The 119471-nt window shown below is 39.0% G+C and overlaps 2 protein-coding genes across 9 annotated transcripts; both read right to left on the bottom strand.

The window, feature by feature from the left end:
- Positions 1-2089: 2089 nt before the first annotated feature.
- On the bottom strand, positions 2090-16823 carry LOC127446142 (G-protein coupled receptor 22-like). The gene is made up of 2 exons (XM_051706829.1): positions 16600-16823; positions 2090-5089 (listed from the first exon to the last, which is right to left on the bottom strand). The coding sequence occupies exon 2, from the start codon at positions 4988-4990 to the stop codon at positions 3452-3454; it is 1539 nt and encodes a 512-aa protein (XP_051562789.1). The 5' UTR covers positions 4991-5089; positions 16600-16823; the 3' UTR covers positions 2090-3451.
- Positions 16824-17818: 995 nt separating this feature from the next.
- LOC127446129 (collagen alpha-1(VII) chain-like) lies at positions 17819-111677 on the bottom strand. 8 transcript variants are annotated; one of them, XR_007898148.1, is made up of 118 exons: positions 111329-111677; positions 110494-110606; positions 104247-104328; positions 102855-103035; positions 102568-102724; positions 102198-102291; positions 101897-102055; positions 101330-101487; positions 100080-100209; positions 99855-99974; positions 98340-98495; positions 98099-98218; positions 97584-97733; positions 96516-96632; positions 93812-93958; positions 93362-93487; positions 92510-92656; positions 91849-91968; positions 91454-91720; positions 90792-90935; positions 88957-89085; positions 88589-88735; positions 88326-88445; positions 87750-87899; positions 86220-86356; positions 85872-85998; positions 85523-85666; positions 83523-83698; positions 83273-83302; positions 83110-83136; positions 82334-82378; positions 82053-82154; positions 81886-81957; positions 81657-81692; positions 81526-81579; positions 80896-80967; positions 80662-80775; positions 79620-79646; positions 79310-79363; positions 79041-79112; positions 78698-78757; positions 78547-78582; positions 78387-78431; positions 77806-77841; positions 77654-77698; positions 77534-77569; positions 77387-77422; positions 76756-76788; positions 76596-76667; positions 76277-76336; positions 75502-75537; positions 75296-75376; positions 74703-74738; positions 74378-74422; positions 74202-74273; positions 73716-73760; positions 73589-73624; positions 73430-73471; positions 72906-72986; positions 68611-68646; positions 68487-68522; positions 66144-66224; positions 65997-66032; positions 63736-63807; positions 63560-63604; positions 62855-62890; positions 62724-62759; positions 61846-61950; positions 61651-61716; positions 60462-60497; positions 60332-60367; positions 60159-60197; positions 60040-60075; positions 59799-59921; positions 58814-59023; positions 58685-58720; positions 58161-58205; positions 57934-58047; positions 57738-57809; positions 57606-57650; positions 56704-56739; positions 55884-55919; positions 55758-55802; positions 55026-55058; positions 54832-54894; positions 54437-54472; positions 53330-53410; positions 50826-50894; positions 50672-50707; positions 47403-47462; positions 46273-46317; positions 46149-46184; positions 45943-46038; positions 45288-45413; positions 45070-45141; positions 43573-43608; positions 43404-43463; positions 42935-42979; positions 42525-42560; positions 42369-42404; positions 40557-40613; positions 40199-40270; positions 39320-39391; positions 39104-39139; positions 38902-38982; positions 37639-37692; positions 37481-37534; positions 37330-37392; positions 28690-28752; positions 28449-28565; positions 28234-28311; positions 28097-28150; positions 27941-27989; positions 23135-24329; positions 22246-22377; positions 22098-22160; positions 19241-19414; positions 17819-19047 (listed from the first exon to the last, which is right to left on the bottom strand). XR_007898148.1 is itself a non-coding variant. In XM_051706802.1 (113 exons), the coding sequence occupies exons 2-113, from the start codon at positions 104317-104319 to the stop codon at positions 27361-27363; spliced, it is 8691 nt and encodes a 2896-aa protein (XP_051562762.1). In that variant the 5' UTR covers positions 104320-104328; positions 111329-111677; the 3' UTR covers positions 27234-27360. The 8 variants fall into 8 exon arrangements, 2 of the variants coding, with proteins under 2 accessions (XP_051562762.1, XP_051562763.1); XR_007898147.1 differs by lacking the exon at positions 110494-110606; XR_007898152.1 differs by lacking the exon at positions 110494-110606 and having other exon boundaries at positions 23135-23602.
- Positions 111678-119471: the final 7794 nt, after the last annotated feature.

Below are 119471 nucleotides of genomic sequence, written 5' to 3'. Positions count from 1 at the left end.
CAGTTCGCGAACTCCTTGTCCAAATGCAGGTATTTCATGTGCGAGTAATTTTGCTCATCTACCTGCAAAAAGGCGGGCGACCTGTAAGACGTCTCGGAGTGACACATGACAAGAAATGCTGTTAGTCACAAAGACACATGCTTGAAGAAACTTTATTATATTTTTATTATATAAAAACAGACAAAAGAAAAGCCGTCAATGCTCGTGTCTGATTCACTGTTTGTTCTGAGGAGTGCAGTGGGACCCTGTCTCATGGAACACAAAAGAGATATTGCTTTTTCTGTTTAATTAGTCTGAAAACTTTTTTAAGAATGATGTCGTCTACGAGAATGCTGCAAATGATCTCCGATCATCTCAGAAGGTGCTGTGAGTTTTGCTTTATTTCCATGGAGCAATTCACTCTTAAGCATTGTGAACGCAACTCTGTTATATATATATATATATATATATATATATATATATATATATATATATATATATATATATATATATATATTTGTATTAAAGAAACAAAGACTGTAGTGATTAAATCATAAAATAATATAAGACACCTTGAACCTAAAATTGAGTTCTATTTTATTTTCTTTAGGCTGCATAAACTGTGTTACCAAAGCACAATACAAACACATTCGATAAGAACACACATTTGGCAGCATTTTTTTGGAAACATATGGGAATTTATTAGGCTTATTTATTATTATTATTAATATTATTAATATCTTTACATTTATAATTGTCTTTAGTTCTTAATTTGTAGGCTGTTAGTAATTTTTCACCGGTTGTGATACTTGCGTGATGGCAAATGGGGCCGTTGGAGATGGTAAATGTCTGGGTTCAGGGAGGTTATATATACGATTTTTAATTACGTCGTTATTTTAATTGCTTTTTCAATTCGTTTAAAGTGCAATTTGATTTTAGAAATTCATTTTACGTTTTTCGTGTTTCAATAAATTAATTTTTAAAGCAAAATCAATAAAGCAAAAATATTCACTGACCCTCGGCAGGGGGGGTTGACCATATAATCGGATATTTTTTAAGGCGATTAAGTTTCAAATATATTTTTACATATCGCCAAGCCCAAAAGGGAAGTGAACTTTTTCATGAACAATTGCAAGTAATTTTATGGAGACCCGCACAAACACATATATTCAGTTCCATATTACAACATGTTACCTATTAATTTGAGTAGTCTATGGGCATAATAAACATTTTATTTTATTGAAAAACTTTGATTTTTGGAAATAGTAAATTGTTAGTTTGTGCTATGGCTCTTTCGAAAAAAATGCATCAACCAAAAATTAAATAATTGGCTCCTCAGTGAAAAAGGTTCCTGACCCCTGCATTAAGAGAACCATACACTTCTGTGTACAAGACCCCTGTCTCTTTTATCACCTTTCCAATGAAGTTTCTGCAAATGTCAATGTGAGTCATCAAACATTAATAAGTGTTAATACGATCAGACTTCACAAGAGGAGTGCAGCTTCTATCACCGATAATGAGAAATGACACTTCCTCTTTCCTGCACACAAACTTTAGCTGAACCACCAACAAGTCTTTAAAGATTAATAACATTTAAGGTCTTTGAATCAGGTTGAGAGAGAGAGAGAGACATTTTAAAGGTAACCATTTCACTGATTGAAAAGGTACTTTATTGAGCAACCCTTATATGGCATTTAATCTTCTGTGTGAAGCTGCAATGGCTGACAGAGACACAGGAGGTTCTTAATTGCTTGTTTGACTTTTATCAACTGGGATGAAGTCAATCAACCTTTCTCAGCATAGACTAATTGTATATATTAAAGGAGCCTGCACTTCTGAGTGAGTTCAGGTAATGAGAAGTCTCTACCATACACCTAAGACACTCTTGACTGTTATTATTCAATGCAGAAAATCAAATGCATCCAGATTAGTCCCACTGTTTTAGAACTAAATCTCCTGAGAGTGACCAGTAATGTGAGGACTTTTTAATCTGGCAAGTGTTCGAGAATGAGTGAATGTATGTGTGTACATAAGTATGCATATGCTTTTGTATGAATTAAGACATTTGGGGTTGTGAACAAACAAAGCAAACAAGTAAAGAGGCTGAATGTTTTTATTAATGTAATTCAGACTTATTGCTCCTCTATTATAAAGTAATACAATAACCATTTAAAACTTAAATAATATGTACAGCACTGACAGGATATACACATACAGGACACAAATAAAATAAGTTAATTTAGACTTTGTAAAAATTATTTTGTCAGTAATTTCAGAAACTGTACAGATCAGTATGCATGCCCTTACTAGAGCAGAATTTAAATGGGCTGTTCAAACCACAGAAACATTTGTGACTATTTACATCCCTGATTATATACATAAATAAACACAATGATAAATCTGCCCACTAGACCATCAGTGAGAAGGAACATGTTAATATGTGTATACGTACTGGTGAACAGAGTGCTACGTTTTACACCACACAATGAATTCCAATAAATTAGTATTAATTTATATGGAAATCATGCAATGCATAACCTGGATTTTGAATTTATTGCACATGACCTCTTGTAAACTCATATATGTAGGTACACTCTCTTAGTCGCTCTCTCTTTTCCTAGCACCATGAGAATATTTGTGCTCTACAGATTAATTAGACAGTGCCCTGCTGACCTGTTTAGTGTGCTTTAGGAACCCTGTGCTGATTATTTGTCAATGTCACTACAATGACAATAGAGACCTATTGACGCCTTTTAATTTCCTCTATTGATGGGAGCATGTCACACATATCATCTAACACATGTAACACATTATTGGTTTCCTGTCAGGGGCGGAGGAACAATATGAAAATGGGGGGGGGGGGGTTGTTATATTGGGTTACATTGTTACACACCAATATGCTGATTACTGTCAAAAATCAGCTTATTTAAAAAATGTGACGATGCAAAATCAGAGATATGGGCAAAAATCTACCTGTGTCATTTTTTCTTAAAGCATTTATGACCTTACCCCAATAAAGGACAATCATTTCAGGTGTTTACATGACCAAACACATGGTGGCAGATTAAGCATAAATCAGTGTAAGATTGTGCATGTAAACAAGCTCATTATAAATCTTATCAGCTTGGCTCATGAATATAAATCAGGTGAAGTAACGTTTATGATGTAACCCAGTAGTTGCATGTATGTTTACTGCCAATTTAGCGTGTTGACGGTTTCTGTTTGGTTTTGAAGTCGTCGTTTTGTGTGGCCGCCAACAATTTTTTTCTTTGCTCACAGCCAGGAAAACTAAAACTTTTATAATGTTATAATTATTTTTAAAAACTTGAGCAGACAAACTTAAAAAGTTTTAAAAGTGTGTGGGTGGGAACATGTCCCTTCCAGTTATAATGGTTGCTACGCCCCTGTTTCCTGCACACTTTTTAGCACTCTTACCTACAGCCATTAGTCACAGACATGCAAGATCTCGGCATCACTCTCTAACAGCCTCCATCAGGCAGCGGTCAGTAGCATCGCTGCAATCCGTCCTGTGCTTGCGGCGGATCCTGGTGTTAGTACGAATACAAGTCTGTGTATTTTGCGGACGAAGTCTACGCAGGCGAGTATGCAGAACTTTGCGCAATTTTTGCCGAGTGAAAGCATATAGCAATGGATGCAGTACAACAGTCCAATAAGCAAGGACCAGGAAGCAGAGTCTCAGACGTTCTAGCCAATCAGAGGGCCCGATTGCCAGCATGAGAAGGGGCATGATGGAGAGGGGCGCCCAGCATAGAAGAAAAGAGAGGATGATTATAACGGACATACGAAAAACACGTCTTTGACGCTCCCTCCGATCTCTATGGCGGCGAACTGCTCGACGCAGAGCCAAGATTGCTGATACTGAGGCGCCCACACCCATACTAGGTGGGCCATGGACTGGGGCAGGACTCACTTGTGTGGTTACAGTGGACACAGTGGGCATGGGGCTCAAAGTTGTTTTCACGCACACTGATGGTGTGGCAGGAGTAGGGATGTGGGGACTAGTTGGAATAGACATAGATGCTGTGGGACTCAAAGGTGTGCTTATCACAGATACTGTAGGGGTGGGGCTAAGTGGGGTGGTGTTTGTCTCATTGTTGATGGTTACCATAGTAACTGCATCTGAGGCGATAAGCGGTTCAGTAGAGATTGGCGGGGGGGAGATGGGTGTGTTTCTCATCGTGTGATCAGGCGATCTTGTTGACCGTTTGCGGCGTAACCAGAGGCGATGGGCAGGCCGCTTGTTGTCTCGATGCGGCCTTGGTGTGCGTCCAATACGAATGCGCAGTGCCTGAAGAATGCGGGAGTATGTAAACAGCATCACAGTTAGAGAGCACAGGAACACTGGTACTTGTAATAAGAGATGGGCCTGTAGAGTTCCTCCCCACTCCGAACAAAGCACAGTGATATTGGAGTGCACCAACATTCCCTCACCTTGACCCAAAACAAACCCCGCCTCCACAAATGGTAGGAGTGGCACAGCTAAAGAAACCACCCACACACTGACAAGTAAAATGGTTGCCCTTTGAGGTGTCAGCAAACGATTGGCTGGCCGGACACTGATGTCATAGCGGTCTAAGCTGATGAGCAACAGGTTGAGTGCAGTTCCCACGCTTGCGAAGCTGGCTGCTGATTCATGAAGGCAGCAGAGCAGGGCGTTGTGAGGAACAGAGGCTCCGCCCAATATGAGGAGGGTGGCAGTAATTGGCAGGCAGAGGAGACAGAGTAGCAGGTCAAGAGTGTGCAGACTGAGTGTGACCGCATGACTGACGGACTCCAACAGGCTGCAGTGGCCACAGTATAATATCAACACTGTCAGGTTGCCGCCCACTCCCAAAAGCAGCTCCAACAGCAGTACAGCGCTCACTGTAGCACGGAAACCAAGCCACGTCCCCTCCTGCTGTGTGAGTCCAGCCCCCATGCTATCTTCTGCCTGTAAGAGGGACAGACTATGACCCTCAGTAAAGCTGCCATCTGTCTCCATGGACACCATTGCCACGTGCCTTCAGGCATAGTAACGCCAGCCACTCCCACTGGCCATGCTCCACCTACTCAGGTGTTTTCTTGGGGCTTTGAAGAATGATTGACAGCTCTATGAGAAAAACAAAGATAAGAATATAATGAAGCACATTGTTCAATGAACAGGCCAAAATATACAGTAAAACATAAACAAAGACTGCACTTTGCATTCCAGTCATTTCCACTGAAGAAAAGGCTTTTTGGAGGCACAAAAATGTACTCTGTGCCGGTCTCTTAAACCTGCTGTTCTTGAACCAGGATCCAGTAACTTCAAAGCCGCAGGGATACATTTCTGAAACTTAGGATGGCGGGGAAATAGTAATTTATATACACCGATCAGCCACAACATTAAAACCACCTGCCTATTATTGTGCCACCAAAACAGCGCCAACCCACATCTCAGATGCTATTCTTTTTACCACAGTTGTACAAAGCGGTTATCTGAGTTACCGTAGACTTTGTCAGTTCGAACCAGTCTGGCCATTCTCTGTTGACCTCTCTCATCAACAAGGCATTTCCATCCACAGAACTGCCACTCACTGGATGTTTTTTGTTTTTGGCACCATTCTGAGTAAATTCTAGAGACTGTTGTCCGTGAAAATCCAAGGAGATCAGTAGTTACAGAAATACTCAAACCAGCCCAGCTGGCACCAACAACCATGCCACGGTCCAAATCATTGAGATCAAATTTTTTTCCCCCATTCTGATGGTTGGTGAACATTAACTGAAGCTACTGACCCATATCTGCATGATTTTATACACTTCACTGCTGCCACACAATTGGCTGATTAGATAATCGCATGGATGATTGTTGGTGCCAGATGGGCTGGTTTGATTATTTCTGTAACTACTGATCTCCTGGGATTTTCACGCACAACAGTCTCTTTTTACTAAATTTACTCAGAATGGTGCCAAAAACAAAAAACATCCAGTGAGAGGCAGTTCTGTGGATGGAAACGCCTTGTTGATGAAAGAGGTCAACAGAGAATGGCCAGACTGTTTCGAACTGACAAAGTCTACGGTAACATAACCACTATAACCACTATGTACAATTGTGGTGAGAAGAATATCATCTCAGAATGCTATTCTGAGATGCAGGTTGGCGCTGTTTTGGTGGCACGAGCGGGACCTTCACAATATTAGGCCGGTGGTTTTAATGTTGTGGCTGATTGGTGAATTTCAGAGGAAAGTGATACCTGATTGGATGATTCAGTAATATTCATCAGTAAAAAAATTTTTATTCTATATTGTGTGTATTGTATACTGTACATTGTATATTATTATTGTGTTGTGTAATTATGTGTATATTAGATATGTAAATTGTGTTGTGTAAATCTGATGTTTATTGTAAATTGGTATATGTCTCATCACTGTCATGACTGCTATGTTGCTTGAAACTGCACCCAAGACTTTCACCCACTGTTGCACATGTGCATATTGCTGTGTGACAATAAAAGTGATTTGATTTTGATTTGATTTAAAAGCGCTACTTGATTGGTCAGAGAAACTATAACCCAACCCTAAACCTAGCCTTAACAAATCAGGTAGTCCTGTACTCATGAATATAAAATTACTATTTCCCTGCCATTCTACGTTGAGGAAATATGTGGCCCGGGAGCAGGATAATGTCCTCACCAGGTACAGTGCATCCGGAAAGTATTCACAGCGCTTCACTTTTTCCACATTTTGTTATGTTACAGCCTTATTCCAAAATGGATTAAATTCATTATTTTCCTCAAAATTCTACATACAATACCCCATAATGACAACGTGAAAGAAGTTTGTTTGAAATCTTTGCAAATTTATTACAAATAAAAAACGAAAAAAATCACATGTACATAAGTATTCACAGCCTTTGCTCAATACTTTGGCACCAATTGCACCTTTGGCACCAATTACAGCCTCAAGTCTTTTTGAGTATGATGCTACAAGCTTGGCACACCTATTTTTGGGCAGTTTCTCCCATTCTTCTTTGCAGGACCTCTCAAGCTCCATCAGGTTGGATGGGGAATGTCGGTGCACAGCCATTTTCAGATCTCTCCAGAGATGTTCAATCGGGTTCAAGTCTGGGCTCTGGCTGGGCCACTCAAGGACATTCACAGAGTTGTCCTGGAGCCACTCCTTTGTTATCTTGGCTGTGTGCTTAGTGTCATTGTCCTGTTGGAAGATGAACCTTCGCCCCAGTCTGAGGTCCAGAGCGCTCTGGAGCAGGTTTTCATCAAGGATGTCTCTGTTGCTGCATTCATCTTTCCCTCGATCCTGACTAGTCTCCCAGTTCCTGCCGCTGAAAAACAACCCCACAGCATGATGCTGCCACCACCATGCTTCACTGTAGGGATGGTATTGGCCAGGTGATGAGCGGTGCCTGGTTTCCTCCAGACATGACGCTTGCCATTCAGGCCAAAGAGTTCAATCTTTTTTTGGGGGGGGGGGGGGGTTTACCCTTTTTCTCCCAATTTGGAATGCCCAATTCCCAATGCGCTCTTAGTCCTGGTGGTCGCATAGTGATTTTGCCTCAGTCCGGGTGGCGGAGGACGAATCCCAGTTGCCTCTGCATCTGAGACAGTCAACCCACGCATCTTGTCACGTGGCTTGTTGAGCGCGTTGCCACGGAGACATAGCGCGTGTGGAGGCTTCACACCATCCACCGCGGCATCCGCGCTCAATTCACCATGCGCCCCACTGAGAACAAACCACATTATAGCGACCACGAGGAGGTTACCCCATGTGACTCTACCCTCCCTAGCAACCGGGCCAATTTGATTGCTTAGGAGACCTGGCTGGAGTCACTCAGCATGCCCTGGGATTCGAACTAGCGAACTAGTGAACTCCAGGGGTGGTAGCCAGCGTATTTTACCACTGAGCTACCCAGGCCCCAAAGAGTTCAATCTTTGTTTCTCATGGTTTGAGAGTCCTTCAGGTGCCTTTTGGCAAACTCCAGGCAGGCTGTCATGTGCCTTTTACTGAGGAGTGGCTTCCATCTGGCCACTCAACCATACAGGCCTGATTGGTGGAGTGCTGCAGAGATGGTTGTTCTTCTGGAAGGTTCTCCTCTCTTCACAGAGAAATGCTGGAGCTCTGTCAGAGTGACCATCAGGTTCTTGGTCACCTCCATGACTAAGGCCCTTCTCCCCCGATCGCTCAGTTTGGCCAGGCGGCCAGCTCTAGGAAGAGTCCTGGTGGTTCCAAACTTCTTCTATTTACGGATGATGGAGGCCACTGTGCTCATTGGGACAGAATGCTGCAGAAATTTTTCTGTACCCTTCCCCATATCTGTGCCTCGATACAATCCTGTCTTGGAGGTCTACAGTCAATTCCTTTGATTCATGGCTTGGTTTGTGCTCTGACATGCACTGTTAACTGTGGGACCTTATATAGACAGGTGTGTGCCTTTCCAAATCATGTCCAATCGACTGAATTTACCACAGGTGGACTACAAACAAGTTGTAGAAACATCTCAAGGATGATCAGTGGAAACAGGATGCACCTGAGCTCAATTTTGAGTGTCATGGCAAAGGCTGTGAATACTTATGTACATGTGATTTTTTTTTTTTTTCGTTTTTTTTATTTTTAATAAATTTGCAAAGATTTCAAACAAACTTCTTTCACGTTGTCATTATGGGGTATTGTTTGTAGAATTTTGAGGGAAATAATGAATTTAATCCATTTTGGAATAAGGCTGTAACATAACAAAATGTGGAAAAAGTGAAGCGCTGTGAATACTTTCCGGATGCACTGTATGTGAGTCTCTGATCCCAACAAAAAGTTCTTAAGGGCCAAAAAGAGAATCAAACATGTGGATGAATTGCTGCACAGTGCAATATTTCACACATGACCAAGGTCACAAGCTATTAACCTTGATACATTTGGCTTTGTACTCTGAGGTTTACAAGCACTCTTCAATGTTAGAAACTGTCTGTTTGTAAGTACACATTATTAGGTCTATGAACACTATGATCTTAATAAAGTGCCTGACGTGGTCTTTTGCTGTTGTTGCCATTCTGCCTCTAGGTTTGACATGTTGCGTATTCTGAGATGCTATTCTGCTCACTACAATTTTACAGGGTGGTTATCTGAGTTACAGTAGCATTTCTGTCAGCTCGAACCAGTCTGGCCATTCTCCATTGAACTCTCTCATCAACAAGGCATTTCCGTCAGCAGAACTGCCACTTTCTGGATGTTTTTTGTTTTTGGCAGCATTCTGAGTAAACTCTAGTGACTGTTGTGCTTGAAAATCCCAGGAGATCAGCAGTTACGGAAATACTCAAGCCAGCCCATCTGGCACCAACAATCATGCCATGGTCAAATCATGGAGATCACATTTTTTCCCCATTCTGCTCCTGACCCAAATCTGCATGATTTTATGCACTGCACTGCTGCCACTCGATTGGCTAATTAGATAATCGCATGAAAAAGGTGTACAGGTGTTCCTAATAAAGTGCTAAGTGAGTGTATAAAAAAAGACTGATCCCATTTCTAGGCTGGTTGTTACTATGGCAACTGTTCTACAGTTTAAAAGTGGTCAAATGTAAATGTGAGAATTTCGGCATTTGTAGCTGCTTAAGTGGGGCTCAGTCTTTGCCTCTTGAGCACTTCTGTGAAACTGACCTCAGGAGAAATGTTTTGAGGTTTAACACAAAGAGACTTGTAGAAGAAGGGAAGGTGGGGAGGAGGGCAATACGATTGGAATGCCATTGCTCCTGATGCCATGCTGGCAATGAAAAGAGGTCACTGCGGTGGAAGTTTTGAGTGACAGTAGAAGACATAGATTCATGGCTTAAATTGTGTATTATGAATGAATACATAGCCTGACAGTCACTCTTATGCACTCACATATACACACAGATGTGGGATTGATAAACAGAGGCACAAATAATTAAGACTGGATTTTGTCAAAGATGGAAGATCATGAAATGTAAGAAATAAAAGAATAGTGATGAAGAGAGTGAGGGAGATAAAGAGGAAGACAGAGAGAGAAAGAGAATGAGAGAGGAGGAGGAGATGCAGGTGCATAGTGTGTTTAAAATCGCTGGAGGAGTATGTTTATGCCTCCTTCCCTCCATCCATCACACGGCTATGCTAGAGACCCATCCATCTTTCTTTACACTGCCTGCTCTCTCCTCTCTCTGAACTAGCCAGACTGTATCAGCACTTTCTGCCATTTCTCATACTCTATTTCCACATCTTTGTTTTCCATGCCAATTCTGTCCAACCTGGTTTCTAGCCTGCCTTTTAAAGAAATAGTTCACCCCAAAATGAAAGTTCTGTCAATATTCACTCACCCTCAAGTCGTTTCAAACCCATATTTCATTTTTACGTGGAACACAGGGAAATTAAGCAGAATCTATATGCAGCTCTTTTCACTGTATACAAAGACAGTTCACAGTGACTACGTCTGTCAAGACCCAAAAAGGCAAAAAGACATTATAAATGTCCCATCAAAGTAGTCCAAAAAAACCTTTGCACTATATTCCAAGTGATCTGAAGACATCCAATAGATCTGTGTGAGGAAAAGACTGAAATTTACCTCACTAGTCACTTTCACCCATACAGCCTTTTCTGGAAAATGTATGTAATTTTTCTATTTAGAGGTCATATGTAAACAAAACCCATTGGGAAATACTGGCAATTTCCCAGAATGAGAAGTTGTAACATTACTGGAAAAGTTCTGTTTTGATGCTATGTGTGAACAAAGCCGTAAGATTAACGGTTTGAGCACAAACAAACTCAGGACATGCTGAAATCTGCTTTGGGCTGAAAACATGGTTTATTTTTGCAATTTAGTTTGGTGGCACTATACTGCATGAAAAGTGCTGTATCCGGACCATTAGACTCCTGTATAAACTGCTGAATTTCAGACATATCCAGAAATCTACTGGCCTGGAGTCTCAAATTCCAAATTACATTTGGGATGTATAGTGACTGACGATTCCTTCCATGTTATGGCCATTTGTTGCCATGGTAAGTAATCCCTTCAAATTGTCTGTCAGTAGACTTTTTCACACCTGAGTCACATTTGCATTTCTCACCTTGTAGATAAAATGGTCACCCCTGTTGGTCATTTATTCAAATTGGATTGGCTGCCCTTAAACCCTATCCTAAAATCTTGACAACCATTGGGTCAGTGCATACACTGGCTTTCATTTTATTAATTATAATTTATTTAGCATGTCCCTAAATCTTGAGAGCTACTGGGCAACTGCATGAATAGGCTTTAAATTTTAAAACTTAAAATTTAGCCCACCCAATCCTAAACAGCATTTAGCTTATGTCTCTTATTACAGGCCTTTAATCAATGTTGACAACATAAATGGTGAGACAATAATTGGGTTTAAAGATCTTTATTAAAAGGGAAACGTGCATATACAAAATATAACAATAATAAAATATATACAGACATCTGAAACATAGTGTGACGCTTCAATTAGAGTTTCATAAAATGAACTTGCCATCACATGAAAGTGATTAGTTCTCAGTATACTGTGAGTCTGCATCAAGTCTCTTCTGTAGCTCCTGAAACTCAAAGTTTCTCAAAGCTGCTGGTTTTACAACCCACACTGGCCTCCCATTGACAACACCATCTTCTTCGTCAGACATCATGTCCACGGAATACACCATACTCCTGTGTCTGTCTCTCTTGACCTGGTCTCCAGCAACTGCAAAACATAACAGTTATTTAACCACTGAAAACACCCACAGAACTCCTAACAACATATGCATTAAAAAAAGATTAAACTGTATTATTGATTTTAAACTTACTCTTCTCTCTCTTTGCCACAATCTTGATTGAGTCTCTCAGCTCTGCCTTTTCCACAATGAAAGCAGGAATACTTCTTCCTCATTGTCTCATTATAAGTCTTGCAGGATGCTTAAAAGACATAAAATATTGTTAGTAACAGAAGACTGGATAGGTAAACCAACATAAAATTTGTATATTAAAAGATTGCAATAACAGTTTGAATGTTACCTTATTTAATCTCAGAAGATGAGTTGAGTCTGGTCGTGTGGGAAATAAATATTCTGTGGAAAAGATATGTGAGAGATTATGTGAGAGATAATAATGTAGTTAAGATCAGATCAAGTTAAATGCAGTATTGGTATTTAAAGCAGTACAAATCATTTGTTTTACCTGGTTAGTGGATTATTTTAATGAAGATTCTTCTTAGAATGTTGCAGTCTGACAGTCTGTCTGTAGCATCTGTAGGTGCGTTCAAAATTACTCAAGTCTGACTAGAGATCAGAACAACAAAAGTCTGTGCAGGAGGGGGTGGGGTGTGAGGTGGAGGTGTGTATGTGGGGATTGGGGGTTGGGGAGGTTTATTTTAAGTCTTTTCTGCATAGACGCACATCTTAAAACCTTGGCCGCAAAAAAGCTGTTGAACACCTCCACGTTATTGCCCAGGAAAAAGATACATGTTGCAGCACACACTGACTTAACAGCATGTTGTTGTAAAGGTAACATGGTTGCACCCTCACACAGACAGACATTTGGGAGCCCTGTGTTTGGGAACTTTGTTATGTTTTTATTATTTTATTAGCGTCTTAATTTTGGTATACTACTGTACTGTAAAGTAATTCTTTAATTGGACAGATTTAATTGTTTGCATTCAATTTCTTTAGTACCCGTACTTTGAAAAAATGTGACAATTTACATAACTAAAAAAAAAAAAAAATACAAATAAATCTCTGCGTTTTAAACCCATAGTTTTTTTTTCTGTAATATCTAAAAAAAATCAAGTAAAATAAAATGTAGTTTTCATTGAGTTAAATATCACCACTGTTTGGTTAACATTTTTACATTCAGTGTGTTTATTTTAGTTTAATTTAGTCCACTGCAGCCTACAATAAACCAAACTTTGAGTTATTTGCCTTCCCCTGTACTCTTAAAAACACAGCAAGCACCTAAAACCTTTCACTCACAATTGCCAGTCATTAACATATAAAAGGCCCTCACAGCAAGGCTGCCATCAGTCGTCACAACCAGCCAAATTTCAACTGTAAATTTCCGTCAAACTTTACGGTTCCCTGTAAATGTCAGCTGAATTGAGGTATGTGGACATTAACGGTTTCATGTTACTTGGGTTTGTTTTTTTCGAATACATATGACAAACTTGAAGTTAAGTGGGAGTTTACTATTCCCACATTTTTCCAGATTTTACTCTTTTCATGTGTTATCCGAGTGAATGAAGAAATTTGTTGACAGCTTACAGAAACAGTAAGGGATTCGGTTACTTATGATAAAATAACTAGCTAATTTTGGGCACAAGGTATAAATAGGACCAAAAGCCAGGTGATCAGCTAAAGAGCTTAATAGTTTGAAGGTAATTTCCAACAAATTACACCACAGAGTTTAAAGGGTTAGTTCACCCAAAAATGAAAATTCTCTCATCATTTATGAACATTTTTAGAAGAATATCTCAGCTCTGTAGGTCCATACAATGCAAGTGAATGGTGACCAGATCTCTAAAAGCTCCAAAAAGGAGATAGGAGCATAAAAGTAATCCATAAGACTCCAGTGGTTTAATCAATGTCTTCTGAAGCAATCCAGTTGGTTTTGGGTGAGAACAGACCAAAATATAACATTAACAGTCTCTTTAGCGATCATAATTTCAAGCTTGATTACACTTCCTATAGCGCCATCTAGCGCACTGCGCATGCTCAAGCACTAGGAAGTGTAATCGAGTTTGAAATGATAGACCATTTTCACACTTTGGGTTTTGGTGTCACTCAAATTTACTGTCACTCTCTCAGCAGCTGTCATAGAAACCCCCTCACAGCTGTGGTAATTCGTATAAAAAAACTAATTCCAGGGTAATATAACAATAAGCATAATGTTATAAATGTACACTCAATATTTAAAAAATTTATGATATAAAAAAAATTGCGAGATTTACACTGATAAATAAGGCAGAAACACGTCATCACAGTCTGTGAAAAAGGTCTATTGTACTTGAGAGACTGCAATGGCAAGGTGTACAGCGAAAAAGGAGTTATATTGGTCTGTTCTCACCCAAAACCAAATGGATCACTTCAGAAGACATTGATTAAACCACATGAGTCTTATGGATTACATTTATGCTGACTTTATCTCTTTTTTGGAGCTTTTAGAGTTCTGGTCACCATTCACTTGCATTGTAAGGACCTAAGAGCTGAGATATTCTTCTATCTTCGATTGTGTTCTGCAGAAGAAAGAAAGGCCTACACGTCTGGAAAGGCATGAGGGTAAATGATGAGAGAATTTTCATTTTTAGGTGAACTATCCCTTTAAAGAAAAATCTGGGTTCAATACAAGTTAAGCTCATTCAACAACATTTTTGGAATACTGTTGATTACCAAAAAAAAAAAAAAATTATTTCGACTCATCCCTCCCTTTCTTTAAAAACAAAAATTGAGATTACAGTGAGACCCTTATGCTGGAAGTGAATGGGGCCAAATTTTGGAGGGTTTAAAGGCAGAAATGTGAAAATTATAATTATGAATACTTCTGTTAAAACTTGTGTATTATCTGAGCTGTAAAACTGTTTAAACGGTTGTTTTTGCCATTGTTTTAGTGTTTACGGCGTAACGTCATTACAGCAACAAAGTTGTAAAATTTGATATATTTTTACACAGAAAAGATTAGTAATTGACGTTATCACACTAAATCATGTTTACAGGCATGTTGCTTAACATCTTGTGGCTATATTTTTGAAAAAGTGAGTATTTTAATGTTAACGTATTTGCCCCATTCACTTCCATTGTAAGTGCCTCACTGTAACCCAGATTTTTGCTTTTTTTTTTAAGAAAACAAGTCAAATTTTTTTTGTGGTAATCAACATTATGCTACAAATGCTGTTAACTGAGATTAACTTGTATTGAATTGAATTGAATTGAATATTCTTTTAGTGGCATTTTGGTGCTGATGTGTGAATGGTAGCAAAACGGATAAAAGATGGAATGCCGTTGTGTGAATATCAGATGGGGTACATTTACCAGAAAATTTAATGTGGCGATTTTACTGCACTTTAACAGGCTACATGTGGCTACTGACAATGACAATCTTCCTCTCCACTGAAAATCTCATTCTCCATTTTGCATTTTCGAACTGCTGCATTGTGATTGGTTACATGGCACATAAGAGCCAGTGCTGTTGGCCATTAGTTATTATGTCAAACCTGGCATGATGCACCATTTTTGAATCTGAACTGAATGAGATTTCAGAGCTTCGAAAACGAGCTGCATAAAAATGGTCAAATGATCTCCTTTTGTGTTCCACACACAAAATTATAGCATTTGGATTTGGTAAATATTGACAGAATTTTCCTTTTGTGGTGGGTTTTTCCTTTTACAGTTGAAACAGAGGCATTTAAATTACACATTTATGCAACAAACAACACATATGCATGTGATAATTCATTAGTATATCTCTATGGACACAGGTCCCTTCAGTGCACCGAAAAATTGATTTATAATGAGGTAGATTAATAGTGTAATGAATATGCAAAGGCATATAATTTGTTTAGAGACAGTGGAAATGAAAGAGCGTGACAGCATGTGAAACAATATTCACTACACAGACAGGAACCAAAATAACTCCACATCTAGAAGGAACTAAAATAGCTGCTGATCTAGATTTATTTTTCCTTGCACATTCTCAGCAGAGCAGGGCCACTTATACACCTGCTCTACACCACGATTGTTCTTTAATAGTCTGTCCCTTCTTGTCCTGACAGCAAGATGTAGCCTATTTCTTCCCTATTTCCATGGCTGCCTGTTTTTGTAATTTTTTTATCTTATGTTACATCCCATCTCATCCATCCTTTTCCCTTTTCACTTGCCATCTTGCAGTCCTGATATTACGATTATTATTAATAACAATTCTTATCTAAAAATCTACCATTTAGCTGTAATCAATGTAAGAATCTGTGTGCATATGGAAGCGAGATGATTATTGTGGGTGTGATGAATGTCAAATGACTGGCGCAGGCGTGTTTAACTTTTTCCTCCAATAATTTGATGGAGTCACGTGCCTCGGAGTGTGTGAATGTCCAGTTTCATTTGAGAGCGTCAAAGATGTGAGGGGATGATGCCATGATTCTAAACATTAAAATGTAACTGTTACAATCAAAAAACTCATAAGCCCAAATATATATATATATATATATATATAGTCACTAATGAAAATGCACATTCAAACTAAAAGTCAAAAATCAAACAATGAATTTGCAATTTAGCTATTCAAATGACGTGTTGAATTTCTGCCCGGACAAGCAGCAGATAAACAGGCTGACTGCAGAAAACAGGCAACACATGCTCGGTAAACAAATCGTTCGTAGTGGTGAACAAACCCCAAATTTGACAAACTGCCAATTTTGCCGTGTAAGGAATATTAAGAGCACGTTCAGATAAAACGGCACCGCTTATTTTGTTATCATTTCAATTCCCACCACGCGCTGTCAAAATATACCACTTAACAGAGGGAAACGGTTGAAGTGTTTTCGTTTTTCTTGATATGGAACGGCTTGAAAGCGTATGCTAGCTAAGCAAAAATATTACATATCCTTGTGAGTATTGTAAAGGTGAAGGATGAGGGTATTTACTCACCTTGCCCCGCGCGTAGTACTAGCGCGCCGGGAATCCCCGCTATATTCCACTGCGGTCCGTGCCGCGCGCGTTACCCTCCAACACTCTAAAAGAGCGCGAGATTCCTACGGGCTTCAGGACAGTCCGCTGTCAGGTACGTGCCCGGAATAAATGTTGCACCTTCAGTGGTGCTAAACGGTGATAGAAATAGCCAATGTGGTTCTACGAATACCCACGAGTGCCGCTATCCTGTGTACTACACGTACTAAACCCGCTCCCTTGACGCGAGCGCACACATACATATACACATAAACTGCAGGCTTAACAGTGACGTCGCTCAATCTATTCCCTGCTGAACGTACAATTCTTCAAAACAAATTCTTAAAATGCGGGAATGAAAGCAGATTTCCCGTTATATATGGACAATATTCGTTTTTATTTTATTATATATTTCCTAATTTTCAGTTAAAACATCAAATGATAGAGCCAGTAATTAGCTGTGCAGTGTGTAAATATCAGCAAATTACACAAGTCTTACTCTATGAGTCTATGAACTTTAATGTTCAGCACAATAATACATTTGCAAAGATATTGCTTTTCAATGTCAAGTTCAATGTCACTTAGTCTTTTAAAAAGCAATTAACATACTTATTCCCAAGAAAGTTTAGTGCATGGGAAAAGGGCATCTTGAAGCAAGCATCCACTTGTAAGCAACCTTTTTTCTGAACATTCAACGCACTGTCTATACCACCTGAGACTTGATTCAAATATACAGTATATTAAGACATGGTTGACCTCTGGCACGCCACAGCTAATTTGACCAAGGACTGTTGTCAGTGACTGATATTAAGACAAACTCATTAAAAAGGCACAATGATTAATTCACCTCCAGAATGAACTAGTATGAATGGAAAGGCTCTAGACACTGTGGTAAAAATATAGACTGACACTCAGCCAGTTTGTTATTAAGCAGGCATGAGAATATAAAACAACATCAATCAGCCTAGCAGACGGACTGTCTAAAATGCAGTCAATGAATAAATATGAGCAGATATGAATATGAAAACAGTGTTTGAGTGACAGCCCTGGAAGAGTAGTAATAATTCTTCTTTGGCAGCTTAACGAGATGGTCCAGAATCATTATTGAATCATCAGATGTGTGACTAAGATAAATGCCAAATAACGAAATAAATCAAAAGACAACACAGCACACAGTAACATGAAATGAAAAGAGAGCAGAGACAATGAAAAGACCATGTAGTTCTGGTCTTCATGAACTACAGGTGGTCACTGAACTTTTAATGAGAATCTGGTTGATATATAAGATAAAGACAAGTGAAATGTAGATCTACTGTATTTGTTCTTGCATTCTCATACAATCATACAGTGTGAATAAATGTTTATGGACCTTACCAACTCTGAATGTAGACTATAAATAACTCATTGTTTAATTGAGAGCTACAACAAAAAAATTACATTAATTCAAATATTTAGCTAAATCCAAACGAGACTTCTTTTGTTTCATGTTTATTTTTCCAATTTAGATGTCAGTCTTAATTCCCAGCAAATGTTCAACACAAAAATAAAACAAATTTCACTTTACAGTATGTGTAGAACCAGCCTAAAAAAGGGTTTACTGTGAATATACCTCTGGGCTTTTGGAAAATGATGACTTTTAAAACAGACATGGGGTGTCTTGTGCAAAGAATAATGCAATCCGTTTAGATCACTTTAAATGAACAGGACAGTGGGGACTGTAATGTACATACTATAATGGAGCACAAATACTGAATATAATCCATGACATACATGAAAATATTACAATCAACCAACAATATAAAAATATCTTTAAAAATAGCACCATTTGTTAAACATGCACCATCTAATAATACAAGAAAATTCATCCTGAATTTCAAGCTGATTAAAACACAGATCTACATTTACAGTACAATTTTGTACAGCGTAGACTTCTAAGAACAAGTCTAAGATAAACTGAAGAACTGAAGAATTACAATATGAGAGACCAATGTTCTTAGCAGCTGAGAAAATGTCTTTGTGTTCATTTTATGTTAATACGCAAATTAATTTAATGTGAATGATAATGTGATATGCTGTGATTGAATGGAGAGCCACAAGTGTTTTATAATAGTAAAATACAGTGTCAGCACCCAAATGGTATTTGCAAGTTGGGTGCAACTTTTATAGTGTGTGTATATTGACGGAAATATATATTAACAGATAACAAAATAAAATAAATAAGAAAAATCTCAATATTTAGAATTTGCTTGGCAGTTGAGGATAAGGTGCTGATATAAATCTTTACCTTCTCTAATCATCTCTGAAACATCTTTTGTGCATGATGGCAGTGCCCAACACTGAGCTTTATGTTTTCTATATTAAAGATGAGTTTGAGATCCTCTGTTTACAGTCCACTCTTGTCTTCAAGCCCACAGAGGCAACAACACAAATCTATAACACAGAACAAAAAGGACAGTGTGAAAAAGAGTTCATACTTCTCTGCTCTTATAGATACAGTGCAAAAAAAACATCTTTATCCCATTCAATTAAAAGTTAATATGAAAAAATATGTATAAATGCACATCCCTTTGTTATGCTAGATTTATTGTCATCCCTGTTTATTAGTCAGCGGGTGTTAATGTACCTTCTCACTGTTGTAGACATTGTTGCTCGCACTCTTCTTTTTGTAAATAGCGGTTAGCATTTCCTCCACAGCCGCTGTAGATAAAAGGTCTACAGACGCCCACCTGAGAGTTAAAGTACCAGCGCAGAGAATAGCGGGAGCAATCACCCTCATTCATCGGCAAGATGCATGGGTCTAATAAACACACACATGAAGGAACAGTTAAACAGCTGGCGAACAAGGGAGAAAGAAGGATGACTGGATAGCAGGCAATTACTCTCTCTTCCTTGGCATGCATCATTATGAATTTTGGCACATGCCACTACCATGCAGGCTAGTGAAAATGTTAATATGTACTGTATGTAAATGTCACAGAACAAATGTATCAATAGTTCTATTTGTAGATACAGTTCATAGCAGTGTTTCCTACACAGTTATTCACGAGAGAATTCACTGAATCTTCCAAGGCAAAAAATCTTCCATGGCTTGTCCAGGCGTGATTACTGGATTCAGATTTTTAAAAATCCTTTTAATTTAGACTAATTTGCAAATCAATCATTTTAAACAGTTTTTGAATTGACTCAAGAAGGACTAATTCACAGACAAATGGGACATCACTATGGCTTGCAAGCAAGTTTAACGCTACACAAGTGCAATATCTAGCTCATGAACTATTTTAAAGCAGAGAAAAACTAGAAGAAAATAAATTACTTCCTATGGAAATTCCCATTACTTATCCATGATGTTGAGATTTTATCAATTTCCATGACACTTAAAAAAAAAGTCTAGAATTTTGGCAAACCCCTGGGACAAACATGCCGTGAATTTGCCACTCATTAGTTTCACATACAAATGAGCTTTGCGCCAAACTCTTCAATGCTGCCAGAGGTTTGCCATAGAAGTGTTTGCCAATAGTGGCAAACTGTCCATTGTTCCCAAAGGTTTGCTTGCACGTTCACCACTACAGGTAAAGAGCTGCAAACTTCTGGCAATAATTTGCAGCAAATTTTGCATTACATTTTAACTGCCACCTTGTCGCAAATAAATCATTTTTGCAAGGAAACTTTTTTCCAGGCCTGGAAAACACAAATTTAAAATCCCCTAATATCTCCAGGTTTTCCATGAATGTGGGAACCCTGTATATATACACTCACTGAATACTTTATCAGGAACGCTATGGTCCTAATAAAGTGCCCGACATGGTCGTCTGCTTTTGTAGCCCATCCACCTCAAGGATCGACGTGTTGTGCATTCTGAGATGCTATTCTGCTCACTACAATTGTACAGAGTGGTTATCTGAGTTACCGAAGCCTTTCTGTCAGCTCGAACCAGTCTGGCCATTCTCCGTTGAACTCTCTTCTCAACAAGGCGTTTCCATCCTCAGAACTGATGCTCACTGGATGTTTTTTTGTGTTTGGCACCATTTTGACTAAACTATAAAGACAGCTTTTATGCCCCCAACAATTTACTGATTAGATAATTGAATGAATAAGTAGGTGTACAGGTGTTTCTAATAAAGCGCTATGTGAGTGTACATCTTTGGCTACGATTATAAATTGTATGTGATGAAAGAGAAAGGAATATGCCCAACGTGCGCTTCTTTTTAATCCATAAGTTGAACTGAATCAGACTGAAGTGGACACAGGAGTCATCAGTCTGAATTGTAGACTGACAACTCACTTTCTCACTGAATCAATCTGAATTACTCACTTGCTCACTGATAATACATTTTTGACTCGAGCCAAGGACTGGTACTGTGTTATGGTTACAGACAAAGTTTTCAATTATTATTATTATTATTTATCCCCTTTTCTCCCAATTTGGAATGCCCAATTCCCACTACTTAGTAGATCCTTGTGGTGGCGCGGTTACTCACCTCAATCCAGGTGGTGGAGGACAAGTCTTAGTTGCCTTCGCTTCTGGGACCGTCAATCCACGCATCTTATCACGTGGTTCATTGTGCATGACACCGCGGAGACTCCGCATGTGGAGGCTCATGCTACCCTCCGCGATCCATGCACAACTTACCACGTGCTCCATTGAGAGCGAAAACCACTAATTGCGACCAAGAGGAGTTTACCCTATGTGACTTTACCCTCCCTTGCAACCGGGCCAATTTGGTTGCTTAGGAGACCTGGCTGGAGTCACTCAGCACACCCTGGATTCAAACTCGTGACTCCAGGGGTGGTAGTCAGCATCAATACTCACTGAGCTACCCAGGCCCCCTAAAGTTTTCAATTATTTAAAATTGATTTTCTTACTTGAACTAGAAAATACTTCAGGATGGCTGTAACATCACACTAAATCCACAATTGTACAAAGCCAGATTCAACTTTCAAACATGTCCGTATTTCATGTTTGTACAGTTCACAGAACATCTGTAGAAGTGTTCTGCTCTTTTCTGTGATGGACAAGCTATCTGCAACCTGCAGTCTCTAATAATCTCTACTAAAAGATGTCATACAGATAAGTCAGAGGGCTGACAACATGCTGAAGATACACAGAGAAACAACAGAAAGTATAGCTAAGAACAATGAAGTGCAACAATTATAGAGTGCAAGATTGTGATAGTCTGTCATCATCAAGCAGTTTTGTTATGGATTTAAGGTCAGAGACATCAAAATAAGTTTAGTATGTTACCACAGATTGTATTTCTGTGTAACTGTTGTATTGTTTTTTCTTTCCCGACATACGACATCAAAGATATGGAAAAGCATTAATAACGTGCACCATATATGTTACTAGTGATATTGTTAATATCATGGCACATATTTGAGATGCATCAGTATAGCCAGGCTCCCCCAACAAACCCGTGCACAAACTTTGTGACTGAATCAACCCATTTATTAACCATGATGAATCACAAGTGATGGCTTACCTTCACCTTTCACCTCTCTTTTTGTCCTTTCAGCTTTTAATGAATCAACAGAGACCATTTCGCCTGCCAAAATATCCATATTCTATATTATGCTGTGTCTGCACATGCACCCACAAACACAAACTGATTTTAGGTAGAAACTACATACCCTGACTTTTATTGACAGTGGTGTCGTAGTCAGCAGTCTCCACCATTGGAGCATCATCATCATAGGTCTCTATAGAGTAAATGTGCTCATAGTCTGGATCATTAGTGTTCATTACTACATGCAGCTTCTGACCTGCAAAACAATTGTGCATGGACACATAAGCAAGGCAGGTAAATGTTCTTGTAAATCAGAGTTTAGAATACTGGAATCTTAGTTTGAAAGCAATCAATGAACATGTGCAACTGGATAATGTTAAATACAAGCATGCATTTAACATATCCCAATTACGTTAATGACAGAAACAAACTGTAGTTTCTGTTTAAGGGGAACAGTTTAAAAGGTTAGTTCACCCAAAAATTACAACTTTTGTCAGCATTTAATGTTCCAAACCCATATGACCTTGTGAGGAACATAAAAGGAGGTATTTTGAAGAATGTTAACCATGCTCTTTACCATACATTGAAAGCATACAGTGACCAGCGACTGTCAAGCTCCAATAAGGACAATAAAAAAAGTAGTCCATTCAACTCATGCAAAATCTACTGAAGCCAAAGTTTGTGACCAGTTAAAAATGCAAGTTGTCACTGACGTCAAACCTGGCGCAACTTTTCTTGATGCACCAAGTCACTATATGCTTTCCTTGTAAGGAAAAGAACACTGTAATTCTTCTTAATTTCTCCACAGAAGAAAGAAAGTCAAATTGCTTTGGAATGACATGTCAGTGAGTAAATTATGCCAGGATTCTAAATTTTTGGGTGAACTATTTCCTTAAAGTTAGAAAGCAATACAAACAATACAGGACACTGTGACAAGAGTTTTAAGCTTAGTAATTTATAAGAAAGAGGATAAACAGATAGAGATAGAAGGATGGATGGAGGATAGGACTCACCCTCCTCGTCCCCACGGGTTAGAGAGCGCTCAGGGGACGTGGAGGAGCGACTTCGGTAAGACTGCACTGGTGCAGAGATCTGAACTTCTTTAACACCTGAGAACACGCCCACAACGAATCACACAAACGCAAGATAACAAAACCCATCAGTAAAAACACACACACACCCTCAATGAGAAACGCACTCTCACAGGCAACCATGTGTGTAAAGCTGTACTCAAAGGTCAAGCGCAAGAAAATTAAGATGCACAAAACCCAGAAGTTCAGCCAGATGGACAAAAATCAGGCATTCTCACAAACATATTTAAATTAAACAAAGGTTTAATAGACTGAGACCACACAAGACAGTCACACTCAAAACTACAGTTAGTTTACTGAGTGCACATGAGTTTAAGGCTGATGCAATAGTAGGAAAATGTTTACTGCCTATGTTAAGGCAAAAGCAAAGTCACAACTTACCTCCACAAGCTTAGGGGGAGAGAGATAGAGAGAACTGATTAAATGAGAAATGTAACAATTTTGTGGTTTTCCACAGAGAGAAAGTAACATGTAAAGACATTTACAACCCATTTTACTTTCATAATGTGACATATTTCAGAATGAAACAAGATTCAACAAGAAAAACAATGCAGGACAGGACTTGATTTTATCAATTGGAAATTGATTAGATTGTGAAAAGTGGGCGCTACGAGAGGAGGACTACTAGGAGGTTAAAGGTCAAGTTAATATAGTGTTTCTTCAAGAAACACATCTTTCCCCACAGGAAGCTGAAAAATTTGGGAAGATATGGGGTGGACATGTTTTTTTAGTGCTGGCTCAAGTAAGAGTGGGGGAGTCACTATACTGATAAATAAACATCTACAATTCAAATGTCTTAAACAGATTAATGATAAATTAGGAAGAGTCATTATTGTTTTAGCAGAAATTCAGGGGCAAAGGTTGATTTTGTCTAATATTTACGTACCTAACGCTGATGATAAGGGCTTTTTTACAGATCTTGAAGGGATGTTGCAAGCCGCTGGTACACCTCATGATATAATATTGGAGGGGACTTTAATCATTTGATGGACTCCGTTCTTGATCATAGTGAAGCAAAAGTGTGCAAGCCCCCAAGAGCAACATTGACGCTTCACAGGATGTGTAAAAATCTCGGTCTTGCAGATATCTGGCGACTTTTGAACCCATCTGGTAGAGACTATAAATTTTTTTCATCAGTCCATAAGATTTATTCTAGAATAGATTTTTTTTTATATATCTAAATCCCTCATTTCATCTGTTGTTGATTGCTCAGTTGGAAACATCTTAGTCTCAGATCACGCACTGGTGAGTTTAGAGGTGCTGCCACATATAGAGAAAAATAAATCATATAGTTGGCGCTTTAATGTATCCCTTTTGCAAAATCCTGATTTCCAACAAATGTTAAAGACTGAAATCAGTGTTTATATGGAGACCAACTGGTCCTCGGTATCTTCTATGGGCGTGGCTTGGGAGGCACTTAAGGCAGTTCTTAGGGGTCGGATCATACAGTATGCCTCATTCACCAAAAAATCCAAAGCACGTGAACTCGTGGAGTTGGAAGGGAATAGTAAAAGTGCCGAGGCAGAGCTGAAGCGCCGAATGTCATCTGATGGCCTTAGAAAGTTGATCCGTTTGTAATACAGGTATAATACTATTTTGTCGCAGAAAGTGGAGTTTTGGTTATTCAGGGCAAGATATTTTGAGTCGGGGGACAAAGCAGGGAAGCTTTTGGCTAGATATATAAAGCAGTGAGAGTATTTTTCTACCATTCCCTCAGTGAAATCTGCTGATGCTGAAATTTTTACCTCAGCCATTGATATCAATAATGCTTTCAAAGAATTCTATATTGATCTTTATAGTTCCACGTCTTCGTCTACTGATGAAGATATTAGAAATGTTGTGGAACCATTAGAACTCCCTAAATTGTCGACTGAGCAAAAAAACTCTTGATTCTGAGATAACCTTGGAGGAACTTGATGAGCTAATTAAGGCCTTACCTACAGGCAATTTTTTAGAGCTTATGCTACAGAACTGTCTACACTTTTGTTAGAAGATTATTCTGAATCTTTAAAGAATGGGAAGCTTCCACCAACCATGACACAAGCCTGGATAGGTCTGATTCTTAAAAAAGACAAAGATCCAAGCGAATGTAAAAGTTACCGTCCAATTTCCCTGATCCAGCTAGATGTAAAAATGTTGTAAAAAATTCTAGCTAACTGATTAAGTAAAGTTATGACATCTCTTATACATATAGATCAGGTGGGGTTTATTCAGGGCTGCAGCTCTTCCGATAACACCAGAAGTCTCATCAATATCATGTGGTCAGTGGCAAATGATCAGACTCCGGTCGCTGCCATCTCACTTGACACCGAAAAGGCATTTGACATGGTAGAATGGGATTATCTTTTTAAGATTTTGGAAATGTATGGGTTTGGGAGTTCGTTTATTGGTTGGATCAAGTTACTTTATAGACACCCTGTAGCAGCGGTACAAACAAATGGATTCATTTCAGATTATTTTACTCTGGATAGGGGCACCCGTCAGGGTTGCCCTCTTTCCCCATTATTGTTCTGTCTTGCCCTGGAACCATTAGCAGCCACGATAAGAAAGGAGGATGATTTTCCAGGGGTGGTGGCGGGAGGCGTGGCGCATAAGCTTCTGCTTTATGCAGATGATATTTTATTATTTGTCTCTGACCCTACTAAATCTATGCCTTGGCTCCACAGAATTATGAATTCCTTTTCCAAATTCTCAGGATACAAAGTCAACTGGTCTAAATCCAAAGCTTTGGCTCTGACAGCGTACTGTCCAGTAATGGCCTTACAGCCAGGCACCTTCCAGTGGCCCAAACAGGGCATTAAGTATTTGGGCATTTTATTCCCCACAAATTTGTCTGATTTAGTTAGAGTTAATTTTGACCCTTTAATAAAAAGGTTTTCGAGTGATGTAGACAGGTGGGCTTCATTTAATTTATCGATGATTGGGAAGGTTAATGTTATTAAAATGAACTGTATTCCAAAATTTAACTACCTGCTACAGTCTCTCCCGGTAGATGTCCCCCTCTCTTATTTCAAGCAATTTGAAAGCATAGCGAAATCTTTCATTTGGAATGATAAGCACCCCATATTACATTTCAATAAGTTACATAGGCCGATTGACAAAGGTGGGCTAGGCTTACCCAAGATTTCGTTTTATTATTATGCATTCAGTCTCAGACATTTGGCTCATTGGTCGCTTCCCCCTGAAAGAGCCCCTCCCTGGTTCTGCATTAAACAAGAACTTCTTGCCCCTATCTTGCCATAGCAATGTCTTTCTACCAAGCTGCCCGGAGAAGTAAAGACACATCCCGTTATCTCACACATGCAGTTAGTGTGGACAAGGGTTTCCCGCGTGCTCAATTCGGACATTTACCTGAACGTTGCCTTAAGTATTTGGTTAAACCCTAAACTGTGTATTAATAAGTCCCCTTTTTGCTGGACAGAAAGGATTGAGAAGGGAGTTGCTACGTTGAGTGACCTGTATGAAAATGGAGCATTGAGATCCTTTGAAAATATTACACACTGGTTTGGGATTCCCAGATCTCAATTCTTCAGGTACTTACAGCTGCGCCATCTACTTTGTACCATCTTTGGGTATAGTAAACAGCCCCCTAAAGCTGCAGACACTCTTGAGATGGTACTAGCGGCTTTTGGAAAGGGTCCCGAGGCTTCAGCATACTATTCCTGGCTAATTCAGAGTCAAGGGGATGAGATTTTGACATCTCTCAAGAAATTATGGGAAAAAGACTTGAATTTAGTACTGGAGGATGAAGAATGGGGTAGGATTTAAAAAAAATGCCAAGTCTATGTCTAGGGATGCAAGGATGCACCTCATTCAATTTAAGATTCTGCATCATTTTATTGGACTCCCTCTAGATTGCATAGGCTTGGTCTTAAAAATACACCCACCTGTTGGCGATGCCAATCAGAGGATGGGGACATTGCCCACATTTTTGGTATTGTACTAAGATTCAAGAGTTTTGGTCGAGGGTTCAGAGTTATGTCTGTGAGATCCTGAGCACTCAGATTTCATTCTGCGCCAGACTTTGTATTTTGGGTGATGGGGCAGGGGTTAACTTAGCGAACATACACATTAAAAACTGGGTCCTTACCAGTGTGATGATCGGCAGGAAAGTGATCCTTGGGGGATGGAAGTCGGCTGGTGCACCCTCATTTCATGAGTGGTGCACCGAATTGGGCACAGTGGTGGCCTTTGAAAAGATGTCGCATAGGCGGCTGGGCAGCTTGGGTGCCTTTGAGAAGAAGTGGGGCACTTATTTGGCCTTCTTGGAGGGTGCCAGGGAGGAACAGTATATTTTGCGGGGTATATTTTGTTGAAAATTGATTCTGTGTTTTCATGTGCTGTTTATGTTGATTTGAGTGTGGAATCAATAAAACTTGTTAATGACAAAAAAAAAAAAAAAGGTCAAGTTAATGTTTTTTTGTTGTTTTTTGCGATTGTCCCAGTAACCTTTATTACATGAATTTTAACAATTGGTAATATGTTACACTGCATTATCTGCAACAGTAGGTCTTGCCTAAATAGCTATTTGAATACTAGTTAACATAAGGCTCACACAATATGTGACAATTTAGAGATGGCGCAAGTGATTACATTTTGATTAAAGATTATGATCATGTTGACTTTAAGAGGGGAAACACTGTCCTTGATGGTGATCAGTTTCAGATGGCAATGGTTTCATAAATTTATAATCTAATTTATCTCCATCTACAACAAAGAGCTACTCACCACAATGCAGGTTCATCTCACTTCGAACATAAGCCTGAATCTCACCCTCCTTTAAAGAGTAAAGAGACATGCAACCATCTTGAGGTGAGGCTCAGGTAGCAGCATAAAATATGCATGATACATTACGATAAATCATAAATGTCTATTTGTTCTGACCATCATGCCTGGTTCTCCTCTGTCTCCTTTAGGTCCATCAGGGCCTATCTCGCCCTGATACAAAGACACAAAGAGACATCTTTAGAGATGACAGTATATAGAGAGAAAATGCAGAGGTAGAGAATGTGTATAGTTACCTGTTCTCCTCTCTCTCCTGGGATCCCTGGAATGCCACGTGGGCCCACCATGGCAGGCCCTGAAGGACCTCGTTCTCCCTACATTAAAATATTCAACACCTCACATGTGATAACCTAACCATGATTCCAAAACTCCTGGTGCAGATGAATAGCAGTTTTATACAAATAAAAATATCCATTTGCACATAAACTTTAGCACACAGTAAGTTTGATACCTTTTGTCCCTGCAGTCCCTCTGGACCTTTACCTCCAGCAGGTCCTTGAGGACCAGTTAAACCAGGGGGTCCATCCACACCTCTCAGACCAGGAGGGCCAGGGATACCATGTGGGCCCTAAAGGAAGAAAGAGAAATATCTTTTTAGGTGGAAAATTTGAAAAGCCTCTGCTTTGCTGAGATCAGCAGTGTTAAGCTCAGAACAGCAGGGGAGGTTAAAAGAGTTGGTACTGTATACTCACCCGTTCACCTTTCTCTCCCTGTGCTCCCTTTGGCCCTATAACTCCATCAAAGCCTCTGTCACCCTGGGCATCAACAGATCATCATTACACAGTCTGTTCAAAGTGTCTATGCACTTTTCATACTTTATTGTCTGAAACTGCAAGAACTGCAGAGTATTGTCCTATGTCTATGTAAAATTGTCCAGTTACACTGATGAAGAAATTTAACAATACCAGTCTTTCTACAGTATCATAGTACCGATCAATTAGGTACCCGAGTGCTATTACCACAGGCAGGCCAGCCATGACGAAAAATTGTCTATTACGGAAAAAAACTGTGGTAATCTTCAAGAAAAGTCTTGTAGGCTATTTATTGTACTGTTATTATTTTCTACCTTTATCACATACCAGTGTGGTTAAACACCAATGACAGTCACTGACAAATTACATCGTTAGTCTTTTTAATAGACAAAACTGTAGATTGTTGTAGATTATAATAGCCTGATAAATGATTGAATGTCCTATGTTTTTATTTTATTGTTTTTTGTTGATGTCTTTTCTAAATATAATAATAACTTTAACAGTGCACTCAGTATTTTATTGAATGTGTCATCTTGGACTGTACCTAAGGGCATAGATGCAGCATCCTTCAAATGCTGTAGTTTTTAGTTACCAATGCCATTGTAGAAATTCACTATTCACAGTCAGCCATGATTGATTTAATCCATAAGTGAAAGTGTCCAGTTACAGTGTGGTTACTGAGAAAAAGCAAATAGTATTTGGCTGGTCATGTAATTCTTACATGGCAGCCACCATGAGGGGACCCTCTCCATGTAGATTAAAACTTCTTTTATAAGGTTACTGATATGACTGGGGTCTTCATCTCAAGTGAGTGGTCATGATTTTATACATACTGTACGTTTTAAAATGACAGTTCTTTTCTTTTGAAGTAAAACTTTAAAATGAGGGGGAAAAAATTACTGAGTGCACCTTAAAAAACAATGTTTACTTAAAGGTGCTGTAAGCGAATTTGTTCATGGAAAGGTAGGCAAAGAATTGTCATTCTCCCTGAAAGATATTAATGAAATAAGTAGGGGTGTAACAATGCATAGATGCATCGATCTGATGCAAAAAATTCAAAGCATCGATTATTAATTAAAAAAATTGATTATTTATATTTTTTATCAATTACACATAATAAATAATGCTATATGCATAACACGTTCATTTCCTTTGCCAAAATAAACGTTTAATATATTTTAAGTTTACACAATCCACAAATTCCAATCCCCAATCAACTTCCAGAGCAGTCACAAGAGCCCTAGACAGAGGGTGAAGAGGTGAAAATGCAGGTCATGGCGTCAAGCTCTACTTTTAGTGAGGAACAATTATATGATCCTCCTCATGCGAAATCAGATGTTTGGAAACATTTTAGATTTAGAAAGAAGGGCAGCACTCTGGACAAAACGGTTGCAATATGCAAAATATGCTGAACAGAAATTAAGTACAAGGGGAACACAAACAACATATTAAGCGAAGGCATGAGGCGTGCTGTCAGCAAACTTCTAAAGACGTTACACCTACTTCAAAATTGTCTTTTTTGCCCTGTGGGTATTTTTTTCTTGTTTACTGGTGTATTGTCACCTTTGCACTTTGCTTTTGTTTGACACTGTATGGTAAGTACAAAGAACTTGCCAAAATACGAGCTTTATGTGCTCATATTATAAAGCATTAATGTCTGAAGTTGAGTAATTTTACTTTGCATTACATTTTTGTTTTAGAGTTCAACAGTGGATCCTCAATTCAAACATTGTTATTCTGGTTCTACTTTGGTTAAAACCCAGAGCACTTGAAAATAAATGTGCTGTGAATGTAAAACCTGATGTCTGAGTATTCTCACTATGTTGTATGTTGTGAACACTGTTACATTTGTGCTTCCATCATATTTTGGAAAATAGCAAAAATCGTTCCAATATAATCAAATTGAATTGAATCAAATCGTGGCCAAATTTCAGATTTCATGATGCATCATAACCGTAAGGTAAACAGTCGAAATCTAATTGAATCGTCGTCTGAGCAAATATTGACACCCCTAGAAATAAGTGTTGTGAGATACCTCACCTGTCTCGGTGACAGCACTAGACTTTCTGCCTGTCAGTCACTTTGCACATTCTCATAGTGTTGTAGTTGCAGCGAAATACTTAAAGGTGCTGTAAGCGATTTTTTTCTTGGGAAAGTATGCAACATTTTTTACTACTGCCTAAAAGATAATATTTAACTCTGTGACAGCTCTGGATTCTGTAAACAGCAAACAAAAATGTGTCTACGAGCCACGGAAAATGACACTTTCTGCCTTTTAATCATTTTGCACGTTCTCATAGTATTGTAGTTGCAGCTACAGTAATTATTCAGGCATAATGCCATTTTTATGCCATGTTGTTCATAACAGTTGTCAGTTGAGGGCGCTATTTTGCTACTTTTGTTTTTGACAACATGTCAGTCTCAATAAAGCTCATTTGTTATCTTTGGAGTGCAGGGTTTTGGGAAAAGGGTATGTGGCTAATCCAACGGCTCAGCATGTGGAAATTCTAGAACAGCTAAAATCGTAGTTTCTCATGACAGAAAAAGCATGCACAACGATGACAGTCTCGTAAAACATTTAAGCTAAGACTGATTATCAGGACAAAAGGTTTCCTGACTAACTCCACTGGGATGCGGGACACGCTCATAATATTAGGACTGTCCTTGTTTTATCAGGATGGCTGGTCACTCTTATTCACTCATTATTTTTATTACATTTGCTAACAAGTACATTAATATTTAGTCTTTAAGATAAAGAAGTTTATTCAACATCATATTAGTTTAGGCTTTTTGCACTAAGTGCAAATATAAATAGATGCTATTAACACTGAGTGTAAATAACAACAAAAAGCACTAAGTGCAAATAGTGTTAGATGCTATTTGCACCCCGGTGCAAATAGTGGCATATAGTATTTCCACCCCTAATTATATACTAACATACAGTATAAGGGTATCACTGCAGCGTGTTTATTGTGTTTATTTAGAGTCCCACAGACACCCTTCACCAACCCATACCCCTAAACCTAACCCTAAACTTCCCTTATAAAAATAACCATGGTTTTACTACAGTAACCATAGTATCACCATGGTATTTTGTAGTAAAATCATAACAACAACATTAAACATGGATACTGTATTAACACCATATTACTGTTGTAACACAGTGTTTAATTGTCCCTTCACTTAGCCCCACCTTAAAAGTGTTTCTGACCAATCCTGTCTTAGCAACTGTTGCCCTGCATTTTGCGTTTGCCTTTTTACAACGAGAGCCTATGGGAGTAATGTGTGTTTGAGTACATTTAAGCAGGATATTATAAAAATAATTAAAAAACAAAAACAAAAAAAAAAACGTTGTTGCCGGGTCATTTGTAATAGTGACACGAGTTACTCAGAGAGTGTTTTTCTTTCTTTAAATTTTTTTTTACAAATAAATCCAGAGAAGAGCATGTTATTGATTATACGCCGCGACCCCGGCAGCAACAATCCCCCATGTGACGCTGGCAAAGATGGCGGCGCAAGATTAACCGGAGGCCTTTCTGGAGCTCTTTGTGCACACGGCCCAAGCTCTGGAATGGCCGCGGGTGCAATGGGCAGTCCACCTCCTACCACTGCTGACCGTGGAGTCCCAACTCGCAGCTCATCAACTCTCGTTCGATAACCTCCTGAGGTATCCTGAGCTGAAGAAAGCCATCCTGCAGCGGGTCGGCCACAGTCCCGAAGAGCATCGCCAGCGGTTCCAAACACTGACGCTGATCGAAGTCGGCTGCCTGTTTGCCTTACCTCAACAGCTCCGCGACGCCTGCCGGCAGTGGGTGCTGGCCGAGGAGCCCAGCAACGTTGGGGGTGTCATCAATCTCGTGGTACTGGAACAACTAGTCTCCAAACTACTGAAAGGAACTGCAGAGTGGGTCCAGTGCCACCGACCGGCATCGCTAGATGAAGCAGTGCAGTTGGCGGAGGACCATATAACGGCATACCCGAGGGCCGGCGAGTGCCCCACTCTCTCTCTCTCTGTGGTCCCTCCCCCTCCCCTCCTTCATTCAGACCTATCCCGTTCCCCTGGAGATGATGGAACAATCCCCCGAGACCGGTGCCCCTCGGGGGTGTACTAACACTCCTGTCTCTCTCCCCCCCGGCTCTACCCATTCTTCCTCTCAGGTGGGGGAAGCTGCCGCCACTGGTGTGGGTGTGAGGTTTGGGCCAGTCTGTTGGAGTTGTGGGGAGCCGGGACACATCCGTGAACAGTACCCGGTGATGGAGGTAGGGATATTGATCCGAGTCCCCGACACTCCACAGGCCGCCCCCGATTGAGCCGGGACGTACCAAATAACCGTGAGTATTGGGTGTGTACATACCAAGCCTTGGTGGATTCAGGTTGTAACCAAACTTCCATTCATCAATGCTTGGTTCAAAATGAGACATTGGATACAAATAATCGGGTGAAGGTGAGGTGTGTGCATGAGGATATTTACTATTATCCTGCAGTGATTGTCACGATTCTATTTCGGGGTCAATAGCAAAACACTGAGGCTGTGGTTAGTTCCCGCCTTACCCATCCACTAATTTTGGGTACTAATTGGCCGGCTTTTCCCGAATTGTTAAAGGGGTTGTGTGTGGATGGGTCCTGTAATACAGTGGTACGGTCTGGGGTGTGCAATGCGCTGAAGGGGAAGGCAGAGCCGGGGCTGTCTATGTCAACTCTGCGTCAGGATGACGTAAGGGAGGGGGAAGCCGAGGGAATTCCCGCTGAGGATTTCCCTCTGGAGCAGACGCGAGATGAGACTCTTAAGCACGCATTTGACCAAGTGAAAGTAACTGATGGTAAACCCCTTCAGCCGTGCACTGCACTCACATATCCGTATTTCTCAATTATAAACGATCGTTGTATTGAGTGACGTAGGACGCTCAGACAAAAGAAGATACAACCCAGTTGTTAGTACCAAGGAGCTGTCAGGAAATGTTTGTTCCAGGTGGCTGATCATAGTCCGATGGCAGGTCACTTGGGACAGGGGAAAACAACAAGCCGTCTCATGGCCCATTTCTATTGGCCCGGCATTCGCGGGGATGTTAGCCTGTGGTGTGCGACATGCCACGAATGTCAGCTGGTGAAGCCACACCAAAAGTGCCATTGCACCCTCTTCCATTGATCGAGGTTCCCTTTGACAGAGTTGGCATGGACCTCGTAGGGCCATTATAACAGTCAGCACGTGGGCATCGCTATGTGTTGGTTCCGGTGGAATACGCAACACGATACCTGGAAGCAATGCCTCTTCACAACATCTCAGCACGTAGTGTTGCGGAAGCACTCTTCAGAATAATCACCCGAGTGGGGATTCTGAAAGAAATCCTCACTGACCAGGGCACTACTTTCATGTCTTGTACACTACACAAGCTGTATGAATTATTGGGTATTAAATCTATTCGGACAAGCGTGTACCATCCTCAAACAGACGGCTTGGTCAAATGATTTAATAAGATCTTAAAAAATATTATTTGTAAGTTCGTGCACAAAGATGCTCGGAACTGGGATAAGTGGCTCGAGCCTCTGTTATTTGCAGTGTGAGAGGTCCCGCAAGCCTCAAGGTTTTCCCCGTTTTAACTGTTATATGGGTGTAAGCCCCTTGGTGTCTTAGACATCATGAAGGAAAATTGGGAGGAGGGACCTTCACAGAGCAAAAATGAAATTCAATACATTCTTGACCTGAGAGCAAAACTTCACACACTGGGGCAACTATCACAGGAGAATTTGCTACAGGCGCAAGAACGCCAGTCCCGGCTGTATAACAGGGGAGGTCGGCTATGGGAATTTGCACCGGGAGATAAAGTACTTGTATTACTGCCCACATCGAGCTCTAAATTACTTGCAAAGTGGCAAGGGCCCTTTGAGGTCACACAGCGAGTTGGGGAAGTCGATTATGAGGTAGTGCGTTTGGATAGAGGTGGGGCGTGTCAAATTTACCACCTCAACCTACTAAAACCATGGAGAGACAGTAGTTCCGGAGAGGGAGGAGCTCAGCCCGGAGGTGAGTCTAAAAGCCAATCAGTTCACCCCAGTCCCTTGCGGAGACCACCTCTCATCGTCACAATGTACGGAGGTTGCCAGTTTGCAAAATAATTTCTCTGATGTTCTCGCCTCTCCAGACTGCACTAATCTTATAAAACACCACATCGAGACAATCCCAGGGGTAGTGGTACGTAATCGTCCCTACCGCTTACCTGAACACAAGAAACAAGTAGTATGGGAAGGAGTATGGGCGTAATAGAAGAATCCCACAGCGATTGGGCCAGCCCGGTGATTCTGGTGCCTAAGAGCAATGGCTCGATCTGTTCTGTGTGGATTATAGAAAGGTCAACGTGGTGTCGAAATCTGATGCTTATCCAATGCCTTGTATTGACAAACTGCACGATCGGTTGGGCTCGGCTCGCTTTTACTCAACACTGGATTTGACAAAGGGATATTGGCAGATCCCCTTAACGCTGATGTCCCGTGAGAAAACGGCCTTCTCCACACCGTTTGGATTACACCAATTTGTGACCCTTCCATTCAGTTTGTCTGGGGACCTGGCTACGTTTCAGCATCTTATGAGACCACATGCTGTGTATGCCACTGCTTATTTGGATGATATAATTATTTACAGTAATGATTGGCAACGGCATATGCAGCATCTGAGGGTGGTTCTTAGGTCGCTGCGATGAGCGGGGCTCACAGCAAACCGAAGAAGTATCTGGGGTTCCACTTGGGTCACGGGCAGGTGCGACCCCAGATTGATAAAACCACAGCGATCGCGACATGCCCGAGACCCAAGACCAAAAAAGAGGTGAGACTGTTTCTGGGGCTGGCCGGCTACTATCGAAGGTTTGTGGCTAATTTTTCCGATGTCACCAGCCCGCTGACTGATCTCACTAAAAAGGGAGTCCCAGACCCAGTCCAGTGGACGGAGCCGTGCCAACAAGCTTTCACGAGGTAAAAACTGCACTTTGTAGTGGGCCGCTTCTGCATTCCCCTGATTTTTCTCTCCCTTTTGTTTTACAGACGGACGCATCGGACAAGGAGCTGGGTGCTGTTCTGTCCCAAGTGGTGGAGGGGGAGGAGTGCCCGGTGCTGTACATTAGTTGAAAGCACTCTAAGAGAGAGACGAAGAATAGCACCATAGAGAAGGAGTGTTTGGCCATCAAGTGGGCAGTCCTCACTCTCCGCTACTATTTGTTGGGATGAGCATTCACCCACCGAATGAAGGATGCCACGCCCGGATCACCCGTTGGTATCTGGCACTCCAGCCATTTAAGTTCGAGGTGGTCCACAGACCAGGGGTACAGATGGCTGTCATGGACTTCCTCTCCAGAAAAGAGGGGTGGGGGGGGAGTGGGCAGTCCGGACGGTTCCCCCGGCCTGAGTCAGGCGGTGGGGATATGTGGAGTTGAGGGTGTGGTCAAGTGCCCGTCTGGGGAGAGAGAAAGCGGTTAGGACATCCACCTAGATGAATTGTGATTAATTACCATTTCCATGTTCACAGTGAGAGTCGGGGGAGATAAAAGATGGCCCAGTACACCGAAAGATAGAGAGAGAGAGCTGCATGGAGCAGAGTGTTCCTGTGTGCGATTTGCATTGTGCTGAAAAGCATTAATTTGAGTGTGACCACTGAAAAGTGGAATATACTGTATATATATAGCCTGTGAAGCTGTGGGAAAGAAAGCCCTTTTGAGTTGGATCTCGCCGTGTCCCACTTCCTCCTTTTGATCCAAATATGAACATCTGTTACAGATAGTAAATAAAGAGTGCACAGCATCATAGTCAGTGTGTTATGAGACGTTATTAATAGCTCCGTTTACTTGCGCTAATTTTATGTGTAATCACTGTTTTTCTCTTTTCAAGTGACTTTAATAATCATTTGCCTTGATTCAGTCTCCACAGTTTTTAATCAAATTAGTGTAATTTAACAATTTATTTTACAAAAAACGTCAAAATAAATATGCATTACAATGTCACTCTTCATACCAGCCTACGTAAAAATATTATCCATTCCATTTATGAGGATATATAACCAAGGGGGGCGGAGCTTAGCGAAAGGTCAATTGCATTAAAACTACGGCTTCTGCCAAAAAACATGGTTACAACATTATTACTATAGTAAAAACATGGTTAATTTTACCCGGATCAAACCTTTCTCTCATCTCCCTGACCTTCACCATGACCAAATCACTGTGAGGATATCAACCTTTATATTCATTTTTATTTATTATTATGAGTAGTATTATAGGAAATATTAAGAGTGGACACAGAAAACAGGATTGGAAAAAGTGGGACAAAAGGCAGAATCGAACCCGGTTGTCCGCATGAAAAACGCACATCCAAACAATTGTTACACCACATGCCACTGCAGCAACACTAGTAGTCTTCAATTTCTGTTTCCACCAGACTTTTGGAGTGCAAATCCCACGCTTTGTGGCAGGTGCACCAAGTGCAAATAGTCACTTTGTATTAGTTTTTGCAGTGGTAACGAGAAACGTTCACTGTTATTGGTATCTGTATTATTTAGTGATTTCAGACTGTAATTTGTTTCCTGTGCAACATTCTCTTACCTTGGCTCCAATGAGTCCCTCCTTCCCTGGGCTTCCCATGGGACCTGTAGGCCCTGCTTCACCCTAAAATAAGACTCCCGTTATGGCAAAATAATGGCAGAGATCACAGACATCCCTCACTTATAAATAAATGTGAGTGTACTGCACATACCTGCTCTCCTTTTCTCCCTAGCAATCCCGGTCTACCATTAATCCCAGCATCACCCTACAAACCGACACAAATCATTAGTCCCAGCAAAAAATGGAGACACAGCACAAAACGTTGTCAAACTTCCCTCTGGCTTTTTTCTCTCCCTCTCTATTACTTGCCTTGTCTCCTTTCTGTCCGCTTGGTCCACATGACCCCTTGGCACCTCGTTCTCCCTGTAAACCATTAAAACTCAGTCAAACTGTCAATCACTCAATGAGACAGTGAGTAATGGCACCACATAAAGCTTCCTGGGAGAGAACTATACAAATAGAGCACTATTCAACTGTCAGTCATGCACACACACATACACACAATCTTTCAATTTTCTATTTTTTGTCTCATTAGTGACAACAGATAGAGGTCTATCAGGGTTGCTGAAACCAGATAAAAGTTATTTTCTACTATGTGTGTGTGTTGCCTCTGGCTGAAGGGCAGCTAGTTCTGTGTCTGCAGCGGCCCATGTATCCCTGAGAGAAATTATTAATATGCAGGAGTCTTTCTTGTGCCCTACTGCACTCGACAAATCAATTCCTATACACATGCACGCACGCACAAACAAAAACTTTATTATGGCGGCTCTGAGGTACATATGCAGATGAATGTCAGACACAATGGCATTGGGTTCCAGACTGTGGCGGAATTATAAGCAGTGTGATCATCTGGTCTGAAGGGCTATTCATGGTTACAGTTAAAGCCTGCAAGTGTCATTGTGATTTTTAATCAAAGGGACAACCATTAGAGGGACAGTGTACCCAAAAATGAAAACTGCTATAATTTACTCACCCTCATGTTGTTTCAAACCTTTTTAGGGATGTTCTTTCCACCGTGGAACACAAAAGGAGATGTTAAAGGGTCATGAAACCCCCTGTTTCTGCCCAATTGAGTCGGAGACTATTTAGCAGAGATGGGCCACTTCTATTTAAATGAATGGGAGAAATTGGAACGGCCAACCAAGAAGCTCTCTGCCCAATGGTCAACGGATGTAGAAAGGAAGTCCCGCCTTACAGGTAAAAGAGCCAATCACCTTTTAGATACAGACATCGTCTGTCAATCAACTCGCTAACGCTCAAGAACAAGCCGGGAAAATTGCGTTTTAGCGTAATATGAGGTCAAGAAGCACAATTTATGATTCCAATATTATCAGATTTTATTGCTGATTTGAAACATGTTCTTTGATTGTAATCTTGACCAACCGTATTTGAGATTTAGATGTCCCCCCATTCAAGTAGATAGGAGCTGCACTAGCATGACTGGGAATTGCATCCCGAGAGCATTCCAAAGATGGCCGACAGTGGACTGACTTGCTAGAATGACTTGGGTTGAGTTCTCACCATTTTCAAAAAATGCAAGCTGAACTACCCCTATAAGATGTACACACACACCTTGAGGCCTCGCAGACCCATGTGCCCAATCTCTCCCTTTTCTCCTCTTATGCCAGGCAGGCCATCTTTACCAGGTGTTCCCTGTAGAGCACAGACAAAAAAAAAAAAAGAGCAATTAATGGGGAAACGTCTGAGTCTGGGAACTGCATGCACCTGTCTGCCCATGCACTGACGTTATCGGCATCTGAATAAGAAAACGCACCGCTTCTCCTGGGACTCCTGGTTGCCCTGCTTCTCCCTGCAAATCAATAAGTAAGAATCCCATCAATATCACACATACACATTGTTGCACACATCTATGTACATATAAAAAAATGCACACATTCAAGCATATACATGCATTCATGTACCTCTCTATATCAAGCATGAGTTTATGTACTGTATTTTCATATGTGAGATGAGAGAGTATATATTTCACCTTCTGACCACCAGGACCACGGGCTCCTTGGAAGCCAGTGGAACCTCTCTCTCCTGGCTCCCCCCTCAGGCCCTATAAAATAGAAGCCCATTGGAAAGATGAGATCACAAATGAGATCTCTTTAATATCTCAGTTGTTTCTCCAAGACAGCAATGAGATTAAATAGAAAACAAATGAAGGTGTCATTTTAAATCTAAGATTGAGATTTTTCCCCTAAGAAAAAGCCTTTAGTGATCTAACATGTCTCCTCTTGAGTTTCAGAAGACATCTCAACAATAAGCATGTTTACATGTACACTGATAACTACCTAAAATCAGCTTATTAGAAAATTAGACAATCCAAGAAAACTGTGTTTACATGAGATTTGAAATCATCAGCTTATTCATCAAAATAGTCATAATTTGGTATTTTTATTTCTCCTAAAGAATTTTAGAAGAAACACTGGGGACAAAGTTGATACATAAATTAAACATAACAGAGACTTCATTAAAGGGATAGTTCACCCAAAAATGAAAATTCTGTAATTATCTTCTCACCCTCTTGTTGTTCCAAACCTGTATGACTTTCTTTCTTTGGTGGAACACAGAAGGGAAGCATGTTATTCTCAGTCAGCATTCACTCTCATTGCATCTTTTTTTCCAAACAATGAAACTGAATAGTGACTGAGGCTTACATTCTGCCTAATATCTCTTTCTGTGTTTCATGGAAGAAATGAAAATAAATCATCTGGGTTTGGAACAAAATGAGGGTGAGTAAATGAGGTGAACTTGTCCTTTAAGTATCATGAAAGCTTTGAAAGAGCATCATCTGTGCAATAACTGTTTTCTGCTTTAATGAAAGAAATAAGCACAAACACAAAACAATGATAAATGCACTCACCTTTTCACCTGCCGGTCCTTCTTGTCCTTTTACACCCTTCTCACCCTGTGCACCTTTAGGTCCTCGATCTCCCTGAGGAGAACAGCAATCAAGACAACTGATTAGTTAACATAGATCCAACAGATCCGCTGAAGCCTTTATCCTGAAGCTTCCTGACATATTAACAATCTATAGACCCAGGGGCAGATCACACATGAATGCTTTATTACCGGTTCACATTGGCATATGTTCTCATAAGATAAGATAATAGAGCCCCTCAACTATTGGACCTTTATTATTAGCGTTTAACATGACCCAATATTGCAAAAAGCTGTTACAGCTTTTTAACTGACACAGCTTCATGTAAAATGTGACTCACTGTTTCTCCTTTAATTCCTTTCTCCCCTGGAGGCCCCCCCGCCAGCAGAGTATCTCCCTTGAAGATTTAAAATCAAACACAATAACATATAAATGCATTATGTATTTTAATATAATAATAAATGTCACATAAATATATAATATGCAAAATAAACCCCATTTAGGGTGTCCTGATCATTGCTTGTCATTTTTTTTTTTTAAATACTGACCAACAGACTGTACATTCTTCTGCTTATTACACGGCTATTTACCAAATAAACAATTTAAGAGGTCATGTCATGTGGAATACAATTTTCCATGATATTTTGACATATAAGAGGTCATTCTACTATAAAAACATACTGTATTTCAGAACTCAAAACTTAATCCTCAATGCAATAAAAGCATTTATTGAAACCAGTTTATTGAAACGCCTCATTCTCCACTTCCGCGACTTCTCTACGTCAATCGGGGGTTCAGTAATTCTTGACCTCCTCTACAGCAACAACATAAATTTTGTTTAACAACAACAAACTTTACGTCACTGCATCCTTGGCCCCGCTCACTGGTGCTCAGTTCATAAACAGATTGAGAGCAGGACAAACAGGCCTATTGTGGCTTACTAACTATTCCTGAAGACCAAACAGGACCCAACTGGACTATTTTGAATTGTTTTTGTATATGAACATGCACAAGACAGATGTCTTTGACTTTTATCATATATCTCACACCACTTTTAAAAGACGTGGTGTCAAGTTACAACTCTGAAGAGGAGACACCATTCTGTTTCATTCATTTGCACTGCCTCTTGCTCTTTTGTGCACAAATGCACCCTTGACGCGTTCTTGCACCCATCTGCTCAAATCAATATTTTTAATTGTTGGTGTATATAAATATGCACAAGATGGAAGTCTTTGACCATTTTTATGTGTTTCCGGTGATGTGCGCATCTTGTTTCACCGTGCTTTGTACTATGTATGTGCATTTTTTTCAGCTCATATCAGTGTGGATTGGGTGTGAACCAGTCATAATACGATTCAAGCTTTGCAAAGGAACTGCTGTTGAAGGATCAGTTAAAACACTATTGGACCAGATCGCAAAACTGTATGTAACCAGTTTCATTCATGAATGTTTCAAATGTCATGACTGTTTATGGTGTTACTGTGCCTTAATGAAAAGTTTAATATATTCAGATGCTATGTTTGGATGTGCGTTAAGGTTAAACCCTGAAATTTAGTTGTATAATGTTGTGGAGCTTGTTCATTCTCTTCCAATTGAGTTTCAAATATGGCTGTATTCGAGGGGCTGCATGATGTTATCCAATCATAACAGTGGGCATTTATGTGGAAGTTTAAACGAGGTGCTTAGGCCAAAATCAAGCATTTCAGACAGAGTGTTAGAGACAGGGTGGAAAATGATCATATATTACTAAATTATGACTGTTTTGGTGCAAACTAAACTTTAGTAACATAAGCAGTGGGAGATAATAAAGTTATATAAAAAAAAGGATGTCACAACCCCTTTATATAAATGAACATAAAATAGTGATTTGAGTTTAAATTATATTACGTAATAAGAAAGAGACTGCGGAGTGATAGGAGAGACATGAAACTAACTCGGCTATGTAAGAAATTGTTTCCCTGGAACACCGGTTATTTGAAAAGTTTAGTAGTCATTATCCAAAAACTTGTGGAATTTGTAGAATGGCATGGTGGACAAATCAGAATCAACTATTCTAGAGAGCCATGTAATTAAACAAGATGATCACTATATGTTTGATTAATACAATACATACAATACATACAATACATTAATAACAAATATTTTGTATCACCTTTTCTCCTTTAATTCCTGAAGGACCTTGATCGCCCTGTGAAGAATTGGTATATTCAAATTTTATCTTAACTACTGTATATGACATAAAAAATATGCATGTCAATGCACTGACAGCCTGAGACAGGTGGAAGCGTAGATGACAAGTGACACACACCTTATCTCCTCTGTTCCCTTTGCCGCCTGGAGGACCCTGTCAGTGGGACAGACAGATGAGAAGAGGAGTAATCTGGTTTGTCTGATAGTTTGTATGCATGTGTGTGGATAAAATATGTGCAGCACTGCAAAAGGCCTTGACTCATAATGGTTTTGAAATTGCAGTGAGTGGGAGACGAACACATTATAGCTCTGAATATAAAGTGTGACGAATACAAACAGTGTTCATACAGCTGGCTCTCTCCCTGCACCAGCCCATCCACATCAGTCGATCTGGATGAGGGCTCAGATCAATGACACCAATCAAAAGAGACTGTCTGGTTCTATCTGACTGACATCAACATGTGCAGCAAAACTGGGTAAATGATGTGAATGCTGAATGTTGAGAACAGAAAGTAGGAGTATATTTACAGTAGAGCCTCTTTCTCCATCCAGTCCAGCCCGACCTTCTTCTCCCTACAAATATTAGACAGATACAGACATCATCACAAACTCTGATACCAATTGAGGACAGTATGGGAGCATTTTTACTCCATTACTGTACTTAAGTCAATTTTTCAAGTATCTTTAGAGTTTTTATTTTTATTTAGGGAAACTATTAGTTCACTACATTCTAAAGCTTAATAGAAGAACATGCTGAGCCTTGATATTTCGAAGAGAAGAAATAAATGATAGTGATCTCTGATTCAAGACCGAATTTTTTTGAGCTGATTCTTTTCAGTGAACTTGTTCACAAATTGAACAGAATTGCATTCAGTCTCATTTCATCAGGGTATCTGTACTTTAACTCAAGAAAAGGATTTGTGTATCTAATTCATCACCTGATATACATACATCACATGCAAATGCGCATAATAAGATTTAGAGTTGTGGACATTACCCGAGGACCTGGGTCTCCTCTCTCTCCTCTTAGACCTGGCACTCCGACACCAATTTCACCCTAAATGTGGACCAGAAACACATAAACACAGAGTAAAAGAAAGGGAAAAAACAAACAAGTAATGATGTCCTTTAATCACACAGTATACAAACAAGCAACACTTACATACCTTATCACCCTTTAGTCCTGAAAGGCCTGCAGATCCCTAATATAGAGAAAAAGACACCTTACCACAAAGGGATGGACACACATTTTTGCTTGCTTTAAGACACACCCTCATACAAAAACTTATATACATTTAATTTTAAAAGAATAGTTCACACATCTGTCATCATTTACTCCAAATTGAATACATTATACAAATCATACATACACTCACTGAGCACTTCTCAGTGATTTTGACCGTGGCATTATTGTTGGTGCCAGACGGGCTGCTTTAAGTATTTTTGTAACTGCTGATCTCCTGGGATTTTCATGCAAAACAGTCTCTAGAATGGTGCCAAAAAAAAAAAAAAAACATCCAGTGAGCGGCAGTTCTGTGGACGGAAACACCTTGTTAATGACGGAGAATGGAGAGACTGGTTTGAGCTGACAGAAAGGCTACGGTAACTCAGATAACCACTCTGTACAATTGTAGTGAGCAGAATAGCATCTCAGAATAAACAACACGTCAACCCTTGAGGCGGATAGGCTACAACAGCAGAAGACCACATTGGGCACTTTATTAGGACCATAGTGTTCTTAATAAAGTGCTAAGTGAGTGTATACAGACCTGTATGAGTTGCTTTTTCTGTGCAATGCAAAATGATATTAAAAGATATTTTGAATAATGTTTTTATTTTTCCCATTTTTCACCCAATTTGGAATGCCCAATTCCCAGTGTGCTTTTTTTAAGTCCTCGTGGTCGCATAGTGATTCGCCTCAATCCGGGTGGCGGAAGACGAATCCCAGCTGCCTCCGTGTCTGAGACCGCCAACCCGCACATCTTATCACGTGGCTTGTTGAGCGTGTTGCCACGGAGACATAGCGCGTGTGGAGGCTTCACGCCATCCACCGCGGCATCCACGCTCAACTCACCACGCGCCCCACCGAGAACGAACCACATTATAGTGACCACGAGGAGGTTACCCCATGTGACTCTACCCTCCCTCGCAACCGGGCCAATTTGGTTGCTTAGGAGACCTGGCTGGAGTCACTCAGCATGCCCTAGGATTCAAACTAGTGAACTCCAGGGGTGGTAGGCATAATGTTTTTATTGCTCTTTTCCAAACAATGCAGTAGACAGGGACCAGGTACTGCTTAGCACCAAAAAGGACAAAAAAGTACCATAAAAGTAGCCCATAAAACGTATGCTAAAAAAAAAAAAAAAAAAAAAGTAATCGTTGGCGTCAAAAGATTAATAGTAGAATACACCGCACAAATTTTATGGACAACTTTTATACATGGTAAATGTATAGTTTTTGTTTGGAGTTTGACAGCCCCTTGTAATTTATTTTGTTTAATGGAAAAGAGCATGGACATTTTGCCTTTTTTAATTTTTTTTTTATTTCTTTCCTCGGTGGAACACAAGATATTCATAAAGGTTTGGTATGATGTGATGGGGAGTAAATAACAACAGAATTTTAATTTGTGGATGAACAATTGTTATAACATGTCTGTGACTTACAGGGGGTCCTGGTGGTCCAACAGATCCTGGTGTTCCAGGGTTGCCTGCTTTGCCAGTATAACCTTGGATACCCTTGAACAGACCATAAGAGGTACCAGTAAAATTGCAATCAGTGAATGCAGCAAATGGACACAACAATTTGCTAATGTAAATATTTTAAACTATGACAATATTTACCAGATTTCTTTATGTGATGAATGTGAAGTGACTCTTCTTACCCGTTCTCCTGGTGGTCCAGGGGGTCCTGGCTGACCTACTTCTCCTCTCTGTCCTGCCAGTCCTGGGGTCCCATCCAAACCACGTGGCCCTGGAGGACCCGGAGGACCTGGTAAGCCAGGGTCACCCTACAACAGACAATAAAAACATACTATAATATATATGCATGGTGTTGCCATGTTATTGCTCAGGTTTTCAGAGTAGCTTTTAGCTTGTTGGTCTGCAGATGCTTACTGGCCCAAGTTGAAAGAGCATACTCCAAGTCTCTGTGATACTGGTACCTAGATATGCCTCAGGTCCCTCCTTTAATGTAAGTATATAGTATTTTTCTGCCCGTTTTATCACCCGCCAGGCACAATTCTTAAGTCAGCTTAAAACAGTAAGAGCACACCTCACCTGATCAAGCCACAGGATTTAAGGTATTATTCATGTCTGTAGCACATACGGTGTGGGACAACATAGGTGCTAAAGATTATTACTTAGTAGTTTGTTCAAATTCCTTATGAGTAACTATGTGGGCAGTAATAGCAATGCCAATTCATACAGTACATACATTTTTGTAACAACTTTACAATAACAATTATGTGTTAATGTTCTGCATGCATGTATGCAGCATTTACACATATTTTTTGTCATATATGAACACTTGTCAATGACCTTTAAACCGATGGGTCCAGATTGTCCTGCAGGTCCAGCCATCCCTACACCAGCCTCTCCTTTAACGCCTTTGGGCCCTGGTGGTCCTCTCTCTCCCTGATGAAGATTGTGAGAGTCTTTTACAGATGCATGTTTTAAACTGGAGATGAAATAGATGGTGTAATGGTCTTGGTGGTTCTGTCTGTGAAGTGAATGCGGGTACTCACATTGTCCCCTGGCTCTCCAGGATCACCTGTAGCCCCCTGAGGGTAAATAACTCATTATGATTTCATTCCTACATAGTATGTTTCTCCTTGTATTTGTGCGCTCTCTCATATCTTTAATACTCACTCTGTCTCCTTTGATACCTGCTGGCCCCTTGTCTCCTTTGGGGCCCTGAAACACACAAAAAGGCATAGTTTAAGTAATGACCACAATAACAAAATCCCTGTGCATGACACGTGAATTGAGATTTACTTCTAGAGCTGAGCTGAGTTGAGTGCTGGGAAGACAGTTCATGTCTGAGCTAATATAACATTCATGTGAAATATGATTGTGAATTGTGGGAAAAAAATTAAGGCATAAAACGATCTAAAGGCACATACTGTTGAAACATCAGAGGCAAATGTATGGACTCTTTTCAAGTTCCATGTTCATGTTTTTGAATGTGGAAAGTAAGCTATAGTGGGGTAAATATATCTAGCGGTGAATGGGAAATCATAGCAAATATAATTTTTGTGTTCCTATTTGCTTCAAAAGCCAAAAAAGTAAAAATCCACTATTACATTTCCAGGAATTTCTAAAAGAGGAAAAAATAGGAGGTATGGATTACGGCAGTCAGAAGAGAGGAAAATTACAAATTTTCTGTCACTACCTCAGCAACTGTATTTGAAGCCCCATTGCAGCAGTGTTGACTAGCTTTTTTTATTATTAATGCCAGGGTAATATAAAACAAATTGTAGTGATAATAATGTACATTCAATATTTAAAACATTGAAATTGTTAGATTTACCCTACTGAATTAAAGTGAAACTGCATCATTAGTCTGTGAAAAGGGTCCATTGGAATGTACATAAAAACAGTAGCAGGATTTTGCAATGGCCGATATACATATCTAGAGAGCACCTATGATACAATTTAATGACAGCAGATGAGATGTATACAAAAGTTTTTTAAAATACTTGACCAATTGTTTTATGAATTATTTACAAAAAAATTACAAAAACAATTTGAAAACAGAAACTGCTTATTATCTGTGAACAAAGCAGTGGGTGGATTTGTGAGCTGACACAAGGAGAAAGAACATTTCTGTTAACTGGCCAAGGCACTGTTGTCATTTGATGCCAGTGATCTAACATTGGCCAAATATGGGCCAATTAATCAGCCAGGACGATTTATATCGGCCTAACACTACAAAATAGCAGAAAGAATAGATAGGTGCACAGATAGTCAGATAAAGAACCAAAACAAGTGAAACTCACTGATAATCCAGGAAGCCCTCTTTCTCCAACAGTACCAGGCAATGTCAGACCAGGAGGCCCCTTAAACCACCAATCAATAAAAGAGTTAATAATGCTGTACATTCATTCCAGAACTATCAAACGTATGGCTAATTAACTAAAACTTATACCATGGCACAGTACAGAAAAGGCCATCAACTTCCCACAGAAGAACTCTAACTGCATCGAATGGATGGATGCATTGATTGCCTCTATGTTTGAATTCTGTTTGTTCAATTTATTCTGTTGATGTATTTTCAGAACATTCTGTACCTTACTGAGAACATGCTGAACATATTTTTTACATATTAAGGTTCCATCATAAGTGAAACAATGGATGGCATCTACTGGCAGAAAAGTTACTCTTGACTGTTTCTATGTCCTTTACACCTGTAGTGTTCAACTGTTACTGTCTGTTGAACTGCTACAGGCAGCAGAGAGAGGCAGGTGATGGATTTGACAGTGGCATTTAGTGTACAATTGTCTACAGCAGTGTACTTTCCTGTCCCTGTCCCGTCATAATTATGTGACAAAAATATAAATGGTGCATTCAGGGAGCACACCAGGGTCAATAACTCAAACTAAAGGCACAATTCATGAAAATAGAGAGAATTTGTGTCAGTCAGGTGGCAAAAGAGAGAAAAAAATAAGTTTGCACATAACAAAGTCCACTTTATCCAGTGCATCTCATTTTCGAAAGGTTTAAAAAAAAGTGATCTAAGGGTAAAGCACTATTCAAATGGGACTAGTTTTCCCTGAGGTCCACAGGTAAATTTGTGTTTTGCAGACATTTTGTGATTTCAATCCTGTCCGAATTGAACTTGTCTTGAGTTTTTCTCAAACAACCTCAGTAAAATAGTACAAGTTAAAATAACAGTTGGTGGTTCAAGTACTGACTGCTGGCATCCCATCTAACATAAAAGAAAATGACATTATTTAAATAAAATACAATAAATACATAAAAATTTAAAGAATTAAAACAATTATTGCACAAATCCAGAGCAAGTCCTCCATCAAAAACCCTCCTTTATGACCGCATCCAATATACGTACACTCCCACCTTAGTAATAGCTACAGAGATCCCAATTCCATCCTATAATTCAACTTCTTTTGGAAAAAATAATCCTGTCCGATTAGTGATTAAGTCTTTAATCTACTCTAGACATTAACAATTCTGGTTGTAAAAAGGCTGTGAAATCAAATTACACTTTTTATGTGCAGAGTGCATTGAGCTAACAGTTTTATAATTAATAAAGCAACATATTGAACAAACATACAACAACAAAAAGGTTAAAGAAAGTACACGGTAATGAAAAATTTTAAGCGTTGAATCCAAACACAAACATACCTCAGGATCAAGCTCAGCTTTTATCCATAGTAGTGATGAAGTATTAGATTAGAGTCAAATAAAATAAAGCTTCTCTGCTTGGATTGAAGGAATTCATTGTCTGGTGTTTACTTCAATACTCCTGAGTTGGAATTTGGTTTTGACAACACTGAGACAAGATCTATAGAAGAGCTTACATCTACAGTTGACGTCAGAAGTTTACATACACTTAGGTTGAAGTCATTAAAACTATTTTTTTTAACCACTCCACAGATTTAATATTAGCAAACTATAGTTTTGGCAAGTCATTTAGGACATCTACTTTGTGCAAGACATGAGTAATTTTTCCAACAATTGTTTACAGACAGATTGTTTCACTTTTAATTGACTATACCAAAATTCCAGTGGGTCAGAAGTTTACATACACCAAGTTAACTGTGCCTTTAAGCAGCTTGGAAAATTCCAGAAAATGATGTCAAGCCTTTAGACAATTTGCTTCTGATAGGAGGTGTACTGAATTGGAGGTGTACCTGTGGATGTATTTTAAGGCCTACCATCAAACTCAGTGCCTCTTTGCTTGACATCATGGGAAAATCAAAATAAATCAGCCAAGACCACAGAAAAAAATTGTGGACCTCCACAAGTCTGGTTCATTCTTGGGAGCAATTTCCAAACACCTGAAGATACCATGTTCATCTGTACAAACAATAGTACGCAACTATAAACACCACTGGACCACGCAGTCATCAAACCGCTTATGAAAGAGACGCATTCTGTCTCCTAGAGATGAATGTAGTTTGGTGCAAAAAGTGCAAATCAATCCCAGAACAACAGCAAAGGACCTTGTGAAGATGCTGGAGGAAACAGGTAGACAAGTATCTATATCCACATTAAAACGAGTCCTATATCGACATAACCTGAAAGGCTGCTCAGCAAGGACGAAGTCACTGCTCCAAAACCGGCATAACAAAGCCAGACTACAGTTTGCAAATGCACATGGGGACAAAGACCTTAGATTCTGGAGAAATGTCCTCTGGCCTAATGAAACAAAAAATGTAACTGTTTGGCCATAATGACCAACGTTATGTTTGGAGGAAAAAAGGTGAGGCTTGCAAGCCGAAGAACACCAACCCAACCGTGAAGCATGAGGGTGGTTGCATCATGTTGTGGGGGTGCTTTGCTGCAGGAGGGACTGGTGCACTTTACAAAATAGATGGCATCATGAGGAAGGAAAATTATGTGGATATATTGAAGCAACATCTCAAGACATCAGCCAGAAAGTTAAAGCTCGGTCGGGACTTCCAAATGGATAATGACCCCAAGCATACCTCCAAAGTTGTGGCAAAATGGCTCAAGACAACATCAAGGTATTGGAGTGGCTATCACAAAGCCCTGACCTCAATCTGATAGAAAATTTGTAGGCAGAACTGAAAAAGCATGTGCGAGCAAGGAGGTCTACAAACCTTACTCAGTTACACCAGTTCTGTCTGGCGGAATGTGCCAAAATTCCAGCAACTTATTGTGAGAAGCTTGTGGAAGGCTACCCAAAAAGTTTGAATCAAGTTATACAATTTAAAGGCAATGCTACCAAATACTAACAAAGTGTATGCAAATTTCTGACCCACTAGGAATGTGATGAAAGAAATAAAAGCTGAAATAAATAATTCTCTCTACTATTATTCTGACATTTCACATTCTTAAAATAAAGTAGTGATCCTAACTGACCTAAGACACGGAATGTTTTCTATGATTAAATGTCAGGAATTGTGAAAAACTGAGTTTAAATGTATTTGGCTAAGGTGTATGTAAACTAACTTCAACTGTATAAATTATGTTTACTTCAAATACGATTATCTGTCAAGCAGGTGAGACAGGTTGATCTTCACACAGTGTTCCCTATGAAGTAACCATGGCAACAACTCACCATCTCACCCTTAATTCCAGGGGGTCCGATGACAGACTGCAGCACACAGTGGAAATAAAGATAAGAGAGAAATAAAATTGAACAGGTTGGGAACTAAAAATATGATGTCAACCAAACTACATTTGACTTGTAAAAATCCCCCAGATATACACACTTTTCCTGGTGGCCCGCTGTCTCCTTGCTCTCCTTTAAGTCCCGGGGAGCCAATGGGTCCAGCAATACCCTATCAAGACAGAGAGATAATAAAGAAAAAAAAGTGAGTGGTTAGAAAGAGTGAAAAAAACATGCAAAAAAGGGGGAGATCACGAAATAAACACCCCTATTTTGTTACGAATCAGCAGTTCGGCCACACACAAACCCGAAACCTTAGACCGAAGTGACCAAACCTCAGCACAACGTGAAGAAAGTTTGTGACCTGGGTGCGCAGCACAAAGCGAGCAGACGTTAGTGCATGCCGCCAAGCTGACAAGCGCAATGCACTCACACCAATACAAGACAAGACATGGAACCTGAGTGTCTGGATCCCGACACCAAAACCGAACCAGACAGAAGGGTTAGGATCCAGACACCATGCTCCGGACATGAAACAAGACCGACCAATGAGCACACAGCAGGGAAATCAGCCGAAACCATGCGCTCACACCAAGACAGACAACGAAACACCAGACAGACATGGGATGAAGATGTCATGGTCCTGTCAGACAGAAACCCAGACTTACAGAGTGACAGGACTGTGATATTACCCCCCCCCCCCCCCCAAAGGGATGCCTCCTTGCATCCCAAAACGGGAACAACAAACAATAGACAAGGCAAACAAAACGAGCACTAACACAAAACAGAAAACACAACAGAAAGGGAGGGGAAACCAGGGAAGGAGTTTAAGTAAAGGCAGCCTGGGAGGAGGCTTCAGGGCAGAGGCGGGGTCTGGAGGCCTGGGAGGAGGCCTCAGGGTAGAGGGGACAGAGTACTGGGTGGTGGCAGCTTGACAGGGGTCGGAGGACTGGGAGCCGTGAAAGGCTCGGAGTGTTCAGGGTTCAAGATGGCCTGGAATGCATGTGCTGGCTCTGGGACCGACGAGGCTTCAGGGACTGGCTCGTTGACCTTGGCAGGCATGCGCGCTAGCTCGTTGACCGTGGCAGGCGTGGGTGCTGTGTGGTTGACTGTGGTAGGCATGAGCACTGGCCGCGGCAGGGGGACAGCCTCTGTGGCCGTGGGTGCTGACAGTGGCAGGGAAACGGCCTCCATGGCAGTGGGCGATGACAGCGGCAGGGGAACAGCCTCCATGGCTGTGAGCGCTGACAGGGGAATGGCCTCCATGGCCATGTAGTAGGCGCCCTCCTCCTCCTCCTCCTCTTCCGGGTGGATGGAAGTACTGCTGCTGTGACAGCCTCCGCCTCCTGGTGGTCTGTTGCAGTGGGCTCGGCCGTGACATCCACTTCCGTGTGGGTGCCCTTGTCCTCAGGTTGGGATGAGGAATAGAAGTCCTCCGGGGCACAGACTGAAATAAACTCCTCCCATTTCATAGCCTGCCTGACTGCCTCAAGAAAACCTCCATCCTCATCCCGATCTGGGACCCAAGATCTAAAAGGTTCGTTCAGACCTGCCCAAAAGAGATCGATTAGGCAGGTCTGATCTTATCTCAGACCCGAGGACACTGATAAAAACTCAAGGGCATACCCCCACACGGACTTGTCCACCTGCCGTACCCTGCGCAGTCTCTTTACGCGCTCTGCGTGCTGGTGGGAAGGAATCAGCAATGATGCAGAGAATAAGAGAGGCTCCGGACCCAAGCGCAGATATTCAAAAACAAGGAATTTATTTATATACAATAAATAATAAAAAACAAACTAAAACACCCACGGTGGGAAAACAAACATAAACAACCCTATAGGTGAAAACGAATTAACCAGGGCTGGGGCAGAAGGTAGCGGGGAACAGGACCAACCGGACAGGGTTGGGAATAACAGGATCAAAATGAGACAGGACACCGACAGGCAAGACCAACTGGAATAAACGAGCACACAAGACCGAATGGAAAACAAGATGAAATGGTACTGGACAGCACACATGAGGAGACTAAAATAGCGAGAGAAATCAACAGGTTAACAAGACAGGGTAGGTGTGACTAATAAACTAATAATGGGGAAACAAGAAGGCAGAGTATGACGTAAGACAGGGAGACACGCAGCGATACAGAAACAAAACAAAGCCACGTGCTCTCACAAGACAACAAAACATCCGAATGGCATGAGCGCACATCACCAGGACAATAAGGTAATATATGCTCATGCCAACTGACAAACAAGACGAGAGAATGCGTAACAACGGCAAACAAAGCGACACCACGCGTTCTCACACTAAACAAACCTAAGCGTACACCGCGAGGCAAACGGCACGCGATGCCTGCAATAGGTGACAAAAACAAAACAGGACACCTGTGCGAGAGTTCAGCCACACACAAACCCGAAACCTCAGAACAAAGTGACCAAACCTCAGCACAACGTAAAGACAGCTCACGACCAGGGCGCGCAGCGCAAAGCGAGCACAACGCACGTCCGCAGTCGTGAGAGACAGACATAGATTACTGACACAAGTGCATCACAGTCCTGTCAGACAGAAACCCAGACTGACAGAGTGTCAGGACTTCTGATCGCTTACCTGTTTCCCAGGTAATCCTGGCAGGCCATCTTTCCCTGGAGCTCCATCTCTCCCTGTGACCCCAGGCTTGCCCCCCTCTCCCTGTTTATTTGATCATATTAAAGATGACCTTGTTACTCAAATACAAGTGCAGTGCATTACAGTCACATTCAGTGAGCAAACAACAGTTTTCATTATCACTCGTCACAATCACAAAAGTGCTAAAAGACGCAAAACACAATATTCCAATTCACACTTACAAATAAATAACAGAACAAAAACAGTTCTTATCTCCAAAAATCTAACAATTGATAATGTGTATGAAAATATCACCTAGAAGTATATAAAACCTAATGATAAAATGTGAACATATTCTAAACACTGAAAATTTGCTAGCTAAGGCTGTTAACCCTGTAACATTCAACCCCAAAACATTTTCAAATATAACATGGTTGACACAAAATATGTTTTGTAAGAGAAATTAGAAAAAAAATAAAATAATTTTGCTTTTACCAATTATAATGTTTGATTTATTACACCCCAAACTGGGAGATTCTGTCAGAATATGCTCAGCTAATTATGTTAAGTGTATGAATTGCAAAGTTACTGTGACAGGTTTGAAATAATGTAGTGCTTTAGGGATAGGCTAATGGTCAGTTATGATAAATAACTATTGCTAATTTTGCAAGGCTGTAACCACATATTTATGATTGGTTTAAGTTTAAGAATAGGCCATTGAAAAAAAAAATTTTGGACCACTAATCTGAGTATTTTCGTCTCATCCACTTATGGTCACCCAATGCGTAAAGTGTTTATTCTTGGTTATTGGTGGGAAAATCTGATTTCTGGAAAGTTCAGCAGTAACACTGTCAAATGAAATGATTAAAAAATAAAATATGTAAAAAAAAAAATATTTCTGTCCCAATGACCCAAGAAAGTAGTAATTTAGCAGGTGGTTTTATTCAAAGCAACTAAATGTACACTTATTTCAGGGACAATCCTTGCACAAGGCACAAAGTTAATGCTTCACAGCTCACTCCTGCGACTAAAACCAGCATACTTTAGATTATTCACAGTGTGTGGTGCATGTGCATGTGCAATGTTTGTCTAGTATGATTATTTACTCACCACTTGTCCGGGAAGCCCTGGTGGTCCTTGTGGTCCCTGCAAACAAAATAAAATAAACTTACCTACTCAGACAAATAAAAATTTGAATGAGGACACAATTTCTATGCAAAATCCACACTAGATGTTTACAGAAAGGACAGTACAACAAAATTTAAGTGCTATCCGAAGAAATAGGTCTATGTGAGAAGGAAAAATACAGTAATGAAATTTTTAAATGCAAGGGCAAACCAAAGACTATAAAAGCCAAGGAAGGAAGAGACACAGAGGGATAAACTGAGCATGTAAAGAGGCTCTGAGCAGAAGCCACAGAGATTGTCTAGTGACCTCTGTGGAGAGATAGAGGTCAAACTCCTCTGAGCTGTTGGAATGATTCCAATATTGCGTTTTTATCTTACTATGGCTCCTGGAGTGCCAGGTGGTCCAGGTAACCCTCTGTTGCCCTGAGGTCCAGGAGGGCCCTTGAAGCATGATGAGAAAAAGACTAGAGTTAGTTGACTCTAGTGGGTTAGTTATACAACTCCCAAACACATTGTTGTGTATGAAACTGCCTGCAGGAAAACGCTCATCACTATTCAGCCCTAAAACTTACTTGAACTCCAATGCCTGGCTCTCCTTGGTCACCCTAAAAATGACACACAAACATGCATACATATGTGCACACACAAAAACATTTTAAATATTTTATTTGTATCTGCAACACCAAAGCTGAAAGAATCCAATGGAAATCCAAATTCACAAAACAGTTGCTACGCTTTTGCATTCCAATCTAATTTAACCACGTGCTAAATACGCTGTATTAACTTTGTGCTGTATTTAAATTAAATTACTTTTATTCTTTTTATCGCAAACACGCTTTAATCTTGCGTTGTTACCAGGCTCGGAAAGCAGGCAGTAAACAGAATTGTAAAACTGTCGTTATAATCGGGCACATCCAGACAAGTGGTGCATCCTCAACATCACAGTGGTAGAGCGATGCTGTACAATCCCTGTAAAAGTATACTAAATCCTCCACAACCTAGCAATAAAAACTGCCCCGTGAAATCTGGAATTGCGCCATGCAAATAGCATGTGTGTGTTACGCAATTACCTGATTTGCGTAATTTCTGCAAAATCAGGTAATAACAGTGTGTCCAATTAAACACTGCTATCAGCGCATGCTATTAGGCGTTGCTATCAGTGGACACATTTCACTTCACAATTCACGCCCCCCCCCAGAGTCAAGAAGTCAAGAAGTCAATAATAACTAACATCATTCACACTATTATGATTTACAACTTATGAATGACATTCTTGAATCTATCTCACATCACAGAGCACTAACCTTCACACCAGGAGCCCCTGGGGGTCCATTTCCACCCATCGGACCCTGAAATTACACAGACGGTTAAAAAAATAGTATCTCTACTTTGAGTATGTAATTAATGCATGTTAAACTGAATATACATACAGTTGGTCCTCTAATTCCTGGTTCTCCTGGATTTCCCTGGGTAAAAAAAAAGTTTTGGTATAAACAGCAAGCAGACAAACATAGAGCATAACACACAAATAGACACGCACATGCGCACATTAACAGAAAACACAAGTTCTGAATGGACAGACATTATATATACTTTGACAAAGATAGAGACAGAACAAACATACAAATACAGTATGCACACAAATCTCACCCTGAGACAAAGTGACGCAAATTTCCAGCATGTATATTTTACAATTTACACAAGGATTACCATTTAACAGACACAAACAAACATACAAGCAAACACACACAAACAAACTATATCTACAATGATGCCCCCTCCTCCCTTCCATTATTAGCAAAGCAGCAAACATTCTCAGCCACAGAAAACCTACCGGTCTGCCCAGCACTCCTGGGAACCCAGGCAAGCCCTAAAAAGAAAGGAAGGAAGGAACAGAGAGAGAGATAGAGGAACAGAAAGAGGTGGATCGAGGTATAAAGAGAGCAGAGGAATGATGGTCCAAAATTCATGTGGGAAGGAATGAAAAGTTGGAACAGAGAGTGAGTAGAAGAAAGAAATTAGATGAAGAGAGTGGGATAACAAAAAAGGAGTGGTGGAGGAAAAGAGACAGGGTGGTTAGCTGATAGAAACAGTGCTGCATTTGTTACTTTCCGTGGTTTATCTACGGAGCCTCAGGCAAAGAAAGTCAGCTAGTGCTCACAGCAAGGCCTAGTACTCGCAGTAAATCCCCAGGCTTTCCTGCAATGGCAAGCCCAAGAGAGGCTTCCGCATTGGGTTACTTTTACTCACAGGTAGGCCTGATGGACCGGCTGGTCCCCTCAAACCCTGCTCCAGAGGAGAATAAAAGGTGTGAGTGAGAGCCAAAACTCTCCTCCAACTTTCTCTTCATTTAAACTCTCTTTTCATCTCCATTCCAGGAGAAATAGCACAAATATGATCAAATATTATTATATGATTAAATCAGACAAATCAGATCCCATGTTGGGGGACAGGACCCTTAGAGATGGCATCCACTAGATCCTATGAAGCAATTAAATTCAATGTGTGAGCTGCACACCATTAGTAAGGTAGTAAGAAATAATAAACATTTTTAAAAACATATCTTGTTCATTTTAAGTGCAAAAAACAATAGAAATATTACATGAACAAATATTAATGAACCTGAAATCAACAACAATGACATTGCTAGGTCAAAGCTAACAGCTCAAATCTTTGACACACTTACTTTTATCCCTTAATACTTAGTAATAGTCCATCACCTATTCCTTACCCGAGGAGGTCCATATATTACTGTTGTAACGTAAAATGAGCACATGCTTAAAATGTTCATCTGTGAGACTATTGTACTACAGGCTAAGAATATGATGATATTGATATGAAAATGATCAATAAATTATTAACAATTTACTGACGTTGCCATGTTAATATGTAATCATGTAATCTATAAAAAAGTAACTGCAGTTTGATTACAAGTATTTTCAAATGTAATTTAATCCAATTATAAATACTTGATTTTTGTAATCTGATTACGTAATCCAGGTTACATGCAATCCGTTACTACCCAACACTGTTAGCAAGCACCAATAATAATCACAATATTTGAAAACGTGAAAGAATATCAACATTAGCCATAAATCATTAAAAAGTAAGTAAAAACTGACATCAAAGGCTAATGTTATTTAATTTCTCACCGGCTTCCCATCCTGCCCTGGTTTTCCTGGCTCTCCTGGATTTCCCTTAGAAAAGGAATAATTTTGTTTTTTAGTAAAAATCAACTAAAGAGAGACTTAGTTCTACTTCTATTACTTCCTATTGAAACTCACTGGGGAGCCATCTTTTCCGCTCTCTCCACTGGCTCCTTTGTCTCCTTTCTCCCCTCGTGCACCTCCATAGCCCTAAGAGAGGGAGATATCACAGCTAATCTACTATGGTCTCAAACCTATAAGGTGGAAGGCAGCAACACACCAAATGGCTCAAAAACTCCTCTTACTAACAGCTATGACCATTTAAAAAGCTCACCCGTTCTCCAGGAGATCCAGGGGGTCCTACAGCACCAGGCTCTCCTCTGATACCCTGTGGGCCTGGTAGGCCCCTAAGACCAGGCAAACCACTCTGAGTTATGGCAGAATCCCCCTTATATAAATAAATACACACTCAATACTTTTGTACACCATTAATAGATAAATTCTTTTGTCAAAGTTCAATTTACACTTTCACTAAAGTGTGTGAGCTTCATTTTGTTTTACCTTTGGTCCTGGAGGCCCCACAAGGCCGGGCAATCCAGCCGGACCCTAAAGGATAGGAGTTCAAGCATAAATTCCTTATGAAAACATGTAAATAAACATTCGTTTACTTCTTGTGGTGACACAATCCTGCAGTTAAGCCACTGAAAACAAAATTTGTGGAGCAAAATCAATTGCTTAAATACAATAACCAGCACTGTTTTGTCACAAGTATAATTTGCCATTAGGGCTGGTCATTGGCAACTCCCTCAAGAAACAGTACACACAGTGATACATGCAGAATATAAGGATTCAGTACATTGTGATGCATCCTGATATCTGAAAGACCCAGCATGGCAGCGAGAGAGACAGCGGGATATGTTTCAATCCCTCTTGCATGGTTCACTTAACTTTAGTCCAGTACAGAACCTGCCAGTTTCAGTCTGCACTTATATTGCTTCATTAATTGTGAGGGGGAAGAAATCACAAAATGTTGATATAGGGCACAGCCCTAATAATCATGCATGAGTTTTAGTGATGATACTCACAGCTGAACCTCCGTCCCCTTTCTCCCCTTTGTCTCCCTGTAACACAGATGAAGTTTCAGTCTCACTGGAATAACTTTATTACAAACACCTTCTTAAATCAGCTCTACTGATCTAAATCAAAATCTTTACCTTGTCTCCAGGTCTGCCAGCTTCTCCAAGTTCACCGGCTCGTCCTGGCACTCCTGGTATTCCTGGTTTTCCAGGCTCACCTGCCTGTCCTCGTGGACCCTCTGGACCCCTCTCTCCAATAGCCCTGCCTGGGGGACCCTGTAAGCCGGGAGGCCCTTTTTCACCTTGCTCTCCTTTTACACCTCGCTCACCTGGCAGACCTCGTGCACCCTAAAAGCCAGTACAAAAAGAATAGGGGACAAGATACAAAATGAGAAAAAAAGAGAAAGAGTGAGTGTGACAGAGACGAGAACTATGGAGAAAGAAAAACAACAAAACTGTTTTCAAGGTAATAAGTAACAGACAGAATGTCAGAAGAAAAAAATAGGAAATAGGAGACTTAGAGTTGATAAATGTAATTTAGAGTAGTGTTTTTTGCAACCAAAACACAGTCCCATAGTTATTTGTCGTACAAAAGCAAACATAAATGTCCTTGACATCAAACATTGAAATATACAGTATCAGAATATATCAGAACGTGACTCTACTAAAACAGACCTGCAACCCATTTTTGATGACCCACTAGTTGAGAACCAGTGCCTTAGAGCTGATTGCTGGATGTTTTTGGCCTGTGTTACTTATGGCCTTCCATTCAGCACCATGGACAGTGACCAATGAGTTTTGCAGCAGTATATGTCTCTGTGGAACAATAACAGTCGTTTCCCTATCTGTGGACGTTTTCAAACCGGGATGGCCGTTTTCCACTATCCAATGAAAGTAGGGAATCTCAATGTAGTTGGCAAATAGTGTAAATCAGTTTAAAAAACGCCCATCCCGGTTTGAAAACGGCCATGATTGGGAAACGCAAATATTTTTCTGCAGAGACATCAGTCTCTTTTTGCATTATCTTTACTCGATGGACCTACAAGGCCCTGAAAAAGGCTCCTTATCAAACTTCTGCATTACCAGACACCACTCTCACATACACACATATACTGTAACTCACATCTGCTCCTGGAGGGCCTCTAGGTCCAACATCTCCTTTATCCCCTTTTTTTCCCTCGTCAAGTGCATCGAACTGTGATATTATTTTGTTTTTTTCATCAACCAATAGTTTCAGTTCTCTGATCTACAATGGAGAGAGAAAGAGAAAGAGACAGAGAGAGAGAGAGAGAGAGAGAGAAAGAGTTATACATCTGCTTCCAAAACTATGCCAACTTCGATCTTGTTGATAAATCTCTTAGTACCTCAATGCCAAATTCTGAAAAAGCTCTCTTCACATCCTGTGACAAAACAAAGAAAAACAACATTAGTCATCTTGCTGGCCTTGCATGTGTGGCTCTGCATGTGTGTGCATTTTCCTTACCACTGCAGTTCCTGGTTTTCCATCCTCCCCTGGATCTCCCTGTCAATCAAAATGTGTTGCATCATTACTGATGAGACACTACTTACTACTCGGTCAGGTATGCTGAGAATTGTCTTATGTCATCTCTGAGATCAGTTAACCACTAAAGTACACATGCTTAAAAATACACTCACTGCTTCTCCTTTCAAGCCCTGTAGACCTCTTTCCCCCTATAAGAGTAACATTATGACAAGTTGCCTCATGATATAAAATGAAAAAACAACACACACAAACACACATACAAAAAAAAAAAAAAAAACTTACTCTAGTTCCAGCAGTTCCTGGAACTCCAGGTACTCCCTGATTGATAGAAAATAATGTATATGAAAATTGCATTACATGAGAAAGATGCACTCATATTGTATGTGTTTATTAAGTTAGTTAGAAAAGTAAACACACCATTCCTCAACAAGCTGCACAATTGAAAGTAGCATTCAAACAGTGCGGGGCGAAGTTTAATACTTAGGTATAGGGGCTTGTTCTATGAACAATAGTAATAGTGTTGCTTGCCTTAGCAAGCAGCATTAAAAGTAATTAATGCACGCGTCAATTTTTCTTAACCACGATTAATGCATTTACTGTTAATAAAGCATAAACAAGCATGTACACTGGGTGGAGTACAGCGGAACCTTTGCAATGTGTCCACCCGGATGCCCCGGAGTCATTACACTGACGCACACACAACAACACACAGCCATGTCAGTGATCAAATGATGGGGAAAAGATCTCTAAACACTATTTGTTGTACAAAACATGCCCAGAAAATTAAGTACTTTGCAGCCTCTGTAATGTGCAATTTAATTACCACAGAAGCACGTCAAGCCTTAACTATCAAGGAAAAGCAAAATGAGACATTTTTTTGCAAGCACTTTTGATGTGGCGTTGGCGCCCTGGCGCGAATCATGAAGGTGGCTGCATTATTGCTGTAGCAAAGTGGATAGCCACAGCCTGTGGAGGCTAAGAGTTTAAGGGATTTAATGCGCATTGCAATGAATATGCAATATATCGGTGGGGGGGGGGGTTGGGTGTTCTTTCATTAGTTAACCTCTCACTTAGACTTTGCAAAACGTTTTATGTTACTTCAATTGGTGCGATTTTAGTGCATTCTGCCTTTATACTGTGGAAGGCTTTGTTTGGAAAATGCTAATAAAGCATTGTTGTTACATATTGTTTTTCTTTCCTAAGATGGAGATATGTGCATTTTGACAGGAAAAGAAGTATCTATAATATAAATTTAACTTTCAAAATCTGTGATTAATCATGATTAACTATTAAAAATGATGCGATTAATCGCGATAAAGAATTGAACAACATCACTATTAAAAGTCTAACTATATTTTTTGGTCTGATAACAGAAGTTACTCTTTTCAAAGAGCAAAAAAACATGTACTCTCTAACTCTAAAACAACTGATTTTTATTGTGGTAGAGCCAGCAGTAGTTGCTATTACTTACAGGGGTTCCTGGAGGGCCTTGGGGGCCTGGAATAGGTGTTGCTGGCTCCCCTTTAACATATACTACCTAGAAGAAAGAGAAAAGGAGAGAAGTAAAGGAATTCTGTGATTAATTGATTAGAGAAGCAAAAAAATTTTAAAAATAAAACAACGCATTCAAACACAGACACACGCATAAACACAAACACAAACACACTGGTCCTGGTGGTCCAATGCTGCCGGAAACCCCAGGGGGTCCAATGGGGCCAGTAGGGCCAATCAGTCCTGCAATGCCTTGATCGCCTTTTATCCCATCTCGACCCTGTGGAGTGAAGCGAGAGAGAAAAAGAGAGAAAGAGAGATGAGAGAAATAACCATGATACAAATTAATTCCTTAATTAATGGGCATAAATTTGCACATCAAATAAACTCAACTGCGAAGAGTTTTTCCCATAAGACCATTGATTCATAATTACTGACTGCACTCTGCATCAAGCACAGGAAAAAGAGAGCATTCACGCATTGAAATTTCTGTGTTAGTGTGTATATGTGTTTCTCTGATTGTATATGATTAAAACATCCATTTAACAACACATTTTAAAAGTGCTTATGGTCAAACTAGCTATGTGAGATAGAGCCAGCAAAAAAAGAAAAGAAAAAAGAGGCAAAAAACAAGTAAAAAGGGCAGTGAGAGAGATAACGGCAGAGTGAATATACAGAAAACAAAATCAAGAGTTAAATAAATTTTAGGTCAGGTTCGACAAGAAAGCACAAAAAGAAAACTGCGAGTACAGGCTTAGAGACAGCAGAACATAGAATGACTTATAAAATACATTATCAGGTGGCACTTAAGAACAAGAGCAGCCCTTACAATCCTGTAACACTTTCTTTTCATGCCAAAGAGCCACAAAATGCTAATAATAACCTTTTCGTAACAGTCAGAGAGGTATTAAGATGTAAAAAATGTTCATTTTGAAATGATGTGTGTAGTGCCAAGTGTGATAAGCTGTGATGGACTTGTTATTTTGTGAAAGACAGGAGGAGATGGAGCAACAAAAAAAATAATGAGTAGGAAGATAAGAAGAAGAGACTCACATCTCTTCCGGAAGGCCCAGGCTCTCCTTTATCTCCCTGTAAAGAAGGGAAGACCAAAGGTGATCAGAGGCTAACTATTAAGAATTAAAATGTAATCACACACAAGCTTTCGACAATAAGTGTTTTGTTACCTTTCGACCATCCTCCCCTGGCACACCATCTTCACCCTGAAAATGTTTGATAGAAATGAGGCACTAAACACAGACATCTGTATGAGTGTGAGGTGCATCTTCATAATTTCTGTAATCAAGACTTCCTGTAATCAGCTCTTCCAATTTTGGTATGAGAACCCTTGTAATTTTGTGCTGCTCATTCAAGCAGTAATTTCTGGTTTAAATGGCTCCTTTGGCATGCAGCTCCGTATTACAGATATATGGCAGGCGGCATCCAGCCTAATATAGCTCCTCCAATTACCACAGCTAGTTCAGAGCTGTGATCAGTAAATCAGGAGAAACTGCAGGACCAGTGGTGTACGTAAACCCAGCTCCAGCGGTGCAATCTTAGTCATGTTAATCGAACATTAGGACACGACCAGCTGAAAATTCCCACATATTTCAACTAAAAAGCATTTATTAGGCTGAGTTACCTCCCACTGATAGCTTATTAGGGTGATTTATAATCAACAGGATGGTTTAATCATCTAATTTAGAAAGATTTAATTGTCTCTTTGCATAAGAAAGACTGTGATGTGGTCACTAGGCTGGAAGGAGACCACTTGAAAGTTGCATTCTGAATTGAACTGAATTGAAACCTCTGAGCACACCTTTAAAAGGATGTTTGGGGTTCTCATTCAGATTATTACTACTCATACTATTTTCAGATTACTATTTACTTACAGATTTTCCAGGCAGTCCTGGCTTCCCATCCTCCCCTGCTTTACCCTGAAACACAGCAAAACTTCATTCTGATGTGGTAATGTGTATGTTTGTGTGAATGTTCTGATGCATACATTTGTATGGATGGGCCAGTTTCACTGACAAAAATTTGACAAGTAGTGTATGATATTTCTCACTGGTTTTCCTTCAGGTCCTAGGGGCCCTGGGGGTCCTGGAGGCCCTTGAGGCCCTCTGAGTCCACCCAAACCCTAGAAAAAACACAATTAAAACCCCTTAACATCTGGCCTCTTTTTGTGCATGAGCTTGAAAATGACATACCCAAAGTAAAACTCTTCCAGTTCTTGAACCATTTGGTCTACAAACACAAACTTGGGCTCGTTTGAAAGTAGACACTTAGACATTTGTTATTCAAGAGTAAAAATGTATCATTTTAGTATAAAAAAAATTATATATAATTATATATTTTATAATTATATATATAAAATACTCTTTTCATTTTAAATATGCAAGACTATGCGCAGTGCCCCAAAAACACATCTGATACAAAGTCACATGTCTGATGAAGGTTTGACACAAGTTTGAAGTCAGTATGTTCAAAACTTTCTTTCATAATGATTTATGTAAGTGTACTTCCAAAAAAAGTCACTTGGATGTGCCAATAGACCACTTGTAGTAACTACGTAAGCCAAATGTTGACAGTGGTTCAAAACACACAATTTGTTTATATTTCAATGTATAAAGTACTACACAAACCAAAATATACATGAAGATATCATTTTTATATTATTTGGGAATATATTATAATGCATTCCATATATATTTATGCATTTATGCACACAAATACAGCCCACGGTTTTCCAGTCCGAACCTTTTATATCATTGTTTTCATCTTTTCATTGGCTACACGACCCATCAGTCAAAAATTATCTAGCTTTTCATTAGCAGGCTTCATCCAGAGACAAACATGGTTGACGCAAATCTTTAGATCACTCCTGTCGACTGTCCTGTTTGGCTATTCTGAGTGACTACCCAATCACAACTGCACAGAAAATGTTGAGGGAGAGCTCATTTTGTTTGTAAGACCCTCCCAAAAATCATGCCTTGGTGTTTTGCTACTGAAACACTTCACCGAGTGCAAGATTTTGCAGAGAATGGACATGAATGGTAACGTGTTGAATATGTAAAACCCGAACAAAGACAGATTGATCAATATTTCTTCATATTTGTACATTTTTGGACTAATTTATTTATTGGACTCTTCCAATGAAAAGCATACCAAAGTTTAGAGGATTGTTTTCATCTGTGTTTGGCTGGAAGACAATAAGGTCAGAACTTCCGGTTTCATTTTCCATGTTTTGATTTTCACTCTTGACACGTTTAATAAAAAATTATTGTGGCAGCTTTGCGATTGTTAAAATCACTTTAAAATATCAAATCTTAAGACCCAGATCTTTCAAATGATATATTGGATGTCAATATTAGTTTACAATTTCACAGTTTATACATGCATTAAACATAAATTAAATTAAAATAAATATGCAAGTGGGTCGTTTTTGACACACCCGTCGTTAAGAGGTTAAAAAACAGCACGGTCAATTTCATGCTTTAAAAACATTATTTTTTAAAATGTAAAACTGTGCAAGATGCTGGAAAAACAGCAACAGCCAAAGTTGTCAGTCTGATGCACGTGTACATAAACTAACAATTAAAAATAATGCAGACATCTCAAGAAGGTTTCCTCTGTGATTGTCAATGAAATATGTGATTTTTTTGCAATTAATTCAATAAAAAATTAGCGTATCATGTTATTAATTTTTAGTAACTGACGCCCTAATTAAAATATATTGCTATAATGTCTTAATATTAAGATATTAGATATGCTGGGGGCCTAGGTAGCTCAGCGAGTACTGACGCTGACTACCACCCCTGGAATCACGAGTTCGTATCCAGGGTGTGTTGAGTGACTCCATACAGGTCTCTTAAGCAACCAAATTGGCCCGGTTGCTAGGGAGGCTAGAGTCACATGGGGTAACCTCCTCGTGGTTGCAATTAGTGGTTCTCGCTCTCAATGGGGCATGTGGTAATTTGTGCGTGGATCGCGGAGAGTAGCATGAGCCTCCATATGCTGAGAGTCTCCGCGGTGTCATGCACAACGATAAGATGTGCGGATTGACTGTCTCAGAAGCGGAGGCAGCTGAGACTAGTCCTCCGCCACCCGGATTGAGTTGAGTTACCGCACCACCACGAGGACCTACTAAGTAGTGGGAATAAGGCATTCCAAATTGGGGAGAAAAGGGGATAGAAAAATAAATAAATAAATAATTAGATATAGATATTAAGAGATTCCTAATAGTGGCTAACAATGACATCAACATTGATACAAAAACATATGATAGGAAATGAAAAAGGAAGAGGAAATGATAAAGCGAGTACTCACATCTCTACCAGATTCCCCTTGTTTTCCTGGATCACCCTACGAAATAAAAAGATAATTTTTTAAGGAAGATTTTCAGACTAAAATGATTAAATCAGAAGATTCTTTGAATATGTGTTGATGCAAAGATCGAATATGATGTGATCTAACCCGTAAACCAGGAGCTCCAGGCAGCCCAGGTTTTCCATCCTGACCAGGTCGTCCATCCAAACCAGCAGCTCCTCTGTCTCCCTGAAAACACATGTGCACATACACTGTACATGAAACATTCATTATTTCCTATGGTGTGCACACATAAACACACACACACACACACACACACACACACACACTCAAAACAGACAACATCACTGTCAAAAATCAATATCAGTATTACCAGCAGTGGGCCATTGCCAATTAACATGAATATTAATGAGAGTGACTTGACTAAAGGAATTCAATCTGTCATTAACAACATTTTTCTGACACCACCACACATATACATGCCAAAAGTAGCAGCCATCACCTTAATTAATGTAAGAATCAATTAGGCCCAGTCTCAAAACCCAGACAATGATTAAGAAAGGGACAGAGATCAAAAGGCTAAGATAGATAACTACCTGTACACAAGAATTTGAAATAGGGGTCAGACACAAATTAATTTGTTATATGGCTCTCTGACAGGAAGCAGAAAACAGCACTTTTACTCAAGACATCAGTAAGATCTAGTTTTCTCATTTCCTCCAACCCCCGTACCCAGAAATTGTTTTATGGCCTGTAAGAAATATTTCTCAGTTCAAGTTAATTTTAGACCCTGCTCCAACCACAAAAGAAAGCCTTCTTTCAGTTCTGTTGTTAAAAAATGTTGAACAAAGACAAAATAAAAGTTTTGTTGACAGCCAATAACAAATAATTGTAGCTCTAGTAACACCTGCTATTTAAAAGGGGTTGTTCGCCCAAAAATTAAAATTGTCTCATCATTTACTTACCCTCATGCCATTTCAGATTTGTATGATTCTGCTGAACACAAACAAAGATTTTTAGAAGAATATTTCAGCTCTGTAAGTCCTCACAATGCAAGTGAATGGTGACCAAAATGTTGAAGGTCCAAAAAGCACATAAAGTCAACATAAAAGTAATCCATAAGACTCCAGTGGTTAAATCCATGTCTTCAGAAACAACATCATAAGTGTGGGTGAGGATCTTTCATATTCTTCTTCTTTTGTTTTTGGCAATTTGAATTCTTCATGCATATCACCACCTACTGGTCAGGGAGGAGAATGCATAGTAAAAAAGGACTTAAATATTGATCTGTTTCTTCACACCTATCATATCACTTCAGATGACATGGAATTAACAACCGTCTTATGGACTACTTTTATGCTGGCTTTATGTGCTTTTGGAGTTTCAAAATGATGGTACCCATCCACTTGCATTGTTTGGACCTACAGAGCTGAGATTCTTCTAAAAATCTTTGTGTGTGTTCAGCAGAAGAAAGAAAGACATACACTACTGGAATGGCATGAGGGTGAGTAAATGATGAAAGAATTTTCATTTTTGGGTGAACTATCCTTTTAACCCCCCAGAGGTAAAATTTGACACAATGAAGTGTGTCACAGCTGCAGTAATGCAGAGAAATCCATAACTAAGCAGTTATATTTATACTTTACAATTATTACTGCAGCCAGTTTTACCATTTCAGCCATTTTTACTGCTGTCATCCCTGACACTTACTTTCAAAAACACTGCCAATGAATAGATGATTTTCACAGAGGTAATTACTCATGACTGTTTCTCAATGTTAAGCCTTTGTAGAAATATTTAAGGAAGCTGCTTAGTTTACAGACCTATCAATCAAAATGTGATTGACAGTACAGTAACTACAAGGCTGTCTCCAATGAAGCAAAATTTTCTTAAATTCCTTGCTCAAGAATATTTAGTGATTTTTTGTCAGATTCCATAAGTCAAGTTTAAACACTCAGAAGTGCGAAAGCTAAAGCAGATGGGGAAGATTATCAGTTAATTAAATGTTCAGTCTGTTCCACACACATATCCATTGCATGGCTTCAGAAGACATGGAATATAGCACACAAGTGATTTAGACATCTTATACTTTTGTGGTGATTTTTTTGTTTTTTTGTTTTGTCCTTTTAGAGCTTTATAGCCCCTGGTCACTGTATACTTTAGTTGTAGGGAAAAGAGTAGCTTAAACATTCTTATTGTTTGAAGAAATGGAGAAAGTCATACATGTTTGGAACAACATGATTATATGATCATATGAGAGTTTAATTTTGGTGGACAATTGCTTTAATGGTCCTAAAATAAAACTGCTGTGAAATGATTGAGTGAGGGTTTGGTGTATTTCCAGAATATCAGGGGTCTGACCTGTTGCACTTCATAACTCTGGGAACCTGCATCCAGAGAGAGGACCCAGAGGAATGAAGGAAAGCATGACCAACCAACTGTAACCATGGAGAAGTCACCAACAATGATTCAGTTAGACCATTATCTTACCTTGTCTCCTGGACTGCCCCTATCTCCTGGGACACCCTAGGGGCAACAGAAGGATCAATGAGACTAAAGACAGTTCAGTTGTTTAGAATGATATAAAGGGAGATAGACTGGGGGAGTGTCTTACTCTGCCTCCTGGTAGTCCACGTTGTCCCTCAGGGCCCTTTAAAAAAAGAATAGTTTCAGATACAAATCATGGTATTCTAGATCACTGGACCTCAAACAGGGGGTTGGGACCCACTAGGGGGCCTCAGCACACTTCCAGGGGGGCCTCAAGATCTCTTAATATTATTTAAATGAAAGTAGATTATGGTTGGGAGCCACGTGATGCCATGTGAAGGGCAGACGTGTGAGAGACAGCTCTGCGCACTTTGCTAATTTTTTTAATTATTTTCATGATATAATCCGGTGAAATTCGATACAACCAGTTACACATTTAATGTTTGAGGTAAACATGGCAAAGAAGTCAAAATTCTCGGACTCTGGAGACATTAAAAGACACTTACGGGTTCAAGATGAAAGCCCAGACAGGCCTGTGGACCAGGGACTCGATTTGGATGTCGCGGCAGGAGAAGGAATCCAGCGTCAACTGTCCAACATGTCGGTGATGTTGACGAAGGTACATGCGGACTTGGAGGATCTCGCTGTAATACGTCAATCGATTACGGCGATGGAAAAAAATTCTCTGAGCTAGTCACAAGAGTGACAGATGTTGAAAAACGAATCTATTATTTGGAGGCATCAGAGAGGGAATTAACCGCTAATCCGCCCATGACCAAAGTTGATTTGGAACATGTTCTTGAAAAGCTTGAAGATCTTGAGAATAGAAGCCACAGGAATAACATTCGAATTGTTGGAATTCCTAAGCATGAGGGCAGAGATATGGTGAAATTCCTAGAAAAGCTTTTCCCGAGTCTGCTCGACATAACAGGCCACAAGCTGGAAATCGAGCGAGCTCACAGACTCCCGGCTCGCAGATCTGCTGAGGGAGACAGGCCCCGATCGATTCTGGCCAAATGTTTGAAATCATCCGATAAAGATCTCGTGTTGCGCCAGACGAGGAGCAAAGGAAAACTTTCTTGGAAGAATTACAATATTTTCTTGTTCCCGGACTTTGCGAACTCGACAAGAGAGAAACGCGATCGGTTTAAGGAATGCAAGAAACTCTTACATCAGCGGAAGATCACTTTTGCTCTGATGTTTCCGGCCAGACTGAGAATAAACACCAAGGACGGCAGCAAAGTATTTACATGTCCCAATCAGGCATTGTCTTTTATTGAAACAATGGGTGAGTAACCATTGGGTGTTTTTCTTGTGAGTGGATTGGCTCACCGTAGGGCGGCATTTTTGTTTCTTTTTGCATTGGCTCCACTGAGTGGTTGGAGTTTGTTTTGTTTTGTGGATTAACACTTTTCCTTAAAGAAACTTTTGCATTGACGGAAGATCACATTTACAATGAAGTTCCCAGGCAGACTGAGAATAGACACTACGGATGACCGCAAAATATCTACATGCCCACACAAAGGATGTCTTTTATAAAGTTGGCGGACTGTGTAAATCATGGGATATACTTTTATTCGGCCTCCGAGTGAATTGACTCTTGACCATCCGAGGAACCGGGATGCGTGTTTCATTTCCTTTTGTGCTGGTCCCGCCTAGCAGTTGGAGCTTGTTTTGATAAATAACTTTACTTCGGGACAGTTATGGATGAATCTGTCAGTTCCTTGTGCATATGCCTCCTGTTGGCTGGAGTATGATTTGTGGAGTATTTTCGTGGGACATTGGAATGATTACATCATCTGCTGCACTCATCAGCTGGCTCACTGAAGATTCGTTTGTCTGACCAAGGAAACTGAACGGCTTTATATCGGCTGGAATTTGTTTTGTGAAGGAACACACCTTCGAGACAGTTCTGTGAATGAGTCTACACGTTCTTTGTGTTTATTCTGCCTATTGGCTGGGGTTTGTTTTACAAAATATTTGATGTTATGTAATTTTGCCTTACAAATTTGTGAAGCAAAATTGAGCAATCCGATGGCAAAGTTGTCGCGGGTGCTCTCGTAGGCGTACATGGACTCTTTGAGTTTAGAGGGATGGACGCCGGTTGGCACTGTCGTGCGCGGGGTTAATGCGCACGTTTTTCTTTTTTCTGTTTGTTTTGTTCGGGGGGAAATTCGGGGTTTTACTGTTGCATTAATGTTGAAATGTGATCTTCATAATTTTGTCTTTGGCACACAATTTATTTTTTCTATTATATAAAAATGTGAAATGTTAATATGAGTGTACAATATCTCTCCATATGGAATGTGAATGGGTTGGGGCACTCCATAAAAAGAAGGAAGGTTATTTATTTTCTTAAACGTAAGAAATATGATATAGTGTTTCTTCAAGAAACACATCTTTCCCCGCAGGAAGCTGAAAAATTTAGGAAGATATGGGGTGGACATGTTTTCTTTAGTGTTGGCTCAAGTAAGAGCAAGAGAGTCATTATATTGGTAAATAAACATTTACAATTCAAATGTCTCAAACAGTTTAATGATAAATTAGGAAGAGTCATTATTGTTTTAGCAGAAATTCAGGGGCAGAGTTTGATTTTGGCTAATATTTACGCACCTAATGCTGATGATCAGGGCTTTTTTTATAGATCTTGAAGGGATGTTGCAAGCCGCTGGCACCCCTCATGATATAATTTTGGGAGGGGACTTTAATCTTCAGTCCTTGATCATAGTGAAGCAAAAGTGTGTAAGCCCCCTACAGCAAAATTGATGCTTCACAGGATGTGTAAAATTCTTGGTCTTACAGATATTTGGAGACTTTTGAACCCATCTGGTAGAGTCTATACATTTTTTCATCAGTCCATAAGATTTATTCTAGAATAGATTTTTTTTATATATCCAAATCCCTCATTTCATCTGTTGTTGATTCCTCAGTTGGAAACATTTTAGTCTCAGATCATGCTCTGGTGAGTTTAGAGGTGTTGCCACATATAGAGAAAAAGAAATCATATATTTGGTGCCTTAATGTATCCCTTTTGCAAAATCCTGATTTCCAACAAATGTTAAAGACTGAAATCAATATGGTATCCTCTGTGGGCGTGGCTTGGGAGGCACTTAAGGTGGTTCTTAGGGGTCGGATCATACAGTATGCCTCATTCATCAAAAAATCCAAAGCACGAGAACTCATGGAGTTGGAAGGAAATATTAAAAGTGCAGAGGCAGAACTGAAGCGCCGTATGTCATCTGATGGCCTCAGAGAATTGACCCGATTGAAATACAGATATAATACTATTTTGTCGCAGAAAGTGGAGTTTTGGTTATTCAGGGCAAGACAGTCAAACTTCGAGTCGGGGGACAAAGCAGGGAAGCTTTTGGCTAGATATATAAAGCAGAGAGAGTCTCTTTCTATCATTCCCTCAGTGAAATCTGCTGGTGGTGAAATTTTTACCTCTGCCATTGATATTAATAATGCCTTTAAAGAGTTCTATCTTGATCTTTATAGTTTCACGTCTTCGTCTACTGATGAAGATATTAGAAACTTTGTGGAACCATTAGATCTTCCTAAACTGAAGACTGAGGAAAAAAACACTCTTGATTCTGAGATAACCTTGGAGGAGCTTGACGAGGTAATTAAGTCCCTACCTACTGGCAAGGCTCCGGGGCCAGATGGTTTTGCCGCAGAAATTTTAGATCCTATGCTACAGAACTGGCTCCCCTTTTGTTAGACATTTATACTGAATCATTAAAGAATAGAAAGCTTCCTCCAACCATGACACAAGCCCAGATCAGTCTGATTTTTAAAATGAACAAAGATCCAAGTGAGTGGTGGTTGTGGGGTTTAAATGTTGTGTGTATATATATATATATATATATATAATATATATTATATATATATATATATATATATATATATATATATATATATATATATATATATATATATACACACATATATGTGTGTGTGTGTGTGTGTGTGTGTGTGTGTGTTTCTTGTTACTATAATATTTAATAAAAATAAAAAAATTACAACAATTTAAGTAGATTATTATAATTTTTATATAATTATTATAATTCTATTTACTGAAAATTCTTAAAATGTAACAACTCCCTTCAACAGCTTGCTTTTTATGAAGAATATACAGTTCTAGATATTTCTGAAATCACAAAATGTATGATTAATTTTTTTAATCTCTTGAGGCTAGTAGTTTTTTTAATTAAAAAACTTTGAAAAACAAACTTTGCCATCATTACAGTAGAAGTATAAGAGGAAAGATCTTATAATAGATATATCTTATAATATAAATAGCTAATGGCCTACATGGGGGGCCTTCGAATATTTCTCCCACAATGGGGGGCCTTGGATTCAAAAAGGTTGAGAACCACTGTTCTAGATCACATGAAATGTGTGAGCTCCTCGTTGACTTACGCTTGGTCCTGCAGGGCCTGATGCTCCTGGTTCACCCTTCTGACCTTTAGCCCCATGCTCCCCTGGGTCACCTGCCTCTCCCTGGTTTTAGAACAGGAGTATATCATATTGACAAAACGACAAGTGGCAAATTAAAACAGGATCTGTGTGATTTCAAGATTTAAAGGGGCCTTATCATCCAGGTTTTACTAATGCTAATTTTATTTATAATTTAAGACATAATTAAATTTTTTCTGACTATTTCTACCCTCTCTCTCTGACCCTTAGAATTAAATTGGCCATTTTCTTTGCTGCTGCGCCTTCAGGACTTATAAGCAAACACTGTTTTCACATGTGAAATGAGCATAAACAAGTTTAATTTCAAAAACTTTGTTTATTAATTTTTTTGGACTAAGGAGAAAATGTTTGAGTTTTTTATCGTTACAGTATGCTTTCACAGCATATCAAATTCTTAGATTTCAAAAGATCAAGGAACAGTTTCTCATCACAAGATCCCTTTAAGCGCTATAATCATTTTACTGTACCTTTTCTCCTCTGTCACCTTTCAGTTGTTTCTCTCCTGTTACCTAAAACAAAGAACAAATTCAAAAGATTAAAAAAACAAGCTGCTTTGTTATATGAAGCAGGGTATAGAGATGTCGAAAAAAAAAATACAGAGAAATAAGAAGGATTTAAAAACATACCACATCTCCAGGCGGCCCAGGGGGACCTTGTATTCCCTATAATTATCCAATGAAGGTTGTTAGATGAATATATGTGTACTGTATACATGGAAGTCCAAGCATGTAATATAAGTTTTGGATCTTTCACCTGCTCTCCCTTTGGTCCTCTTGATCCAGTGGCCCCTGGGATGCCCTACACAGAACAGAGCACTGATCACATGACCAAACAAAAAACTGACCTCATAATAAAAATCCATGCAGATAATGGAAGGAAACTGAACGAGGCAGCAATTGTTCACATTAAATGGTTAAACTGCAGTATAGAAATATCTCCAGTCAGACAGTGAAGGTAATATGCTCTAAAAATGTAGTTTCTGTAAATGGTATTCTTTTAAATGTATATACGGAAGTCATAGGCCTTTTCACACCAAGTTTCAATAAATATTCCTATGTTGTGGTGTAATGTTGTATTTTCCATTAATACATGTAAATGACCACAGCGCAATTTGTTTCACTCAGGAATCCAAATGTTTTTAGAGACATATTTGATACTTTTGTGTCCTTGAGTCACATCTGTCTTAGTGTGACCAGGCCTATATTCTGTTCTAATACATTTAGGCAGCCACATTCTTACATTTCGTCCATCTTCCCCTGGATCACCTGTGTCTCCTTTTGGCCCAGGCTGACCTGCTTGACCTGGCAGTCCCTTAAATATTAAAGGTCCACTATTAGGATGTGGCTGAACTAGAACACACATTAATCAGATAATAGAACACATCAGTGTTTTGCCAACTGTCTCCTAGTACTCACTCTTAGACCTCTCTCCCCTGATTTACCAGACAACCCTGGCTCTCCCTGAAAGACAAAAAATAACACTACATACCAATAAAAAAACACAAACACACACTCACACTGTATCCTAATCAGACATCACGCTGAACAGCTTTGCCCACTGTGAATAATGTGCATCATTACTCATAACTGTACATTAAACATCAAATATCTTCTGACTGGTTGTGACTGTGTCCCTAAAGTTTCACATTCTGTGTTGACAGACAAATTGCTTGTCGCTGGAAACTTGTTGCATCACGTCTGGTTAGGACACAGGGTCTCACGCAGAAAAAAATAATCTTACTGGAATGCCATCCTCTCCTTTGTCTCCTTTCAGTCCCTAAAGTAACAAAACAATAGATCAGACTTTTTTAAATTATAAAATCTTACAGATGTTAAATGATTAAAAAAGATTTCTACACCTTTTTCATTAAAAATAATCATACTGAAAATCTAAAATGAATGAAAATACAATTCCATATAGCAGGTTCACGTAGATTTGGGTGAGTGTATACAAGAGTACATAAGTATAGATGTTTTAAGACAGTGATGAATAAAAAGCTGAGACGGAGATGACTTATTACCTTACAGTATTACTTCTGTGAGATGTTAGAAAAAAACAAGAAGGACGTTAAACAATCACCACAGTAAATACTCATTAACAATATTTTCTGTCATAGATTAGTGATAGGGCAAAAAAAGACAGGAATAGTGAGCAGAACAATACACTGAGGGAAAAGAATCAAGATACACTTAATCCCCACATAAAAAGTTAGTGTTACAGAAAGCTGTTCAGTTGTTTGAAGCAGCAGTCAGCAAACAATATAGAGTCCATTGTATGCAGCGTGTATGTGTGTATGTTAATGTATATATACTGGGCACTGTGCAGATTCTCACATCTTTCCCTCTGGGCCCCATGGGCCCTTGTGAACCAGGACTGCCCGCTTCCCCTCTCTCTCCTGTGTCACCTTGACTGCCCTATAGTCGCACAGAAATAAGAGACGATGCAATGCATGACAACCTATTCAGGGTAATGCTGAGTAATTTGCATAAACATATGCACTGCAGTCATCGCAGTGAAAGAGTTTAAGGCTGCCCTTTACCTTTGCACCAGGTTTTCCAGATAATCCAGGCAGACCCTGTTTGAATAAACAAACAGCTATTGATGAATTCAGTGTGTTTCTTCGTTAATATTAGAATGAGGGCAATATACTGTATGTAGGTAGGTACTGCTTCTGCAAAGCTTTTATCAACCTCTACCACAGCATCTTTTTGACAGTAACAGAACTTTAGTTGATTCTGACAAAATAAATCTGATTTGAAGAATTTGCTGAGCCACTAATTTCAGTGCTTTCAACACTGCATTAACATTCCTCTAACTTTTTCTTCTCTACAATTTTCTGAAATTAATTTAGCTCGAAACACTTGATATTTAGTCCCTATTCAAACTGTTTTGTAAATTTCAGCCTTACGTGTGCTATTAATAAGACTTTATTATTTCTAAAGAAATTTAAGATTAAAATGTAAAAATCTCTCATTGACTTGTTCAGACCACAATGAAAGTCATTGTAAAATTGCATACTGATGTGTTATTGGTCTTATTTCTTGTATTTACTTGCAAATTGAATTGTTACACTCTACCTTTTTACACTACAAAGACAGTGTTGTGTTGATTCTTGTGCACAGTCGACAAAAAACAAGATGTGTGCTAGGTGTTTTGACAGCTGCACAAGCAGCTGATTCTGCATTTCATTTAAACTAAGCAAAGCTTAAAACCTAAGCTTGCGTTAAACTTTAACACTATTGCTTTGCTGCCTTGCAAGCACTAGTATTTCATGCTGGAAATTCACATCTATTGTATCGTGAAGACAAACAAACCCGATTCCCCTGGTCTCCTTTAGTTCCAGGTTGGCCAGGTTCTCCTGCTCCAGGTGTACCCTACAGGGCAGATTGCAATGGGTCAACCATGCAAAAGTTTCCATAATTGAAGTATTGGCTTGAAACTGATCTTATAAATCCTTTGGAAAATTTCTGAGTAGTTTTTTTTTTTTTTTCCAAGTCCATGTGATAATCTCTACGCAAACTCAAGATTAGACACAAGTGTCAAATGTAAATTTCATCCTAATATTTACTCACTACCAGAATGTTTCCCTGAGGGACACCCTTCAGCTCTCCCTCATTCATTCACAAAACTCACCTTTTCCCCTTTTGGACCTGATTCTCCTTTATCACCTTTAGGACCATCAGGACCTAGAAAGCCCCTTACACCCTAAAAGAAGAGAAAATGAGAGTTTAAATGGCAAGCTGTGAATGAAACTGTCCTACAAACAGAGTCTGCACTGCACTAAAAGTCATACCTGCTCTCCTTTCTTCCCTAACGAACCTGGACCCTGTTCATAAAAAGCAAAGTGAACAACTTCCTTATCAAGAGGACAATTATAATTAATGATAAATGAATTATACAGACTTAAATTAATGAAATGGCTTTGTTCACACAGCATAGAATATGGTTGTCAGTCCTGTTTAAGAGTGCTAAAAACAGAGATAAAAGCTGTTTGTCATCTGATTGTTTTAGATTAAAAAGCTGTCTTCCACTGGTGCTGCTCCCATCTGTTTTGTGGTCTGCACATGACTCAAATGTTGCACTGTATACTCTAATATATGACGGTGGAACTCGCATCTTGACTCCACTCATTTAATGTTTTGTCAATTTCGATAGGACTTGTGGTAATAAAAGTCACCATATTTGAAAGTTAATTAAGTCACCGTGAGTATGGTTGCAGCCTTTATTTTTGACTTTTGCCAGAATAGAAAAAGGCTTGACTTTGACTATTCCTTTCAAACAGACAGCATTCAAACTACTTCTGTAAGGTGCTGTTTGAAGAAGAGAATTTGTGAGTTACACTTGTTAGGTTGTCAATCTCAAACACTGCTGTGTGAACATACTGTAGCCCATATGAATTCAAAGCCTTGAAAGTCTGAACTTACACCGGCTCCTGGTTCCCCTTTTGCACCCTCAGCACCCTTTCGCAAACAAAAAAAAAATAAAGACATAAATAAAGAATACAAGCAGAAAATTAAGGGAAAAATATATCTGAAGATAGTGCTGTTTGCTGAGCTGACATCTTAACTTACCTTCTCTCCAGGAAGACCGTTGCTGCCTGGCAAACCCTGGGGGCACATATAAATAATTTACAACATGCATGTACACTCATGCATTTTCACAGGTTTATCATGGCTTGTGCTGCCACTCACCCTGAGTCCTTGAAGTCCAGGGGGGCCTGGTGAACCCTTATCACCCTAGAATATAAACAAGCACAGCATTGCCCACAGCTCTTTAATAACAATACAGAATACAGCTCTTTAATAAAAATACATATGGATTGTGTAGCTTAAAAAGTGCTCACCTTGTCTCCTGTTGGACCAGCTGGGCCTCTATCTCCCTAAAAAGCATGACAAAGAATCAAATAAAATTTAATTTAAATAGTTGCTTTCATGCAAACTTTAATCAAAAATAGTTTTTACAATCATTGTTAACAGCTAGTTTTTGTTTATGTTTTGCTTGCTCTTATTCATCTAAGTTGTCTAAGGCTTTATACTGATACCTACAATATAGGTGTGAATGCCTTAAAAGTGAAATGTGCCATTTCTGCTCGACTAAGGTCACCAAACTGAATTGCAGAATAAAACGTATTATTTTAGGCAACTGACTACAGTCTTCATTTCATGTGAGTGTACATGACTGTTATGATATGTGTGAAAAGCATTATTTGTTTCTTTATGCGTAAACCTTTTTAATGAGGGCTTACTTTGTGTGCATCTTTAAATGTGTTTACAAATTCATAGTGAAGTCTCAAGAGCACTGAAGAGCATAACAGCACAAGGGATGTGATACAAATCTAGACATATTTATATAGAGATGCTTCAGAGGCTCTTAGATACATACTTATAGATACATCACAGATACATACAGCAGATACAGACTCACCTTGGCTCCATCTGCTCCAGTTGCTCCAGCCTGTCCTCGGTCACCCTGAAGAAACAAAGTCACAAAACTTCCATCAACTAATTTGTAGATTTTGCATCCAGTTTACTTCATTGTACCTTAATGACATGAACCAAAGTCATAGACAGACTTCTGTCTTTACCTTACTCCCGATTTCACCAGGAGGTCCCCGGGGACCCTAAAACAGAAATACATAAATAATGTGGATGTGGATGAATATGAATGCGAGTGAGATAAGGATGTGGAAGAGAGTGAGAGTTTGTATGAGATATAAAAGTCAAAGAGTGTCATACCCGATCACCAGGGTCTCCAGTCTTTCCTGGGAGTCCTGGTTTACCCTCAGAACTTTCTCCCTGCAAATTGGTTACACAATTACACACACACACCATGCACTTTCATTGCATCTTGTTTCCATACAAAGAAAGTGAATAGTGGCTGAGGGTAACATTCTGCCTATCATCTCCTTTTGTGTTCAACAAAAGAAAAAAAAAGTTATACCATTTTGGAACAACATGAGGGTAAATTAGTAAATGATGATAGAAGATTCATTTTGGGGTGAACTAACTGATCTCACTGTCTACATTTTGCAAAACATGCACACAAACTAGTTGACAAGCAATGCCAACAAAAACATACTAGTTCTCCTTTGGTTCCTTTTGGTCCAGTCAGTCCTCGTGGGCCCTGCGGACCAGGCGGTCCAGGGCTTCCCTACAAACACACACACACACACACACACACACACACACACACACACCATTAAGTGCATGCAATAAAGTAAAAGTCAAAAACACACGTTCAAGTACACACATATCCAGTTTGTAGCAGCATTCATACATGCACACACACGTTAACATCCATTTCGATTCACACTTCATCATGAATAATGGAGGCATGGAGACACTAACAGGTTCACCAGCATCTCCCTTAGCTGCCACCCCGCTGCCCACTCCAGGAGGACCCTGTTACTCAGAAATAAAACAGGGGAGTAAGTTTATATTTAAGAAATATGACAGACTGTCATTACAGATGGTATTTTGCCATCAGAGAGTTCTCACAATGCATCCGTTTACTGCACTTACTGAATCCATAAACAACACAGGCCTCTTTTCTGAAACAGTACTTGCCTCTCTGCATGCACAAATAACCAATTACAGCTTTGGACTACAATTCCCAAGAAATGATCATTTAAAATTAATTGCATTTCTATAGACTCACCCTCTCTCCAGGGCTGCCTTTCTCACCCTGCAGGAAAAGGAATTAAATTGAATGAATTCAAAGACATACAGTTAAATGACTGGCTTGAGGTGCATCTGAAATATCAAACAGTGAATTCATTTATATTGCATAACCATATCTATCAAGCAAAAACTGCCAGCAGTGGCAATGTCACCGTACTGTATCTTCAGCTTGGTTTCAATAAGAAATCAAACTGTCAATTGTGATACTGTGACATTAGAATGATAGGTAGCAGTGTTTGCTACAGGATATTGATTTTCCAGTGAAGGTCACAGACTTCCCAAAACAATCCCAAAATTGGGCCTAACAACTTGTTAGACAATAACAATATTATTTTTTCAACATATTGTTTTTATTTATTTTTTATTTTTTTTAAATACTATATATTACCACAAAACTCTGAAACTCTTTTGCGGATACCTATCTTTAACTTTAAGTTGTCATTTGAACAATCAATCAGTAAACTGATTTTAGCTTACAAATGTACATTTTTAACACTATTTATAAGGAAAAACCTGTGGTGCAGTGGGCGAATAATGGGTGAATAATTTGAGTCAATTCATTGAGGAAGTGAGTTGTCTGACCTGTTCAGTGCATGATTCAGACAATGATTGTTTAAATTCAGTCTATTTTCCAATCATTTAACTGATTTAGTAAAAAAGAAATGCACCAATGGTACAATTTGTTTGCAAATTGGGCAGCATGTTGTGCTGTATATTTTTGTGTGGAGTGAGCGATGAAAATGCAACACAACTCATCTTATATACATTTATATTGCTGTGGTGCTGCAGATTACAGCCGCAGTGCAGTGACGCTCCTGAATAGCAATGCATTAGTTATAATATGAATAGGTATTGTTATATTTATTAACTGCAGTCTGGTTGATTTTTCAATTGTGCATTTTTTCTTTTGACCTCTGACCTCATGCAATACCTAAAGACAGGTGAGTGAGCCCCTTTCTGGTGAGTTCTGGTATCAAATGGATTCTCGTACTCATAAATACATATATGCATTCACTGACCTTAATAGAAAGTCCAGGAGTCCCTGGTAACCCAGGGCGACCATCCTGCCCGGGCAGACCGCGTGCACCTGCCTCTCCTTTTGCCCCATCCACACCCAGGCGTCCGGGAGTGCCCTAAAATAAGGGAGAGACAGAATGAGATGGGCAATGTACTGTATTAATCCTGTTCTTTAATTGATGACATGATAGATTTTAGATAATGTGCTGCAAGGTGTTGTTTCTTGTGTTTCTTACAGGGAACCCTGGGATTCCTGGCTCTCCTTTACGACCTGGTAACCCTCCTCCCACAGCAGATCCAGGTTCTCCCTGTCAGAAGAATAGTACGAGCAATACAACTATAATTTCTGGTGAACCAACCCATTAAAGCTTTTTGAGCAAAAGACTGAAGTGGGAATTCACGAAGAATTAATTGTGCCTGCTGCTGTTTAATTGCACATGCTGTCTGTGTTCTATTACCAATTAATTCAGAAGAAAAAGGAATTTTTCAAATCAAGTAACAAAAATAGCGCAACATTAGTTGCACCAGTTTAATAACACTCAGTTATGTAAATAAGGCACAATCTACAGTATAATAAGGATAATTTACAGGAAAAGATGTGTGTTCATGCTGGAATGGCAATGATTTACATTTTAAAACTCATGGTGTAGCACTATTCCTGCACATTTAGCACCTGGATAAACTGGATTGTAAGAAATTAGTGAATAAGAGCTATTGCGCTGAAATACACTGCACAAACGTGGTGCAACTGTATAGTGAATTTGCCCATGAGTATGAAAAAACTAAGTGGTAAATGGATGATTCTCATGCTGTTATATTAATGTAATACAGTTGTAGAGCAGCGAGAGCCTTTAAATCGCTCTTACCCTTTCACCTTTCTCTCCCTTCAACCCCTGAGGGCCTGCAATACCTGGTTCTCCCTGTGAAACAAAATAGACATTTAATACAAGTTTGTGTGTGTGTGTGTGTGTGTGTGTGTGGGTTAGTGAGTACTCACAGGGTCTCCTCTAACACCTGGTAATCCCTGACTTCCCTATAACAACAGAATCACATCAGACATTTAAAAAAATATAACCTCTCCAATCATCACTAAAGAAAACTATTAACAACTGTTTCTGAATTATTGTGGCATGTTTTATGTGTATGGTTTTGCATACAATTCAGAATTAGCATTAGGGTTCATTCAAAATGTAAACAATAATAAAACAATTTTCATGTTGTCTCACTGGAAGTCCAACTGCGCCAGGTGTACCAGGGCGACCTGGAACACCTGAACTGCCATCCAGACCTGGGAAACCCTGAGATGGAGAGAGACAGAGAGGGAGAGAGCATGACAACATGTCTATGTGTGTCTGCATATAAATGAGTGTGTTCAAGTGCAAATATTACTCACCCTCTCGCCTTTCTCTCCTCTCACTCCTAGACTGCTACCAGGTTGACCTGGTGGCCCCTCCGGCCCTCTGGTGCCTCCACGACCAGGTAGACCATCACGACCCTAACAAACAAAAAAGAAAAAACACACAGAAGCAGAGAGACATTTACTCATGAGGATATAAAGCATTAAACAAAGAAAAACACCTCTAAGCAATGCCAATGCCTCTAAGCAATGATTAATGAATCAAATAGTGTGGATGAACACACACAGCAAAGGTTTGTGTGTGTAGATTAACTTACAGGCTCGCCTTTCCTTCCATCCACTCCATCTCTGCCCCTCTCACCCTACACACACACAATTTATATATACATATATATATAAAAAAAATGAAAAAAAAGAGTACTAAGAGGAACATTTTATTTATTGGGGATCACTATTTTATAGCTCAGGAGACTTCAAAGAGTTCTCAGTTATGATTAATTTAAGTATCATTCATTTTTCTCTACTAAATGTTGAAGAAGACAGAGATGTTTCTAAAATGTGACAGTAAGAGTACAGAGCCATAAAATAATTGTGGATAGCATTTCCCAGATGACTTGGTCTTGGAAAAAATGTATTAAAACTTTTTCAGTTCAAATTGAAATGTCTGATGTCAGAAATCTTTTGCTTACAGACTTTAGTATCTTGACAAATCTGAGCACAGGCAGTAACATTACTGAGATCTCTTCTGAAACTTTAGAGGGGACATTTATTAGATTACTAGGCTTTTTTCCTCAGCAGAAAAATTTAATGGGCTGGAGAGCAAGTCTCCATTTGCTCTCCATTTAATTATTTTGCTGTATAGGTGAAACAACTGAGAAAATAAAGAGATTGCCTTACCTACTGTATGGGGAGTGTACTGAGAGAAAACTACAGGAAATATCAATGCCAACAAGTATACAAGGACTTGGATTTATTTTAAAATGAGCTTTAAATAGCTTTGCATGATGGCTTTAGAAACATTATGCACTTGGATTGTGCACAACATCAAAATTATTATTTGGTAATTTTGGCTTATATGTGATTTTTTTTTTACCTTCTGTCCCTGTTCCCCTTTAGCACCCTGCAACATAAAAAACAAAAAAAACAACAGGTCAAACAAACTTAACAAGCTTTTGTGTTTGTACAGTTTATTCTGTGTCATTATGTCTAGGTGTTTGTGTACGAGAGTGTCATGTGTCTTTTCCATATACTCTTACCCTGGGACATTCAACCGTACAAGGCCCCGTCTAAAAGAGACAACCAATCACAATAAGTCTTTTCTATACCAAGTTTACTTTTTCACACCAAAAGAGACTATCAATTTAGTTTGAAATATCTCTAAAATATACTGCACAATCCTTCTACTATACAAAAATAATCATGACACTGACATGCTTGACTGGTCAAGTGAGCAAAATAAAAAAAGATTTGTGATACAACATTTATGACAGATGGATTTGATCTGACCGTGACAACGGTCCCTCGTGCAAGGCCACAGATGAGATCTGCCAAGTCAGGGTGGAGACTATAGAGCTGATTTGTGTCTTGAGCGTAGAGCAGATTCTGGGTGCTGCCATCAGTCACTGCCAAACGCAGTTCTCCAGGGTCTCCACGTCCAATTCCTACCGCCAACACTGTCACACCTGAGGGACAAAGATATCAAAGTGCTAACTCACCAATATGGACAAGGGACTCAGCAGTCATTATGGTTTGCTGTGTGTGTTGTTGTCGCCTACATTGTAGTGACCAAATGTCCCTACAAGGAAAACAGCTTAATAAATACATAATACTTTACTGTAGGTAGGGGGTAGAAAATATACACTATATTGCCAAAAGTATTCGCTCATCTGCCTTTAGACGCATATGAACTTAATTGACATCCCATTCTTAATCCATAGGGTTTAATATGACGTCGGCCCACCCTTTGCAGCTGTAACAGCTTCAACTCTTCTGGGAAGGCTTTCCACAAGGTTTAGGAGTGTGTTTATGGGAATTTTTGACCATTCTTCCAGAAGCGCATTTGTGAGGTCAGACACTGATGTTGGACGAAAAGGCCTGGCTCACAGTCTTTGCTCTAATTCATCCCAAAGGTGCTCTATTGGGTTGAGGTCAGGACTCTGTGCAGGCTAGTCAAGTTCTTCCACACCAAACTCGCTCATCCATGTCTTTATGGACCTCGCTTTGTGCACTGGTGCGCAGTCATGTTGGAACAGGAAGGGGCCATCCCCAAACTGTTCCCACAAAGTTGGGAGCTTGGAATTGTCCAATCTCTTGGTATGCTGAAGCATTCAGAGTTCCTTTCACTGGAACTAAGGGGCCAAGCCCAGCTCCTGAAAAACAACCCCACACCATAATCCCCCCTCCACCAAACTTCACAGTTGGCACAATGCAGTCAGACAAGTACCGTTCTCCTGGCAACCGCCAAACCCAGACTCGTCCATCAGATTGCCAGATGGAGAAGCGTGATTCGTCACTCCAGAGAACGCATCTCCACTGCCGTAGAGTCCAGTGGCGGCGTGCTTTACACCACTGCATCCGACGCTTTGCATTGCACTTGGTGATGTATGGCTTGGATGCAGCTGCTCGGCCATGGAAACCCATTCCATGAAGCTCTCTACGCACTGTTCTTGAGCTAATCTGAAGGCCACATGAACTTTGGAGGTCTGTAGCGATTGACTCTGCAGAAAGTTGGCGACCTCTGCGCACTATGCGCCTCAGCATCCGCTGACCCCGCTCTGTCATTTTACGTGGGTTGCTGTCATTCCCAATCGCTTCCACTTTGTTATAATACCACTGACAGTTGACTGTGGAATATTTAGTAGCGAGGAAATTTCACGACTGGACTTGTTGCACAGGTGGCATCCTATTACAGTACCACGCTGGAATTCACTGAGCTCCTGAGAGTGGCCCATTCTTTCACAAATGTTTGTAGAAGCAGTCTGCATGCCTAGGTGCTTCATTTTAAACATCTGTGGCCATGGAAGTGATTGGAACACCTGAATTCAATTATTTGGATGGGTGAGCGAATATTTTTTGCAATACAGTGTATATAGCTCAGTATAAGAACAACAGACATCAATGGAAAGTCTCCATCATGATTCAATACAAACATATGCATGTGTGTCTGTCTGTGTACAGGTTTGGCTATACATCTGAGGGCCATATTCAATGTCTTCAATAATAAAGTGAAATATGACAAAAATCGACTAGTAAGGATATTAATAGTTAAAAAGTCTCATAAATTGGTCAAACTTTGTTTTGCTTTAAATCTACTAATATTAATAGGTTTTTGTCAAGGTTAGGTTTAGTGTGAGGGTTAGGATATAGTAAAATCATTACCTCTATAAAAAACCATTGCATCTGTGGGATGTCCTCAATAATATATATGTGTGTGTGTGTGTGAGTGTGTGTGTGTGTGTGTGTGTGTGTGTTTGAAAATGTGTATGGTTGGGTTTTGTGTGGCTCACCATCAGCCCTAACAGCAGCAGCAGGCTGGCTGACATCATCAGCTGATTTCTCATCAGCGATAATGACAACCACACCAGGAACACCTGACCTTCGACCTGCAGATGCGCTCAGCAGAAACTGCCTAGCAAACGTCATTGCCCGGCCTACACATAAAAGCAGACTTAAGACAATCCCAGTGCACCCATTCACAAAAATGCCAACTGAAAGGCAACTTCAATTATGTTTGCAGTCAATAAAAAATAATATGTACTAGTCTTATATACTGTAGATACTAGTACTTACAGTATGGTAAATAACAGAAAAGCCACTTCACACAAACTTTAAGTGAGGTTTAAAACACACACAGACCTATATTATTTCCTGATCTGTCATTGAAAGGGGTGGACTGAATTTCCTGCAGAAGGGTCTCGCTGTTGCTATGACGATTGAGGAGGAAGCCCACTTTTGGATCTTCACTGTACACCACCACCCCCATCTGGAGTAGAGAGGTATTACAAGTACTTCATTCACACCTCTGTTCCCACACTCACCTGCTCAATCACTCAAGCACTCGGTTAGAAGAGGAGGACGTTATAGCACACACAAACAAATGCACCATTACAACTGATCAGAAAAAATCTGAACATACCATAACTAAAATGCTAAGGACAACAGCTACTATAAGTTGTTCATATAAGGTTCTTTGGAATAACACACCTGAGAGTCTCTGGGTCCGATAGAGGTGAAGGATCCAGCAGCACTGGCCAACAGAGACAACACAGGTGCTGCCAGGCCAGAGCGGTCACGAGAGGCAGGGACAAGAAAGACCACATCCAAACGCCCTCCAACACACACTAAGACATTGATGTAAAAAACATATTCACCTAAACATATACAGTAAAAGAATCAGCAGAACAACGTCTCTAAAGACAGCATCAAACAACAGAAAACATCCATTGCTTTAACATCCAAACATTTTGTCTATTACAATTAAAACTAGGTGGTCAGATGTTTCGGTCATGTTTTGCATGTGAAGTAGAGCAGATATTGATTAATTGACAAATTAATAATTGAATCAATTAACCTTAATGACTGATGATTAAACAATTTTAGCACAGATGCAGTAATCACTGCCTGCTTCACTGCCACAAAAAAGGGCCTATAGTCATCCGAAGCAAGAGTGAGCACAGTAGCTTGCACTGCATATTCAATCTTCAACTCAGAGACGCACACTTGGTTTGTAAAAATAGTGCTTCTCTATAAAAAAATTATTGAACACTGTGATAGTGTGTTTACGTACAACATGACAAGCACTATGATTATTTGTTGTTCTCCCTGTATCTTCACAATCGGCACTCATGTCAGTGCTCACAGGGAAAAAGTAGGTCTGCAGAGCAGAAATCTCACTGTGACTGACAGCGTAATGTTGTGTTATGCACTGTACTCACACTGCATGCTATAATTTGCTTTCAAAGCACAAAGTCATGAGTACTGTCCGAAATACAGTATAAAACAATCCATATAATAAAGTTTTATTGGAGAAAGAGTCTCATCTGTACTTTCTATAAATATTATCATTAACAGTAATAAATTAATGATAAATTAAATAACTTAGGTATATACTACACATAAATGCATTAAAATACTTTGGAATAAATACAGTTTTTCCTTTTTATTTAGAGAAAAATACCAAAATGAATATTTCTTAGTATGTTTATTTACTTTGTAGTTATGCTATATGCATCTGGTATATGGGGTCCTCCACATGCATTGTATTATTATTTATTTTATATTTTTCCCCCTTTTTCACCCAATTTTAAGTCCTCGTGGTCGCGTAGTGATTCGCCTCAATCTGGGTGGCGGAAGACGAATCCCAGCTGCCTCCGCGTCTGAGAACGTCAACACGCACATCTTATCACATAGCTTGTTGAGCGCGTTGCCACGGTCAACTCACCACGTGCCCCACCGAGAACGAACCACATTATAGCGACCACGAGGAGGTTACCCCATGTGACTCTACCCTCCCTAGCAACCGGGCCAATTTGGTTGCTTTGAAGACCTGGCTGAAGTCACTCAGCACATCCTGGGATTTGAACTAGCGAACTAGCGAACCCCAGGGGTGGTAGCCAGCGTCTTTTACCACTGAGCTACCCAGGCCCCATGCATTGTATTATTAACGTTAATGCAATAAATGAAATTTGACATTCCTAGTGTGAAGAGATCAAGGAGTGAAATAAATTGAGTAACCTGTGCGCTCCTCCACACTGCTCTCAGGTCCGACCTGGTTCTGAAAGTTGGGCTGCACAGTGAAGCGGTACCGACGGCCCAGCCGCAGACCCATCACACGGAAAGATCTGGCTGTACCGGGCAGCGTCTCAGACTGACCAGATCCTGTGTCTAAGAGAGATTTGGTAATGTTTTTGCTTAAAATAAAAAACTATTGGGGAAGAAAAATACACTTAATTTAAGGTATATTCAGGTCTTAATGTCTTATGCAAATTTGCTTCTCAGGTAAATGTATCTGTTTTAAGAATGGAAAACAAGATAAAAATCGATCTTGAGAAAATGATCTTGCAGTGTACAAAGAAAACACATTTTAGAATATGTGGAAATTAACATTAACAAAGATTTACAAATGCTGTAAAAGTATTGTTCACTGATAGTTCATGTTAACTAAAGTAGTTAGCTAATGCTAACTATGGAACTTACTGTAAAGTGTTACCAGAACAACAAATCAATTGAGCTGTAATTGTACTTTTGATCATTAATAAACCACCCACAACCAAACTTTGTGTCTCCTTAGAAGTCAATTCCCTGCTTTACCTCTCTCCTCTCTCCAACGTAATAAATAGCCTGTGGCTCCTGTTAATGGTGACCAGCCCAAAAGCACTGAATTCTCCGTACTGTCAGTCACACGCAAACCTGTCACAGGTGGCAGGGCATCTAAAGGAGCGACAAAAAAATATGAGTAAAAGACGCTGGGGTGAGTCAGAAAAAGCCCCCAAAAAAAGAAAAAAAAGATGATATGTGATGCATGCAGTGGTCTGTAGGCCAAAGCCAAACTGAGATTTGTATTGTGCGAGTACCAGTGGATGCCTGGATGGTGGCAGCTTCAGTCTCTCCACGTTCCACCACAGCAGATAATCTTACAGTGTAGCTCAAACCAGGGCGAAGTCCATCAAGCGTATATGAGGTTGCATCCCCACTAATGAGACGACTTGATTCAGTCTCTCCTAAGTGAAGCATAGTAATTAGGGGTGAAGATCTTAAGTCATGATTCCAAAACAATTCTAGATGCATTCGTAGTTTGTCACCAACAGCGTAGGGGTGCAAATGAGAGGCATGTTAACGTGGCGTATTACCAGATTCTGTGTAAATGTTCTGCATAAAGCCATATACCTTATATTATATATAATAATATAATGGATCATAAGTTGGTTATTGGTATAAGTACCTTGTGAGGACCTCCAATAGATTCGATATGCACTGGCTCCCCTCACTGTTCTCCATGTTATTCTCAGCCTCCCTGGGGTCGAATCCAACACACGCAAGCCCTCTACAGTGTCTTTCTGTATCACTCTCCCTAGTCAATAAACAGTTAATTAAATCAACACACTCTTATAAGTTAACATCACTTTGCCATCAAAATGTTACTCTGGTGCCATTTTTAACTTCCTTTTGGTGAATTCCATTGAGTTTTGGTTATATTCTGAACTTGTTTTTGGAGGATTCTGTAAACCCATACTGATCTTCGATGCTTCAATGACTGTGGGTTTCCACATAACTATTGTATTTTCATGAGAAGTTCTAAGATATTCTTAAATATTTTTTCACTAAGTATTTAATTATAATCACTGTAAATGTATCTTCTTGTTACATTTTTGCATTACTGTTGTGGAGTGGCCCTGTAATGGACTGGCCACCTGTCCAGGGTGTTTCCCTGCCTTTGGCCTGAGACAGCTGGGATAGGCTCCAGCACTACCCGTGACCCTACATAGGACAAGCGGCTATAGAAGGTGGATGGATGGATGTTGTGGAATGGTATAATGTGTTAAACTGGGCTTACTACTCACATGCATGTTGCATTATATATGTTATTGTTCTATTTTCTACCATGCTGTGTATACAGTGATCAGAATAAGTTATGCAATTTATACAGGAAAGGAACTAAAATGACATGGCTTGGGGGCCACTTAAAAAAAAATCTGGGTGATCAGGGGCCAGTGAATAAAATGACCTGGTAAGAGTAAGACTAATGATAGTTAATTTTTTTGTTTTGTTTTAAAATAAGCAGAAACCAACAGCTACCCCTGCTAAAAAGACCAGCTTAACCAGCATACAATTCCCATTCCCATGGCTTGTTATGCTGGTTAGTGGTGGCTTGGTTCTAGCGTAGCCATGTTTTTCACCAGCAAAATCTAGCTGGTGAAACTGGTTGACCAGTACTTTCTGATGAAGCTGGTTAAGCTAGTTTAAAAGCCTGGTGGAGACACCAGCACACCAGCATCCCATGAACTCCAACCCACCTGACTCGAACAACCTCCCCTTGGGCACCTGTAAATTAGTGACGTGACCCACTGTGGTTTGATCTGAAGGACAAAATGGGTACAGTCAAGTATAACAGCTATACTGTTTAAATGTCAGAGCCAGTGGCACAACTTGAATCTTACGGGCCCCAGTGCAAAGAACCTGTAGGGCCCCCTTCCTCCTCTTTGGGATGTCATGGTCCCCCCTCACCCAGGGCCCTATGGTGGCTGTTTACTTATCAAAGATCAGTATAGCCTAGGGTTTGTAGAATGTTTTTAAAGGAATAGTTTGGTTTCAAAATAAATTTAGTGCCATGCTATCAATAACAATATAAATAATTTCACCTCATCTCTCACATGGTAAAAAAAAACAAAACAAAAAAAATTTCATCATAATGCACTTAAAATGGAAGTCTAAGGGGCAAAAGTACCAGAGGATTTAAAAGCAGAAATGTGAAGCTTGTAAGTTTTTTTTAAAGCACTTTTATGGACATTTCTGTAAACAAATCTCTTAATTATCCTTTTGCATTTGCACATCTCTCACATGTGATGTTTATGTCTTGTGGCTATAATTTAAAACCTACAGTAGAAACTAGAACTGTGATTAATATGTTTATGTGTTTTGCCACATAGACTTCCATTTCACACAGAATATTCCTTTAAGAACAAAAAGACAGCAAAAGATTTTTAACATGTCTAGAATGCCTCTGTGGTTGCGTCTTAATAATTTATTTACAATGTTATAAAGATCTATGCAGTCTACCTGTCTTTGCAGTCACAGTGGCAGCAGGTCCTTCCCTTGAGTTAAAAAGGGCTGAGACTAATACTTGGTATGTGGCACCTTCTTGGAGTCTATCAATGGCATAGGAAGTCACATCAGCAGCTACGTTCTCAGAGTCTTCCACTCCTACGATGTGAAAAAGAATAAAAAAAGAATAATTTCCATTTCCACTTTAACATCAGATAACTTTAGACCATTTGTTAAAAGTTGTTAGTCCAAAAAATGTCCTTCCAAAACCGTTTGTCTTTCTCTATTATGTGTAATACAAAAGGAGGAATTTTGAAGAATGTACTGGTAATTTTTCCAAGCAAACAAATAAATAAATAAGACTAGAGCTTTCAAACATCAAAAAGAACACAACAGCACCATAAATGTACTATAAAAGCAATCTACATGACTTGTGTGTTATAAATATCTTTAATGTCAAAGTCTTTTTAACAGACTAAAATGTAAGTTCTTTTAAGTTTGAAAGCTTCAGTCCCCATTCATTGTAAATTCATGGAAAACAGCAAGCACAAAAAGGTTTTTGTATTTGTTTTAAATGGCAGGAAACAAATTAATATGGCTTTGGAACAACATGAAGGTGAGTAAATGAAGACAGAATTTTCAATTTAGAAAATGTATTTCTTTAATGTTGCCTGTACCGTCACTACGCCGCCAGGTGATTTTGTAGCCTGTTGCTCTATTCACAGCAGCCCAGGATATTAGTATCCTTGTGGATGAAACTTCATTCACACGCAACCCTGTAATTGTTCCATTGGGGCCACTGGTTCTAGAAGAAATAGTGACGACTTCCCCAATCTGCCCATCAATCACTGGGGCAACGCCCACAACTACAGGTTCATCTGGCTGCAGCCCGCCTATAGTGTAAGTATTGATATCGCCACCTAGGACACGGAATCGCTCTGCACCTGAGAGAGAGTGAACGTAATAGAGATCAGTTGACTGATTTAAACCAATAAAAATGATTTGCTATCAATACAAGAAAAGAAAACCAAACTGGTTGCATAGATAGGCCTACATCATAGGCTCCACCTACTGCTTCCTTGTCTCCAGGTAACCCGGTAACCTGTCGCCCCAGAAATGCCAGTCCATGCAATCCTGATTCGTCCGTTGTTGCTGCTGACTAGCCGGAAGTTGGTCACCCTCAGTGGTTGACCTGTTGAACATTCAATTACCACATTCAGTTACGACCAAAGTCGTTGGAGCAGTATCCAAATATTATCCCAATTTATCATCAGTGTTCCTACAAATTTCAATGACTTTTCCTTTATTTTGATAATTGTTTGTAATTACTGCAGAAGTCATTTTACAGAGATTGCACTCACAAAGAGCAATTTCTAGTCTATGAGATATTTTAGAGCTAAGCATAACCATGAAAAAGTATATTTATTCAATATAGAAATTTACATGAGTACATTATAAGACTGTATTATTTACATGATTTTTCCAGCCCTTGAAATCACAATTCACGGATATTTCCAAGTTTTCCATAACCATGAACCCTGTATCATATTTAGTAAAACTAAACTGGCACAAAGTCTATACACTATAATTTATGAACCTGACCTACTGACAACTGACAAACTCTTTTGATGAAAGAGCAGAACACGTAACATTGGCAACCTTGCAACATCAACGTGATAAACGCAACCTCATTGGATCTTCAGGCAAGAACATATGTACATGCGTTCTCACACCTGCTGTAAAGTACACAGTGTCCGGATCTCCTTTATTGGACCCAACCAGTGCAGTCACACTGACAGCGTAGCGTCCACCATCTTCAAGGTCCCGTAGGTCCAGGGTGGTCTGATTTCCAGGAACTCTTCTGCTCAGCTCTCTATTTGCTGTAAAAAGATGAATAGTGATACAGTTATTATAGTACAACAACAACACTGCAGAAGGCATAGGAAATCCCATAAATGTTAAAAGTCAACATGAAACAGCATATTCAGTACATTAAACTTCCGTAAACTGACGTACTTCCAAGTGAAACGGGATATTAAGATGTGACGTTATCAATCAGGAATTGATTTGATCATGAAAAGTAGGTATTACATACCAGAATGGAGCCATTATTGGAAGAAAGAATGTAAAAAAATATGAGGGATTGGTGACATGAATTCCAGCATTATGATTAAAGATTAGGAATACAAACATCTTACCGTGCACCAATGAAATGTACATATTTAATCTCACAGAAATGAAAAAGAGGCTGAGTGTAGTGTCTTCAATAAGTTCTACTGTCTTATTGTCGTAGATCTTGTCTAAATTTTACAGTAGTTTTATTTTTCCCAGATTTTTTGTCTACTGGAAATTTTTTAAAGACTGAACAATCAAAAACAACATATGGAAAAGCGTAACACATTAAATGGACTGTATGTCTATCCCTCACAACTTCATTTTATTAGTTTCAAATTAAATATAGTATCTACCCTGACTAAGGTATATTAAGAGAGTATATAGGGTAATTTATGATTTCATGTAGACTTTAACATAGGCTATAAGGTTACATACAATGCATTTATATCTAATGGTAAGAGTATTCTCACATTGTGTATTAAGTATGGCAATGCTGTATTCTGTTGCCCCAGCGACTCCTGTCCATCCCAATCGTATAATGTTGCCAAGTGTCTCCAGCACCCTCAGGTTTGTGACACGACCAACTGGCTGCTCTACTAAACACAACCCACATATTAACAACTTATGTGAAAGATGGAAACACATGACCACATACACAAACTAAATTATCAAATCAATGAATTCTGGATATACATTATAAGCACCAAGCTGTCTAATGGTATTAACAAAATAATCACTTATTTGTCATTAAACAATCATTTTAGAATTTTTTTTTTTTTTTCATTAAACACTTTTTCATCCACAGCAACTTGAAGTACACAGTGTTGGGCCAGCCATCCTAGAACAACCTAAAGTGGTGTACCTGCTAGACTAGGCAACATATCTATTTTTTTTCAATTACTTCTAATGATTATTCTGACCTGTTGATTTGGTTGAAAAGAATGTAGCCTCCTCTCGCCCATCGTAGAGTGTAAATAGAGTTATGATGTACTCAGTGCTTGGCTGCAGACTTCTCAGCTCATAGTTGGTGGTGCTCTGTGGTAGATCCTGCCTCAGAACTCTGCCCCCTGTGGTCAGCAGACCAAACAACAAGGGCTGTTAATTACGTTTTAAGTTTAAGTGTTTGTAGGTATGTATTTATTTGTGTGAATTTGGTTAATTTAAAACCAAGGTAAATTGGTTAATTTAAAACCAACCAAGGGTGCCTGACTGTGCCAGATGAATAAAATCAAATGCTGTCATATAATTTAAACACAATTAACCCTTAAATGCATACTTCCTCAGGTCTTTAAAGACCCTGGACCTCATTCCACCCCCTGTACCTCATCTAATTTTTGGAGTTGTGCCCACACATCTTTAGTATTCCTCAATCTATCTCTTATAAATATTGACAAACCAAAAATGCCAAAAAAAAAAAAAAAAAATATATATATATATATATATATATATATATATATATATATATATATATATATATATATATATATATATAATTATAATGGTTTAAGTACCAAAATTGTATAGGGTCTCTAGAGACCCGAGGTATGTAAGAGTGTGGGTTTTTTTTTTGTTTTTTGTTTTTTGCACTTCCTTAATTATATTGTTATGACTATTTCATATCTATTTAAGTTTACTATCACAGTATATTTATTTCTTTGTGTATTACAAGAGAAATGAGTACTATATTCATACATATAAATACTATATATTATTTCTGTGAAACTGAACTACCAACAATGGTGAATTATCAGTATTTTATATGTGTATACATATACTGTACATAATATACATGCTATTTCTTATTCAAGGTGGCACTGATGTTCCAGTGATTGACTTGATTTACATATGACATTGACATTTGATGAAGAAACAACTTCGAAGTAAACTTATAGCAAGTACAACACATGAAAAGTATGATATAACTATCGTCATTTGGGTGTAATACTGAAATAATGTAAGTTTTGCATCTATTTAGACTCGACAAGTGCCTGAGAGAATACACATAAGATACACATAAGCTACATACAAGTTACTCATACATTGCACATGTGTAGATTATGTGTTATGTGTCGCTCAATATCTGTTTGACAGCTAACTGCATCTCATGAATTTCATGTCTCTAAAGACCTGAATATGTAAGAGTGTTTGGGAAAATTACCATGCATTTAAGGGTTAACATAAGAATTCTTGTCATGAACCATGATTGCTACTTGCTTTTGCTAGTCAGCTGCAGGTGGTTATAGAGGAAGGGGCATTCTCATTCTTGAGAGCATTTTATTTAACAAAAATCTGTGTAATGCAAGATGAGTCATCAGAAGAGACTGTACATTTTAAATGTGTTATCTGCTTAAAGTTTATAATTATTTATTTATTACTTTTAAGAGTACACTTGTATATAGATGACCAGACATTAACTAAATGCCACACAACTCACAATTTGTTTTCATGGGTTCTGTACTGTAAATTTAAAGGTGCACTCAGTAATTTTTTTCCTTATTAAAACAGTTATACTCCTAAAGGAATGAACTGTAATTTAGAAAAATATGTATGAAATTATGACCACTTACATGATCAATCACTGGGGCAACACCCACAACTACAGGTTCATCTGGCTGCAGCCCGCCTATAGTGTAAGTATATCAGTATCCTTATAAAAGCTGTTTTATTCTACATAGAGAGGGTCCCCTTATGGGGGCTGCCATGTTCAGATCACATGACCAGCCAAATACTACTTGCTTAACCTCAGTAACCACACAGATATCGGAAACGTTCCCTCTTGGATTAAATAAATAATGGCTGACTTTGAACAGTGAATTTCTACAGTGCCATTTGTAACAGAAAACTATTGATTTTGAATGATGCTGCATCCACACCACTAGGTGTCACTGTAAGTCTAAGATGACACAAACAAAAAGCTACTGAGTGCACCTTTAAATATATATTCAAAATTTCTTTATTCTAAAGTATCTAAAATATATACAGTACTGTGCAAAAGTCTTAGGCACATAAGATTTTTCACAAAAACCTTTGTCTTTACATGGTTATTTTTATCTTCTGCTTTAGTGTGTTAATAGAAAATATAGATTTTAGATTCCCAAACATTTCTTGGGCGAATAGAATAGAATAGAATAGAACAGAGGAACAGGGAGCCCTGCAGCAGATGGCATGGGTCCCCACAGAGCCCCCCATTGAACATCGAGTCAGTATGGGATTACATGAAGAGACAGAAGCAGCTGAGACAGCCTAAACACATAGAAGATCTGTGGCAAATTATCCAAGATGCTTGAAACATCCTATCTGCCAAGAACCTTAAAAAACTGTGTCCAGGTGTACCCAGGAGAATTGGTGCTGTTTTGATGACAAGGGTGGTCACACAAAATATTAATTTAGCTTTTTTATGTTTACTGCACTTTGTACGAAGTTAATTGATCAGTCAAAACTATTTATGGCATAACTTTTGAAAATATTTTCACTATACAACATTTTTCACAAGTGCCTAAAACTTTGCACAGTACTGTAAAACCATGACCAATGCCTTAAACGTTTTTCTTGGGAATGTTGGGACTAACCAAGATGCAGATGTGTTATTGGATGTGTTTGCATGTTTGATCGTAAGTTTCTTACTCTCTCCAGCTTTCCACTCCAGCCTATAACCCCTGGCAGCCTGTATAAGGTTCCAGCTTAATCTGATGCTGGTGGGTCCTGTTGTCGTGGCTCTCAGGACCTGTTGCTCTGAGCGCTCTGAAAGTCAAACACATTAAACATCCCATTAAGTATTAAAATAATGGATTCCATCTTTCCAAAGGTTGTGCTCTTTGTTGCATTTATAGAAAGTTCCTCCCTCATTTTCTATTTTTAGCTTCCCTTTTCATCATGTACATGCATATACAGTACAGACACCCTCACACAATCACCTGCTGCGGTCTATGATTCATATGAAAGACTTGCTGCATTTAATGACAGTTCTGTTGTTTTAATCTAGCAGACAGTGAGTCAGTGGCAATATTAAATGCAACTGCCTCACTGTCTGTGTGTGATGAATATGCATGAGATATGTCATGCTGTCCTACATTTTCTCTAAACTTGAGGCCATCTGTACATCTTTAATTTAATGCACAACTCTCCAAATGAATTCTGTACATGCTTGCGAGATGCAAGATGCTAATATAATAACACAAGAATGCATATCGTGACAGACTAGGCTAGGCCTGCAACCGTTAGCACGCTGAACGGTACTGACTGGGGATACTCTTTTATATATAAAGAAAAAAATATCTAACTACACCTTATTTCGTTATAAAATAGAGAAAACAAACAACATTTATTTTTTTATTCTACTCGATAATGCAGCAGCAAAATTATAAATAATTCCAGTGAAAGTCTTCAGTAGAAGTCATCAGCCTGTGCGAGCTATGAGTGTGTGACACACCAGAGTAGCGCTTATTTTCTGAAGCGCACTGTGGATGCGGAAGACCATATATTTATTTATTAAACGCAGCCTTTTGAGATTCACAATATATGTCTTCAAGAGACTAAAATGCACAAGTCATATGGAATACTTTAAGAGTGCTTTTTTGGTTCTTTATGCTTGACGGTATTGATCATGACTAACACACAATATCGGATATGGATCGGGCTTGTGGGACCATTACACCATTAACAGTGCATGTGCCTACTTGTGTGTTAGTGTACCTATCTTAAAGCGTGTAGTGGCCGCAGGTCCTTCAGCTTCACCATTGTACAAGGAGATGACTGTAACAATGTACTCGGTGTCTGGTTGCAGATTCACCAGTGTGTGAGATTCACTATCACCTCTCAGCTCTACGGTTTCCACATCACTTCCTAAAAGAGACACAGCCAGAAAGACATTATAAAAAACTATGTAAAAACTACTCTGTGATCATTTAGATGGACAGTGAGAGCAAGAGGGGCAGCTGTTAAAGATGCATCTAATGAGAACATTTGTGTGGGCAATGTAAAATTAACCAGTCAGGTCCTTATTTCTGGCTGCAATGTGTGCTTAGCAGAGAATAAGGATCTGATGAAACCTAATAATCTGATAAAAACAAAACAAGCTTGTAAGGAAATTTGTAAACACATAAGATATAAAGCACCCATAGACATTCTCATCGGTTGATGCATTTCTTGCAGAAAACATTTTCTTATAAATAGCCCCTTCAAAAATCAGCTGAGATTTGGTTGTTGACCTGTTAAAGGGCCCCAGACGACTCTATATCCTCTGGCCCCTGTCACTCCTGTCCAGCGGACTTGAACACTGTTGCTGGAAATGGTCTCAACAGAGAGCTGCTGCACTCCCTCTAAACGCACTGCAAACACAAGCACATACACGGACAGAGCTTCAGATGGTAGCATATATGCTGTAGTTATCCAGTGATGCAACTGCTACACTGCGTCTGTGTATGTGTGTTTTTGAATATGAGAACTCACGTGTGCGTGCAGTCAGAGTAGCTGGTGAGGCACTGTTGCGGGAAAATAGAGGGTACAGGTTGATGATATATTCTGTGTCTGCCTTAAGACTCTGCAAAGTCAGAGAAGTAGACTCCGCCCCCACAGACTGCTCCACCAACTGCGCATCTGGCTGACCTTTTAACCGATCAATAAGGGAACACACCGAGTTATGCCACACACAAGAAAATACAGTACAAGACCTTAGGTCTATGCATATACAGAAATAGCAGCTTCAAGAGTAAAAGTCAGAGAATATCTAAGTACATCACCAACATATGAGTCAGTGAAATTTCAAACCATATTCAGCATCCATTCAATTGCAGGCAACATTAGGCAGGTTCAAACATCTTTTCCTTACTGACCCGAAACAGGGCCACACCTAATTTGACTCTTCTGTGCTTTGCCAGCTCACACCTGGATATCAACCTCTAATAAAACTGGCACTCCTTCAAACAATAGACATTATGCCTTGGGGGGACAAAAACACACTTTCCAACATCCCCATCTTTTCTTTATCAAGCTTCTACAAATAATTGCTTAGGCAAACATCACTATAATTCTTGCTCTTGCTTGGGGTTAGATATTTAAGTTCAGCATGTAGCTAACTCATCTAGCATAATTTCTGCTGTGGATATGAATGTGTGGCAGCGGGGGTGTGGTCGAGCGTTCGTCCGGAGAGAGAGAAAGCGGTAAGGGTGCGCACACCTGAGCCTTATAATGTCTAACACCTGTTTCTAATTACAGTAAACATTGGGGAGAGTGATATAAAGGGACCACGCCAGAGACGAGAGAGAGCTACCAGTCAGAAAGAGACTGTGTTAAACTGTGACCTGATGAGCGTTATGCTGAAAAGCTATCTTTAGAATTAACTTTAGAATTAAAAGTCATACTTTTGAGTTGAAGAACCCAGTTCCCTGTGTCCTCCTTTCCCTCCCTATGTCGAGTCTTTACAGAATAATACCTTAAATTGTGCAGCTTGTTGAGGAGAGGTGTGCTATTACTTTTCTAAGTGATCAGGCAATAAATATTCAGACAATATACGTGGGACAAATCCCATAGATTTACATTGAATGAGGGACCCTGGCCATACCTTGGAACAAGAATATCATATAAAATTTAGGGTTGGGCTCTTTTGACCACCTAGAAACGCCCCAGAACACCCTAGCTATTGCATAGCAATGCACTAGAAACCACTCAGAACACTCTGTCATTGTGGTGATAAATTTTGCATGTGCAAGAACCACTCACATTTTCTTTATACAGTAAATGTAAAGATCTAGCTTGTGTTACTGTGCTGATTGGTGCGGTTATCCTTTCCTTCTCTAGACATCTGACATATATGCCTTCCTTTTATCTCTTCTATATTCATCCTCCATAATCTCTTCCTCTGACTCACAATACAAGTAATTATCCACTATTTAATGAGTAAAAGCATAACTGAGGAACATAATAGAATTGTGGATTAGAATGTGTGTGGATGTATGTCTATCTCACCTGTAGGTCCATAGGTAATTCTGTAGCCCTGTACTTGGCCAGCTGGAGCATTCCAGGCCAATGCAAGAGTAAAGAACCCAGCCTGAACCAGCTGCAGTGCAGTCACACCTGGGAGAGGCTCTAGAGGGTAGTTTGGGGTGGGAAGGATTGAGTAAGATTTTATCTGAGTCGCATTGATGTAGTCTATTAAAAATGACACATATTGAAGTTCTGAGCAGTTCTCACTTGTTCTGGCCTTGGCTGAAATGGACTCTCCCAAGCTATTGGGGTACTGAGCGATCACAGTGATCAGGTAGTCTGTGCCTGAACGCAGTTCTCGTGCAACATAGCTCTGCTGGCTGCTCGGTATCGTTTCCTGCAGGTAAAGAATAAAGGCCGGGTTCATCCGGGTGCCATTACACTATACTTTGTGAAAACAACAATTATTTTTAGAATAATAACATATCATCTTAGCTATATAAAAGTTTAAACAAAACAAAATAATTTTAGGATAAAAAGTTCAATGGACAATCTCCCAGGATTCAGATAATAATCACTCTCATCTGTATAAAAAACATTTTTTACTGGCAACATTTACAATTAACTAGAGCTAAACTAATTTCTTTCTGTGGTTGTTCCAAAGCAGCAGATTGGTCCCAAAAGCATGCTCCATTTGCCTCACACTGCCACCTCTCTGTCAGAATAGCTGTCACAAAGCTGTAGATAACAAATAGAGTGCCTGCAGAACCCCCCGTGACCACCTGTGGTTATATATCTGGCTCAAGGACACAATCGTGATTGAACAGAACGGGCATCACTCCAAGCTAGGGGCTGGCAGCATGACTACAAAAATATTAAATCATGGTATGAGTAATTCGATATTACAGTATACATCACAATATAGTTATTTTTGCTGAAAAAAAAAACAACCGTTTTTATATTTAAAAACCATGTGGTAATGCTTATTTTCTGATAATATACTGTAATGAATTAAATACTTTTTCATAAAAGGTCTAATTGATTATGGTCTTTATTTGGAACTTGATGGATGCAGCCAAAAGATAAGATTATTTATAACAAATGAATGATAAGTCTGACAGCTGCTTCACTGCTTCAGCAAACCTTTTGGTAGACAACTTGACGGATTATTATTTTTATCATCATTATTAAATTTAATTATTTATTGAACATTGGTATAGTCTTTTTCATGGCAATTTAATTTATTCTTACTGTAACTAGACTGCTGAATGCAGAGCATTTCTTTGCAGATCATAGTTTTCTGCTCTGAGACAGATTCTTAAATGTGAATCCTGTCCACATGACAGATGTTACACTTCTTATAATAACAAACATGTCCAGCTCTGTATTTTCACATGCCTCCATGATTCTTCATTGCTCTTACAGGTAAATACTGTAACTTGAAGGAGTCCTCTCCTCTGAAAGCCACACGGATTTATCAACACATCATACATACTACAAATAAACATTCTTCTCACCTGTCGGAGCTCTGCTGTGATTGGTTGACCCAAGCCAGTTAGGGGCCTGTACTGAACCACGTAGCCACTCACAGGCCCTCCTGCAGACGTCCATCGAAATCTCAGCGAATCAGTGGTCTCACTTGAAAACAGCAAATCTGATGGACCACTGAAAGCTTCTAATGGAGAAACAAAACATCAGGTTCATTTAGAAGGCTTTGTTTACCAACATACAACTTTCAATTGTGGGCATTTTTTTAGGTTACAAACTGGTAATTACAAGGGTATTATGCTATAAATTTGGTTTATGAGGACATTTCTAGTGTCCCCATCATTCAAATCGCTTAAAAAAACATACTAAACGATGTTTTTTTGAAAATGTAAAAATGCAGAAAGTTTTATGTGAGGGTTAGGTTTAGGGGTAGGGTTAGGGGATAGAATCTATAGTTTGTACAGTATAAAAATCATTATGTCTATGTAGAGTCCTCATCAGCTGCACCAACGTGTGTGTGTGTGTGTGTGTGTGTGTGTGTGTGTGTGTGTGTGTGTGTGTGTGTGTGTGTGTGTGTGTGTGTGTGTTCGACTTACCATCACTGGAGTAAGAGCCTCCACTTGTTGTACAGATGCGTGGAGACACTAGGGGCAGCAAAGAACTGAGAGCTTTAAAGTTCCCAATCTGTGAGATGAATTCACTTTGTGGAGGAGAAGCAATAAGATTTAGCTCATTTGCATCTGCACTCTTTATACCTGAAACATACAGACAGGCAGAGAGAAATAAACAACAATAATTAATAATACAAACAACTGCCATCACTGAATCCATAGCATACAGATAATCTGATGTGTAGTTTAAAACAATTTCACACACACATGCACAAGCAGTTCTTACCCACTGCAAACATTTTGACTCCTAGATTACGTAGTTTTTGAGAGGGTTCCTGCACATAGTCTTGAGATTTACCATCAGTAATGAGAATAGTGATCTAAAGGGGTGAAAAACTGACTGATGAGACAATTAAATTAAATTAATTGTACATTATTCATAATAGTTAATTTTACTTTTACTTTTTAATGGACGATTCCGAGACCAAAATTGAGTTACAGATGGTTGGTGTCAAAATGTCATGATCAAGTCCTACAATTTGCCATAATACTTTCCAACTGCACCCTTACTCAAAGGGCAACAATTGCCACAAAAAATAAATAAATAAATTAAAAATAAAAATAATAACTAGCACACTCAAAACTAACCAGCTCACCTTGGGTACGTCTCTGATAGAGACAGGGCTGAAGAAGTTTTCTGCAATGTATTTGAGGCCAGCCCCAGTGCGTGTGTTTCCACCTTTATAGTTGATATTCTCTATGGCAGTTATAAGCTCAGTGCCATTCAGATATGTAGTGAAGGTAAATTCCACCCTGATAGTGTTAAAATACATTACCATACATAATAATCAAATACAACAACACGCATACACACTCATTCATTAAGTCTTTACATTGTAAACCTGACAACACAAACAAGCACATACTATACATTTCCACTGACCTGGCAGTATCACTGTACTGTACAGCTCCAAAGCGGATGCCATTGGGTCCTACTGCCCTGGCGAATGGTTTGACAATACCTGCCATGAAACTCTTCACCAGCAAAAAATTTGCCCGGCCAATGCTGGATGATCCATCCACCAGGAACACAATATCTGCAGCACCAACATTATTGCACTGGCCTGTCAACAGAAAAAATAAAGTTCTTTAATACTGACACAACCAAAGAAATATGCACCACTGTGCCCATTATCATTTTAACATCCTTTTTCATTTATATAAAAGGTAAATACAATTTATAAACCTATTAGGTCTGGATATGTGGGGTTTCTTTCATTGATACAGATACAAAATGTTTTCATCAGTGGGGCCACAATTAGATTAGTGCAAACCAAAAATGGGTCAAATTACAGTCTATTTCTGCTTTGGTCCAATACTCTTTTATCTCATAGTAATTTAACAGTAATGAATTTTGCTATAAGCATTCACATCTGTGGCGTTTTCAATTTAGGTATTCAGTGGGGGATTAAAGGACACAGGAAATGACATCTCACCACCCATTCTGTAAAGCCATTTTATGTTAGCGAACAAAGCAGCTGGGGCTATTTACTCAGCAGCAGGCACAGCCCAGTCTACTACCACTCATCAGATCCATGGCTGTAAGTGACTCACCGGCTGCATTACTTCCCCTTAAGGTAGCAAATAAATTAACCTGCTGTGTTTGATTTAATCCATGAGTCGCTGCAGCAGACTTGATTGGACATGATGATAAATAGTCTGTGCAGTATGTGCAGCATGTAAAATAATATTTATGATATTGGTCTTTATTACACAGGTCTCTGGTATACTTGATTCTGACTTTTCAATGGCGCCATCTAATGATCTGATATTTCTGAATAACAACCGCACGTCCAGGGATAAATCATATCATACCGATCATCCGGGTATTGCGAGTCAACTTTGTTACTTCTCAGATTACTGTGTAATCTCTACAAGAAAGATAATAAAATAATTTCAACTCAAATCAATGTTTTATGTCAATTTATTTATTTATTTGGCAAGTTGTCTTGTAATAAACTGGATAATGAGCAGTCAGATGGTAATTATTTACTGAATAAACACCAACAGAACTATAACACAAATCGGACACAAAGCGATTTCTGTCCTCTCACATAATTACATAATTTCAGTGCAAATCAATGTTTCATGTCCATTTATTTATTTATTTATTTATTTATTTATTTATTCGGTTAGTAGCCATGTAATAAGCAATATAATGTACACTCAGCCAGTTGTTATCGTAAAATAACTCCTTCAGGATGATACAAGACTGTACTGATACAAGGCAGACTGTACATTATCTGCACATAATTATATGTATGTAAAGCTTTACCTTGAGCCGTAGACTGTGATGGTAGATACAGCAATACAGCAACTAGCAGAGTCCATTGGTGCAAGCACCCCATTTTCAGATGCTATATAATGACAAACACACACACATACACAAAGAGAAAAAAACAAGAAAAACACAGTCATCTAAAACCCACAATAATAGTTCAGTTTACAATACTGTATGTACTGTTTCAGTAGCAGTGTAACATGTTCCTACTTCAGATGAATGCCCTGTTACCATGAACTCCTGGCAAAAGCTCAAGCACATTTAAACAAAGGCAAGCAAGGTGGGGCTTGCAACCATCACCAAATAAAGAGCAAAAACTCAGAGTAAGAGGAGCCGGTGCAACTTTGAAAAGCAGTTCTATAGTGGGTAACTTTACAAAAACTCAATGAAGAATACATTTTTGAAGAGGCTGTAAATTTAGAAGAAAACTGTTATATTGCTATTATGATTACAGATGTTACAGACTACTATTACCCATAATAGTATGCTATTGTATGATAAAATCCATAATAGTATTAAAACATGTACACACTTACACACGCTTCTGCTTGCACTGGTGCTGAAATTAAGAGCACTCTCTCATTCAGCAGTCAGGCGTATTAAGCCCTTCATTCAACAATACTAAAATACTACTGTTTGTCTGTCTATATTAAACACTAACACACATTCTCTGAAACAAACACTTTTATGTTATTGTTTCGCTTTTCATGAGGAAAACACATGCTGAATAACATTCCATTCTTCTCCAGCAGCAGCAGTGGAAAAAGCAGGCAGTGTAAACATGAAGCTGAGTGTCGCTTTTCGTGTCTTCAAAGATGGCATTTTTAAAATATATTTCCAGCAGATTGGTCTGTTTTTTATTTCTATCAAGAGAAAATGGTGGTCCATATCTGGACACAAAGTTAAAAACTTGCAGACATAGAGAGGCACACATAAAACACACATATGTACAGTATTAAATCTTCAAAGATCTGAGTCAGAGAAGCATAACTGGGTAATTGTGTGTATTGGATTCTTTATTCGGTGTCTCTTAATGTCTGGGCGGGGGAAAAAAACAAACTTTTTATTTTTTCATGGTAAAGACTTAGTTGCCTGTTAAACTTGCTTTCATTTTTCAAGGTTTCAAAAAAGCCACTACATGAATATTTTAAACCACTTTCAAAATATCCAGTTCCCCTTAACCTTAATGTATCCTAAAAGATATGTCTATCCAGAACACACACACACACACACACACACACACAAAGGGATAAAAACCTGACCTAAACCATCACACCACCCACACCAATAGAGCTGTTCAGTTTGTAGTCCACAAACCCAGAAGAGAATTCACCATGGGTTCCCTCTGGATTTTCCTATGGGTTTTTATAATGGGGTTTTGGAATAAATTAGTAAAATAAGGTCTGTGGTGAACATTACTTGACGATATGTGAATGTTTTGTTCTACAACATAAATTACACACAGTCATACCTCAAACGTAAATTTCGAAGCCATACTGAATTACATACTTAAAAAAAAATTGTTTTAAAAATGCAAACGGCTTCAAAATTCACATTTGAGGTATGACTTTGTGTAATTTATGTTGTAGAACAAAATGTCTACCTATCGTCAAGTAATGTTTAGTTCAAAAACCTCATTATAAAAACCCATGGCAAATTAGACTTCTGGGTTCTCCTACAAATTGACATCATGTCTGAACAGCTCTATTCTTGATATTTGATGTGATTTTTTTTTTTTTTTTTTTTTTGTCAGCTGAGTGAAAATATCCAATTAAATTAATCCTTTTTTTTTTTAATTATTGTGCCATTAATTCAATCAAATGATGTCTCCTCAGATTTTTTATTTTTATCTACTTCAATGTTAAAGTTAATGTTAATGATCCCAATTGCAGCTGCACACAAGAAATCAGCCTGTCTCTGTTTTAGTGTTGCAATAATTATAAGGGCACAGTCATAATTTGGTTCATGATAGGGTAATGATACAGCATTTATAAGCATCCTGACAGAGGCATGCTTGAGTTTGAAACGCCAGATTGCCTACTGCAGCCTCTCCCTCCCTTTGTCTATATTTTATGCATTCTGTCGCCCTCTCTCTCACACCTGTGGTTACAGAATTCATTGAGGGTGCGTGTCACAGCACACCTGGGGTCAAGAGAGCATTTCTACGGAGACCAGCATCATTCACTGTACTATTTGCATAATATGACATGAAAACCTTTTTTTTTTTTTTTTTTGCATTCGAACCCAATTAAAACAGATCTCTGTCCTGACTTTTATTATACAACAAAATACAGTTATTTGGTGAGTGGCTTTATATAAAAGACTGAGGATTTACAAACACATTCTTGAGCTCTGTAAAGTGGATGCTGGGATAAGAAACTACTACATCAATTATTTGCAGGCCATTCTACAATCCACTTAAAACACCAAATACACCAGTATTTGCTTCAATGGAAATGCACTGGATCCATATTATCAAACAGAACTATTTTGCATAGACTTTTGCATAGTCTAATGATTACGATTCATGTAAAGTTCTTAAAAGTGTCCTTTTTCAATATGGGGAACTAGCGGTATCACGATGCATACCTGTTAGCAAACCTATCCTTAAGAATCACACATAAAACACATAAAACACTTATAAATAATGTTACAGGGCTGATTTTTTCAGGTTATCTGAACAATCTTGCTCCACAGGTTAATGAAATAAAGTTCGACATAGCCTACATCCTACAATGACATAAATTACAAATAGTACTGATGTATATAAAACCATTGTTCATGTTTAAATATAAAGTTTGTGACTGATTTGCTTGTAGGTCACATTTCAAAAGACAAGTGAAGGCTAAAGACTAAAGTTCATGAACTTCATGAGGACATCAATATTTTAAAAATCCATATAAAATACTAAATGAGAATAACTTGATGAAAAAAGTTTAAAAAACATTTATATATAGTGACTTGTCTCTTCGCAATGTAATGTTGGCCAATTTCACACACATTTTTTAATGAGTGATTTATACTGTGAGTCTAATTTCTCCCTCCAAATCGATGATGCTTCATGTGTTTATGGGTCAAACTCTTCGTGTTTCAAAGGCAAGAAAAATCTCATATTCAAAAGAGGATGTCCCTCAAAGGACAGGACTGAAATTAAAAACATTCCTCTCCTTAAAGAATGAAAGGTCACCCTTCCAGAACACAAAAGGACAGTGGGGTGACAAAGCTCCCTAACTGTCTGTCGGTCACACTGCTAACTATTTCGTTCCACACTGTCTCCCACACACAGGAAAAACAGAAAGAGGGCAGAGAACTGTAAATGGACAATGAGATTTCAGAAAGAAAGAAAGAAAGAAAATTAAATATTTTGGATAATACTGTATTCAGCTACCAATGAGAGTATAATAGTCATATGTGACATTTAACTAGGCCTGTCGCGATTATTAAATAATCAATATCTGAGATAACCACAATTATTGTGCACTTCAAATTCCAATCATATTTTTAATGCCCAAATAAGGGAATTTTAAGAAAATATATAAATGCCATCAACAGCATGTTTGTGCGTCAAGTGTTTCAAAGAGAGACATATTTTTATTATTTAGAATATTTTGATATTTGATATATATACGTTTTTAACCCCTTAAACTCTATGGACGGCCGGCAGTTTACATCTAAAACATTAAAGTCAGGGGGTCTGGGTAGCTCTGCGAGTAAAGACACTGACTACCACACCTGGAGTCGTGAGTTCAAATCCAGGGCTTGCTGAGTGACAGTCAGGTCTCCTAAGCAACCAAATTGGCCCAGTTGCTAGGGAGAGTAGAGTCACATGGGGTAACCTCCTCGTGGTTGCTATAATGTGGTTCGCTCTCAGTGGGGCACATGGTGAGTTGTGCAGGGATGCCGCGGAGAATAGCGTGAAGCCTCCACGTGCGCTATGTCTCCGCAATAATGCGCTCAACAAGCCACGTGATACAATGCGCGGATTGACAGACTCAGACGCGGAGGCAACTGAGATTCGTCCTCCACCACCCGGATTGAGGCGAGTCACTATGCCACCATGACGACTTAAAGTCCCTGTTAGGGATGCCACAGTGTGTGTTTTTGACAGTTAGATTAACGTCTGAGAAAAAAATCATGGTTAACCGGTTTTACGATTATTTGCAAATTAGCACTGATGCAAAAAATTTATATCATCACAACTGAACGTCTTAGTGGACGTATTTCTGGAGGATTTGTGGATGCTAAGGGCAGCCCTATAATAAAAAACTGACAAATGCACAAAAAATAAATAAGAGGTACTGTATAATTAAAGACGCTCCAATCTAGGGCACAACACCGCTTATGCGCATCCCGAGCTCAGTGATTTGCTAATGTAACTGGAGTGCTTCAAAAGTGTACATGTAAGATTATTGTGGGTGTGCAACGTAGTTCACGGCATCCAACAGTTTTTTTCTTCTGCAACAGTTTATTAAAGCAATCCGTTGTCTGTCAGACATAAAGAATCGGCAACAGGCTCTATAAAAATACTGTCCACAACACCTTACAAATAAACCTGTGGACTTTGCATAATAATGGGATCATTGCTTATAGCAGGCAATTTAAAGTCCAATTATGACTAAAATTGACATTTATTGTTGAATGCGGTGAATATACACAACCAATGCTTTAAATAATGAGGACAATAGCACCTAAATTGACAAGTCATATATCAAATGAAAGCTCTCATTCTCAGGAATGTGACTGTACAGTTAATTTTGTTGCCCTAATACCACAGTTCGAAAGATTTTCAAAAGAATCACAAAGTAAAATATGATTTCAGGAAGTCATTAAATACAAATGTGTCTTTTATGCGCCGCTCACTGCTGCTGTAAGCCCCAAATAGCCAAAAACTTTATATCAGCTTTTACCTTTTTTTGCCTGAATAATCCAATGTTATATCTTAGATGTCCAGAACAAAATATGCCATCCAGCAGGAAAAGCATGCTAAACAAATCACCAGGAAAATGTGTTTTTAGACTATTGATAAAATTGTATATATCATCGCAAAGGGGGTGATCTCAGCTTTCTAATGACACATAGACTGAGCTTCTAGTCCACTCAGAGGCTAAGATATTCAATAAAACAACAAGGGTGGTGCTTGAACTTAAAATTAGACTGAATGTCTATGGACGAGCACATTTGTGAGGGCTAAAACATTACTACATTTCAGATCTGTATATTGTGATGGAATGTGATAGAGAGAAGAAAATGTAGTGCTTGCTGCCATCTAGTGGAATGAAAGAAGACTTTTTGAGGAAGAGTGAACAGAACCAGAAATACATGTTTACAAAGTTAAGACAACAGCAATAAAAAAATGTCTCTGTGAAAAATTTGATAAATGTTTGGTATGTGTGAATGCTGAGCTTTTCAATTTGCTCATTTTTATTATTCGATTTATATATTTGAAGTTAAATATGTAAAAATGACTTCTTAAGGTGTCTGAAGCACACATGCACCTTTTAGACAAAGACAATTAATCATCATAGCTCTAAAACAGAAAATTATTTGTCATAATCACAGTTATTTGTTTGACAATTAATTGTCAGCCAAATGTCATAATCGTGACAGCCCTACATTTAACATATTTAAATCTGTTCCACAGAATTCTGCAGATTTCCCACCAAAATCGGTGCAGAAAATGTGAAAACCCAGTCTACTGATTCTGTGTGTGCCTAGAGATCATGAGATCTAAAAGTGCCATTCAAGAAGAAACATAAGACAAAATGGCCTGTATAAATATGAGTCTCTAAACATACTGTACATTTCCAGGCATTTCCATACTCACACAACATGCACAACTATACAGCACATATGTGTGTCACACTCTAATCAGGAAGCTGAGAAGCTATGAACACTGATACACAGATGTTATAGGTTATCTGTCTTGACATTGACAACACACGTGATAAAGTCCTGTGCAAAAATAAATTCTCTACTTACTAGAATAGGGTACTGAACAAACAATAAAGAATAGCCTTCCAAACACTGTGGCTAAAGCTGGGAATCTACAAGGGGCAGATTTATAATCGCTCTTGAAAGAATTATTATGTCTTGTTGGCTCTTTCTGATGAAAATCTAGTGTGAGAGGCGACGGAGCATTCCAGGAAACCCCATACTCTAACAGTCACAGACTTACAGTCCGCAAACACAAGCAGTCCGTCAGCCATGCATGCATGCTCAGCAGGTGTCCACGGTAACCTACCTAGACACTGGGGCCTTGCCTATTTGAGTGTGAGATATCCAAAGTGACGAATCACACGAGTTCAATTGAGGTCATGGTCAGCCCCTTCGGCCTGAACAGGTAATTTAGAATAGCTGTGATGGTGATGAGGAAGAGTCACAACACACAAATCACAGTTTTGGCAATGTGTGAACACAAGTTCAAAGAATCTGAATCACCAATTGACAAGTCTTTTTACAGTAGCGTTTTTTACTTTGATCATGACACACTAATGGCCTTTAACACCAAATCAATCCCTCCTTTTCACATTAATCGCATTATCTATACTATACCAGCCCATTATTTTTCAGTTATAAATGTCAGCATTCTACAGCCACACCCAATCACTTTGCATTTAGTCAAACAGTCCAACAAAGCATCAAATATTTTAGAGTAAATTTTCTGATTGTCAGGAATTTGTGGTACTTAATTTATAAGTATTCCCTAATACACTTGGCAATTGAAATACCATGCAGCAAGTTGCAGACAGGCATGCAAGTCACCAGTCATGCTATTATGCTACGCTAAATAGTTGTGCGTAATAGACTTATACAGTTTTGCTGTGTGCGAGACTGAATTGTAAAACAAGCATTTGCAAAGCTTGCCGTGTTTTACGATGGCATTCCACTGCTCTCAGGATTACTTCCACAAATCATTAGTGCCTCTATACTGAGGCGTCTGTCTCTACCTAACGCCAAATTTACTGTCCCTGGAGCGTTCTATCATTTGCCCATACAGCGCTCAATCACTGACCCAAGAGAGTTCTATCACTGATCCTAGAGCGGTCTATGAATATTAGAGACTGACGGCTCCTTACCTCACAACACGGGTCACCAACAGACCGAGGTGAAGCAGCCAATGACGCAGTTCTAGTGAAACATGATATAACACATTGCCTTCAATAGTCCAGATTTATTTTTCTTCTTCAGAGAATGACTTAAAAAAATAAAATAAAATAAAAACTATATATTTTTTATTTATTTAAATTTCGCATTTGTCAAATTGCTCTAGCGCGAGCATCTCCAGTCTTCCCCCTCTCAGCGGTCCAGCCTTCAGAAATCCTCTCATAGACTATGAGCAGAGGAATAGAGGCATATCTCTTTGGTTGTACTGTTTGCTTCTCTGAATGTATTGTAGTTCAGACTTGTTCAGACGCCCGCAGCTAACTAAGTCCATCCCTAGACATTCTGTCTTTTTTCATCTTAACTCTTTTTTAGGATCATCTTTCAGATTTGTGCGCGAGCGGCCCGCCTTTTCGCATTACAGCCAATAAAATCATGAGTCATCTCTGCTCGTGCGCTCAATGCTCGTGCCTGTACCTGCACAGGTAAATTGTACATTCGTAATTCCTTCTGCGGGTACCAACATATTACAGAGTGTGATAAAATAGAACAAGAATCAATATAATACTTTGTATAGTTATTCTGGGCCGTAGCTAATGGGGTGAAAGGAAATGTGGTAACGATTCTTAGAGCCCACAGGTCAAAAGTGGCCCACAACAAATTTTAAACTATTTTTTAATGTGAAAGTATACAGTCAGGGGGCCCCCTCTGCAGTCATCACTTTTGGGAAAATATGGATGGACAATATTGAAACGAATCACTCTTATTTTCACTCTCATTTTCCACAATAACACAATTCAGCTCATTATTGCATGTCAAGGGTCTACAGGTTAGTTTTTATTTTTATTTTGTTTATTTTTTTTGTTCATTATATATATATATATATTTACAAATACCAAGGTAATTGATACATCACTGATACATCAGCACAAATAAAAAATATTTCTTTTTATCACTTTGCTTAGGTAGATACACTTGAATATACTCTCTCTCTCTCTCTCTCTCTCTCTCTCTCTCTCTCTCTCTCTCTCTCTCTCTCTCCCTGCTCTCTTACTCATATGCATGCACACTAGTGGCACACCCAAGCATCTGTCCACACTCATCTGGAATCCAAGCCTAGAGGGCATTCATCTTTTTAAGACAAAATCTTAAGCTTTGCTTGCTTTCCCTCATCATCAAAATACACACATTTTTGGAGGTATTTACACCTTTTGGGTTTATTTGAAGAAAAAAGATTTTATCTGAGGCAAGGTTTAGACTTGTACAGGAAACAAAGGTTACAGTCTGGACAATGCTGGTGGTATCTAGTCTATTTAGCTTTTGGGTTAACAGGTGCAGCAGCACAGTGTTATTCTGTTTCACATGCTAATATAATCCTTGAATGAAATAAATACACTTATATGGCTTGCTGCCAACAATAGAGGGCTCGAGCATGAGACTGCTCTAAATACCCCCCTGGACTACTTAATGAATAATCAATGAAAAAGTGTCACGTAAGCAGCCATATATTTACACATGCATAAATCTGACCGGATTAGATAAACATGCTCTGCTCCCCTTAAACTTTCGCTTACATCCCGATTTAGACAAATGATCATTAACAAAAGTTAACTGATAGCATGATTTGAAAAATTATCTTTTGATTGATTTAAGATGTGACAGAACATGGCTTTAATTTTGAGTTATTAATGTTTTGTGGCAAGTAGCAATGTAATCTCAGTAAAACAGTCACAACTGTCTACGCATACACAGAAAGTTAGTCAAGAAATACATGAACTGTTGATGATGCTCTAGTATAGTTTAGTTTGTGTTTTTGAGTGTGTGAAAGTGTGTGAGAAATAGGGAAAGCACAAACACCCTCACATTCCAATTAAGGACAGGAATGGGGAACAGCCTGATTCAGTGTCAATTGAGATTCTGAAAGATGAGAAAGTGAGTCACTTTGAGCAAATAGGATCTTGAAGGATCAAGCATCCCTCGGCTAGACAGTTTATCAAGGTGAAGGTAATCAGTGATCATGTGAGTGCAGTATGCCTTGGACATGTTTTACCTGCTTAAACAGCACACTAGCAAGTATATGGGAGTCTCCATACACCTGGTAACATATTTAGGTCACCATTTTCCATGGGGCCCATAGGACTGAGTTTTAGTGTAACTTGAATTACTGAGGATACTGAGATTCTGAGTAGAAATACATACAGTGCATCAGTAGCATTGTAGTGGGATCAAATGGGGGCATGGCAAGAAAGCATGATTGCAAATGTTCATTCAGTTTAACATGAGTTTAACCCTTTAAGCTCTGACGGTGTTTTTAAAGATTTCCTGTTTCAGTGGCATACCCAAAATTAAAGGCTTATAACAAACAAACAAACAAACAAACAAACAAGGAGGGTCAAATGTTTGGTGTCATTTTAAATAAAACTTTAATTTCCCCCCCCCTTTTTTCTCCCAATTTGGAATACCCAATTCCTAGTGTGCTTTTAAGTCCTCGTGGTCACATAGTGATTCGCCTCAGTCCGGGTGGAGTAGGACGAATCCCAGTTGCCTCCGCATCTGAGATCGTCAACCCACACATCTTATCATGTGGCTTGTTGAGCGCGTTGCCACAAAAACGTAGCACGTGTGGAGGCTTCACGCCATCCACCGCGGCAACCGCACTCAACTCACCACACACCCCACCGAGAACTAACCACATTATAGTGATCACGAGGAGGTTACTCCATGTGACTCTACCCTCCCTAGCAACTGGGCCAATTTGGTTGCTTAGGAGACCTGGCTGGAGTCACTCAGCATGCCCTGGGATTCGAACTAGCTAACTCCAGGGGTGGTAGCCAGCGTTTTTACCACTGAGCTACCAGAATATGATTGTTACTTAACGATTTGTTGGCATGCACCATTCTGAATATTCCTACTCAGTTTCCCACTAAAATCATAAGAAGCTAGAGGAAGATTTCAGGTAATCTGTTCTTCATTATGTAGCCTACTATCAGACAATGATAAAAATACTGTCATCATTTACTTACCCTCATGTTTTTCCAAACTTGTATGACTTGAGTCACCACATTCACTTTCATTGCATCTTTTATCAACTCACTAAAAGTGAATGGTAACTGAGGCCATCAATCACTGACATTCTGCCAAACATCTGCTTTTTTTTTTTTTTTAAGGAAGAAAGTTATAATTCATTTGGAATGGCATGAGGGTGAATGAATGATGACAGAATGTTTTATTTTTGGGTGGACTAACTGACAGATTTTATTCTATTAAAGAAATGGGTAAAATTATATTGTGTTTGTATAGTACAACCAGTTCTCCACCCTGTAACACAGGACAGTGAAAAACTAGTCACACACACTCACACAAGCAGGTACACACACAACTTACACATGCCGTACATGCATACACACATTTTGTGATGTGGTTACAGGGCAGATGGTGTAAAGGGGAGCTGATAAATCACCCAGCGTTCCTAAGTCAGAAGAAATCATGCTCCATTAAAGCGGTTTTGAGTGATTTGTCACTAACATGGTTTTTAATCATTTAATTTCACTGCCATGCAATAAAAAAGCACTCACTCTAAAATACAGGAAAAAGACTCAGCCATGGGCCAAACTTTCTAACTTTCCAAAACTACAACATTTTCTCATTTTTTATGCTAATAAAAAAAGAAAAGTATGATCATGCTATAGAACTACATGATCTTCAATATGTTAAAATTATACCAGTTACTCATGCAAAGCAACGTGTTAACCACTAAACTGAACAATTCTGCCATGCTAATATTCTGCCCATTAATACTTGTCAAGCTGTCATTTTCCTCCTTTAAATTGGTATTTAGAGTGCCCAGGAGGCTTTAAATGTTATTTTAGACACTCGTGTTTCTTTCTTTTTAAAAATACATGCACAGCTCCTGGCTTTCTTTCACTCTCACCATTTCATCTTCCCATTTAGCTAACAGCTCAATAGGTCACTGACCCGGCATTCCAGCCTTTTTAACACTTCCTAGTACTTAATGGAAGCTGGAAAGATGGAATTACAAAACAATTCTGTTAAAATCCTAATGGAATATGGACTGGATATTCATATGCCATCAGTAAGGCAGATACATGGCAGAAAGATTACATTTTCTGTTTGCATGGATTGTCTTCTCAATCACCACAAAGGTGGTGGACTAAGCTCTATTTAGAAATGGCAAAGATAACATTCTAGGGGAGTTGTATTTAAAATATGTACATACACACCATAGTATTTCTGTAGCTGTGTAATTACTTGTCAAACACTCAAAAAAATATTTTATCCTATTTTTAGGATTTACACATTTTAATTTAATAACCAAAATTCCATCAAATTAAATTGAATAATCTTTAACTAAATTAAATTAAGAAAAAAATCACAATTACTCAATTTAATTACTCAATTAAATTGTATAGTATTTTGTTATGAAATTGAAATATATAAATATTTAAATTAGGCTAAAATATTCTTTTCAGAGATGATCTTAAGAGAGATAAATTTACAAGGCTCACTGAAACTCATACTGTCCTCTTCTCTAAAAATACTGTATATAAACAATGAAATTTAAATATCTCAAGTGAACAAAAATTTCAGCCATACAGCCACTTTTCACTTATAAACATGAAACTTATGTATATGAAATATTCTGAATGTAGCACACATGCATGATGTATGTTTTCAGATCTTTTATGGGCGCACAATCTGCACATGTACTGTCGCATTAGGTTTTTTATATACTGTATCCACGATTGGTGTGTATTATTGCCTCTACAGGTTACACAGAGTTCACAAATGCCCAACATATGTGATGTGTGTGTGACAAAGAAGAGAGAGTGATGAGAGGGTTGATTTGCTAAAATATAATTTTTTCTTTTGAGGTTTGATGCATCCCCTAGATCATGTGCACCACTCTGTCAGACATCTGTCAGACGTATGTGTGGCTCATTATTTGGCCCATGCCACACATTTGCTGTGGAATATTATAGACATGAATTACTTGACCAAAAGATGTGAATGAAAAGACAAAAGAAAAACATGTTGGTATGTTAGGTTAGGTTATACTTTATTATCCCCTAAGGATATTGAGTGTTCACATTACTTGGATTTTTACTACTAACTATTCTAAACCAGAGACACATCCTTGAGCCTTTGAGTGTGTGTAAATCCATCAGTACTATCATGTTAATATGTAGGATTAAGGCCACTAGGTGTCAATGCAACAAAGCACAACTGGTTTAAAGTCCTTTTTTTTATTTGGAATAATGTGCACTGATTAATCATTCACAGTAAGACCAGGAACATGCAAAGAGTAAATAAGAAAGTAAATAGGATACATTTTGATTTCATGTCGACTTTCAACAAAGCTACTTCTGTCCAATGGTCTAACTAACTCTAAAATGTTGTTGTTCTGACAACCAAACATATGACATCCAGGGGTCATGTTGCATGTAGAAATCTTATAATTGAATAATCTTTGTCAATACCAGATACCCGACAAAATACATTTTTTTTAATGCATCCCTTCATTGCTTGGATGGAAATGCACAGTTGTTTTTATTATCTGTGCTAGAGGGTGTGTGGAAGAGGTGAATGTTTTTTATGTTTATGTTATCATACCTGCTCTCAAACTTTCATGGTGTGCATGTCTCAATCTGCTTGTGTTTTTATGTAACTAACTCTAATTGCAGAATAGGTTGGCTTGATGTCTCTGCATCACAGTGAAATACCAAAGTTTTTTGCAAGAACATTTCTTGATGTGGATTTGTGTAGAATGAGTAAAAACTAAATTAGGAAAGAAGCAGTGTTGAAAAGAGCAAATTTGTGCGAGTGTAACTCTTTAATCAAAGTTTTGGTATTATTCGTTTAAAAAATAATTAAGTTCATAAATTATAATCCCTTTGCTTTTTATAAAAGCAAACACTGTATTGTAATTACATGTATTGTAATAATTAAACAAATATAATTCATTAGGTACCTAAGTGTGTCATTACAGTCTTTTCAAACGCAACAACTACAGAATAGATACAATGGCTTCAGGCATCAATCAGCTTGTAAAGCTTTATGTCATCTCAATCATCTCAAGTCCTCATTAGAATAATTTTATGATTTAATTGATGTCTTTCCAAAAGTGCTACCCTCACATCTCTCATCAATGTGCAGAGGGCAAAGTACATTATTATTTATACCCATATGATGAATACTGTCAGAAAAAGTTAGGTTAAAAAAAGACAAAGACTATCAAGTGGTGAGATTACTTACAAATAAAGATTTACCATCATCCTTGCACATGATTAGTTATATATAAAACAGACTTATTTTTAGCTAGCTTACCACAAAATGCATAAAATCTCTTACAATATAAAAATGACTTAGGTGTCTCCAAAAAGCCTGATTGTTCCAGGACTCAGCACCAGTAAGCATAATACTTCTGTTACACCAAAGTTAAATTGCAGTGTCTTCATATTAAAACAAGTTAATTAAAATAAGGATTACAGAGCACAACTGAAAAGTTTCCCATATCAGTACATGTAATATTGAACTCAGCATTCCACTGAAGGAACCATGTGTCTAAATAATTTAACCTACTGCATTAAGAATAGGTCTTTGGTTGTAAAACACTGTTTAAAATGGATCTGCCCTTAAAGGTGTCATGTCATGAGGAATAGTATTTTCCTTGATATTTTGACATATAAGAGGTCATTCTACTATTTGAGTTCTGTAAATTTCAGTAAATTTAATCCCCAGTGCAATAAAAGCATTTATTGAAACCAATCCGCAAAATTGCCTCTGTGGAGAGCGAGGCCGGGAGAGGAAGAACGGTAAGGATAGATACCTATGGGAAATTATCTCTAACATCTGTTCTGTGTTACAGTGAGAGCTGGAGAGGGATAAAAAGGGAGTACAGTCCACCAGAGGAGAGAGAGAGGGTAGACAGGGCAGGCTAAGCCTTGTTTACCCTTTCTAATTCCTTCTCATTGCCAGAAGAGAAATAGCTGGTTGTGAGTGAAGACCTGTGACTGGTGGATTTTGACATTGGCTCAGGTTGAGGCTGGCTGAGTAGTTTGTAAACAGGGACACGAGGACATCTGACTGAAGTCCCCTCTACAAGAAGATTCATTCCCACATACTGAAGAATCTCCACTGCTGCCTGAAGACATGAGAAAACCTACCAAATGTGTAACTATAATAATCAACAATCATCAACAAGTACTATACAACTGAAAAGTGCAAAAGAAGAATAAAACTTTCAAATAAGGCGACACTTTCTATAAGCTAGCATTATTTAATACATTAATAAAAAACTAACAATGAACAATATTTTTACAGCATTTATTCATCTTGAAGTTACATCAAGTTAATGTTATTATTATTTTTTTTTTTGTGATTAACATTTTTTATTGATTCAAAAAAAGCAAAACATATACAAACAGAATCAATATTTAACCCCCACTTTATTACCACTCCTGAAATGGGGACACTCCAGCCGACTTCCATCCCCTTAAAACTATTTGTCTGGCAATCATGACGCATGTTAGCACCCAATTTTTTATGTGCTTATTCTCTATATTGATGACCGCCCCATCGCCTAATATACAGAGTGTGGGGCAAAATGAAATTTGAGTGCCCAATACATCACACATAAAACTCTGAACCTTCAACCAAAATTCTTGGATCTTAACGCACCATCAAAAGACATGGGTTGTGTTTCCATCTTCTGACTGGCATCACCAGCAGGTGGGTGTGCCTTTAAGACCAAGCCTATACAATCTAGAGGGGGTCCAATAGAATCGATGTAAAATCTTGAATTGCATAAGGTGCACCCTTGCATCTCTAGATGCAGACTTGATGTTTTTTAAAATCCTAGCCTACACTCCCTCCTTCAATACCAAGTTTAAATCTTTCTCCCATAATCTTGTGATAGAAGTTAAAGCTCCGTCCCCCAGACTCTGAATTAGCAGGGAGTAATACACTGATGCCTCATGACCTTTTCCAAAAGCAGTAATCACCACTCCCAGAGTATCTGCCGTTTTATGGGGTGTATGCTACTCCCAAAAATAATACAGAGCAGGTAGCACAGCTGTAAATACCTAAAAAAACTGAGAT

The sequence above is a fragment of the Myxocyprinus asiaticus genome, chromosome 9 (genome assembly GCF_019703515.2).
Source record: "Myxocyprinus asiaticus isolate MX2 ecotype Aquarium Trade chromosome 9, UBuf_Myxa_2, whole genome shotgun sequence".
Lineage (NCBI taxonomy): Eukaryota > Metazoa > Chordata > Actinopteri > Cypriniformes > Catostomidae > Myxocyprinus > Myxocyprinus asiaticus.
The sequence above is the reverse complement of the archived record's forward strand: the minus strand, read 5'-3'. Positions and strand labels throughout refer to the sequence as shown.

Excerpts from the sequence above, each read along its gene's own strand:
- LOC127446142 (XM_051706829.1), bottom strand. The coding sequence starts at position 4,990 with ATGGTGTCCATGGAGACAGATGGCAGCTTTACTGAGGGTCATAGTCTG.
- LOC127446129 (XM_051706802.1), bottom strand. The coding sequence starts at position 104,319 with ATGGGGTGCTTGCACCAATGGACTCTGCTAGTTGCTGTATTGCTGTAT. Across the intron at positions 100,210-101,329 it reads TCACAGCAGAGCTCCGACAG|GAAACGATACCGAGCAGCCA; the intron begins GTGAGAAGAATG and ends CTTTACCTGCAG. Across the intron at positions 83,137-83,272 it reads GTACGGTTGAATGTCCCAGG|GGTGCTAAAGGGGAACAGGG; the intron begins GTAAGAGTATAT and ends TTTATGTTGCAG.